Raw genomic sequence first — 144,179 nt, 5'->3', positions numbered from 1 at the left:
CTTGTACCTCCCAGGAGCTCCAGGGAGCCCTCTACACAGAGATCTCTGTGAACAGCTGCTGTGCACCACACACCTCAGGGGCCACCACTCACACTGAACACTTATAAAAAGTTGCCTTGTTCTGGAACTTCATTGGGAGTTCCTCAAAAGTAGAGATTACATCACTGTATTTATAGTTTTAGCATCTCATCCAGGGCCTGGTACCCAGTAGATGTTTAGTAAATGAATAACAAATTGAGCCTCTCCATTCATTTTTCTTGCTTCCTTCACTTCCTGCTCAGATCTCCTGGGCACCCACCCTCACAAAACTGGAACAGACTATGAGCTTGGCAAAGACGTCACCTACTTCTGTTTCTCCTTTCTCTTTAGGTCACTTTTACCCAGAACCTCCGAAAGTTATCACTCTCAGCATTGCCCCTCCCTTCTCTCCCACCCTGGCCTGCTCACCCCTAGAGAGACCCTGACCTCTCATGAGGCTCTGCCATGGCCTTGGTCACTGCCCTCTGTTCTGGGCTTGCACAGAGCCTGGGAGGCAGGGGTTTGGGTTCTCTTGCAACCCCCCTCCCACCATCTCACCAAGTCCAGAAGGGACTCTGGAACTTCGTGGAAATTGGAGCTGGAGGGAAGTGGCAGGCAAGAGGCTCAGCCACTCCAGGTGGATCTCTTCACAGGGGAGGCCCTTTAGGGCCCTGGGCAGGAACGAGGTGGGGAGTTCTCCAGAACCTCAGGGCCCCCCCTCCATCCCATGGTAATGGCCATGTGAGAGAGGATGTATGTGGATGGGAGAGAGTGAAGGTGGGTGTGAGGCCAGAATGATGAGTGTGAGGAATGGGGTAAGAGTAAGCGCGCGCGCGCGCGCGCGCGCGCGTGTGCGTGTGTGTGTGTGTGTGTGTGTGTGTGTGTGTCTGACCCCAGAGGAAAGGAGGGGAAGTCGTGAGGTTAGGGCTTCAGAGGGCAGGAAAAGCCTAGGTGCAGAGGATAGATAATAACTGAGCTCTCGCTCTCACTCTCCACTCACTGACTGGCTCTCTTACTAGAGCTGGGTGATGGGGGAGACAATGGCCCCTCCCACAACAAAACTATTTTTAAGCCATTTGGGCCAAAGCCAAATTATTGCAAACAGGGTGGATTCTGGGGGAAAAGCCTATTTCTTAGGGAGGGAGAGTGTTCACCCACCCATCTGGTGGTGGGCAGAGATGGACAGCAGCAGGAGGAAGGAAGGTCCTTTCAGGAACCCTTGCTGAGGTGCTACAGCCCTCAATCCATCACATCTCAGCTCCTGTGTTGGCTAAATGTGTCCTGTGTCCACCCACCCTCACCTTATGGGCCTGTGGGGAAAAATGCCATCTCCCCTATCAGACTGGAGGTCCAGTCTGTGTCCCACATTAAATTGAGGACCCCCAATGGAAGGCTATCTCCTTCAGACTGGGGCAATCTGAGGGCAGGAGCTGTGTCTCCCCCATCAGACTGGGGGTTTTTGAAGGACCATGCCACCCCACAGTGGTGAGGACAGGAGGGGTTCTGGGCAGGGTAGTGATACAGAGCATCCTCCTCTGACCAAGCAGCCAGTTTCTCGCCCAATTTCTTCCCCCATCCACAGTCACTGCTGTATCTCAGGTGACAGATACAGGTCGTTGCCTTCACACCCTGCCTTGGAGATCTCACCTGCCATACTCAGTTCCCAGGCCCCTATCTCTCCCCTGCTTGCTTTCCTCCCCCTGTCAGGAGCTAGCCCAGTTTCCATTGCCCAGCTCCTGGCACCCTCCTCACAACAAAATAGAGCAGTAGGAAATGGAAGGAAGGCACCCATGGCCCAGAATGTCCAGCCTTTCTCACAGCTCTGACCTGGGTGCCTGGGGCAGGCAAGGATTGTCCTGCTGGAACCCCAGGCAGCCCTCACAAGGACCTCTGAGACCTGTAAAGGTGGTGGGACCCAACCTCCTGATGCTCTATCACCCTTTGGGACCTCCCCCTTAATTAGATGTCTCTCCCGACCTCAGTGTGCACAGACCCAGGCTTCGAAATACGCTAAGGACTTAAATGACTCACAGAAAACACTGCCAATTCAGTGGAAAAAATCTCAACTTCACAACACAACCAAGAGTCACACACACACACCTGAATGAGTATTCCGTTTCCTGGCTTCCTGGCCCTGCTATTTTCTACTACTGAGACTGTTCGGGAAGGATGGGTCAGGGGAACGGCAACAGACGGCTGCATTTCGGTGCTTCTTTATTGCTTAAATGATGGGGGAAAGTTTTGAGTCTCTCAGAACCTGGGAGGGACCCAGGGAGAAAAGAATCACATCATCTGTATGAGCGCTCATCATGGGCCAGGCATTGTGCTAAGAACATCACTTAATCTTCACAACAACCCTACACTATTGCCACTATTATCTCCATTTTACAGATGAGAGAATGGAGGTTTCCAGAGGTTAAGTCCTTGACCAAAATCATAAAGCCTAGTAGTAATGAAATTGCTGGAATGAGAGCTCTGACATCCTGGACTCCAAAGTCCAGGCTACTGACCGCTCAGCTATACCCTGCCTTCCAAAAGGGTAGGGAAAGGAGAGATGGGAAGGCAGCAGAAGGGAAAGATGCGATGGAAGAGGCTGGGGACCTCCAAAGTGTCCTGGGGGCCCTGAGCATCACCACCCCTGCCCTGGGAAAAGAGAGGAAGGTGCCAGACATATGTGGAAATGGAAAATCAGAGCTAGTAAGAGGCTGGCCCAAGGTCACAGAGCAGTGGTGACACAGAGCAGGGATTCAAACATCCTCTTGGCACCTTAGCCTGCTGAGCTGGCACCTTCAGAGGAGCCAAAGTGCAAATGGCAGAGCTGGCAGGAAGAAGGGCACCTCTGCAGCAAATCTTTCCATCCTTCATTGACTTATCCTTTCATTCATTCTTTCCACGAGTAATTCAGGATCTCAAAAATTCATCTGGAAATAATAACCTCCACTGTTGTTGATAAAGCTACCGAGGTGGGAAAGGTTAGAGACCTAAGTGTCCTTCTCTAAGGCCTCTTTCTGCCCCAATCCAGCTGTGAGACACATAGGCTTCTGAACGCAGAGTCTTCCCCAGGGAAGTTAACTGGGTGCCCTGTGCTGCACTGGACCTGCAGTGAAGACGTGGCAGGGTTGGAAATCAGGCCAGTGTTGGGTCACAGATTCGAACTAGGGATAGATTTGAGGTCAGGGTTAAGGCTGGGGTCAGGGTCAAATGAGGGCTGGATTTGATAGTTCATTTTGGGATGGGATCTGGATGAAGGATAGGGTTAGTTAGGGATGGGATCCATATAAGGGTTAGGAATGGGGTCAGGGTAGAGCTGGTCATGGGGTCAGAATCAGCAACTGACTGAGAATCAGGAGGAAAACAGAAACCCAGCATTCCCAGCCTTTCCATCCTTGCCCATAGCAGCCCTCGGTTGCCCCCAGCCACTTCACCCCTGTGGGTAAATTTAGGAACCAAACTTTCCACCACCCTCAGGCACACTCAGCATCAGTCTTCCCACCCGACCCTCAGGGAGGGTCCACAGGCACCAGGCCATGGAGCGGACTTGAGGTTGCAGGTCGTGGGGGGAGGAGGAAGTCGCTTTGCAACAACCCAGTGCTCCACCACTTCCTTTCAGGCGCCTTGAGCCCCTTTACGGTCCTCAACCAGCTATGACTTGCCATCTGCAGAGCCCGGCTCCTCCTGGCAGCCCTGCCATGCTTCCAGCATGGCCAGATGTTCATTGCGTCTGGACGGCCTCTCCTACGCAGCCAAACTGAGCGGCTCACAGAGAGGCTGGAGAGCAGAGTCCCTGGTTAGGTGAGGGGGCCACACATCCCAGCTTGCGCAGGACTGTCCTGGTTCACACTAGTTGCCTCCGCATAATTACTAACAGTGCCCCCTTTTTACTTTCTACAGCAATCAACAAATCACCTGCTCACCCCCGATAAGGGCCTCCAGCCTGAAGAAGAATCGGAACCAGAAAAACACCCCATTTGCTCAGGACCTGCTTGACATTTGCACTTAACTTCTCCAGTTACTTAACTTCTTTGTACCTCAGTTGGCTCAGCTGTAAAAGGGGACAGGACCTTCAACATGTCTTTTGTGAGAATTAAATGTTGTAAATTGCCTCGCATAGTGTCCAGCGTGGATGAAGGATCAGGGAAGTGCCTAGGAGACGGGTGGGGGAGGGGAAACCATTTTGATCCTATTTTTGGAGATACCAGCTCAGTGACCTTGGTTGAAAAATGAGGGGAGGATGTGGAGTTTCCCATGGAGGGAAAGCGTGGTAAGAGCTACTCTCCACCTTCCTGGCAGGGAAATGACCAGAGACCGGTTCAAGGCCCACCAATCACTCAGACCACAGTGAGGTGGGAGTGGTGGGCCTCAATTTCAGGGGCCCTGTCCACGCACCCAAGGCTGCAGTGCTCAGGGGTTAACTCCTGCGCGCTGCTGGGTGCCCAGGCTGAAGGAGACTTGAAAGAAAGGAAGTAGGGAGGGTGAGAAGCGGGAGGGGGAGGCCCTGGGCCCGCCGCTTCTGGGGCATGAGGCTAAGCACAGGGTACGCGGGGGTCTCCGACTTCCGTCCTGACCCACCCCACACTGCCCTTGACCTCTGTGCAGAGTTTCCATCCTCTCTCTCCGAGTTCACACTTCTCCCCCACCACTAACCGCAGCCCACGCAGAGGCTTGTGGGCGGAGAGAGGGGTGTGGGGGGTGGGCGGAAAAGGGCCCAGGCTGCAACGCTGAGCCCCCCACGTTGGGGAAAAAGAAAGACCTATAGTTTACCCCCTCATCACTCATCCTGAGCCCCACGTCTTCTCACGGTGGACCCCTCACGGGTGAGCTCCCTCCTACACTGAGCCCGCATTCCCCTCGCTGGGTCCGGCCCACTCAGGGCCCTGAGACTCCTGAAGGAGCCCCCTCTCCACAATTTCCCCTCCACCCAAAGCACTGGCTACACCTCAGAAAGATTGCGCTGGGCCCAGAGGGAAGGTGGTTGTGGGTTCTGCACCTCACCTCCCACCTTGACTGGGACCCTCCTGGGGTCCTTACTGCCCAGTGCACCTTAAGGAGAGGGTAGTCTCCACTCCCACTTCCTCCCTCATTATTGCCGTTGGCCCCCTGAGTGACGCCCTGTGGCTCTTCCTCTGGGGCAATTTGTTTCCCTGGGCATCGGTCACCAGGTAAGGGGCTAACCAAAGGGCAGGGAAATCTCGCCCGGAAATCAGACCTGGAGGGTGGCAGTCTGGTCTGGTCTGGTCTGGGTGCCTGTTTTTAGAGGAACATTGATGACCAGAGCTTATGGGCCAGGGGATGGAATGGGAGGAACTGGGAAACCCTGGGGTTGGGGCTGTCTCCCAGGCCTCAGCACAGGTAGGACTCATGCTGGAGAATTAATAGAGGCAGGAGCAGATTGCGAGGGGTGAGGGTGTGTATTTTAACACCCAGGACTCCTGCAGTATAACTGGCTGCCCTGGAGGTATCCAAACTGAGAATAAGTGGTAACCTTTTGGGGACACACAAGATTCCCACATTGGAATAGGTTGAATGCAGAAATTTCTGTGGCCTTCTCTTCACACCTCCACCTGGATAATCCAGCCCCTGCATTCCTCCCCTGGGCAAACCTACATGTAAAATTCCCACTAGCCTGGAGGGTCAGGCAGAAGTAGAGAGAAGAGGAGGGGCTGGTGGGGAAAAATGAGCTGACAGCAGGTGATTGAGGCCTCCTCAGGTGGGAGGACAGGGGAGGGATCACTGGGGAAGCGGACTATTACCAAAAGGAGCTCGGTTTATAAGAAAATAAAACTACCGGGGGAGTAAGGACTTCCTCTGATAATTAACTCTTGCCAAGCTGGGGCTATCCAGAGATACCCGGCCTGAAAGGAGGTGTGAGGCTGGGCAGGCAGGACCTGACTGGTTCCGGGGGCAGAGGTCCAGGAGGCCCTAAAGCAAAGTCTGAACCACTAGGACTGAGGGGAGGAGCCAGGAGGAAAGGGAGATAAGACCAGCTCATCCCTATGGCCAAAGGGACTGGGTGAGGCAGGTACCTTGGGAGAGGAAGGGAAAGGGGCCACTCTGTTCTGATCAGCAGAATGGAGGATCTGACCTCCAAAGCACTTTATGGGAGGGGTTCTCTTTCATTCACTCACTCATAGCCTTGGCTCCTTGGGATCCACCACCCCTCCTCTGCCTCACCCCATCGCCTTCCTCTCACGTCTCTCAGCAATGACGGACCTCTAAGCCCATGAGGGAAACCTGAGGCCAGAGAGGTAAAGTCAATAAAGCAAAGCCGGTCAGCACCCCAGCCATTCCTAGATTCAAAGCCTGGCTGTTCAGACTCCAGCCCTACCACAACCTCTGTCTTCTCTTGGGGTTCAACCAATTGGGGGAGTCTTCACTGCTGGGCTTCTAACAGGGGTTGGACTCAGTGACCCATAAAGGGCCCTTCGGTGTGACTTTTGGGGCAAGCTTAGATGAGAGAGAGAGAGAGAGAGAGAGAGAGAGAGAGAGTGAGAGTGTGTGTTCCGGGTCTGGGCACATGGATGAAGACGGGCTCTGAGCCCCAGCCACAAGCTAGGGTGGACCCTCTGCACAGAGGCCTCTCAGTGCCCCACAGCCTAGCTAAGGGGTCCCACCCACCAGTCCCACAAACTGTGTTCTCACCCCCCCCCAGCTATCACAGCTCCACCCAGGCCCTCACCCCAGGGTGCAGAGGGAGGTGAGGAGTATCCCCAACTGGCCAGAAGCTGAGAGGAAGGTGAGGAGGAAGCCTGCTGGGGGGAGGTCCCTTGGGGTCTTATACCTAGGTATGCTGTGTGATGAAGGGTGAGTTCCTGCCCCTCTCTGGGCCTCAGTCTTACCCCTCCAATGAAAGTAGGGAGTCTGTGCCACACACCTCATCTTGGGGAAGAGGACGTAAGACGGAAGGAGGTTTGCATTCTATTTCTCAGAAAGTGGGAGAGGATGAGTTGGGTGCGGATGTGAAAGGCATCAGGCTTACTGCTACCAGGCTGCCGCTCACCCTCTCCCTTGCTGCCCCAGGAGCCCCCACCATTAGGCTCCTCACTGACATAGCTCCTCTCCTACTTCAGGCCTCCCCTCTTTCCTAACAAGATTCCAAAGGGTCACCCCAGCAGAGTATGTTCTAATTCCCATGAAGGCAGTCCCTCCAACCCTAAGCCTCAGCGTTCTCTCTCCTGAGATAGATGAGGCATCACAAATCCTGGAAGAGGCCATCTCCTTCCTCCTCATAGGGAGGGGAGGGTTAACCAAACTGGCGGGGCCTCGTTCCTGGGACAGAAACTGCGGCCCTGGGGGGGCCAAAAACTCACCAGGGGACACAGAACAGCAGCAATGCTGCTGAGGAAGCCTCTCTCAACCCCTTGAACAGACATGGGCTTGGGTGCCAGAGGAAAGCAAAGGGCACCTCCCAGAACCTGAGCACCCCTAGAGCCTCACCTCCTTCCTGTGAAGGATGCAGAGCCACACAAACAACCTAAACCCCACAGCTCTGATGGCTTGGAAGGGAGGTCCCCCAAACACCACCAAAGGGAGAGAACCAAAGGGAGGACCTGGGAAACACCACCCCTGAGGTACAGAGGTTAAGAGGGAGAGGATTACAGACATAACTTACTGGTCATCCCCAACTCTTTTCACCCATGCCATCTCCCGCTCCGACTGGTTGGAGGCCAGATCCTAAGGGAAAAGACGGAGAGGTCACCTGGCCTGGCCTCTACTTCTCTCCCATCCCCAGTGCCCGTCTGTACCCAGAGAGGAGCCCTCAACCTCTAAATGCTATTTCCAGCAGCCCCCAGACCTCCACAGAGCAAGGGCCTGGGGCCCGGACCCTGCTGTCATTTACCTGGGCCCGGGTCTCCTGCAGCTGCTTCAGTTCCCCCTGTAGCCGCTCGCACTCGGCCTGAAGCTGCTCCTCCCGAAGCTGAGCCCCCCGGGCTTCTCCTTGGGCAGCCTCCAGAGCCTCTTCCAGGCGCCTCCGCTCCAGCTCACTCACACTGGGTGTGGGGCCCGGCCAGCCTGCTGACAGGGGAGAGGACAACATCAGGCTGAGCCCAGCTACTGGGCATCTCCACTGACTCCCAGATCAACACGAAGTGAAAGAGGTGATGACTGCAGCATGAGGGATCCAAGAGAGACAGCTAGAGTACAGCTACCCCAGAATGAGAGGTCCCTCTGCTGAGGGCAGTGAGGAAGGAGGAGCTAAGCTGCTTTTTCTAATCTTCCTGGAGGCCAGGGAAAAATAAGATAGCCTTTTGAAGGGCTTCTCTGGCCAGACTCAAGTCTCTGAGCATCCTCAAGGGCCTCTCCAAATCACAACCTAGGACAGGCAGGGGACTCTGGGTTGGGGCGCCCTCTGCTGGCATCTATCAGAATTGCATAGGGGTAGCCAGGGTTGCAGGAGAGGGACATAGACATCAGTGGCAAAAATTGGGGTAGTAGTGGATGAGGTGACCGAACAGGTGGTAAGGTGGGATGGGGTGATTATGGGGGAAATTTAAAGCATTATAATGGGTGTTGACTACCTGAGAAGCTGGAGGTGTCCAAAGGTGTTGAAATGGGGGTTTGGCCTGGGGAGTTTGGGGTAGGGAAATCAGGGGTTGCTGAGATCTCACCGTGACTCAAGCCAGATCCCCCTCTCAGAGCCAAGTAGTGCAGGTCCAGATCAGCACAGGGCGGGGCAGGGGCAGGTGGAGGGCTCAGGCTTGAGAAGGCTGTGTCCCGGAGGCCTTGTTGCTGCTGCAGCTGCTGCTCCAAACCACAGATCTGTCGCAGGTGGGTCTCCACCAGGGCCCGCTGTGGGGGGAAACAAAGGCGTGAGGGTCTGCACAAGACTAGGGTACCTCTGTAGCCCCCCAAGTACAGGACTTTGCCATGCCTGAATAGCCATCACACACAAATTGAGCAGGGACCCAAGGTCATACATCCCAACTCCACCCTCCAAGTGACCATGAGTTCAAGGTCTCCTCTTCCAGCAAATGCAATGCAGATGTTTCTGGCTACTGCCCCTTGAAAGGTCAGAGTTAATGACTCTTCCATGTCACTAACACACAGGGACACTTTAAGAACCCTCAGTTCCCTGTCCAGACACCACTTCAGGAGCATAGTAACTTCCATTTGCATATGCGACAACCACTCTGGCTTCATCTACCTCATCCATAAGATAGGTATAACCACACCTATCTCTTGAATTTGTTATGAGGATGAAATGAGTAACTGTATCTAAAGAGATAAGAATGGTGCCTGGTACATAGCAACTGTTGTGTACTTTTGATTATTAAAGCAATGCATTTTTACACTAATGCCCACAACAGCTCAGTGAAGTTATTTGCCCCACTGCTCAGAGGAGCAATGGAGGCTAAGTGACTTGACCCAGGTGACAGGTAGGAGTCGGCAGAAACCATGTTTCCTGATTCTGACGCCTGCCCCCTGGCTCACACATATGATCATACCCTGACCCAGAACCACACACATGCAAGACCCATCCCAGCAGCCATAGGCACTTCTGGTCACCTTTGCCCTCACCTACAAAGCCTTCCAGGAGCAGTGCTGTAGGCATAGGGTAGACCCAGCAGGAGACTCAAACATACACACACAGACACGATGTGCTACAGGGCCACTTACAGAGTCACCTCCTGTCACTGCACGGTCAGGATGTATGCACATAGCCACTCACAACCAATATGGCACACACAGCCCCATTTAAAAGGCCAAATGGGTACACACAGACACACACGAACACAGCGGGGTGCACACTGCAAGCACGCACACACAGGGTGACACACAGCCTGGGTCACACTCTCCAGCACCCAGCTCCCTGGGCCTCACCATCTCCCCAAGCTCCGTCTCCAGGTCACTCTTCTCCACACACAGTTTCTCGTAAGCCTGGATCATCTCCCCGAGCTGTTCTTCCTGCTCCTTATTCTTCTGCAGCTGCATGGGGCCCGGCGAAGTGGGGTGCACACCAGTCAGCCCATCACCGACTTGGGAGCTGAGCAGCTCCCTTGCTTCCCACTTCCATTCCCAGCACCCAGGAAAGGGGCGGGAGGAGCTGCGGCCAGCTCTAGGGAGGATCATGGCCATCTCTGACCAAGGGGACAGACAGCCAGAGGCCAGTGGGTAGGGGAGGTGTCAGAAATTGGAGCAAGCTTAGGGAAAGCTGAGAGGCCTGCGAGGGGCTCACCTCATGCTGGAACTGGTTGAGCCGTTGCTGTAGGCTGACCTTCTCCACCTCCAACAGAGAGCCATCCTTGATTTCATACAGAGAGAAGCTGTGCTCCTCTCCAAAGTCATTGATCAGCGGGTACTGTGGATGATGGGGCAGGCCCTCAGGAGAGCTGGTGCCTGGCTCCCCGCCCAGGCTTCAGTTTCACTGTGCCCTCACCCTTACAACCTGCCTCAGAGTCCCCCCTCTAGTGGGATCTGTACATCCCAATTCCCATGGGTGTGTAAGCATTTCCCACGAACCAGATCTTTAGATACCAGGTCCGCCACTCCCAAGTGTATCCCTCCTGATCTCTTCCTGATTGTTGCTGGGCTCTCCGGAGTTCCCGTCCAGAGCAGCCACACCTCTCATGGAGGACCCTCAAGTTTCAAGAGTCTCTACCCTGACCCCTCTTTTGGATCCCTAGAATCTCTGCTGAATCCCCAATTCCTGTCATTAGCAGCCCCCACCACACACACACAGCCAGACCCCCATCATCTCCAAGTTCTGACCTTGATCTCATAGACTTTGAGGCGGCGACGGAGGGTGGCATTCTCCCTCTCCAGGCCCCCCAGACGCTCCTTGATGTCTCCATAGGCTGTGATGAGGGCAAAGTGAGAGGCAGAGCACATGTCTCCCCCCAGCGAGGGGTCTCCAGGAGCATCCAGCCACACTTCACTGGGGCCCAGGGCTTCCTGGGTCAGGATGCTGATGTCATCCTCAAACATGGACTCCATGACAAGGGCCTGGGCTGCGGTACCCCTTGGGCCTCCTGGGAAAGCAGGAGCAATGGTGGAGAGTTCGGCAGCCTGAAACTTGTCCTCTGATACCCCTAGTCTTGGCCCGAGGAGCCCTGTGACAGCTGAGATGCTGCCTGGTCCTGCCCCACCATCTCCCACCCGCCCCTCCCAGACTACCAAGCCCTATCTTCTCCTCTTTGCATCCGTTGTGGGAAGGGGCTGGGACCAGGTGAAGACCTGGGGGTGGGGGTGGAGGTGGGGTGGGACAAGTTGGGACAAGTGAGCCAGTTTAGCAGCAGGGACAGGCTCCTTTCAGAACCCAGTGGACAGAAGAGATCTGCCTTCCCAGCATGGGCCCAGATGGGGCCTGCCTTGACTCTCTCCTCAGCCCATCTCCACCCCAGGCCTCACTTCCCCAAATACCTCTCTGCCAAGCTCCTCATCCCAGGCCTCTGGCACCCCTGGCTCCTCCCTAAGGAAGGCTCAGTGCTTCTGGGAGGGTCAGCCTCACCACTGTCAGCACATCCTCTGCTGGGCCCCCGCCCAACTTCCTCCTGCAGGATCCCAAAGTTCAGGAAAAGGAAATGCCCCCCCCACTCACACCAGGGCTGTGGCAACCCTCCAGGCCCTCCTCACCCCTGACCTAGGACCCACAGGAAGTCCTGGCAGAGTGTCAGGATACACAAAGTTTGGGGGGGTCGGTTCTGGGAGAGGGCCAGGGCCCAGGTGAAGAAAGCCGCCAAAGAATTCCCAAGCCAGTCCTGTGGGCCTGCACACAGGGAAATGGGGAGCCCTGGGAGGGGGGCAGGAATGACTCAGGGCTCCCAAAAGAGTAGGCTAGGCGAGGGGGTGCGCGTGTACTTCTGGCCGTTTATGAATGTGTCTGTAGTTGCATGTGTGGGGGAATGTGTGTGCCTGTGAATGAGTGTAGGTGTGTCACAGTCAATGAGTGCCTTAGCGGGGCTGCGGGTGGGGGTCAGGATGGAGTTGGGAAGCGGCCGTGTTGTGTGTGCGCGTGTGTGCACGCGTGCGTGAGCGTGTGTGGAGGGTGGGCACGTTCGGGGCCGTGGGTCACGTGAGGCACTATGGGAATGTCCGAGGTGTGTGCACGCGCGCCGGAGCCCGTGTGTGCGTAGGAGAGGGGGCTCCTGAGGTGTGAGTTGAGACAGTGGGGTCCGCGACCACCCAAAGCCCTGCAGCAGAACCTGGGATGGACCGGGCGCAGGCCCAGGACCCCACACCGCACCCCTCCCCCATTAAGTGCCAGGGAAACGCGTGTGGCCGGGTCTGAGTACGGAATGTGTGCGCCAGTTTGTAGGGCTGGCCCCACCTTTAACCCCTTCCTCCCAGGCCCATCCGCTCCCCCCAACTCTGCCGGCCAGCGCTCACCACACCCACACCCCCAAACCCCTGCCCGCCACCTCGGGCCCAACCCCGCTAGTGAGGGCTCGGTCCCCTAGGCCTCCCCGACGAGTGTTTCCTTCCTCTGCATTCTCCTCTCCGCCCAGCCGCCCCGGGTGAGAGCCACGGAAGGCGGATGGGGAGGGGGTGCCTCCTCCGGCCCGGGCCCCTTCTGCGGCCCCTTTAAGAGCCGCCCTTTAAACCCCTTCAGCTCCGCCGACAGAAATTGTCGCCCCTCCCCTCTTGGGGGCTGAGACCGCGCAGCCCCCTCCCCCGCTGCCGGCCCGGCCCGGGGTCCGCGGTCCCCCGGCCAGGGAAGGGGCTCTGGAGGCAGTGCGGCCTGAGGAGCCGCGGAGCGGGGCGAAAGGGAAGGATGCGGGCGGCGGACGCCGGTCTGTTCCCCTCCCCGCCATCCTGGGCCAACCGCCGGCCAACCTCCCGCCACCTCATCCCGGCCACCCCCTAGCGACCCCCGGGGGCCGGCCCGGGCGCCGCTCCCCTCCCCCGCTCAGCCCCGCTGGGGACTCACGGCTGCCGCCGGTTCCTGCTTGTAATCGCAGCTTACCCCCTCCGCCTGCTCCCTCCCCAGACGGGCACCGGTGCCCCCACCCCCCTGGCACTGCGCTCTGCTCTCGCCCTGTCGCCGCCGCCGGGTCTCTCCCCACCCCCCACCCTCCCCCCCACCACCTCTCCCCCCAACCCCCCTCCCTCCCTCCCGCCCCGCTCCTCCTCCTCCTCCGCCGCCGCCGCCGCCGCCTCCTCCTCCTCTCCCGCTGCTCCGGGTTTCTCCAGCTGGAAGGCGCCCGGGACCCCGCCGCTGCCACCACCACGTGGCGAGGGGCGCTCGGCCCCCGCGGTGCGGCCCGGCCTGGCAGCGCGCCCGGCGCCCCCCGGCTCCCCGCCGCGCCGGACCGGTGCTCCGCGCCCCTCCCGGACGCCTCTGTAACGCTGTGTGGCTTGGCTTGGGGTGGTGTGTGTTAGGGGCGTCTGCGGACCGTGCCAGGGGTCAGGTGCTGCTTTGACATTTGCTTTGGGGCTGTACATTTTGGAGAAAAGTGAAGGTATTTATTTGGATGGAAGGGGGGTTGGAATCTTGGCTCTTTTGAGAAGGAAAATATTAGACCTGCTCTTGGGCATTGCTCTGATAAGATACACACCAGAGTCCAGTTGGAGAGATGAGAGTTAAACCAGTAACTTCTTCGGAAGGGAAAGTGAACTAAGGAGGTCAAAGGTTCATTTAGGAACGGGACACCCCCCGCCCCCCCCCCCACACACACACAGTCCCCTTCCCCAACACACAGAAGCATCCACAGACCAGCGAAACGAAGAAACAACAGATTTTACTCTTTCCACAAAGATTATTTGAGCACTTGACAAACTGCTCAGGAGATTCAAGTTTGTTTTTTTTGTTTGTTTGTTTTTTTGCCACTTTCCCACTGTGCAACCTTGGGCAAGTTACTTAACCTTTCTGAATAAAGTTGGAGATAATTCCCAACCCCTGCAACCATGGGGGAAGAATGGGGATCAGAGCTAAGACTGCTCTGTGACACTCAAGGTGTTAATGAGTCATTTGGTCAGCCTGGCTGCAGGTAGGGAATGATGGGGAAAACTCTGGAGGACTCTGGCTAAGCCCTGACAAGCCAACCCTAGAAACAACGTTTAGGCTGAGGAGGGGGGCTTTGGGTAGGCTCAGCATTTAGCTGTGAAGCCTCCTATCTGGAAGAAGGGTTCAGGTTGCTGGGGACCTGTGTCTACCTTTCTGGCTTCTGGTAGGTGGAAGAATGAATCTGGAAGGGGGAGAGGAGGAAAGAAAAGGTTTCTTGCCCTGGCTGGTTTGGCTCAGTGTTTAGAGCCTCGGCCTGGGGACTGAAGGGTCCTGGGTTGCAGGCTCCATCCCTGCCCCCGTCGCGTGCATGTGGGAGGCAACCAATCAGTGTGTCTCTCTTACATCACTATTTCTCTCTTTTTTTTTCTCTCCCTCTTCCACTCTCTCTGAAAAGCAATAGAAAAAATATCCTCTGGTGAAAATAAAATAAGGAAAAAAAGAGAAAAGGTTTCTTGCTTGCTGTGAGCAACTGCCTTCTTGCCCCACTACAGGGAGAAGATTGGACTGAGGGGTGAGCTTCTCCCAGGAGAGCCAGCAGTGGCCTTGGACTCTTTCTCTTCGAAGAGAGAGATTCTTACTTCCTGCCTTCCTCCCCTTCATCTGGGCTCCAAAACAGGAAGGCAGGTCATCCACTTGCTCTTTGAGGCACTAGTATTGTCTGAGCCATGTGGGACAACCCATCTGCCCTCCGGATATGAAGGCTACCCAGCTGGGACATCTGTCACCCCACTAATCCTGAAGGCTAGGCAGGTGTCACCTTCCTTCTCTTCTGAAGCAGAAGACCAGGCAAAAGATTAGAAACTAGGCTGGAAGGTGTGGGGCTATCTCTGGGGCCTTGATGACTGTGGACTTGGCCACCAACTGGACTTGTGAAACCGACTGGCAAGCCCTCCCTCACTGGAAAGGGATGAGTTGTCAGCCCTTTCTGCTGCTGGTCTGCTCAGGGAACAGCCAAATAGTTTATCCTGGGTTCAAGGCAGTTGGTAACAAAAGCCCTACAGAGATTAGGCCTATTTTAGGGGTACCTAAAACACCCCTCCCCCATCCCCAATCTGGTCCTGATCTTGTACATTCCGCATTTTCTGGTACTGTTGCTCACACAAGACAGTTCTGAAAGCAGGGACTGTATCCCATCCATTTTCATATCCCCAGGTGCCTTGTTGTTACCTGCTCACTGTATGTTAATTCAGCAAAGATTTCTTGAGCCACCTATTAAGTGCTGGATGCTGAGAATACAGTGATGAGCATGTCTCTTGAAGGACAGACATGTCCTTCTTGACCTCATACAGCTTATATTCTAGTAGAGGAGTCAGACCAAAAACAAAAGATTAAAAAAATGAAACAGCCCTAGCAGGTTTGGCTCAGTGGTTAGAGCATCAGCCCATGGACTGAAGGGTCCCAGGTTCAATTCCGGCCAAGAACACATACCTCAGTTTCAGGCTTAATCCAACCACCCCACCCCACCCCACCCCTGGATCGGGGTGTGTGTGTGAGGCAACCAATCGACATGTCACTCACATCGATGTTTCTCTCTCCCTTCCACTCTCTCTGAAAAGCAATGGAAAAAAATATCCTCAGGTGAGGATTAAAAAAAAGAAACAATTACAAATTGCGATAAGGGATTAAAAAACACACAAGGGACCAAAATAGAGTAGAATAAGGGGTGGGATCTGCTTTAAAGAAAGTAGAGTAGGTTTCTCTGATGAGGTGACATTTAAGCTAAATCTTAAAAGGGTAAGGAGTGTTCTTGGTTGAGTGAATAAATGAATGAAGCGGTGTGACTTTGGATTAGCTACTTCCCCCCTCTCGACCTGTTTCCTCATCTGAGAAAGCTGGAGACTGGTCTGAATTGCTTCTAAGAACTCATGGTATTATCAGGGCGCATCATGGTGGAGGCAGAAAATGGGAAAAACAAGGGCCATGGTGAAGAGGAAGTGAGGTAGGAGCTAAGGTGGGAGAAGGAGAGGAGGGAATGTGGCAGACAGCTGGTCAGGCAAGAGTTGTAAACATTTCTAGATGGTGTTCACAGGCACAGTAAGAGAGGACCCGCCTCCACTAGTTACTAGTAGGAGAGACAAGCCAAAAGCAGGGCCTGAGTCGCCTCTGCATGTTTCCTCCTTGGGAACCATCAGGGAGAGGCTGTCTCCCACTCCAGGACTCTTGCTCTGGAGAAAGGCTTTGTCTTTCTGATCCCTTTCTTGCCTGAAAAGAGTAGGAGGAGGTGGTGTTTGTTAGCAGCCTGCAAAGAGATTAAATGAAAATAAAACCCAGATGACTCAAATAGAACCAGACAGGCAGGAAAATTGATTAGACACATGTGACAATACAGGATCCGGGTGCTACCTTAGTCCTCCAGTTCTAGACCTTAGAAAATTAGGGTTCGCTGCAGAACCATTCTGGGATTCCAACTGCAGCTCTGTCATCAAACCGGAGGTTTGTGCAGTGGTAGAAAGACCTTTATTTCTTCACCAAATCCCCAAATTCTTTTGGAGGCAATGCACACCTGCTAGTCAAATTAGCCAGGTTTGGGTGGAAATTGCCTTAACTCTATGCTTCATGTTCTCCACAATCATGTTCATTTCTGCTACCTCCCAAACAGAATTTTGAGAAAATTGTATTACAATTATGATAGTGTTACAGTTTTAAATACTTATGAGGTATTGCCCATTAGAATGTGGACTCCATAAGATGGAGATTTTATGTGCTTCATTCTCCAGTGCCTTGAACAGTGCCTGGCACATACTCAATAGTTCTTGATCAATTAATTAATGTGTGTGCGAGGCCCTGTGCTAAGAACGTCATAAGCATTTTCTTTCATTGAGATTCCCATTTTACAGATGAGGAAACTTTGAATTTGCCCGAGGTCATACTCAGTATCTTGAAGGGAAGAGCTCAGAAAATAGCAGGCATTGCTTATGGCTATGGAGAGCTCATTCATACAGAGCCATTTCTCAAATCTTTCCTTCAGGATGGTGACAGGCTGCCCTTCTGTATCCACAGCTCAGGCAGGGTGCCAAAGCTAAGATGTACTTTCCTTTCAGAAAAGGTACATTTCACATTGAGACGTTGGGGAGAGCTCAGCCCAGGAATGTAGGGCCTAGGATCACCTTGGGAGAGGGAACAGCTCAGGCTTCGAAGGCCTCCTGCCCACACTGCGCTGCCCAGGGTCAGCTGACAGCACTGGGGTAATTCAGATGGGGAGCTACTCAGAAGCCCAGTCCAACAGCCACCCCACCCCCAGCCCTGGTTCCCAAAAGCTTCTAGCTCAGAGGGAAAACAACAGAAGTGCACGGAGATGGTTTAAACCCCAACTGCGAGGAAAGTTGCCTTCATTCCTGAATGAAGAGTTTGACAGTTGCCAAGACGTTAACAATGGACCTTTTAATAGAATCAAGACAAAATGGCTTTGCTATTTAATTACAAAACGCTTCATCCAGGGCTCTGCTTTACCACAAACTAAACTTTGGGAGCAGAGACCCATCTGCTCCTCCTACCACATGGTTATGCAACAGTCCAGTGGACAAGCATAGTCTGTGGAGTCAGCATTGCTTGCTAGCCCACATAACTTTGGGCAAGGTTCTTAGCCTCTCTGTGCTTGTTTCCTTGTCTGTAAAATGGGTCTAAAATGCCTTTGTTATAGTGTTCATTCGGATCACTTTTATTAATCTACCTAAGATGCTTATTATAAGCCTGGCATCTGCATAAAGTGGACACCATATAATGACTATGGACTAATACTGTTCCCAGCTCTCCAATTAACCTAAGGTTAAGATGCTAACCTGAAGACATCCAACAAATGAGTGGGAGAGCTAGGAGCCCATCTTCTGAGGCCCTGCTGTTCCCAGGTTTCTGGATGCTCTGTCCCTCAAAGCTAAGTGATGCCATTCCAGAAACTCCAACTGCACTGACACCTCATTATTTCAATAAATATTTATTGAAGGTCTACTATACGTCAGGTGCCACTACAATATGGGGATACGGTGGTAAATAAGACAGCCAAGGTCACCGCATTAGGGAGCTTATGTTATAGTTGGGAAAAACTGGAAAAAATCAGTAAAAAAATTTAAAATATACTTTGATAGTCCTGTGACAGAAATAGATGCATATATAAATACAACATGGACCCTTGTACTCATATTACTAAAATGCTGATAGCAACTGTCTAGGGCAAACATGAGAAAAACTTGGATTTTGGTTATCTGCCAGACCTTGTTTTGAATTCAAGCTCCATATGACCTTGGTTTGGTCAATCTTTCTGCCCCTCCTAACTTCAGCAGTAAACAAGAATAGTGACTGTTCAAGTTGTTGAGAATTAAGACATAACAGTTCTGACCGGTGTGGCTCAGTTGGTTCAACATCATCCCATGCACCAAAAGGTTGCCAGTTTGATTCCCGGTCAGGGCACATACCCAGGTTGTGAGTTTGGGTCACGTACACATGGGAGGCAACCAATATTTCTCTCTCACACTGATGTTTCCCTCTCCCTTCCTCTCTAAAATCAAACTTAAAGATATAATGGAACACATAAAATCTCAATGTTTACTATTTTTCACATCAGGCTGGAAACCTTGCTAAGGCCAGGTGGAACTGTAACCTTGTTTTGTGCTTTTTGTTGGGCAGGGGGTGTATAGGAAGTTACCTGGAGAACTGTTGAAAAGGGAAAAAAAAAAATATTTGGTTGAGGAGCAATCCCTCTCTGCCATTTGATAATCTTTCCCTCTACATACACCTTTACTGGAGAAATATCCTTGGTCAATTACCATCATTTAGGATTTAATGCAACCTGATAAGAATTACAAGTTACCCTCTATATATCCCAGTAATCTCCAAAACTGGGCATAGAAATAAATTATTAGAACTTCTGTTTATATATATTTTCGATTAACTGCTCTTTAATTCTATTTTTGTGTCTTATTATACAATACATGGGCACAATAGTACAGGTATATAACTTATGAACAGTTGGGAGTAGGCATGATCAAAACTTCTTAATGACAGGGGTGCGCATCCAGAAAACGTAAAAGGCCACATGGAGGCTAAAGTAGAATTAAGGTTAGCCCTCATTTTATTTGCCTAACATAGACTAATGAAGTGCGTATTTCCATAAAGTAGCCTGCAGATGCCACTATACTAATAACCAGCAGAGTGGAGGAAAGGACCCAGTTCCTAAATCCCAAGTTAGTGTTCTTTACAAGTTTCTGGGGGCAAAAGTGGAAGCAGAAATTAAATCCCTGCTGCAGACTAAGTAAAAAGCCAACCTTTGGATGAGCCTTTAAACATTCCAGATCATTAACCTGAAAAATATGCACAAGACAGAGAGGACAATCTTCAGCAGCTTCACACTCTCCAAACAAGAAAACTCCATGTAGTACTTTTGCACTACACCTCATTTGAAGGGAATATTTTTCATTGATTTCCCATTATATTATGTAGTCTATTTTTAAGACACGTGTCTGTCCTTCCTCTCCCCAACTCACACACACATCACTACACACTCCAGCTTCTTTCAAACCATTCACTTCACCTCCAAGGTGACACCATCTGGAACCAAAAATGAAGCAGCAAAATGTTGAAAATAAAAATAAAGCGGACTTTATTTAGAAGATAAAGGTGGTGGTATCAGTTTTGGTTAATAAAGTTGGGCTCAAGTGTTTTAACAGGTCTTCAATGCCATCACAGACTGGCATGCCAAGGGCATTCTAAATGCCAATTACAGATCGAAGTTGTTTCAAAAACCAAGATGCTATCAAAAGCTGATGGAGTTTGGATTTCTTAAAATCAGACTAACACACCTCTTAAATATGAGTGACTAGATTACTTGGTTCTGAAAAGTGAAAACACTACACTGAGCAATTCCCCTCCCTTTCTCCACAAGTCCCTAAGGCAGTATTACAGTTGCCTCTTGACAGCCAACATTTCAACAGAGGGGGGCTGAGGGGAACTGGAAAAATGAAAAGCAAAATTAATAAATGTAATTGTAATTGATATAGGCAGCTGCCACTGTGGCAAACCAAAGCCTAGTCCGATGCCCATTTTCTTCACATTTGCACTGACATCTTCCCAAGCAGACGGTAACTACATTCTTGAAGGAATGTGCCAAGACTAGGGTGGGGAAGGCCCAGACAGAGTGGACAGAATGCACTTTGCATCCAGTTGCCTTAGGTGGTACAATCGATTAAGGACAAATACCCAGACTATGGAAAACCCACTAGCCAAAGGTAACTAGAAAAGATTAAATGCATAACCAGTGCAGAATAACTGCGAGGCACCAAGACCACAATCCATCCAGCCCATTTTCCTCCTCTCCATCCCTGAATGGATCTGGGAGAAAGCATTAATAACAGCACTTGTCAACTGCTTCCCTGGAACAAAATGACAAAACACACGGGTTTTGTTTTCATTATGGTTCTTGGTGTACTTTATTCTCCTGCTGTCTAGCTAAGCAGCCCACACAGGACAGAAATGGGTAGCACTGAGGAATGATCATTTTTCTCCCCAATATTCCTGCCGCATCCCTAAGCCTTGACCAAACCCTGTCTATCAGGAATGGTTAGTATACCCTCTCCCCTCAAGGAACAACTAAAATTTAAACAAGGCATTAGAGGGCCAGGTCTCTTCTTAGGGCTTAAGAGCTGGTGCACTCTATTCACAATGGAGCGTCTTTTCTTCAAATACCTGGATTTTTTTTTTGTACACTGGTTCATAGATCGGCACTTGACTTTGAACCTGGCACCAAAAGGCACAATATCTGATACCCTGTACAAGAGCTATTAGAGATGCTGCCATATGGATGGGCAAAACTGAGCTAAACCCACTTATGAATGGAAGGCTTGAACAGGGAGGGGGAAATGGCAGAGAAATACATTAAGACCCTATTTTTTGCTAGAATGAAAATGAAAGTGGGAATTTAGTTTTCAATCCTCCAAATACTAGGAAGCATTTAAAAATCTTCCTTGGTGTTTTTGAAAGCAGCATATTCAAAATGCCAGCAAAAACTCTTCTAATAACTGCAAAACCAGAAGAGGACCAAAGCTCATCAACATCCCTTATTGCTGAAAGATTCTAAAACCCAAATTCAGGGTGCCCTGTTCCCTGTGTAAAAGGGAAAATAATTAAGTCTGATTTATGGTTATCACAGCACATCACACTTTTAAAAAAATATTAAAGCGTGTGGCCAGGGGAATGTTTGACACCATTTTATTAATCTCGAACTTCAGTGGAAAAATATAACCTTTTTCAAGTGCCACTTTCATCACAGGAGTTCTAGTCTATATACATATATATATATGTATATATATACTTAAATATATACATATATATATACACATAGTTGGTTAGTTGGTTTTGAAGTGCAGCAAGAGACCAATACCGCATTGCAGTCAATCAAATAAGAGAACAGAAGGCCAAGCAGTTTCCAAATGGTTATTTTATCACATTGTTTGAACATTAAATTTATCCTTGTTTGCAATCCAAAATAGTTACCTGAAGTTTGCTGTGTGTGTGTGTTTACTTTATTGTATATTTGTTTTCTAAATTCTTTGGCACAATTTTCTGAGGGTGTTCAGACTGCCTTGATACATGTCAGAAGAGAACTTTTCTTTTGTGCTGCCAATCTGAGCATTTAAATTTTGGTTTGTTTGGGTTGTGGCTTTTGTTTTTGAAGTCTGCATTCTTTATTTGTAACAATTGTATTTGTATTTTTTCTATATCCTCTAACTCCAGAGCTTTCTTTTTCTCCCCCCTCCCCCCAAATTCTACATTCACAGTTGAACCATATTATTAGAAAAGGCGCCTTGATGAAATAGATCAGGATGGGAGCTCTGAACATTCGTCAGTGTTTTCCCTAAAAGATAATTAAAAAACAAAACAAAAAACGAAACCTAAAGAGCGTCTTTCCCTTTTTTTTTTTTTTACATCTCTTGTGCTGCATCAGTAGACAGAACTTCGGTTAGTTTTATGAAATGCAATGTCTAACCCCTTTTTTTCTGGGAAAAAGAAACTGCAATGACTTGAAGTTGAGAATGTGGATACCGCCTCACTCACACACACTCATTCTCAGACTGTAAAGAATCCTTCACCCTCCTTTTAGCTGACACACATACAGTACCGTGTGGCAAAGGTACACCAAAGGTGGGCTCCAGACCCAGGCTCCATCTTTCTTATCAGTAGCAAAGGCCAGGCTGCCTTTTACAACAAAGCACCACAGCTGAACCCAGTCCCTCCTCCTCGCGCAAACTAGTCATCCCACTCAACACCGGCCTAAAGACAGAAAAGCTAGTGCTAGCCTCTCCTGGGAAGAGACAGCTTTTCTTTTTTTTAAGCAAGTAAATCCATCGTTTTTTCTCTCTTCCAAGATGGCCGACGTTATGGTTTTCTACGAAGTCAGTGCTTACTTAGCTCACTAACAGCACTGCTGTTGGCGGCTGCGGCTGCTGCTGTGGCAGGATTTTCAATGTGGTGTGTTTTCAAGCCTCACTCACTCATCCTCTCATTCCCAAACATTCAGCATCCGTGCACACTCCTCACTTCCGGGTTTTTCAAAAGATTGGAGATTTCCAGTGGGGGTCTCAGGTTATCATCCCAATGGTAACAGATCTAAAAACAGATGGAAAAAAGGTCAATCTTTGAGATCAAATACAGCTGGTAGAGTCAAACATCTCTCTGATTCCTACAATTAATTGCTCAGAGGCCAGAATGGAATTTGTCGACTTTTCAAGGACTGATTTGTCTTCTCTTCCTATGTGCAATTTACCTACTTTCATTAGCACCTACATCAGAGGGTGGGAGGGGAAGTAAAAAGACAAAACTCAAAATAGACAATTTTACTGAGATCTGTAAAGTGAGATAACTGAGTATGAGAGGAAAATAAATTAAAACTACATTGCCAGGCAGGACACACACAACTCTGACTTCGGGTATCTTCTGTAGAGCTAAGCAATGTCCAAAAGCAGTGCAGTCAAGAAAGAAAAGGGCATGGGGAAGGGAATAGTAGAAAAGGGAATTATGGGGAAAATGCCATTATTGATGACTTTATTAAGGCCCAAAATAATGTGGGAACTTCAGTGAATTCTAATTATATTAGTCCTGTTCATCATCACGAGGAATAAAATATTTGGCTCAAGGAAAGACTGAGGTTGTCTGACCCTTCCACTAGCCACTGGAACAAGGCTTAGGAACAAAGGCCCAGCTCAGAAGCACATACATGGGAAAAGAGTACAAAACAAAATACCAAATGAAAGGCAGTCTTGTCAGAACAATCTAAATAAAATGCTCCCTTCTCCCCAAGAAAGTGCAAGAAAGAGGGCAGTAAAGACAAGCTCTTACCAAGCTTGGTTCTTCAGTTTCCTCAGTTCTTTTGTTGCCCATGTAGCAAGGGTTTTTGCTTTGTTAGTCTTTGATCTCCGTCCTTCAGTTAACAGTTCATGGATCATTGGCCTAGCTTCTACTAATTTCAGTACATCTTTCCCAAATGCTGTACATAAGTCCCTGTACAAAATAAACACATCTGAAAATGAGCTCCTGGCCTGGTACGAATATTATGTACTGAGCCTCCCAAACCAGTGTTTAGCTAGCTATGAGTTTCTTCTATCACCCACTTTTATAAACCAAAAGAAATCTTATAAATACTTAAATCCAACACCTGCCCTAAACAGATGAAAAACTGAGGTCTTACAGAGGTAGAAAGACTTATTCAGGTCACTCCACAGTTACTTCACAGTAAAATGTGAACTAGAACGCAAGTCTTGGGGCTTTTCAAGACCAATATTCTTTCTTCAAATGCCTCAGGAACACTTAATAGAGGCTAAGCAGGCAATTCTGACCAACATCAGAATATGGGATGGACAGAGATCTGATGCTAGTTTTATACCTAAGAAGTCACTTTATAAGGAGTTTAGTGGGGATATTAGAAATCTGGAGGGTCTGAAATGAGGCTCAAGTTAATGTCTTGAATGAATGATCATTTGTGAAAACTCAAAACATGACACCATGGGTTCTATGAAAGAAATCTTCTCTGTACCGAAGAAGTGGATAATTACCATCTAGTCTACTCCCCACAATTGTTTTTACATGGCCTCTCACTTCCCATCAGAAGTTAAAGTTAGCTACTGGAAGCGGGTATAACCTACCCTATCAGTCCAGCAGCACAAGCTACGACTCCGTCTGTATGATCCTCATCCCCAGCAATGTGGTCAATGAAAGACAGAATAAATTCTACTCTGGGTTGTACGAGCATCACATCCGCTATAAAAGAAAGAGATGATCTGGTAAACTTGTCCCACATCTGGCAGGACTACACCCCATTTCAAAATTTCCAAATACTCTAATCCCACGAGGCAGGTGTCAAGCTGAAGAATTAGTTGCATATAATTATACCAAAGTATTATTTCTCAGATTAAGGTGCCATTTCTCAAGTCAAAAGTAGTAGATGTTCCAATTCTTTTAAGCTGACATAATAAAGAACAAAGCCCGTGATATCAAAGGGATAAAGGACAAACATCTCCTCAATCAATAATAGAAACATCAGGTGATAGAGGAAATCTGATCCCCTAATCACTGAATTCAGTTGCAAGAGGGGGTGGGGTATGGATCAACAACTGTCACTCACGGGTGGTGCAGATGCAACCAGCACCAACAGCCTTGCTGTATCTCATCCCTTGTAATGTTCAAGAAATGGGAGACAAAGTAGCAAAGGAAGAAGGAACAGAAATAATAAATCTGTACTCTCCCCCAAAGCTACTTGCTTCATTAGGGCCCAGTTCCTTTTTCTCCCCTTCCTTTAAGCAATAGATCCTAGTTTGTAAGTAAGCTACAGATTGAAAGACACAGCCCATTTGGCTAACTGCACCCTGGACTATGTAAATTTGGTTGTATACTCAACGGTGTACGTTCTCCTGGTCTCCCTTTAATCCCTGGACAATTCCGGTATAGGCTTCCAAGCAGCCTTCCCTTAGCTCATTCAGATAATCCACCATGTCATAGTCTGACTGTAAGACATAAAGAAAAGAATTTTCATCATATTGATCACTTTTATAGTATGCTTGTCAAGAGTTCTGTTCCTCCAATCAGGGTTGGACTGAAAGATAGCTTTGAGCTTACCTTGTCCACCTGGGCTTGGGAAGCCTGCTGAAGAGTATTCAATACAACCTCTAGGTATTTTTTAAACTCTCCACCAATAGCAAGGGCAATATCACCAAACACTGACAGGATCTGTGGCTTCACAGACCTGTGGACATTTTCATTCTGACAAGGAAAAATAACCAGGAAAAGCAAATTATTAAAGGTCACAATCTGTTCTGTCCAAAGACACAAACTTTAAAAAAAAAAAAACAAAAAAAAACTATTACTATGCTGGGCAAATACATACAAATTAACAATGGTTCTCTCTGGATAGAGGGAACATATATCTACTTTTCCTTGGCATTTTACTGGTTTTCGTCCCCAAGTTCCATGCATTGAGCATGCATTTTTTAATTTTATAATTTTACTTGTAGAATCATCTTGTGAAAACAAACAATTCCTTTCTTCATAAGCCCACAGCCAACATTCTGGGAAACTAAAGCTCCCTATCATGGATCTTGGTGTTTAACCATCTTTCCAGCTGATGAGTTCTTCAAACGCTGGTAAATTAGATTGTGTGTGTAGACACTCACCCCCAAGTTCTCCAGCAGAAGCTGCATCACCTCGTCACAGAAAGGTAAGATGTTGGATTGCAGGGCACGGCACAAGTCTCCCACTAAGCCCACAGCTGCCAAACAAACCTGCAAAGCAGCAAAAAAATGATCTCTCAAACAGAAAAGACTACCTGCAAGCAGCGGTAAGGCATTACTTTTACCTCACTGCTGGTCCTTTACCACTTGAACCTAGAGTCAAAGAAAAAAAAAATCCTTCCTCTCTGAGATTTAACAAATATGGCAGGAAGAGAACTAAGACTATGAGATATCATTAAGAAAAGACAATATTCACTAGGGATGGTAGTGGCTAAGGCAGGTGGTTAAAAAAAAAAAAAAAAAGCCCTGCCACTCAGGCACTACTGTTTGGGTACCTCCAATATCCTGTTTCTCACTGACTACTTTTAATTCAGACACTCAGAGAAACAAATAAAATTGCTCAATTCTTGGGTCGATACAGAGGGAAGAACCACCTGTGCTACAGGAAACTGAGTTTGTGCCACAATGACTATCAGGTATAAATGAGAACATAAATGTATTATAACTGATCCTTGAATGATGTGGGGGTTGGGGTTCCAACCCTGGCAAAGACGAAAATCCGGGCATCACTTTTTCACAACACTGAAGTACACTGCAATGGCAACAAAGGTAGCCATGAAATTATATTATTATTTTTAAAACATATCTTTATTGATTTCAGAGAGAGGAAAGGAGAGGGATAGAGAGAAAGAAACACCAATGATGGGCGTGTCATTGATCGGCTGTCTCCTGCACACCCCTGACTGGGGATCGAGCCTGCAACCCAAGCATGTGCCCTGACTGGGAATTGAACCATGATCTTCTGGATCCTAGGTCGATGCTCAACCGCTGAGCCAAGCCCGGCCAGGTGAAATTATTACAGTAATACAGTGTGTGCTTCAGTTAATTTCATAGTTATTTAATACTGCATCTTTATGTTTACATTTCTCGACTGAATGACACCATGTACAAATCTGTGTACATAAGTTTTGAAATTTTAACTTTTCATAATAGACTTAAGTTTTATGATAGTAAATGATAAAATAAAATAGTCTCTACGTTTTATGCATTCATGACATACCAAATTTTATTTTAATTTTTCAATATTTCTAAGCCATGGGGTCCGTGTCTGAGTTAAAAAGGCCAACTATGTTTTAAAGTGCACAGCCTACCTGGTATTCAGCATAATTTTTCAATCCAATGCCCAGGAAGGGTTTAAAGGCCTCCATGTACTTTAGGAATTCACCACCCAACACTGTAAACAAACAAACGATTACTACCACAGGATATCAAAGAAATGGGCAAAAATAACCATCTCAGCTCTCCCAAAATATGTTCACTCCACTCAACAGATTAGGTAGAATGTGAGTTAATTACTCACTTTATCATGAAGAGATTAAGGCTTCCTCAAACCAAATTTTAACTGCCGAAAGGGCCTAGTTCTTGGGCCCTGGAGATAATGCCACATTGCCACAGAATAGGATCTCACTCTGGCTCAACCAAGTGGTATGGCCCTGAAGGAATGTCAAAGTTAATTTGAATTGGCTGGGCTAGCAATATTGCCTCTTGTCTACCTCTTCTGATTGTAGCATGTCCTCTTTGGAAGCCAGCTTAAAATTGGGTCCCCAGGCAATTCCATTAAGGACTTACTTAAGCTAGTCAGGAAAAGCAGACTGGGCTTCATATCCAAATCAGCCACTCCAGGAGCCAAAACGAACTGCTATGTTCTGTTATGGTGGTCACATGATGCCAGATCAATTAGGGATATGCTCTTTAAGCTAGAAATAGGTCTGGTCCTCAGGGGAGTGATTCTCAGGTAATGGCCTTAGTAGTACACCTTACAGGCTACCTCTGAAGAAGCATTCCAGGTTTCTAAAGTGCTCTTTAATGACCCTTCAAAGAGTCTTTAAGTCTGACATGGCTTCCCCAAAGCAATTATGTGTAGTGAGATATGTAACAACCAGAAATTCTTAGAACTCACTCAGTATTTCATTCCATCCCATACCAGGCACTATGATGTGTCAACCCGAGTCCAAAGTGTTACAACCCAAACAGCAGGTACCAAGTGCCAGGAAAGAAAACAGTAACCTTTGCTTCCTCCATCCCTGATAGGCGTCAAACCTCAATAAATCAAGTAGACTTTCAGGGAAAAAAGAAACCTGATACACATGAGGTAGACATGATCCCCGCCCCCCCCCCAAAAGTTATCAAGAGTTGCAAACTGGCTCCCCATTTAATTCAAGGAGAGTGAGTGGCAAGAAATCATGCACAGATTTACAATTATGTTCATTTGAACTTTGAACTGACTCACACTGCAGTAAATGAGAAAACAGAACTATGCTTTCCACAATAAAAAATTCTTCATGGCCATTGTAGCTCTTGCTTTCTAAAAACATTCCCTGCCGGATTTTGGCTCACTGACCTTCCACTAGTGTGCTAACTGCCATTAGGGCATCCTCTTGAACTCCCCCAGACCCAGCCGTGCTTTGGAACATCCTTAACAGGGAGGCCATGACGACATCAGAGATCTGCAAAGCATCTTGATGTTGCACTTTCCGAAGAACATTCTGTGAAATGAACTAGAGTTCAGGATCTGTTGATTCCAAACCCTCTAATCAGAACTCGGTACCTTTTTAAAATCAAGTAAGTCCCCTGAAATTTTTTCTCATTTTTAAAAAGCCAAATATACCTTTTATGCTCAAATGTTTTGATAGTGCAAATCATTTCCAACATACGTTCTAATATCCCTTTTATTTCCCAATTCAGAACACAAAAAGATGATCTTCCATGGTGCATAAAACAATCTCTTTTCCCCTCCTCCCCCCTTCCACTCTCTGAAAATCAATGGAAAAAATATCCTTAGATGAAGGTGAAAGATCATGTCATAGTAACCTTACTCATAAAACAAAAAAACCCCACAACCCTTCATATATCCTAATTCATTTACAGGTAACGGTCAAGAAACATTCTTGATAAAATGAAGCCAACCTGACCTTTCCTAATTTAATATTCCTCCAACTTCCCTCCTTACCCTTAATTTGTCTCAGCTAATGTTACTGAATCATTCCTGTATTTGATGAATAAGGAAATACCTCAACAGTCATAAAAAAATTAAATTTGAAGAAAGAGGGGAGTTCACAGGTAAGATTACCTAGTAAGCATCACCCAATACTAAAATATAGTACCAACCTAAGCATTGACAAGTTCCAGGGTTTTCCTGTTCTTTGGTAAAAAAAAAAAAAAAAAATCCTCAGCCACTGCATGACTTGAGTCATGAATGAGGAGTGACATTTTATTTTAATTATCCTGTCCTTTCAGAAAAAGTCTACTGTGAACACTAGGTACTATAAATGATATAAATTAATAAAGTTCCGAGCAGCAACTGCTGTTTCAAAAAATGACAGAAACTCAAGGCTTTATTTTTAGCTGGGTGAACTATAGCTGGGAACCAAATCTGACTGGGCTATATATACTTGGAAAACCCAATGAAAATCAGATTAAAAGTAGCCCCAACACAAAACAGTTATAAAGAGGCATTCTTATCAGCCTGCCGAGATCTTGCTTCCAGGTGTATCCTGTTTGACTCAAGTAAATTCATAAAAATTCAAATAAACAAAAAACACCACACAGCAGGGAGGACCATCATAAACCAAGCAGTTTCCTTCCCTACACTGTGCAAAAGACAAATTTCGTCTTTATGGACAGAGAAAGGAAACTTAAAAATTATTCTCCCAATCAATCACAGACCAAGTCATTTAGAGAAGAGCTTCTGATCAGATCATCACCATCTATACCATTTCAGAGTTCTGGGGGTACATAAACTTGTTATCCCAGGATACGACTCTTTTCCTTGGAGAGAGTGATATGGCACCATCATACCTGAAGAGTTGCACAGAGTAAAGACTGAAGGTCATTGAACTGGATCCTATCCGATGTGCTCTGGATATGTGACTACAGGGGGGGGAAAAAAATCATCATGTTCTGAATAAACACCTTTAAATTTTTTTGTTAAAAAATACATTTTTATTGATTTCAGGGAGAGGGAGGGAGACAGAATCATCAATGATGAGAGAATCATCATTGATTCGCTGCCTGCTGCCTCCTGCATGCTCTCGACTGGGGATCTAGCCCCACAACCCAGGCATGTGCCCTGACTGGGAATCGAATGGCAATCTCCTGGATCCTAGGTCGATGCTCAACCCGAGCCATGCCCGGTGGGCTGAATAAACACCTCTTAAAGAGGCTCTAGCCCAGCCGGGCGTGGCTCAGCGGTTGAGCGTCGACCTAGGATCCAGGCGATCGGGGTTCGATTCCCGGTCGGGGCACATGCCCGGGTTGCGGGCTCAATCAATGACTCTCTCATCATTGATGTTTGTGTCTCTCTCTCCCTCGCCTTTCCTCTCTCTGAAATTAATAAAGATATATTAAAAAAAGGCTCTACTATGCTAATGTAGGAAAGTAAATAAAATGTAACACATGTGCCCTGGCCAGGTAGCTCTGTTGCTTAGAGCATCCTACCGATACACCAAGGTTGTGGGTTTGATCCCAGGTCAGGGCACTTACAAGAAGCAACCAAAGAATGCATAAACAAGTGAAACAACAAATCGATGTTTCTTTCTCCCCCACCCAAGTGAATAAACAATAAAAAATAGAACACATGTATTAGTAAATTTCACAAGCCATACAAATTTTAAGTGATAACACTTTTTTGCATAAACCTTATATCTTTCTGAAAAAATATATACTTAAATACTATAGAGAGAACCGCCTTGAAAACAAAGCTACATGTTAGAAGTACTGCACCCTTCCTGCCAATAAGCCAGGAATGTCCTAAGTCTAACCTCCATCTGAAGCACTTGCTGAAGTCGTTCCATAATGACTAGAGTAGTTTTCTGAACTGCAGGGTAACAATCCTTGGCACTGTTTTTCACAATTTCCATCAGAGATTCATATGCAGAACTCCTCAGGTTGTTCTGGTGTCCATCAGGTCTGTAAAGAAAATATCGCAAAAAGTTTAAAGTTCCAATTGAGAAAAAACAGAGAAATTGTTATAATGTAGATACTGTCTCATCAAAAATAAGAACTCAGGCCCTGGCTGCTGTGGCTCATTTGGCTGAGCGTCATCCTATGCACCAAAAGTTCAATTCCCAGTCAGGGCACATATGCAGGCTGCAGGTTCAATCCCTGGTCGGGGTGTGTGTGAGAGGTGGCCAATCAATGTTTCTCTCTCACATTGATGATTGTTCCCCCCCCCAAATCAGTAAAAATATATCTAAAAAAATAAAAAGTAGCCTGGCCGGTGTGGCTCAGTGGCTGAGCACTGACTCATGAACCTGGAGGTCTCAGTTCAATTCCTGGTTGGGGCATGTGCCCAGGTTGCGGGCCCCATCCCTGGGGGGGAGGTGTCCATGCAGGAGGCAGCTGAACGATGTCCTGCTCTTACATCGATGTTTCTCTCTCCCTCTCTCTGAAATCAATAAAATTAAAAATAAAAAATAGCCTGGCCAGGCGTGGCTCAGCGGTTGAGTGTCAACCTAGGATCCAGGCAATCAGGGTTCGATTCCCGGTCAGGGCACATGCCCGGGATGCGGGCTCGATCAATGATTCTCTCATCATTGATGTTTCTATATCTCTCTCTCCCTCTCCCTTCCTCTCTCTGAAATCAGTAAAGATATATTTAAAAGTGATAATAAAGTAAAAAAATAAAAATAATAAAAAATAGCCCTAGCCAGTTTGGCTCAGAGCTTTGGCCCATGGACTAAAGGGTCCTAGGTTCAATTCCAGCCAAGGGAATGTACCTCGGTTGCAGGTTCGATCCCTGGCCCTGGTTGGGGCATGTCCAGGAGGCAACCAATCAATGTGTCTCTCTTACATCGATCTTTCTCTCTCTGAGAAAAGCAATGGAAAAAATGTCCTTGGGAGAGGATTTTAACAAGTAAAATTTTGTTTCAACCATTAGAAGAAAAAAAAAGAACTCAGAAACCAGTATGGTGGTAGACCTACTTGAGTTTGGCAACAAAATAAGGCAGGAAATAAATTTTCAACCTTTGAGCCAATGGCTATGTCCATTATGGTCTCCAGACTTGGTTAAACTTTAGAATGACCCTTTTGGAAACGGGCTAAAATTATAGGGAAAAATTGCCCTAGCCGGTCTGGCTTTGGGTTAGAGCGCTGTCCTTAGAACTGAAGGATCCCAAGTTCAACCCCAGGTGTGTGTGGGAGGCAACCAATTGATGTGTCTCTCTCCCTTCCACTCTCTCTGAAAAGCAATGGAAAAAAATCCTCGGGTGAGATTAAAAAATATATATATAGGAAAAAATGAGATTAAAATAATAAAGAACCTATGTGGACAATTAAAGAGGCTGCCTAAATAGCTAAGGAAAAGGTATCTAAATTTTCTTCATTCATCTGTGAGAAATGCCTTTATATATAATCTTGAACAGAGAAGTAGTAATGAACTAGGTAAGCATGGAAGAATTTATACACAGCCCTCTTCCTTAATGGCTTCTTTTAAGAATGGCTTTAGTAAATATAGCTCACACAAAACCAAAATAAATCAAGGTTGTCCCCAATTTATAACCCCTTGAGACTACATTTCAAAGCTCATTTACAAAACAACTGCATTTAATGACAAGTTCTGCATCCAATATCATAAATGGCAATTAATGACCCCGTGTGGCAACTAGTAACAAGAGATACTAGTTCTCTTATACCATAATCAAACAGTCCTGATAACTGTAGGCACTGCAAAATGAAGGAATCTCTCCAGATTAATTACTCTTTAAGTACAGAAATGAGACCATTTTCTGACTTTGTATGCTAAACAATTCTAGTTACATTTCTTTCTCTCTCTTAAATTATAGGAATCTTTAATTCCTATTACAATGTTTCTATGATTAGGTTAGATAGCCTCCTCCCACCCTCCCCAGAAGGCAGGAGTCAAATGCAAAGACATCTAGTAACAAGTTACCTATCTGTGGTCTCCAGAAGCTTCTGAACTATGAGTTCAAAAGAAGACGACAAGCAATATGTAGCTGGTTCTTCCTGATCATCAGCTACGTCTGCAGCTTCATAAGCAGCTTCAGCCAGACTAGAGAAAGCCTTAAAAACCAGAGAGAGTTAATACTAGCCCTGAAGAGAACCCCACCCCAGGATTACCTCATTTTTCCTTAAGATACCTTGGGCAGTGCTCCTCTCCCACTGATCTAATAAATCAATGCTAGTGAATCTTCAACTTTTTCTGTCAATGTCATCTCAAAACATTTTATAGGGATCCTTAAAATTAAATGTTTATTGTTTGTCCTGCCCAAAACTCTCTAAGCAGCAGAGCACTTTCACCTACCACAAATGCCTGCCACTTCTACTTCTAATCACAGAAAAGCTTTTAGCCCCCACTCTTTTCCTCATTTGAACTTCCTCCCCCACACCCCCAGATGTCCCTAGTGACTGAACTACATTCAGCCTATACTGACTCAGCACTTAGACCGCCTACCTTCCTTTCCTCTTGCCCCCTTCTCAGCAATTGTACTTTTTGTAGCCAGCAACTCTCTAATCAAAATTTCTTGTCCCCAAGCAACTGAAGGAAAAAAAAAAATGAGTCCAGATAGTTTTCCCACTGGGTTAGCATGACTGTTCTAAATGGTTCAGGAACCAGTCACCATGAGTCAACAGCTCCTACTGGCTCATGCAATTAACATCTCCCCCACATTTTAATTGAAGAAATTAGAAAGGAGATGCTATTCAGAAAAAGCCTTCCACTGAGGCAGACCCATTTCTCTCCCATACCTCATACTTCCTTGCCAATGGTTCCTCCAAGATCCTTATCTCACCAAGAAAAGAAAAAAAATCCCTTACCCAGCACACATTTGAAGCCACTCTGGGTTCAGCACTGAGGCCCTCGATCAGACACTGCAGCAGGGGAGTCAGGTAGACATCATTGATGGCAGCTTCAGGGAGCAGTTCACAAATTCTGCCCACAGTCCATGCAGTTGTATCTCTAACAACTACACTGGGGTCTTTCATTAATTCTATTAGGGTAGGCATAGCCTGAAAATACAATAGTTATTAGCAAGGCAAAACAAAGATTAAAACTCATGTTGACTAATATCTCAGGAAATTCTGATGGTTAAGTTTTAACTCAAAATATCAAAACATTTTTGTCATTTTAAAGACATACTTGTCTAAGACCCAGTAACATAATAAAAGTAAAAAGAAAAGTGAAAAATTCCCTCTCTCTTCACCAAATCCCGGTATACAGTTTTATTAAGGGTTTGGTATGAAATTTTTAGCAAGCAGGCCTTACTAAATTACTTGGGTCGAGATTCCAGGAAGTAGCTGTGATGGCACCTGGCTACACACTGAAAGGTTCTGTTCTGTATGTACTAAACTAAGATTTCAGTCAATTTTAATAGTGTAATAAGTATGATATTTCCATAAAAGTTCTTATTACATAAATGGCATTTTGTCCTAAGGACAGAATAATCACATCATTAAAAATTATAAAGAATGTTTATAATATAGCATTAAGAGAAAAAACAAGTTATAAGACTATTTGCACAGTAAGATCTCCATTCTGTTGCACATATATGCATACTGGAAAAGGCTGCAAGGATAAATACCAAAGTTTGAATGTTATCCCTAGGCAATGGGATTATAGGTGACTTGTTTATTTTGGCTTTTGCATTATCCAAAAGTCATATCTTTTGTAATTAAAAAGAAAAAAAAGTTAAATATGTTTTACCCTTTATTGTCAGCAAATAGCTATCTAGAAATAATCTTTGTGGATGACTACTGACGGCTTTTAAAATAAGGGCACACTTTCAAGCAAAAAGTTTAAATAAACAAGCAATATCTCACTTCCCATCCCAAAACTTCCTCAGCTTCACCTGTATAACTAGTGGTTTGAGCTGATTGGGCTCTGGTCCTTCCAAAATACAGCCGAAAGCCATCACAGCTGCATCCCGGTACCGCCAATCAGGGTTCTTGATGTGTTCTTTAATGAAGGGTAGGACATGGGGGACAATGTCATCTTCACAGCAGGTGGCCAGAAGCATGAGGCACACCCCGGCCGCTTTGCAGGGGTTCCAATCATCATCATCATCATTTTCATCCTGAAGAAAGAGTGTAACACTACTTAGGTTTGTTTAAAAATCACTTTAACTCACAAGGTACTCCAACTATTCCCAAGTGTCATTAGAACTTAAGCTTTAGGGATGGAAATAAAACACAAAACCTTTGTATTTTATTCTCGTCCACAAAGATTCATCACAGCACAGACTCTGTTAAACAAGATCCAGATGGAGGGAAGAGCCACTCAAGTACCACACAACGAATGAGATGAACAAACTTCAACTACATGAACCAAGAAGGACGATCTCAGACTTAGAGAGCAAAAGGCAAAACAAAAGCGTGTATGCTGTATGATTCTAGTTACGTAAGTTCAAAAACCAATCAAAATTAATCTATGGAGTTAATGCCTAGAAAGAACACATGAGGAGGTCTTCTGGTGTGCTAGTAATTGTCATATTTCAATAAAAAGTTAAACAAAAAAAGATTCCATTCAGAGCTCCTGTGAAATCAGAATTTAAGTTTTATCTTTTCTTATTGTTGCCATTCACATACATAGTAGTTTAAGGCAGGATGCCTATGCAGTTTTAGGTAATTACCTAAAGAATGATTTTTTTTCATAACAAGAAAAGCACAACCAAAATACACAAAAGCAAAGACACTAAGGTCAAAAGATAAAAAATAGCAACTATAAAACTGAAAGATGAGCCCAGCCGGGCGTGGCTCAGCGGCTGAGTGTCGACCTAGGATCCAAGCGATCAGGGTTCGATTCCTGGTCAGGGCACATGCCCGGGTTGAGGGCTTCATCTCCAATGATTCTCTCATCATTGATGTTTCTATCTCTCCCCCCTCTCCCTTCCTCTTTCTGAAATCAATAAAGATATAGTAAAAAAAACAAAAACTGAAAGATGAGATGAAATTTTAAGGGAACACCCAGTCCATTTCAAACCACACACATCGCCACTTATCTTCTGAGATTGAAAGACATGTACCTCCTTTAAACAAATTACATTCTTGCGTACAATGACACTTTGCTGGAAGTTATAGCACTGCTGCCTCAGAGCACTGCCAACTCTTTGGTAACATTTTGCATGCACCAGAAGAAATGAGGCAATAGAAACAATTTTTCTAAACACCTCACCAAGGAAAACTGTAAGGCAAAAATTCAAAAGGGAATGACTGCAACCAAGATCCACTTCATATAAAATAATTTCTGTATTTACTCATTAGATCCAAGTCCTTTTAAAAAATGTTTTTATTGATCTGATAGAGAGGAAGGGAGAGGGAGAGATAGAAATATCAACAATGCTAGAGAATCACCAATCAGCTACCTCCTGCACATCCCCTACTAGGGGATCGAGCCCACAACCTGGACATGTGCCCTGACCAGGAATTGAACTGTGACAGCCTGGTTCATGGGCCAACGCTCAACCACTGAGGCACACAGGCCCGGCTAGATCGAATAACTCTTGCCTGCTGGTGTTGCTCAGTGGTTCAGTGTTGACCCACGAACCTGGTTCAATTCCCAGTCAGGATACATGCTTGAGTTTCAGGCTCCATCCCCAGCAGGAGATATGAGGAAGGCAGCCAATTGATGATTCTCTCTCATCACTGACGTTTCTATCTCTCTCTCCCTTCCTTGCTCTGAAATCAATAAAAACATATTAAAAAATAAAAAGTACTTTATAGCACTCAGAGCAGTACAGTATGTGGTTCATTCCTGATCAACTGAAAAGTTCTCCTTTACAAACAACTCAGAGCCTAGAGGATCTTACAGATCTAGCGCAGTGGTTCCTGAGTCATCTGTATCAGAATATCTAGCTGAGTTCCTTCATGGAAACTGTTTCAGAGCAAACCAACCCATAACAAGGTTTCATAGCTTACCTGGATAGAACTGGACGAGAACTCACCTGTTTAGTTAGTGTCTGTGTGAGGATTGGAACCAGGTACTGTAGTGCTCCCTTGGCATAAAACTTGCTGGTGTGCTCAGGGGGCCGTCCTTGTTCTGCTGCCTGAGGACAAACATAAAGCAAATTCTGGACTGCAACAAACAAGCTATGATACTAAGGCATACAGTGAGAGCTGCCCAGGGGTCTGTATAGAAATATGTGGAACAAACGGAAGCATTTGCTGTGATCTTTGAAGGCATTTATTTTTTGGTCTACTTCAGTGAGATTATTTAAGGCCTTAAAGGACCAGAGCAACCTTAAGAATTACATTCTTTCTTCACAAGCTCAATTCATATTAATGCAATGTCATCTACGTAACCTTAAAAATGTCAAAAATAAAACTTTGTTTTTTGAAGTACATAAAAAAAATCAAGATAGGAAACAGAGCTTGAATTCAAAGATTGCAAGTGCAGAACAAACACCTTTTTCTATACCGAATTCCTTCACTGATCGATTTCTACATCCCATACTTGCATTAGAACTTCCAAAAGGAAATACTATACAGATATCACTTTGTTGAACTGTAATTGCCTGCTGCCCCCTAGTGTTCACAGTACTAATTAAAGTACTTAAAATAAATCATCCCTGACTGGGAGAAACATGAGATGCCACATTATTGATCCATCTCCCTAATAAGGGGCTTTGGCTAGCAGAAAAATCAAAAGTTGTACAAATGGAAATACCCTCTAAGTCCAGTTAGAATAAAGCTTTCCCAGAGGCAAACAATCATATCCACAAGGGAGATATGTCCCAAAACCCAGTCAGAGTAACAGCTCTCCCCCCACAAACCGACTCTCTCCCAGGCTCACCTCTGAAGCCTCAATGGCCAAATCCATTTCCTCATCACAGACATTGGACCAGAACTCTATCCCTTGTAGGGCCACTTCATCAATGTCACTTTTCATTGCTTCAATTGTGATCTTAAGAGAAAAAACATGACAACCCAGGCCCCAAGTAAGTGCTGGTTCAAGTTAGACCCCTTCTCTAACCATAGACATTGAGGTTTCAAAAATGTAGATTTATAAAAGCTAGGTCTGAAATAAAAGGTAGAAAACACTCTTTTTATCATCAGAGATAACACAAGCTTTCTTGGCACACTACCAGTGAACTAAAACATAACATTGCGATTCAAGAAGTTTCCTTGATTTCATAATTGAAAGTAAAAAATTACAGAATTGACAAAAACAGCAACTAAGCACGATGGGCTTTGCAATTAACGACACGCTCAAACACATGAACTAGAAATACTTACTGCAAAAAGAGCGGGACCCATGTATGTCTCCATGTACTGATAATACAAGGACATTATTTTCACCAGATTCTGTAAGGCAGCCACTCGTACCTTTCACAAAGAGCATATTAAATGGTTTACCATTCAGTTTAGTAGCAAGACAATCTGACAAAAGTAACTACTTCAAATGGGTCAATAACCTAAAGGGTCAAGCTAGGTACATTTGGGTTATCATTCCCCCATGGAAGTGCCACTCAGACTAAATGTTACTTCCACCTGCTTCAAGGGTCAAGGTTTAGGTTACAGCAATAGCAAAGCTGCTTCAACGGCTACACTGGAAAACAATCCATTGAATAAACTATGGCAATTAAATAGTAAGGTGGATCAAAAACCATTTCTCCCTTAAACCCTTTTCAAGATGTCAACTTCTATTATGTTAACTTTCCAAGTCCTGTTCTTCCCGCTTCTCCAACATTGGAGAAAATTTCTTATTGATCAAACCTTATTTCTGAAGTCACCTGACTCCCAATATTTCAAGCTACAATGCTCAAGTTGGCATTTTCTAGGAAAGATGAAGAAAGACAGATTACTTACCCTAGTATCTGGACATTGTGTGGCTTCACAGACCACCTGCATAATAAAGTGCCTTTCGGACTGCAGAAATAAAAGACAATTAGAAGAGTATAAACCAGATATATGAAGATTGCTAGACTATCTCTTCAAGAAAAAAATCTTACTCCCTCAGGAACCCACACAATCCTGGACCAATCAAGCAGCTTTACCTTGCCCGGCCAGGCGTGGCTCAGCAGTTGAGCATTGACCTAGGATCCAGGAGATCATGGTTTGATTCCCGGTCAGGGCACATGCCCACAGGTTGTGGACTTGATCCCCAATAGGGGATGTGCAGGAGGCAGCCGATCGATGACTCTCATCATTGATGTTTCTCTCTCTCTCCCTCTCAAATCAATATAGATATATTTAAAAACAAAACAAAAAACAGCTTTACCTTGACACAATAATGGCACTATGAATGCTACAAAGTTTGCCCCCAATGTCTACTATGACCTGCCCTCAAAGGAGGTCCCTAATTTTTAATCCTCAAAATGACCTTCACTAACAAGACTTCAGGAAGAAGATAGAAAAATGTAGGTCACAGATTTTAAATAAGCATGGCTAGTTAAAAACAAAAAAAACCCACCTATAGAAGGAAAATCTGTTTCTTTGTATTTAAAAATTAAGAGAATTAAAAACATCTGCTTTGTTTCAGAGACAAAACCGGTTTTCTGGGAGGTGGCAAATCCACATCAAACGTGACAAGATATAGGAGAACAGAATAATGAACTTTATTTGCTATCGTCCTAAATCTTCTGAAATCTAAAAGGGAAACCCTTATTTTCTAAGCAATTAGAATTTCAGTTTGCCTTGGCCTTCTTTTGACCTCCCCACTTTGTCCACTGTAAGGCCAAGAAATGGTAAAAAGCCCAGCTAAAGTGTCAACATATATACAAAAATACTTTCAGACCATATGATCCAGCAATTCCACTTCTGGGTATATATCCAAAAGAACTGAAAACAGGGTCTCAAAGATACATACACCCATGTTCATAGCAGCATTATTCTCAACAGATAGAAGGTGAAAGAAAGCACCTCAAATGCCTATTGACAAATGGATAAACAAAATGTGGTATATACATATAATGGAATATTAATCAGTCTTAAAAAGGAAATAGACATGCTACAACATGCACAAAACCAAGACATTATACTAAGCCAGTCACAAAAAGGCAAATCAAATACTGTATACTCTACTTATATAAGCTAAAGTAATCACAGAAACAGAAAGTCAAGTAATCAGAAACAGAAAGTAGGAAGGTTGTTGCCAGGAATGGGGGAAGGGGAAAATGGGGAGTTTAATGGAAATAATTTCAGTTTTGCAAGATGAAAAAGTTCTGGAGATTGGGTGCAATACAATGTGAACATACTTAACACTACCAAACTGTACACTTAAAAGTGGTTAAGGTGATAAATTTTGTTATTGTCCATTTTAACACAATTAAAAATAAGTAAATGAGAAAATACTTTCAGGCAAAATAAACTGTTTATATATTTTCAAAAGCACGGCCCAATTTCTTTTTTTTTTTTTAATCCTCATCCAAGAATGTTTTTTAAAAATTGATTTTAGAGAGAAGAAGGGAGAAATGGGGGGGGGGGGGGAGAAACTTCAATGTGAGAGAAACGTTGATTGGTTTCCACCTGTACATGCCCCAACCAACTAGCCCAATTTCTGTAATTAAGGGGAAAAAGTCCCAAAGCACACTTTGGACTGCAAAAGAAAAAACCTAAGCTTAGAAACCCTTTAGGTCACATTATTCCCAAAACCCTGATAAATGGCAAACACCCATTCCATGGCCACATCTCACACAAGCGTTAACTAGAATAGAAATGAATGCTTCTAAACAAAACAGCCCTTTCTAAATCATAAACTTAAAAAGCCCCCAAAACTTTCATTTAACTCTCACCTCTCAGCCTCTGAACCTACACCTTTTTGTCAAAAGGAACTTACCTCTTTGTCAAAGTTTGCTTTGGTGAACTCCAATGAGTTCAGGAGTGCATTAGTAGCTGCTAGCTTCACATTATTACTAGGCTCTTCTTTCCTCATCCCCTGGATTATGGCAGTCAGGATCTCATTGGATTTATCTTGTAGCTGCTCTGGGTCCTGAAACGAAAAGTGCAGTGAATATAATAATGAACTCATGACTAATCAGCAGTTCTTTTAAGTGTAAAATCCACTTGAGGATTATAACTTTCTCTGATCTTTCACCACACATTTCCAATTAGGGACAAAATATCCCAGGGACTGGTAGTCCTAAATTGATCCAAAACAAATTAAACTCATCAACTTCATCTCTGACTTCTTAGCATGATTCTAGGCATGAGGTAATACCACTTTCCCATTTTGTGCAAATGGAAATGACAATGTGGGTTTTTTTTGCCCCCAGACCACCTATACCCACTGAAGTATAGCTTCAGAACATCTGAGGGAAAAGGATCAACACCTAGACACACATCTAGAGAATCTATATCCATCCATGTCAAGTGCTATGGACTTCCTTGCTTCAAGTCTGTGTATCAAAACAGATACCCCACCCCCACCCCCAAAACACCCAGACACCAAGAGTGGTAATCTCAGCAGCCACAACAGTCCTAGGAGGGCTGCATTTAACATACTGTGTTGTGGCTCCAGTGACTAAAACAATTACAAGAGCTGGGAAACTGTTTCTATAAAACAGTCAATGAAAATTTAACAAAGCATCCATGGTACACTGAGGATCTTGAGAAAGGGATCAGATCATGGATGCTCCAAAATAAAGAATATCCTTAAAAGACTAAAGTGTATGTCTCTCCAAACACATGGATTTCCACTTCGAGTTTTTGACCATCAAGCCTCTTAATTTTAGGGCATGACTAACAATGTGAGGATAAGTTAATTTAGGAGTCTAAATTAACAAATACAGCAATCTTACTTTCAAAACACTTTGCAGTAGCTTGGTTTTCTTTATGATACAGTAAAAATAATCCTCAATACCATGCACATAACAACTAAATGAAATTATAGTCACGTATGTTAGATAACACGAGGCAGCACTTACGATATCTTGGCAAATGTAACCAATAGCTTCCAATGTCGACTCTTTCATGTGCTCTGTGCTGTTAGGGTTTGTGACATTGGCCACCAGCTGAGGAATGAGTTCTGGCCACTGGTTCACTGGGATCTCTGCACAAGCAATACCAGCCACACACTGCGAGGCAGAACTCGGCCGGTAAGTTTCTGTGCCCAAAGTCTGCAAAACCTGCATGGACACACAGAAAGACAAGATGAAAGATATCAATTTCTAATACTATTTGAACACCTTTTATATTCATCTGAGTTTTCTATAACACAGAAAAGTAGAAAAAAAAAGCCAGCCTGAATAGCAACACCAGCAAAATCAACACTGCCTCCCCCATTTCCAAACGGGATTCTCCAAAGCCAGGAAACTCACTTTAATGTTCAGTGCAAGGTAGAAAAGCACCAGATAGAAAGGAGATAGATTCAAGGTGAAGGAGATAACAAAATTCATTTTCTATGTCCCTTGCTGGTGGTCTAATGGAAGGATGTTCACAGCCTTGTTTTGTGGACAGAAAGTGTGAGATTTTTAGGATGAAACTAACTCTGAGGCACTCAGGTGGATCTGATTCACAGTAGATACCGGTCTCACCTGACTCAAGGAAGAGATTTTCCTACTCATGAAATGTGTAACACACCTTCTGGTTATTGACAATTTAGCACCCTGGGTGACTTTCATAGAAAGACCTTAGTCAAGTAACATTACTAGATGCAGACATAAAGTTACTGATGCTCCCAACACTTAACTAATCCTTATTTAACTTCCAATCTGGAAGGATTTGTTCTGTTTCCCTCCAAATCAAAGAACTGTTTTCTCCACCATCAACAGATACCAAGTACTAGTCAGGCCAATTAAAAGGAAATCCACTTATCATTAAACATGTCTTGTTTGAAATGGTAATCATACAAGCATTTATGTACAGGGTAAAGGCACAGGTAAAGGATGAAGCCACAAGGAGCCCAGGGTTAATTATTACCATGATCAGCTTATTCAGTCAATGAACTCACTAAGAATCACCAGTCCACTCAAAAGGCAAACAGTTAACTGTTCCTGGCATGAACACAGAACAAAGAGTAGCTGCCAAATATTCAGGCCAACTCTGCTGACTGGGTCAGGTCACTTAGTATCCTCCTTTGTAGCTAATAATAATGAACTCCCCATCTTTCCCCCTTATACAGTATACTCCCAACAGCTCTACCCAATAACAAGCAGTTCTGATTCTAAATAAAGGTTTTGCTCTCTAGAGCATCTAAAGCTAAAATGCACTTTAACAAAACTGTATGTCAAAAGTCTAAGGGAAAGCCCAGCTGGGTAGCTGAGTTGATTAGAGTGTTGTCCCAATATGCCAAGGTTGTGGGTTCAATCCCTGGTCAGGGCACATTACAAGAATCAACCAATGAATGTATAAGTGGAACAACAAAAATGTTTCCCTCTCTCTAAAAAATAAAATAAAATAAAAATAAAAAATGGCAGGCGCTGAACAGGCACTAACCCAAGTCTAAGTAAGAACTCCAGTGCAGGGTGCTTTTGTATTAAACTACACCACCTCCTAGAACATATGAAGAGTACTGAACCCCATCTACCTTTGCACCTTTGCTCCTTTCAAACTGCTTCAAGAATTGCTATTACTTGAGGTAATTTAGAGGCTCTAAATGTCCAACTCCGGAGTACTGAGTTTTTTGTGTGTTTTTTTAAACTAGGGGTGACCCTAGTGATAATACTCAATGACCTGAAATAAGAAAAATAAGGAACTAGCTCTCAATTGTGTCCAAGACCCAGATTTCAAAAACAAAATAACCACCAGCACTGAGAAAATATTAATTACCAAATGTTCTATGAAAGGGAAAAGGTCAAGATAATCGCTAATTTTTTCTTCATGCATAAGAGCTCAACAAATTCTTATTCAAATTTTAGAAAAATTCTGGTGTTAAGAGTGATGCAACAACAAAAAAAAAGTAAGTCAGTTACAGTTCCAATTATGTCCTATCTCATTTTGGGCACTACAGTACAGGCATCAAGATTTGCAGTGATTGATGGAATAAAATTCATTTATAACAAACTGCTGAAGGGTGGATTAAAATGTTACTACATAAGCAGACTCAATGTGGATAGAAATAGTTCTATGTATTTCAAAGATGATTCAAAATAAGTTGTCTTTCATAACCTAGTTCCTTGTCATGGGTACATCCACATAAGAAAGAAGTATGTAACTAGAAAGAGAAGGTATTGCCTAAAGGGGTAGGAATTTACCTAATGCTGACACCTAGAACCAGGAAATGGCAAATATGATGTGAATAACCTAACAAGCACACATGAGGACCCCCCACTGGTTTCCCCTCAAATACCATGGACCAACGATGCTTGACATACTCTCTGTGCCTTATACATGTGGGACAGGCAGCTGAAGAGCTTCATTTAAAAAAAAAAAAAAAAAAAAAAAAGGCAAAGCACATCTGTCCATATATTCTGAATCTTTTGCTGAACCTAGAAATATGAATTTCTAATTCAACCAAAAAAAAAGTCACAGGAACTCTATGATGCAGAGTAACAAAGTACATTCAATTTTCCACAAAATTCATCAGCCTACTCTAAATGCCTTGATTAAAAGCCAGGTGTTTCTAAAGCAAGTTTTCCATAACATGTTAAATATTTGATCAAAGCATCATTAATGTCAATATTGTTTCATAAACTCTTTGGGCTTTCCTGAAAGGCCCAAGAGATGATTTAATTTCCCTTCTGACTCCACAGAGCATGCTTAAACCACTGAACGAGAACTATCTACAGCAGAATTTCAACAAGAGCTGGGTGCTATCCTACCAGAAGGATCACTTGGGAAGACAGTTTAAAAATATCCCTGAGTCTCACACTACAAATCAACATTTCTGAAGGGAGCTTGAAAACATATTATTACCAAAGTCCTTAAGGGAGTCTGATAGCCCAAGTTTGGGAACCATCAATTTGTATACTATTCCAATTCTCCAGAGTAGAAATTCTAACATCTAACTAAAGTTTCCTAAACTGCTGCAGTCTATCTCAGTTATCTGAAAAGAATTCCAATCCATTAATGGGAGTAGACAAGCTGAACTGAGACAAATCAAATACAACTTTAATCTTCAAATGAAGTTTAGGTACCAGAAAGCTATTATACCATCAGCTCTATCCCATGCAAATGATAAAAGAACTAAGGGAGATTTTTCTTGTTCTCTAGGCTACATGACCAAAAAGAGACGAAAGTTACTTACATAATTCTTGACTTCCCGTCGAGCATTAGCATCAATAGCAAGCCACCTCTGCTGATACTGTGCCTTGATATCTGGATCTTTAGATGTCAAAGAGTTCTTGATTTGTAGACCTGCTGCAACTCTGGCAACCTGACTGTTTCCTGGATTTGCTAGCACTCTGGACAGTTCCACAAGGAAAGTGGGCTGTTAAAGAGAAGATGCATTGGTGAATAAAAATATCTCTTGAGAATTTGTCAATTGAGGATAGCTTATGAAGCACCAACACACTGGGAAAAACCTAATTTTTTTTAGGACCTATCACAATATCGCAGAAGACTCCAAAATACTACTTTAAGACTCTTGTAAAAATGTTGTATTAAGGAAGTCATCCATCTACTCATGCAGCCTCAGCACTTAACAAGTTATGGATTTTCCTAGCAACATTCTTCTTAGTGCCCAAATCTTCACATTAGATCCCCCAGAATTAAAGCAAGCTTGACAATCTTAGTCAGGATTTTTTAGAATGTATCTACAACAGCACCTGGTACTCAATACTTATTTGTTGAACAAATGAATATATTAATGAATATGTTAGAATGTAAAATTTTTTTCTAAATTAAAAAAACCTTAGTCCAAAAGGAATGATACTCAGGGTGGCTTTTGATCTCATAGAAGCAGGTAATCTTGTATGAGTGGGAAATACTTAGAAACATAAAACAGACTTAGGAAACTAGTCCTCTACTTCAGTTGTGAGCATTCATCAAGTGGGGAACAATGAAAAAAGCAGTTATAGGGGCAAAAATGATAAGTACTTAGACACTGTCATGGCAAATGATTTTATATATAATAGCCAACAGTCAACACACTAACGGCTCTTACACAGTTTGGACTTGAGTTGTCCACTAAACATAGTGGATTCCAAAAAGCACTCAATGTTTTCTAACATAGAATCCCAAAACTACTCCCTTTGTTTAAAATTTTTAACACGCATTCCTCTACCCTGCAAAAAGCTTTGTCCAAAAGCTTTTCTTTTCCTGAAAAGTTAACAGGAAAAAACAAAAGCAGATAGTTTCTTACCACTAACAAGTCCTGCAATCACAGCAGAAGATAACTCTTTAAAAGTTTTATTAACTATGTACTACTAAATAACGTTAGGAATAACATAAAAGGCTTCTTGCAAATTAGCAAAAGCAGAAACAGGAATGTGCTCCAAATGGAAATATTATTAATCTATAACAGTGGAAAAAATCTTTTCTATGGAAAGTTAACGGCAAAAATAAAAATAAAAAAATCACTCAAGGGCAGTTTATATAAAATAGCCTTGTCACTATTTTTTGCTTACATTATTTGCCTAGTTAACCCAAAGAAACACATCTGGTTAGTGTTATTTAGACCTATTACATTTAAAAGATGTCAAGTATGATCCATCTTTCCCTTTGCTGCCCCATTCCCCCAAGATGAGAGGGACACAAAAGAGAAGCATTATGGGCACAGGAGATTTCAACCAATCCATCCTAAATTTTTATGCACAAGTCCATACTCTTCATTTTTCCTGTACCCCTTAAATTTGAAGTTATGAAAAAAACGAGTAACTTTCCTCTGTGATTTCATCTGGAAACAGGCCTGATCTCAAGGGTGAGCCTCAGCCTGTTGTCTGGGTACAGAGTCTCTACTCATCGAAGTAATAAAAAAAACTAAAAAAAAAAACAACTGAAAAGGAGTAATCTGGCAGGTAAGGGAGAAATATTGTCTGAACGGGTCAAGAGGCACTGGAGTGCCAGACCTGTCTATGAGCGCAGACCAAGGAAGATAGGAAAAGGTAGAGCTGAGAAGTAGGTGGAGAGAATCACAAGGGCCATGGGACAGGAAGCAGCAGCCGGCCCGGGTCGGAACAGGACGGGTAGCTGGGCTCAGAGCTTCCACATGGCCCCTAGGCCCGGCTCCCCCACCCCCACCCTTGCTGAACACGCAGCGCGGCGCAACCTAACTTCCCTTCCCTCCCTTTTTCTCCCTCCCGCTGCACCGCCGCCCTCAGGCCGCGCGGCGATTGGGCAGCAGTCACCCCGGCGCGCCGCGCCATTGGCCAGCTGCCGGGGCCCGGGGCGGGACACACCCACCGGCTTCCCGATGGCGGGGTTAGGTTGGACCGGGTGGGGGGAAGGGGGACGGGATGGGGCGGGGTGGGTTCCCGAGGCCTGGGCCTCCGGGAGGGCGGGAAGGCCTGCACGCAGGGGATGGGGAGACATAGGAATGGGGGCAGGCAGCATGGCACACACCAGGTTTTCCACGGCCGCATGCTCCAGGAACTTCTGCGCGGCTTCCAGTTCCAGCCGATCTGGGGGAAGAAAAGTGGGAAAGGGGACAGGGTCAGAGGGGCTAGGGCTTCCCTTCCCCCCACCCAGTCACCTCAGCCCGACCCCCGGCCCCCGCGTCCTACCCGGAGACACGGTCTTTTCGAGGATGGTGATCAGCTCCATGGCGGAGGTGGCAGCGGCTATTTCTCCTAAGAAGACGGTCCGGCCTCTGGGGCGGCGGCTCTAACTAGGGATGGGGGTTGGGGGTCGGGTGGGAAGGGAGGGTGGGGTGGGGGGCGGGGGTCACCACCAGCCCATTCACCGGCTCCCTCTTGTTAGTCGCTCTGGCTCCCCCTCCTTCCTCCTTTCGTTCTTTCCTCCCTCCTAATTCGCTGCTGGCGGCGGCAGCGGCGGCGGCAGCTGCTCCTCTGGCGGCGGAGGAGGGACCCCGGGGGCAGCTCAGAGCGCGGCTGGAGCTCGGGTGGCGGAGGGAGAAAGAAGGAAGGAGGCAGTAAGTGAACGGCGGCTCGCTGGGAAGGAGAGAGAGGGAGGGAGGAAGGCGGAGGGATATTCGGGCCGGACCTCTCCGCGGCGGCACCGCGCTCCACGTCGATTGGCTGCCGCCGTGGCCACGCGGAATCCCCAATTGGCCAGGCAGTCTGCGTTGAAGGGCCGCCCTGCGTCCATTCGCCCGCTGGTTTTAAGTCCCGGGTTGGTTGGGCGGGCAGCGGAATGGGGCGCATGGATTGGCCGAAGACCGGAGAGAGCTGGGAGCTGATTGGATTGGCTTGGTAAAGGCCTTGGGCTCAGACCGGCTGAGCGCTGGAAGGAGAGTGAGCGAGACACCGGGCCCGCATGATTGGCTAGGATACTAGACGTTGATAGGATAGGGCGCCCGGGAGAATTGGGGAGAGGAGTTCGGGTCGGGGCCGAGGAAAGGCGGGAGGTGCCCCGCGGCTTTAGGGGCCCGGCGCGGGGCACGATGGGACGCCCCCGGGAAGGGGAGGAGCCGTGTTTAGGTTGCGGTTGGGGAAGCGCCGTCCCTCGGAGGGGCGTGTTGAAGAGGGTTTCGCGGGCTTGAACGGGGGAGGGGGAGGCCGTTGAAGCCCTGCACCGCACCCACAGGAAGCTGCTTTAATGGCTAGGCCTAGCTGGTAGAAAGCTCGCTGCAGGACAGCACCTTGAAGACCGTGCGGTTCAACTTCCAGTTTGCAGATGTGGAAACTGAAGCCCAGAGAGGGTCTGCAACTTGTGCAAGGTTACACAGCCGGTTAGTGGCCTGCTCCGGACTGGACTCAAGCGCTCCTGACTGCCCTTGGCTTTACACGCAGCTTCCCCCTCCAAGGAGGTGAATGCTAATCACTTCCCTTAGACCTATTTATAGGAATTGAGGCCTGTGCTGTAATAAGCTCTAACTCACATGGGGTGGGCATTTGAATTTCTCTTAGATATCCACCCATAGTTACCAGGTACTAGAAGGAATAGAAATACTTCATCCTGTGAAGGTGCCTCTTTAAAGGCACTACAGTGAACTAGAAAGAATGCGTGTACAGGCATAAAGGATCGAGGTTCTTAACCTTTTTTAGTTCTAAGCCCTGGAAGAAACTAATGAATGCCTTCCTTAGTAAAATGCACATAAAGAAAATGTGCATAACGGTTTCTTGACTTCCCTGACATTGTTACATGGGCTCCACGTGAAGAATGTTTGAATTGTTACATTTTCACCATATTCCTCTGGGGTTAATTGTATGTAGGTAGTTTACAGAGCTCTTGACCATGAAGCTTGAACTTGTGGAATAATTGCCCTACTCTAGCCATACTGAGAAAACCTAGGAGGAACTCTGTCCTCACTGAGGTTCCACCCAAGAATTAGGAAAGGCAGGCCAGCTACCTTTAATCCCTAAGAGGCAGGAAAGGTCTTTCTTTGCAGGGAGATATGTTGCAGTTCTGAAGTGGAAGTGTGGATCACCATCCTCGCCCTATTCTGTGACTAGTTGATTTCCTATGGCTTAGCAGTTCTAACCCTAGCCTTTTGCTTCATCTATTAGCTGAGGAAGAACTACCCTCTGTGTGTAACTTGATTAGTAATCAGTGAAGGTTAAGTGAGATAACACCCATGAAAATCTTTGAATTGGCCTTATGTGGATTACCCATACTCCAGATGATCCACAATTTTGTCTCATTCCAAGCCAACTTTCTCCTGCACCCCTAGCAGTTTGCTGAGCCATCTCTGCTCAACATCAGTCATGATGATACCAGTGAAGGCAAATGGATTTTTAAAGTAGTTGGAATAAAAAGCTGGGAAGATCAATGTTTTGCAGCAAAGTTCCAGTCAAACATACACCCAAGTGAAGTGATTTTTAGTTCAACTGAAATTACTGATGGTACTGTCTAGTCCCTATCAAAATCACTCACACTCTCCTCATTCAGCAGATACTAGTGAGGCACCAAAGTGAGTGTTTGCACACAGACTCTAGAAACTAACTGCCTGGGTTCATCATATGCCAGTTCTGCTACTTCTTAGCTTGTGTGACTTATTTTGCTTATATGTAAAATGGAGCTAATTTACCTACCTCAAAAAGGGCTTTTGGGAGTTCTTAAGTGAGTTCATACATGTTAACTGCTAAGAACACTGCCTGGCACGTTGTATATATTATATACACATTGGCTATTATCTATTTAGCATGTTTTTTTGTTGTTTTTTAACCCTCGCCCGAGGATATTTTTTCCATTCCTTTTCAGATAGAGTGGAAGGGAAGGAGAGAGAGAGAAAGAAACATTGATGTGAGAAACAGCCATTGGTTGCCTCCCGCTTGTGCCCTGACTGGGGCCAGGGATCAAGCCGGCAACCGGGGTACATGCCCTTGGCTGGAGTCGAACCCGGGACCCTTCATTCCACAGGCCCACACTCTAACTACTGAGCCAAACCAACTAGGGCTTAGCATGTATTTTGTACTAAGCAAGTGGTTCTTGGTGCTTGGCTAATTAGGGAAGATACAGAAATTAATCTCACAAACAAATGTAAAATTTTCAAAGTGATAGATACCAAGGAATGATACAGTCAGGGGGACTCAAAGAAAACTTAACTGAGAAAGGGAAGAGAGTTATTCAAGTGGGGAAGAAAGGAACAGCATGTACAAAGGCAGAGGTAGGAGGAAGTTTGGAGAGTATAAGGAACTGCAAGAAGGCGGGGGCCTCCAAAACACACAGAGCAAGGGGCTGATATAAAGCTTGAGGGTTGGGTAGGGGAAAGCCCATATGAAACCTTACCTGCCATGCCAGTGATTTTATTTATATCCTAAGAGCAAAGAGCAGCTGTTGAAAGGTCTTAAGGATGGTGGTGCTCTGGCAGGTGTGGCTCAGTTGGTTGAGTGTTGTCTGGTGCACCAAAAGGTAGCCAGTTTGATTCCCGTCAGTCCACATGCCCAAGTTGTGAGTTTGGTATACTCTTGTTCATTCAACTATGTTAATTTATTGGTTACCCCACCCTCCAGGGTATTTCACATATAACATGGGAATGTTCAATAAACAGGTATTAATTACTTTCTTGATCAGAAAAAAAAATTATTTTATTTTTTTAATATATTTTTATTGCTTTCAGAGAGAAGGGAGAGGGAGAGAGAGAAACATCAATGATGAGAGAGTCATTGACCTGCTGCCTCCTGCACGCCCCTGCTGGGGATCGAGCCTGCAACCCGGGCATGTGCCCTGACCAGGAATCAAACGTCAATCTCCTAGATCCTAGGTAGACGCTCAACCGTTGAGCCATGCCATCCAGGCTAGTTTTTTTCAAATCCAGGAAAAGGGATAGGGAGAAAGTTTGAAGAAGGATTTGTAAACTCAAGGTCAAGGACCCTGCAGCACCTGGCACAACCAAACCTCTACAAACAATTTTGTGAACATAGGTGGTGATGATTTTTATTGTATCCCCCTTCCCCAAAGCAAAAAGGGAATCAGTACTGGGGACATAGAAAGAAGGGCGGAAAAACGCAATATAGAGATACAAGCTTCCTGAATCCTGAGTTAGGAGGGCCTCTAAAGACGTGAAGGAAGTGCAGCAAATTATTTAATGAGTCTTACTCATGCCCCTCCCACGTTTACCAAAGAGCCTGGAGACAGAACAGACACCCTGAGCCGCTTTCTCCTTTCGTTTATTCAACCCTTTATTCTCTTTGTTCTTTTTTCCAAAGCACAGAGAAAGCAGTTTTTTGGTCTTTAAAAAATGTATCTTTATTGATTTCAGAGAGAGGAAGGGAGAGAGAGAGAGGTAGAAACATCAATGGTGCGAGAGTCATTGATCAGCTGCCTCCTGCACGCCCCCCACTAGGGATCGAGCCCACAACCCAGGCATGCGCCCTGACCGGGAATCGAACCGTGGTCTCCTGGATCCTAGGCCAATGCTCAACTGCTGAGCCACGCATCGCCAGGCTTCCTTTGTTCTTTTTATGATTATCAAAGTAACACATGCTCCTTACTGGCAAAATTTTGAAAAGCATCAAGTTAAGCAGAAATTACCTGTAATCCCCAATTATATCCACTGTTATAATAATGGTTATATTTTTCCCAACAAAGTTCAAATTTAAATGAAACACCAAGGTATTACTATGTAACATTTTTGTACCCCTCCTCAAAATGTACTTTTAAGAATTTTAAATTGGTTCAACTCTTTATCAAGTCACATTAAGAAATAGAATGAACTAAACATTTGAACTGGCTCTGGAAGGCTTTTCACACAAGTAGAGCAATGCAGAAGTAAAGCCTTTTAACTCTGACTTGAGCTTTAATAAAAAAGAACCAATAGAATAAGCTTAAAATGGAAAACTATTGAAGTATGCCCACTGGGTCACCAAGCCCAAAGCTCACTAAGGCCTCTCTTCCTGGCCAGGTGGAACAGGGAATCCTGTATTCTGGGCCAGGCCTCTTCTCATATTTCTGCTTTGTTTTGTTTTTTCTTTATTTGATTGAGTACATGCTCAGTTTCCATTATCTGCTTTGTTGTTTTGGGGAAAACCCAACTCTTATGTGTCTCCTTTATTCTCACACTACGACTACACTCACAACACTTCCGACACCAGAATGTGGGGTTTTCCCCCCTCAATTCTCCGACACCAGCTGGGTGTCCTACAATTTAACTCAATTCTGACACTACCTGGAGATAGCTTCAGATCCTCCAGGTTAAGGGCTCAGCCCCATGAGACTGCCCCCACCTCAGATGCCAGTCACAAGTAGTGGGCCCCCAGGTTACCCACAACTTTTGTCTGACTTGGCTACAAATGAGAGGTTCCCTTGACCCCTTCCTTGTGTTCCGCTAGCGCGGCTCACAGAACTCAGGGAAGCAGTTGCCTGTGTGTACCAGGTTATTAATGGGTATGATAAAGGATTCAGATGAACAGCCAGGTGAAGAGTTACGTAGGATGAGGTCTGGAATGGTCCCTAGTGCAGGAGCTTCTGTCCCTGTGACATTAGAGTGCACCACCCTCCCAGCTCATGGCTATGTTCATCCACTGGAAGCTCCCTGAACCCCCTATTATTGGGATTTTTATGGAAGCTTCCTCTTACTGGTGTGATCAATCATTAATTCCATTTCCGGACCCTCTCCCCTCTCTAGAGAAGTTGGGGGCGGCAGGCTGAAAATTTCAACTTCTCATTGTAGCTTGGTCTTTCTGGTGACCAGCCCACATCCAGTACTGCTCAAAGTTGCCTCAGAACAGAAGATGCTCCTAATGCTCTTATTACAAGAGTTTTAAGACCCGTGTCAGCAATGGAGTCAAAGACCAAATACTAGGTCAAGAAAGGCTCCTAGTGCTCTTATCACTTAGGAAATTACAAGGGCTTTAGGAGCTCTGTGCTAGGAACTGCGGGCATAGACTAATACATATTTTTTCTGTTATTTCAAATTTGTATATTTTGTGTGCACACATCTTCTATCCCCATAGACTATAACTCAGGGTTTCTCATCCTTGGTGCTGTTGATATTTTGGACCAAATAATTCTTTGTTTGGGGGGCCTGTCTTGTGCATTGCAGGATTTTTTAATAGCATCCCTGGCCTCTACCCACTAGATGCCAGTAGCACACCTCTCTCCTGACAATCAAAAATGTCTCCAGCCCTGCCGGGCGTGCCTCAGCGTTTGAGCATTGACCTAGGATCCAGGAGGTTGAGGTTTGATTCCCGGTCAGAGCACATGCCTGGGTTGTGGGCTCGATCCCCAATTGGGGGCATGCAGGAGGCAGCCAATCAATGACTCTCTTTCATCATTGATGTTTCTCTCTCTCCCCCTCTCCCTTTCTCTCTCTGAAATCAATAAAGATATATATATATATTTTAAAAATTCTTTACATATAAAAAATATGTGTCAAACGTAAGGATACAGTTTGATACGTTTTGACAAATGTATGAACCCATGCTACCAACAACACAAGATGTAGACAGAACATTTCCATCACCTTTGTTTCTTTTTGTAGTGGTGTACTAAAGTGGGCTAGTGTCCTAGTGCCAGCTTGGGAGAATCAATTATGTATATTTCTCAAATCTGAATTTAGTGACATCACACTAGTAGCTCAAAATTCGCCATGGTAAGAGTATTTACACCACAGAAATTGATCAAGTGCCACAAACTAGGGCTTTTTTTTTTTTTTTTGAGGGCCAGTTTACCCAGCACAATTTATGCTCCTTTGCTGTCAGCCCTCCATCCTTCAAAGACTGCTTTCTGATATTTTATTTTTGTGTTTTTGAATAACTCTATATAAATAAAATCATGAAGTACATATGCTTTTGTGCCTAGCTTCTTTTACTCAGCATATGGATACTGTGTTAGTTTCCTAGGGCTGCTGTAACAAATTACCAAAATTTAGTGGCTTAAAACAAAAATGTATTCTCTCACAGTTCTGGAGGTCAGAGTCTGAAATCAAGGTGTCAGCAGACTATGTTCCCACCAGACACTCTAGGGAGCATCCCTTACCTTGCCTCTCCCAGCTTCTGGTGGCTCCAGGTGTCCCTTGGCTTATAGCTGCATCACTCCACTCTGCCTCGATTATCACATACTTTCTCCACTCCTCTATCTCTCCCGCCTGTGTTTCTTACAGACTCTTGTTATTGGATTTAGGGCCCACCCAGATAACCCAGGACAATCTTATCTCAAAATCCTTAACTTACATTTGCAAAGACCCTTTTTCCAAATAAGGTCACATTCACAGGTTATGGGTATTAGGATGTGAACCTTTTTTGGGTGGGGGAGAGCAACCTTCAACTCACTACAGATACTACGAGCTGAGAGTTCCCAGAGAGGGTCAGCTCACTATGGTAATGCCCACCAACTGAGGATCCCTGGTTCATGAACACAGAGCTTCCAGAAAATTTTAGTGCCTCAGTCTTAACCATGAATGGACTGCCAGGGATCACCAGGTAGTTGAAGAAAGTCTCTAACATGTGAGACAAAGACCAAACAAGTAAACAAGAAAAAAGGAAATTGGAGAATACCGAAACAGCACAGAGAACAGGACAAAACAGATTCTAAACTTAAAAAAACAAAAAAGATAAATATTCTCAAAGTGATATGGAACAAGATTAGAAGGTTATAAAAATAACATCTGGGAATAAAACATTTTAAAAAATAAAGTATGGTAACTAATAACTTCAAAGGATTGGAAGATAAAATTGAGGAAATTTCCTAAAAAAACTGAAAAATAGGCATGAAAGATTTTTAAAAGCTAGGCATAGTCTGGGAGGAATAATATTTAAGAACAGTTCCAGACAAATAGAAAATTGGAGGGAAAGCCATCATTGAAGGAATAACTCAGGAAATCATCTCAGAACTGAAATCATCTCCAGAATGAGAGGCCCACATAATGAATGAAAAAGAAATGAAATTCTGGATCATTGAGTAAATAGAGGCTTCCAGAGAGAGAACACAGGTCCCATCCAAAGGAACAGCGGTCAGAGTGGCTCCCTGCTTCTCAGCAGCCGCGCTGGAAGACAGCGGAGGGATGCTTCGAAATTACTTCTGACCAACAATTTTAGGAACTAGCCGAACTGTGAATCCAATAAAATAAGCACATTTTCAGATGTGTGAAATCTTAGAACTTTTACTTCCTACCCATGTGCCCTGTGTCAGGAAATGCTAGAGGATGTGGTGCACCAGAACCAGAGGACTGACTAAGAAACAGGAAGGCGTGCGGATGGCCCAGGAGCAGGATGGTCAGCGTAGGTGAGAAGTGGGGAGAGGCGGTGACGAAGGGAACCCCTCGGGTGGCAGACGGCCTGGCAGCAGGCTTCGCGAGGACCAGTCAAGGTTGGGACAGGAGGACAGAAGGCACGGGGGGTGGTTCCCAAGAAATAAAATGAGACGAATAGAGGAAAAATTGACACTTTTGGTGATAGTGGACAGTAAACTCATTATAGGGCCATGGAAAACTAAGCAAATCAAAACCAATTTTTTTCTATTAATAAGTCCAGGAAATTAATTTTTTAACTGAAAAAGAATTATAGTAGACCAAGTAACTTGGCTGTGAGTGATTTGATGGAGGCGTAAGTGTGTAAACCAGCTCCAGCACTCACGGGCTGCCTCCTTGCAGTCTGCCTTCCAGCCGCAGGGGCCTGCTCCAGCAATCCTGCGTTTCTTTCGGTTCAACGGGAATTGATTAATTACATTCAATTGGTAAATTAATGCATTACAAAATTAATTGTTGAGTTAAAATATCAATAAGAAAAATGGGTCTAAGCAAAAGGCCGTGGACAAAAGTACACACACACACTTTCCGTTTTTATACTGAACACCGGTAAAAGATTGTCTGAAGCTTTAAACTTACGTTCTGCTAATTTGAGAACTTTGATTTACCCAAACTACATATACCCAAACTTCATCCCCTATGGGTAAGTTAAGTTGTGCATATTTGAATCCAGCACGTTAGATTGACCCTTAACACATTATATTGTGTTTTTTCTTTTTTTTTTAAATTTTACCTTTATTGTTAAGAGTATTACAGACGTCCCCCATTTTCCCCTCATTACCCCCTTCCACCCGGCTCCTGCCCTACCCCAGGACTTCACTGGACTTTTTTTTTTTTTTCTAGTTCTGTTGTGTGTTTTTTTCACTAGGCTGTGATCAGTTCAGGGGCAAGTTCTTGTTTTTCTCCTCTGTAAGGTTCTGGCACCTAACACAGACCTTGACTTTTTTTAAAATTTAAGATTCATTGAGTCACCACAGAAACCAGTTTGAGATGATGACCACATCTGATATTTGCAGAACATTCAGTTACTCACCCAGCACTATCACATCTGTCTGCCCCACACTGAAATTGGCGTTTTAATCATCTTTTCCACTCTCCCATTTTGCAAAAAAGTACTTCAGTTCCTGAGAGTGCCTTGCCCAAGGCCACACAAGTCAGTGCTGGAGCCTCTAGCAGTATCCAGGTCTTCTTACACCCAATAATGCATATATATATTCTATATACATATATATAAAAAATATATATAGAATATACATATAGAATATGTGTTCTATATATATATTCTAATCCTTACCTGAGTATATGTTTTTATTGATTTTAGAGAGGAAGGGGGAGAAAGAGAAACATTCATGTGAGAGAGAAACATCAGTCAGTTGCCTCCAGTACCCACCCCAACCGGGGATCGAACCTGAAAGCCAGGCATGTGCCCTGACCAGGAATCAAACCCGCAACCTTTCGGTGTATGGAACAATGTTTCAGCCAACTGAGCCACCCGGCCAGGGTACATTTTTATATTTTAATTGAGGTTTAAAAAATTACCATTTTAACCATTCTTAAGTGTATAGTTCTACTGAACTATGTTAAGTATGTTCACATCATTGTGCACCGTATCTCCAGAACAGTAAAAATTTTACGTGAAATATCTTAATTTTTTAAATCGGGATTTAAATTTTCAAAAAGATTTTAAAAGCATCGCCATAGGTCAAAGGAAAAAATGCAAGTTTGCAACGTCAGGTGTGCAGCAGCGTGAAGCATTTATGGTAGCCCGTGACCCCTAGGGAGGAGTTGAGTCTGGTTTGTTTGACCAGAGCTGGGAAGAGGGTTGTGGTGATGGGGCTGCGACCAAATGCCTACACCTGCCAAAGCTCTGCCCTTCTGTGCTTGGGTAACGTTTAATGTGTTGCAGGCAGAGAGGAAGTGGCCCGAAATGAACCATTAAGTTCTCCATGCTCGCATATCAGTGCTGGTCAGACTGGAGAAGTAAACCCCAGGCTTATCCATTCTGTGAGATTTGGTTGTGCCTACTTCACAGAATCATTGTAAGATTAAACTGTCACATATTTGTAAAGCTGCTGAAGTTTTCCTAAAATGTAATGCAGGTGCTGACCGGGATAATTATTTTTCCATGAACAGTTCAGAGGAGTGTAATGTTTTTGGAATGATGGCAGCTTCTACAAAAGCTGACGGAGAGATGCTGCTCCTAAGCTCTGGCTGGAAGAAATCAAGAGGAAAGAATGTCTCCGTGGTTCTGCTCGGGGCGGGGGGTGGGGGGTGCGGAGAAGGAGGGAGAAGGCTGATCTTTTCTGGAAGTGGTGCTGGGAGTCCGTGTGGAGCTGAGAAATACTCATGGCCATAAATGGTGTGATGCTGCTCCAAACAGCTGGGTTCACCCCTCAGCTTCCTGAACTTCACACTGGAAGTTTCGACTGAAGTAAACTGCTGACCTTTCCATCAGCTCCCTTGAGTAAGTCAGGGTTTTATAGACTATTTCATATTCCCACTTAGGAGATGTGAACTATTCTATTATTGAAGAAGGCAGCAGAGCTTATAATTACTGCTAATATTATAATAGTAGTAGTGTCCTATGTTTTGTAGCTTACAAAGGCCTTTCCCTTGTATTCTCGTGCTGTTTCCTGGTAACTCTGAGAAAGCTATTATTATTCTCACTTTACAGATGAGGAAACTGATGGTTTCCCATTATCCATTAGCTAATGTTTAGACTCGTTAACGTGGCCTAAGTCCCTCCCCAGCCTGGCCCTTGCCTGCCTCTCCAGGTCCCTCTTTTACTGCTGTCTCAAGACCAGTGTATGTTCCAGCTATTCTGGATTTCTTTTGGTTCCTTAAATAGGTCAGGTTCTTTCCAGCCACAGGCCCATTGCACATGCTATTTCTTCTGCCTAGGCCACTTTTCCATCTCCTCTTCGGCTAGCAACTGCTCACCTTTCAGGTCTCCATTTAACATCATCTCTTCATGGAAGCCTTTCCTGCAGTCAGGCTACATTGGACTCCCTACTAATATCCTCTAATAACCACCCTGCGGGGCCCATTCCAGTCATCACACTGAAAACTACTTGCTCAGTATGTCTTGTTCCTATTAGATTGTAAGCTTCATGAGGCAGAGTCCAAATCTGTCTTATTTGATACCATAGCTTCAGTGCCTAGTACATACAATATCCTGTTGCCCTGAAAGCTTTTGTAACCACTGTGTGCTGTCTGGATTCCATAACCATGAAATAAGGCATCAGAATCTTGCCCTCAAGTCCCGTGCTGAGGGGCTTTTCAGACAAACTTCTCCGGATAATTCAATAACCAAGTCCTTTGATCAGTGACTAAAATGCACGCCTCCCACATCAAACAGCAGATTGTAGGGTTAGAGCGCAGTGTGGCTGTATTTTATTTGATAACGACTAGAAAAGGCTGGCATTTTAAAAAATATATTTTTATTGATTTCAGAGAGAGGAAGAGGGAGGGATAGAAACATCAATGATGAGAGAGTCATGATCGACTGCCTCCTGCACGCCCTCCGCTGGGGACCGAGCCCACAACCCAGGCGTGTGCCCTGACCTCTTCTGTAGTCTCTGGGAGGGTCACATAGCAATGAGAACCTTTGCTCAGCATCCTCTATGGGGTGCTCAAGAGTGGGTCACAGATGACAGGAACATTTAAAGCTATCAGACTATTCCTATCTCAGGTCTTTCCTTGGTTTGGTGCACACTTGGGTCATTTACAGACGGCTGGCACATTGATTAGTTTGGAAGCAGTGAGGTTCAAATTAATGGTGCAAGTATAGGAGTGAAGTAACACAGTTGCTCAGGCTGGCGCGGCGGGCGTTCAGCAGGTAAGTAGGGCCCAGGGGGAGGAATTGGTGGCCTCATTTCAACAAGCGCAGCGAACTGAAGTCTCTGCAGGTTGCAATCTGTGAAAAAGGGCACTTCCCCCACCCCCCAGCCAGTTACATCTCTTCTCACCAAAGTCTTTGTGAAATCCATCACCGTATAACTTCCTAAATCCCGTTAATGGGATAATCAAAATTTGTAGCCAAACACCCAGGCAGCACTGTATATGGTTCTAAATGTTCCAAATATAGCGCAGTTCACAGCTCCGTGAGGAAAGAACATTGAGTGAATTCATTACATGAACCACTTCAACTGAGCCCGGAGCTTAAAGCCACGTTCCTCAAAAGCGTGCACGCCACACACCGGGCATTCAGCATCAGGCAGCAGCGACCAGTCCGGCCGGGCCACTTTCATGGACCAGTGATTCTGAACAAGAAATGCTTCTCAAAGCAGACATTTGCCAACTGTTTCTTTGCTCTCCAGTCATCTTTGGTGACGAGCTTCATGACAGAGCCCGGCACACTGAGCTTCACAAGGCGAAGACTGAAATGTGCGGCTGGTTCCAAAGCGGAACGAGCGAAGGGGGCACAGCTTACCGTCATTAGTAAAATGATTGAATGCACAAACTAGGGCATAAAAATGTAACTGGAAGAATATGCCCCAGACTTATCTGTTCATCATGACTGTCTTTGGGAGGTGGCTTTATAAGAAGGGACAGTCACTATCTATGTTTTTTTCCCTTTCTTTTTGAAAAATGAATGTAAATGACATTTGTGAACAGAAAATTTAAAGTGCACCATGATTAGTGATAGTGTTCTTAGACGAATAGCAAATTACAATGAGATTGGTAGAGAAAACATGTAACAACTTTCTATTATACACAAAAAATACACTTGAACAGGGTGGTCCAATAGAACTTCAGTCACGGATATGACCTGTATCTGTGCTGCCCAACGTAGTAGCACTAGCCATATGTGGCTACTGAGTACTTGAAATGCAGCTAGTGCAACTAAGGAACTTAATTTTTAAAATTTAATTTAATTTAAACTTAAATAGCTGCAGATGGCTGTAACATACTGTATTTGGACACACAGATCTAAAACTTTTCATTTGCTGGGAATCAAAGTAAGAGTGTCAGCAGGGGCAGGGAGAGACGACCAGATTTGGATGCCAAGAGATTTACATTAAGTCATGTATTGTTTTGTTATCTATCCAATAGAGATAGTCTATCTATGTACTCTGTTTTAAGAACGAAGTGAGAGAAAACACTTCTCTACACTTGTAAAGGCCACAGCATTAACTTCATCTTCAACACGCCTTTACAGCTTCCTAACATTCAAGTGCCCCATTGATAGAAGAGGGAACTGAGCTATTAGAAAAGCAGTAATCACCTCGTGAGACTTCTCCCATCAAACCACCAGCCACTCGGTACATATTTTTCTTCTTAACTTTTTTAGAATATCCATAAAATTAGTATATGTAATACAAGTCCCCGAATACATTAGACTGGGTTGAAATTGCAGTGCAATGTAATATACCTGCACAATTTGCCAAATAGATAATAAAGGTCAAGGTGGGCTTGGGGGTGAGAAGCCAGATGTCTCAAGAGGACCATCCTGGTATGTTCAGCTAAACCACAGCAAGATTTATTATTTTTTTCTTTCTAGTTGTCATCTTAACTGGTATATAGCATGTCTGCTGCAAGCTGTTGGCAACTGTCCCAAGAAAGCACCGATTATGACAGTAAGCTATGTTTCTCCTCTGTTGCTCGTTTCACCCCAATGCTGGAACCAGAAGTTCAACAGTGAAAGCTCCAGCTGGCAGATACCAGCAATCAGAGATCTTTACAAATGGCAGTAACAACCCAATTGACTTTCCTTCCTCCAACACTGCGCCATCTATCACTTCTGCCATCAAACATTCTGGAAGAACAATCAATCCTCTGATTTGGTTTCCCAGGGAAAGCAGTTGTTTGGCCCAGTGTTTTATTAACATCAGGTTCTCCTGTTTCTTACTCTTGCTCTTGAATCCAAATACCTTGACCACTTTGCATGCACCATGGTTGGTACCGGAAGGCACAGTCCATCTTGGTTGGGTATTTTGCACTGTCACAAAATATAGTTTTATGAATAACAAAACAAAAACAACTCTGAGATCCTAAAACTAATATCTAAGTAAGAGGAGATTCAATTCTCATCAGGTGTTATTATTCAGTCAAAAATGATGTTGTCTGTAAGTATAGATTTAGCGCTATATTACCAAAAGCTTGTTTTTCTGATTTGCTGAGAAGAAAATAAATCATTAATCCTACAACTGTGGCTCCAACTCTTATAACATTCTAGGACCTTTTTGGATAATAGAATAGGAAGGATGTATTTAAAACTATAGGACTCCTCTTATAATCCCCAAATTGCACACTACAGATACATCCTTTACAAATAATTTCAAGGGGTTCCTTGCTCCCTGAAACCTACTTAGAAATTGCAAGTTAAGAATTCATCCACCAAACACTTTCAACAATAAAGATAAATTAAAAAGGAAAAAAAATCACCCTAGCCTGTTTTGGCTCATGGTTAGAGCATTGGCCCATGGACTGAAGAGTCCTGGTTTGATTCCGGCCAAAGGCACGTACCTCAGTGTGTCTCTCTCACATCGATGTTTCTCTCTCTCCCTTCCACTCTCTCTGAAAAGCAATGGAAAAATATCCTCGGGTGAGAATAAAAAAAATTAAAAAAAAAAAGATTTCACCCACCACCTCCTACTATTCCCAAAAGGCTTTACTGCTTCACATTAATAAAAAATATAAAATCCTCTATAAGGAGTATCAATACATTTGCCTTTCTAACAGTCTGATTTCCGCTAAAATTTTAAACCAAGACATGTTAGGGAAAATGAAAATCATTAAAATATCTTTAAAGCTATTGCCTGGGTAGAGTCTGACTATATGATCTCCTAACTGTGGAAGCATGACAATTAGCTGGAAGAATGTAGGTTTTGGACACTGGTTCTGAATGTTATGTGCTGTATAACTACTTTACCTAATTTTTCTGAGCCTGCTTTCTCGTCTGTAAAATGAGTATATTACCTATGATAGGGAGCTATTTGGAAGACAAACAATAAATTAAGACACCCGACACAAAAAACGTTGGGTTAAGACTTTTAAAAATCAGGACTATGGTGTCCAAATCAGTCAAGATATTAGTAGAAAACAGAGAACACACTCAAACTGGGTAACTTGAGGAAGGTTTAATAAAGGGACTACTTACAAAGACATGGGCAGAGTTCAGGGAAACCAACAAGGAATGACGGAGTAATCCAGAGCTAGTAAAGGAGTCGTCCTTCTTGTCTCTAGATTGAAGGGGCAAAGAGAAGGAGCTAGAAGCTAGACAGAGCTGCTTAATAGGGGTCCTGGTCTTTGGCAGAGGGACATAGACAACCCACGTGACCTGGCAATGAGGAAGCCAGGAGAACAGATTCCCTGACCATCCTTTTCTCATGCTTTTTCATCATCTGAGGGTGTTACTAATTGGATGAACACAACCTGAAGGGAGAGGGAAAAGGAGCTTTTAATGCCCGCCACATGGGTCAACAACTCCTGGGGCGCAGAACAGGATGCAGGAGTTCTGAAGGGAAAATGGAAGATATTCAACACAACCTCTTGCCAAACATAATTCAAACTACTGAACTGTTACACACAAAACTTGCATGTATGCTGAAAATATTTTCTTTCCAGAATTTTTTAAATTTTTATTTTTTTCCTAGGGAAGGGAGAAGGGAGAGAAAGGAGAGATGAAAGAGAGGGGAGAGAGGAGAGACTTCCCAGAATTTCTGATTGTAAAATTCTGTGAGTTCTTTAATTAAAGCAGAATTCTTCTCAGTCGTTTGGTGGCCCTGCTCTGCAGCTTCCTTGAGCACATGCCTGGTCAACCTGCAGGGCAGCCCTGAGCATGGCGCCTGTGTGAGGAAGCCTCAGTGTATGGGAACTGCTCTCAGTTCCTGAGTGCTGACTCTCAGGGGCTCTGAGAGAGTTTTGAGAGTCCAGAACTAATTTAGAAGGAATCGTAGGATTTTCCCATTTAGGTACTATTCATTAGGAACTCAGGAACTGGATTTTCGTAGACTCAAAAAATCCTATGGTAGTTAAACTTACAATCCTACTGAATGATAGGAAAGTTTTTAGTTTCTCATCAAAGAGATAAAAGAAATCAGGACATCAATTTCACATTGACATTTTTATTAACGCCAACTGTTTTTTAATTATTATTTTTTTAAAACAATAGCACAAAAATGTTTCAAGGAAGCAGTCTCACAATCTGATGACCTTCTGAAATACAGTTAAGCCACACCAAATATGAATTTCTGTTAATAACACAAAAAATATTTTTAAAAGAAAAATAAAAGAGGGGAAAAAGAAAAGAAAAATTGTAGGGACAGAGAAAGGAAGGAGATTTAGAGTTAAAACTCACTGGGTTAGATAGGTGAGGCTTGTTAGTAGGATACACCGTTGTAGAGAAGAGTGGACACCACAGGCGTATAGTCTTGTTGCTGTTTTTAGCCAGTTACCACTAATATACAGGCCAGCGGTTACCACTGGCTTCTTACATGCCCAAAATGACCCAGGAGAAGCCAGTGCTGATACTGTCATTAAGAGGTTTGATAGTTGGCCTATAAGACAACTAAGACCATTTTCAGCAGAGTAACTCCTTCAGAAAGGCCTGGCTGAAAACCTTTCATTTCTGTTCTCACCTCTATGCCTTTCAGGGTTCTTAAAAGTCATCTTAAAAGAGAAAGAAAAAATAACATATATCAGTTTCTCTTATTTAATGTGGCTATAAAAGATGTTCCTTATTATTTCTTTATTTCTAAGAAGGACACCGGGGGGTGGGTGCTGGGGAGGAACTAAGGGGAGGAAGAAACCCAGACCAGGATAGGTTGTTTTTGTTTTTTTAACCTTTTTTTTTTTTCTTTTTTCTTTTGCCAAGGGGTCACACAGAAGGGAAGGCAAGGAGGAAAACTACAATCCTTGCTGTGGATTGAGTTATGCAGGAAAATATGTCTTCCTGATCAGTCCCCATGCCAAAAAACAAAAACAAAACCCAAAAAACCCACTTGGAATTATGCACAGACTATGTTATACCAGCTATCAGTCTTTCATGTTTAACCATTCCCCGCAATGGACACTACCCTTGGCTTGTAGGCTGCTTGCAGAACCCAGAACCCACTTCACAAAAATCCTCTTCACCCAGAAGCCTCGAGTTTCCTTTTGGTAGGTTATAAAAACAGAACATCTGTCATTAACAGAAGAGTGTTAAATACTTTTAACCACTGACAAGGCTTCAGGAAGTTTCACAGTTTCATTATGCTCTATTTTATTACTATCATATTTACAGTTTTATTTTTTATCCTTTTTTTTTTTTTTGCTGAATTGCTGATTTTCCTTTTTCAATAGAATTTAATTCTGGAGTGTGAGCAGGAACCAGTTAACTACATTCATTGTCCAACCCCCACTGGTTTGAAAGAAGACTCCAAATTCTTGGTATATGAATCAGCTGTTCGGTAGCTCCACCTTGTCCCTGCAGCGAAGCAGCAGAACCGCAGTGGCAGCGTGCTCAGGGTTCACACTGTGGGCGGTGAGGCCTTTCGCTGAAGGAGGTACTGGTGGATGCTCTCAGCATCTCGCTTGAGCCAAGCAGCATTCAGCAGGATATTTTCGCAACACTGCTGGACGGTACGCTCGGCTGAAGGAGCTGGGTGACTCTCGAAGAAAGCCTGGTATAAAACAACCCAGAACGTAGGATCATTACCAGCAGTAGTAAGAAGTTTGTACCACAGGTCATGAAAAAAAACACCTGCTGGTCTGTGAAGGATTCACAAGCTTCACTCATGACACTGCCACACCCAGGTTAAAAGAAAACAAACAGCTTCTTGGACCCACCTATAGGAATTCTCCCCTGAGTATAATATGCTTAAAACCTAATCAAAAGTTAATTGTAAAGAGACAGAACCTACCACCTTTCTTTAGATTCACTAGGCTTTGGAATCAGGCTTGACACTTGAATCTAGGCTTGATTATGTACTAATTTACGACCTTGAGTAAATTAACTGCTCTAAGTCTGTCTTCTCATCTATAAGAAAATATTTACTCCAGAAGATTAAAGAGACAACCCATATAAACAGCATAATACTTGGCAGAGTGCTTAAGGACTCAACACATTTTGGCTGCTTCAAATAAAGATTTGTAAGGGATGATAAAACCAAGCAGTTTAAATTGCTGCTATACCCTAATAATTTAATACTCCATTGACTCACGGTTTTCATGTAATAAACCTATTTTTGATTTTATTATAATTTATTATAATGCTTAATGATTCAAGATTGAATTAATTTTCTAAGGAAGTCTACCTGGTTTCACAGGTAGACTTTTAAATACCAACCTGCAAAAGGTAGGGTCTTTCCTTTGAACTAGTGATCACTAAAAAAGAGAATGACTAATTCATCAGATTAAATCTAGACCTTTTAGAAGTCAATAACCTTATTTACACAGATGACGGGATCCTGCGCCAAGGCTCCAGATCAAGGTTGGATTCTTAGGGCCTGAGTAAGATGAAAGACTTCCTCCTGTTACAGCACCACCATTTGCACAAGAGAAACCTGGGAATTATCCTTGACTTTTTCTCCGGGTCCCCAGATATGCTCACAATACAGAGAAGCTACTCAGTAAATATTTGCTGAATTAAAGATGAACAAAATCAGGCCCTCGACTCTCTTTCATCACTTCACCTCCTCCAAGCTACTATATCATTCTTGCTTGGAGGGTTAGCTTCCTAACAGCTTCTCTTCCCCCACTCAAACTATTCTCTACACTGCAGCCAGGCCGAAATTTTTATAATACAAATCAGATCAAGTCACTCCTTTGTTTATAAGCCATTCAAGCACTTTCCGCTTTTAGGAAATTTTTTAAAAATATGTTTTTATTGATTTTAGAGAGAGAGGAAGGGAGAGGGAGAAACAGAAACATCTAGGAGAGAATATCAACATCGATTGGCTGCCACCTGCATGCCCCCTACTGGGGACTGAGTCCGAAACCTGGGCCCGGGCCTCGAATGGGAACTGAACCAGCAACCCCTTGGTTGGTGCAAGGGTCAATGCTCAACCACTGAGTAACACCAGCTGGGCAATTCTTAGGAAAATTTTAACATGGCCTATAAGGTCCTCCATAGTCTAGCCTCTACCTATCTTAGCAGCCTTAAATTGGCCGCTGCCCTTCCCGGCCAAACCCATTATATGTATTTCTCCTTCAGAGTACTTATCTTTACAATAAATGGTTTACATAAAACAATGCACAATACTAAATGAATGCAGAGATCAAGTCTTGCACTGTTTTCTCAATATCTGAACTCTTAAAATCTTATTTCTAACAATGGCTCACAGAGTGAAACAAACATTAGAACTCTCAGAACTTCCAAATCCACACGTGATAACCCCCTTGCCTTCAAAATGATGAAGGTGAAAGTGACACTTTAAAAATACTTCACAATTAAAAGCAATGGAAGGATTAAAGGTAACATTTTCCTAATCAGTATAGATTTCTCCCCTAAATGCTAAACTTTACAACTATACTGATGATCAACCTTTTAAAGGTTAAGAGGGGAGTTCCTACATAGTCACCTACACAGTTGATCAGAAAGAGAAAAGAGCTACTAACATCAAGGACCTACTCTGTTCCAGCTCCACTATGTTCCTTAATCTAAATAAAAACTTATCATTACCCCATTTCACAGATGAGACAGGCTCATAGGGGTTAAAAAACTTGCTTGAAGTCGAATAGCTAACACAGAGCTAAGTGGAGCTTTACACCCAGGTCAAGTGCTTCCAAGTTCCACATTTGTTTAACCATATTTCAACTCCCTCAAAGATGATTCCAACACTAAATTCTTCAGGCATTAAGGAATCAACCTAAGCTGTCTTTTTCTAAGCAATAAAAGGAGACACTAACATACATCACCCCTACATGCTATGATTATAGTTTGGTTAGTGTTTTTATTTACTAGATAGAAAAGTGAAAAGTTAACAGTATTTTCCTTACCTTAACCTCTCCAGCCATTTTATCAACTGCAAATCCCTCAACTGATAGCTGCAAAAAAAACAACACCCAATGGTTTAAACAGTAAGTGCAACTAAAAGAGGCTTGGAACAAACTTCATTCACCCTAAAAGCAAACCATTCTATTCTCTCCCAACTTCAATTTATTTTAGAGGGTGCAGGATGGGTGACAGAGAAGCCCTTTAACAAGGCTAATAACTAGGAAAACTCTTAAAGAGCAAAGACCATAATCTACGGGTCTAGTGAATCATGGATGTCTCTCAATAACACCCATGATAAGCACGCTACACAAAATAAAAATCTTCACATACCTTTATTAGTCTGGATATTAAGAATCCTCCCTGGTATCGATTATAAAGTTCTTCCCAGTTGTCCTTTATAAATTTCCAAGCAGCCTTCCTTCCATGCTTGCTGCCTCCAGCCACTCCACCAATTACTGATACAGTGTCCTGTGGACGTACCTCTTCCTAAAAATAGAAAGAGAATTAAAAGTCTACTGTACCCAAAACATCTTCTGGTACCAGAAAGGGCAAATGTTGTTGAGGTACTCAAGTAATTGCTTGAAGATACTTTTCCCTGTTTTAGGAATTAATTGGCACCAGAAGCTTCCAACAAAGAGGATATTTAACCTAAAGATCAGCCAAACTGATAATAAGGCATTGAGACAGGTATAAACAGATTGCTCAACAGATACTTGCTTGGGCTTCTACAGAGTAAAAAAGGGAAGAGACAGAAAATAGGCACAGGGATAAATCAACTTTCCAGTTTATTTCCTCTCCCAATTATTTTGATTCTCAGCACTAAAGGGAGATATAGAGGTCAGTAACAAAAGCTCATTCTAGTTTTCCTAGACTAAGAGGAAGCCTTACTCTATGGTTAAGGCCAATCAAGACACTGAACCAGTCAAAGACACTTGCCACAGATCACTGGGTAACAATTCCCTCTAAAAGCAGTTTTCATTGCAACTTACTGAAAGTGCAAACGTGAGGACTTTTTGAATCAATTCAGGTGAAAGAGTAGCCCCAAGGACTCTTTCAATTCGGTTTTTCTCTTCCTGCATATCTGCTTGCTTGTGAAGCTATAGTGAAAAAATAAAGATAGAGATAGTTAACTCTCCCCTGGAAGTTATGCATTGCTTACATGAACTTCTTCCCCAATATGGTGAAACTTTTGCTCTACATTCTCATTGGCTAAGATTGCAGGGTATGAAATTAACAAAATAATACTTTTCAAGATGTTTGGTACTAAATTTCTCATATGCCATTTTTGTAAGTCACTATATATAAGCGCTCACTATATGAATGGCTTCTCCTCAGTTCTGAGCAGTTTACTTCAAGATCCAAGGGATAAACACTTCATGGCCAAATTCTTTACACCACTGATGTCTGACTAATGTTCTATGTTACATGAACAAACTAATCACTACTAATACCACTGATGATCACCAATTTAATTTAGAACAGTAAAAAATGTATAAGATGTATTATCGAATATAACATTTTAAGAATGTTTGGTCACATAAACATGTTCTTGATATATTAAGTGAAAAAATGAGAGAGACAAAGCAAAATTATTTAAAATTTTTAAAGTTTAATGTGAAGGGGAAAAAACCCTGAAAACATATCAAAATGTTAACATTAATTAATAGTTTCTGTTTAGTGGGATTATGCATCATTACATTTTTAAACTGCAAGAAGCAGCACATGTTGAATACAGAACATTAGGAAAATAGAGAAGTATAAAAAAAAAAATCAAAATACTACTATACGCACATTACCAAATCAGGAATAAGATCATATTATAAGTGCTATTTTTGTGACCTGATATTTTAAAATTACAGGTAGGTTTTATTTTTTTCTTTCTACCTTTATAGTGTTTAAATCTTTCACAGTTAATATACAAAATATTTTTTCATAATCAGAAACAAAATATGTATTTTTAAAAATTAGAACTACAAATGTATCTGAGATACCTCTCCCAGACAACTTAATTTATAGACTCTCTTGACCATTTTTCCCCCTAAAAATTTAACACTGACCAGTGTCTGGAGACCCCATCACAGCTCCCAGTTTCCTCTTCCTTTCCTTTGGACTCTTTTGAGCAGCAGTGTGGTAAAATAGATAGGAAGTCAGGAGACCTGGGTTCTAGTCCCAGTTTGCCTCTAACTAGCTGTGTGATCTTGACTAAGTCCTTAACCTCTCCGGGTCTCAGTTTCCCCATCTGTAAAATGAGCGGGGTGGACAGATGATTTCTAAGGTCCTTTTCAGCTCTAGTACTCAAGGTCTGAACTCAGGCTTTCAAGGAGAGCCTGTTACATTAGTCCACTAGATGGCACCATAACACCCTATTTCAAATATACTTTGAATTAAAGTCATTTTTATCTTGCTTCATTATATTCTTAAATTACCAACAAAAACCAATCCTCCTCATCTCTCATCAACTGTTTTTTGTTTGTTTTTTAAAGAACTTTGACTCTGGGCCCTGGCAGGGTAGCTCAGTTGGTAAGAGCGTCCCAATAAGCCAAGGTTGAAGATTTGATTCCCAGTCAGGGCACTAAGAAGCAACCAATGAATGCATAAATAAGTGGAACAACAAATCAATGTGTGTGTTTTTCTCTCTCTCCCCCTTCCTCTCTGAAATCAATCAATAAATAAAAAACACCCAATCCTGCCTTCATGAGAGCTGAATTACTGAGTTCTCGTGTGTTAAACAGATGCAAATTCTTATTAAATATATATACTAGTATATAATCTTAAAAGTATGCCATGACATGAAAATGTAAAGGAATCTGTCATGAAATCTTCAGAACCCCTATTTTGTCGCATACCTTTTATGGAATAGACAAAAACCACAAAACATTTCATTTTGTATGCAAAGAAATATATTGATTTATAGTGCACAGGTTCACAGATTATTAAGAATGTGAAGGGACCTTAATGTCATTTAGTTGAAAGGTAAACCCAAAGTATAATTATATATTATTAGGAAGGAAACCCTTGAACAAGATGGGTAAAGGAGTGTATTTTGAGATGCAGTTTCTTAAACAAGGTTTATATTTTTCAGAACATTCTACTCATTTAAATAGAATTTGCTTAAAACTAAAATACTGGAAATTAGTTTTGCAATTTAATCTACTTGGGATCAGGAAGTATTCTTAATATATTATAAATGGAAGTATTAAATCACATCCCACTCCTATCCTGTTCATTCCCCCAAGTGTGGATCTTACAATGAATGAGCTTTATAGGTCTGATAGATGATTTGAGCACATTTTATTTCATGGTAATAAGTAGACTCCCTCCACCTCTAATGCAACCAAAATAGTCAAGTTATTTCTTAGGTTGACAACTGCATGGACAGGGACTAGAGGGTACCACTTGTTCCACAGTATTAGGACTTTCAAACAGGTCACAGCCATTATTAGGACATGGAAAGTTTTGCTTATATTTTTTCTAAGCCAGAGTTTAATTATATGCCAACCACCCTGGGGAAACCAGAGGCTATGCAGTCAGGTGAATTAATTTCCTGTCCATTCATAAGAGGCACTGGCATAGTTCAAACCCTTGAAATACCTGATTATCTATTCCTTTTCTAAGCACAGAAACAAACCTTTTGTTTAAAATGGGCAGAACCCCAAATAAGTTTACATTGAAGGGGAAAATTTTAAGAGCCTAACTTGTTAATCAAAATAAATGAACAATTTCAGTGTTAAGTTTCAAGATACATAAACTTGTGAGTAAAAAGAAGTAAAAAAATTAGATTACTTTTTCTATCATATTGGTAGTATACATAAACAGACAATATATTTCTCCCATAGTTTCTTAATATTTGGTGTCCGCAATTATGCATACCTGCTTATATTTCTTTTACCACGATGTTTTTCTTAAACCACATAGAGCCCTTTTCAAATTTACTCACCTTTATCATAACGTCTAAAGTAGTGCCATCACCATGCTTCAAAACAGTCAGATAGACCTATAAGAGAATATAGGAACAAGAAAGAAGGCACCTGGTGAAATGTACCTTGTTCTAAATATTCTAAAGTTAAGAAAAGACAGAAAGTAAAAAAAAAAATTGTAAATAGCCATGTGTGGATGCTATATACAAATTGTGGCAAGGAGCTAAGAGCCCACATAAACCAGAGAGATGGCATATAGTAAGTAAGAACAGAGCACAACAGCTTTCTCAGGGGAAGGTGTGCTGATAACCACCTTTTAGCACCACAGTGCAGACCAAGAAACTAAACAAATGAGAAGCTGGCTACAAACCACCTAAATAGAACATATTTAAAATAGGGTCAGACACGATTTGTGGGTCAGTACTTAGGTAATTTTTAATTACTCTTAAATATGTTTCACACTACACAGAATGTTGCAGTCACCAAGAAATTAAGGTAATTCATTATAAAAACCTACAGGACTCCTCAGATCAGCGGAGAGAATCTGTTTCCCTTCCACATGGTCCTTAAACCGACGACGGGCTTCTTCTAACGTTGCCTTATGTCCTGCTTTTCCTAGTTTGCCCAGGACCAAGCCCCTTAGGAGTGCATCTAGATGACCTGATTGAGAAGTAAAAGAGACACAGAACTATTTAAAAGCCTATTTTTACAAATATGTCACCTAAATATCTTATAATTGTGTTATATCATGCCTACAATCTTGAACAAACAGAATCAATTACCTTAGTTAGTACTTGAAAGAACATTTGATTTAAACCTATAAAATCATGAGAGTGAAATGAAGTGCTAAACAGACAAGGTAAGCAAATAAATTGCTGATTTTGTCTAGTATATTCACAAATGCCAACTATCTAAATTTACTAAATGTTCACTCCATCTAAGTAATCACACAGCTAAGGATTATGTGTGAAAGAACAGGCTTAGATCATGCAATTTTAACCCAAGATTCAGGGAAAGGCCACATACAGAACAAGTATACTATATACAAGAAAATGAAAATTTAGATTTTTAAAATCAAAATTTGACAGATCTATTTCTCCAAAGATATGCAAATGGCCAATAAGCACATAAAAAATGCTCAGCATCATTGGTCATTAGGGAAATGCAAATCAAAACCACAATGAGGTACCACTTAACAACCAATAGGACGGCTAGAATAAAAAAGACAGATAATAACAAATGTTGACAAGGATATGGAGAAATCAGAACCCTCATACATTGCTGGTGGGAATGTAAAATGGTGTGGCCACTATGAAAAACAGTCTGGCAATTCCTCAAAAGGTTAAACATAGAGTTACCATATGACCTAGCAATTCCACACTTAAGAATATACCCAAGAGAAATGAAAGCATATGTCCACCCAAAAACTTGTATACAAATGTTTATAGCAGCATTCGTAATAGTACAAAAGTGGAAACAATCCAAACTTCTATCAACTGATGAATAGAGAGACAAAATGTGGTGCTGTATATCCATACAATGAAGTTATTATTTCAGCTATAAAAAGGAATGAAGTGATACATGAAGCATGGATGAACCTTGAAAGTAGCTAAGTGAAAGAAGCTAGACACAAAAGGCCACAAAGGTTATGATTCCATTTATGTGAAATGTCCTAAACAGGCAAATCCATGAGATAGCACATTAGTGGTTGCCTGAGACTGGGGTTACCAGAGAATGGGGAATGACTGCCAATGGGGATGGAGTTTCTTATGAGAGTAAAGAAATTGCTCTGGAATTAGATGGTGGTAATGGTTGTGCAATCTTGTGAACATACTAAAAACCACTGAATTGTATACTTTAAAGGGTGCATTTTATGGCACATTGGTTATGTCTCCAATAAAAAATTAACACTAACATACAAATCTGATGAATTTGCAACAGCACAGTGGCCAAATAAGTTGTGGTATATTCATACAATGAAATACTACTCAGCAATAAAAAGGAATGAACCTGGATCATACTGAGTGACAAGAATATCATACTGAGTGACAGAAGCCAGATATAAGAACAGTATATAATGATTCCATTTATATAAAGTTCTAGAAGAGAAAACATTAATCTAGAATAAAAGAAGTCAGAATAGTGTTTGCCACCCAAAACAAGACTGGTCAGGAGGAAATACCGCCTTTAGTTATTAGCAGATGGTAGAAAATAGTTATATTTAAAGCCCTAAAGTCACCATTCTCAACGTTCTCTCACAGAGAACACACGTAGAAGGCTAAATAACTCCTAATTCAGAAAACTGGCACCTGCCTTTACAAGGTACCTGGTATTTATGGTAATAATAAAATAATCCAAAATTCCCTATAGCTTTTCTTGACTATACATGGGCCTTTGGAACTCGTAAAAGACACTTATTTCCACTATTTGCTTATGCACAAATCATATTTATCAATGAATACACATAATATAACTACCACTGTTTTTATGTTGGTGATCCATGTAACTTCACAAGAGACTTAAAAGACCTAAGTCTTAATTTCTGGCTAGCTGAATACATAGTAACATCTAGCAGATACCAAGATGATGTTACTGTCATTGTTAACCACAGATAAGTAAAAAAGGACCAATTTCTGATAAATTCTTTCCCCATTTGGTACATCCATTACCTTCTCCAGGTTTGGGGTCCCAGCCCAGTCTCTCCCCTATAGGTGAAAAGACATCTTTCACAAACTCCTGGATTTCCTCATAGAAGTCTGTGTGGGACAAGAGAGTTGAGAGAATCCCCAGGTTACAGCTCAGGTCGCTCCATACAGTATAATTGGGCTCATTCACAAAAGCCTCCATGACTTTTAGAACCTCTACAGTGCTAATGATTCCAGCTCGAGCCTGGGATAGGAAAAAACATAAATTAACCTAGTCTTCAAACAAAAACAAAACAAAAAACACAAGCATGCATTTTTGGCATTATCTGCTGCTAGTTAGTTATCTCTTCGGTTTAAAGAAAATGAGACTACATAAGTTCGGAACACTAGACTTTTATAAAATAAAAATCCTATATGACGACATTTCTTATTTACTTTTTTCCCTTCTATTTATAAAAGAACCATTTTAAAATATGCTAAAATTCCACCAATTTGGAAAGAATAAGAAAGAAAGAAAATAGTTAACTTCCTATTTCTATTCCATTTCAGGGGTCTTGGCTTTGTTTTTCTTTTGAAATTTTTCATACTTTTAGAAAACTTGCAAAAATAGTGGGGCTTTGGTTTTTGACAGAGGCTCTTTCAAAACTGAACCTGCAAACTGTGTCAACTTTAGCTTGTCCTTTACTCATTTCTAAATGAACACATACTGGAAGGCACTACAAATTCAGAGTCCTTTCAGAATTAGCTAAGAGAGTTAGGAAAAAGAACTTCTGTTACAGCAGCCAACTGCACAAACACACCACTCTCCTGGGACAGGTCTCTCTCAGCAATGAGATCAGCAGATGTGAGGTTTTGTGCATCAATGCTAATCTGTGTTTATACAAAGGAGGAATCCAAAACCAGTTACTGCAGAGGGGAGGGAAAACTTCAAGTCCAATTTAAAGGAATACTAGGAGGAATCTGACAATTTTATCACAAAGACATCTAGAAATCATCTAACCTATGCTGGAGTCATAAACATAACACTACGAATTGCTGCTTTAAATCTTTTCTGGAACAAAGCCAGATATAAATATAACTCTAAAGCTAATGGGCTACTATATTGAGTAGTAACAAAATGTGAAAAAATTCTAGACTTTCCAGCAAAGTACAACCACTACTTTAGAAAAATATAAATCACTCTGAATCAATTAAATATTTTTAAAAAGTCACGTCACCAAGTAAATTTTTTCAAGGCTCTTATCTATTTCTATTGAAAATAATTTCTGCTTTACAAAGGATAGTTTAAGTACAGTTGTAAAAGCTGGTTTAGGAGTAATGAAATGGGATTTGTTTCTGATAAATTACATAGGCTCAATTTTGTCATGTTAGTTAATAATTAGTCATTTGCTCTAATCCCAAAGACATTTGACCTTCAAGAACTATATTCTTCTAATTATGTGTCAGTTAAACACTCCAGGAAAAACAAAATCCTTTAATAACAAAATCCATCATACACTTGAGAGAGGCTCACCAAGGAGAAGAGGTCATTCTGTAATCCAAGTCGATCCACAGGGGGCAGAGAAAGGTCACGAATGCCTGGTAATAAACTTTCCAGCATGGCTGAGCTGTACTGGGTCCGATAAAACCCAACTGTTCCCAGGTTTAACTGAAAAGATATCCAGTAGGTATTATTAAACAGCTGCATCTATTTTTTTAAGTCAGTTTTTTGTAGGTGTGAAAAAGCTCTGGTTTTAGTATATCTGGATGAAAAACAAGATCATATATGCCAACAGACAGGGATTAAAATAAACATCACATAAAGATAGAAATCAGTTTTCAAAGATGAACAGAGGCAAAAGAAAACAGACACTTGACATGGTAGGGGCCAAAGTGAGGGACAGCAGGAAGAACACGGAGGGAAGAAATGATATGGATAAGTTTCTATTCCTAAACTCAGTCGATAGTTTTAAGTTTACAGGAAATATTTACTATATGTAAAAACAGTCGGACAGTGGAATCTCTAAGGAAGACTAAGCCTTTACAAACATTGATCTATTGAGCCCAGAGTGCCAAGAGAATAATAACTGTCAGGTCCTAGATTTTAAAGAATTGCATGGACTTAAAAAACAGTTCACATGATTTTTGAAGTCAGGTTATCACTGTCATTCTCTGCAGGCTATTTGCCAACAACCAAAAATACTATTTGGTAGTATTTACACACTATATATATATATATATATATATATATATATATATAAATATATCTTTATTGATTTCAGAGAGAGGGAGAGAGTTGAAACATCAATGATGAGAGAGTCATTACTGATTGGCTGCCTCCTGCATGTCCCCTACTGGGGATCGAGCCCAGAACCTGGACATGTGCCCTGACAGGGAATTGAACCGAGATCTCCTGGATGCTAGGTCGACACTCAACCACTGACCCACGCCAGCCGGGCACAAAATATTTTAATGGTAAAATAAGAGTATAAGATACAAATATTTTGGTATTTACATATAAATAGTAAAAAATCACCTCACAATTTTAATACAACTATTATTTTGATTACCTTTACCTTTTATTGTAGAAATAACACTGTTATTTACCTAATTTCAATCATAGTGTATATAACATTTTTTTCACTTATAAGCAAAGTTCATATTGCTATTTAATCTTCCAGATTATAATTTTGAATGGAATATAGTATTCCATGAGTATAAAAATTAAAACAGAGGGAGAAATGGCTCCTTTCAGAAAGCACAAAAGTCCAGTCAATGTGTAATTCCTATCAGGAAGCTACAATTGGGAGAAAAACTTATAGTACTTTCATTATGAAAAGTACAGAGTATAGAATAATGAAAAATAATATTTACCAACTGTTATTTTTGTGAAATGGTTTTAAAACACCAGCCAAAGGAATTTCACATTTCAGTGACACAAACTGATTATTATTATACTGATCTCACCTGATTATAGTTGTACCCATAGGATGACAACACATCATTGAGGTTAACATGTCATTACAATGACAGGACAGACTGAAGTTGTGAGACTACAAATGTTTTGGTTAATGTGACTTTATACACAGTCTACCTTTCCCCCCCTCTCTCTTTAATGCTATCCTTTTGAATCTGCTTATCTACCACTCTCTTATCTGACATAAAGGCAAATATCTAGACAGTCTTATTTGAAAACTGGCCCTAAATTTCACACAGGAAAGTTTAGAAATATTTTTTTCTTTGCAAGTCTTAGTCTAAACTGAAGCAGTAGAATTTAGAACCAGCCATAAAATGCATAAAAGTAAGAGAAATCAATCAATTCAATTTAGATAAGATAAAAACGGCCATGCCACTTCTGGACTCACCTTTACCCATTGGTCTGGTTTGACATTCTTCAAAACCACATTCATCTCTGGCTTGTCCATTAGAATTTTCAGTTTGGCATGGTTGGGATCTTCACTAGTAGAGATTGTGATAGGAACCATCCACTGGGGACAGTCTTCTCCTTAAGCAAGAGAAAAACAAATAGAAAACTTGAAAAATAATTTCTCATTGTAAAAAATAGAAGGTAAAGTGGAAAGAGAACACTGATATCCTATGCACAGCCTTGAGTCTAACTACTAAGCCAATAGCTCATTTTTAATGTTACAAAAACTCTTTCAGGTGACCTGAATAATATCGGTGTGAAGGAAAAGAGAATTTATTAACAAAATCTCAACAGGCTAAAAAAAAACCTTACTTTCAGGATCACAAATACAGTGATTTTAACTTAATTGTTGTTTCCCCTTTACAGAGCAATAAAGACAATCAATGAGTTTATTGTCTTAAAGAAATTTCAAGTGTGTAAAAGCCCTCACATAGCATTTAAAAACAAATACCAAGGTGCAGTCTTTAACAGGTGTATATATATATTACTGAAACACCAGAGGGTTGGTTTTTATTTTTCTGATAGACAGGCTATACCCCGGGAGCAACTGGATTCCATCATGAACACATCACATCTAAAAGCCAAAGCTGCCTGGCTAGGCGTGGCTCAGCGGTTGGGCATCAACCGAGGACCCAGGAGATCTCGGTTCGATTCCCGGTCAGGGTACATGCCCAGGTTCCCTAGTTGGAAGCGTGCAGGAGGCAGCTGATCAATTACGACTCTCTCATCATTACTATTTCGATCTCTCTCCTTCCCTCTCTCTGAAATCAATAAAGATATATTTTAAAAATAATAAAAAAAATAAAAGCCGAAGCTTTTGTAAGACAGATACATATACTCTTAGGTATCAGACAGCAAAACTGGCTTTGCATTAAGATGTCAACAAAAGAGTCACTGCCCACGAGTATATTAAAGGAAATATTTTAATAAGTTATATAGCTTTATGCTATTAGGCTAAACCACAAATTAAAATTTCCTCTTGACACTGGGATGTTTCAGATTTTAACACTGCCTGTATTGGTCACAGGGTATTAGAAAAACCTGCAAACCCTGTCAGTCCTACAATGAAAATTGCAGGTGTGAGGGAGAAAATGGCAACTGTGACACTTAGGGATTTATTTGGATAATATACTTGTCCTCTGACTTGCCAAACATATTTATTAAAAGAGTAATTTTAAATGCTAAAGAAAGTTAAGGGTAGAAGGATGTACCTTTTAATCTTAGTAGAGTGCATCATATTTTGGTGGGTGGAACATGAAAAGGCACTGATGATTCTGATATACATCTCCCCCCTGCTGAAACCTACTTTAAAGGAAGTCTAAAAGGTGTAGAAAAACACTTTATTTTTTGATTTTTCAATTAATCTTTAATTTCCTGGGTAAAAGAGTCTAATGACATGTAGGAATATTGAAAAAAGCATAGATGAGTGGTAAGTAAGGGTATAAATTTATGGAATCCAATTATTTTGTTTGAATTCCTACTCTTTGACATTGGGCAATTTAACTAACCTACCTATGCCTCAACTCATTTGTAAAATGGAAATAATTTTACCTACCTAATGGTGTTGCTGAGTATAAAATAAGAGTGAGTTATAGAGCTGGCACTATAAATACATCTAAATAATCATTGGGTCTTATTTATTGACTTACTTATTATGCCCAAGAATTTAAAAAATAATTAGCCACATACACAAATGTGTATCAAGTTTTCTTTTAGGGATTAAGGCTAGAGGCATCACTTCTTGGGTTCCTATCCTTCTTCATACACAGAGACATGGAATATAAAAAAATCTAAGAACATGACGACATTCCATATACTTCATAAATCTTTCTTTTCTTTTTCTAACTTTTTAAAAATTGATTTTAGAGAGAAAAAAGAGAGACTTCCATTAGTTGATCCACTTATTATTTTTAATCCTTACCCGAGGATATTTTTTCCATTGCTTTTCCGAAAGAGAGGAAAGGAGAGAAAGAGAAAGAAAGCGTGAGCGAGAGAGACACATCAATTGGTTGCCCCCCACACGCGCCTGGACAGGGGCCGGGGATAGAACCTGCAACCGAGGTACACGCCCTTGGCCAGAATCAACCCTGGGACCCTTCAGTCCACAGGCTGATGCTCTAACTACTGAGCCAAACCAGGTAAGGTTGTTCCACTTATTTACGGATTCACTGGTTGATTCCTGCACATGGCCTGATCGAGGATCAAACCCACAACCTTGGTGTATCCAAGGTTCCAACCAACTGAGCTACCCGGCCAGGGCATGAATCTCCTTTCTTGATTTTCTGGATTTCATTTTTATTCCATTACCATTTTCTTGGTTCTATTTAATTCTATTAAAAAATGGATAATTATTTCCTATTATTTGAAACACTACTGGTATGGTAACCAAACTCATTGATCAACTGCCACTTATAGCCATTTGCTTACCAACATATGGTCCACTGGCACAGAACTTCCTTTGGGACAACTTCAGTAATCTGTCATCTTCTACCTAAAGAAGCAAAACAAAGGCTATAGTAGTATAAAATTTTTTTCTTTTTTGGAAGGGGACAACATTTCTGTGACAAAGTAGAATGTAAAAGCAGTATAATCCCATGTCCTACAAGTACATAAAATGCAATGATGATGAAGATGATGATGTTACAGAATAGTGAAAAGTCCCTATTTCTTATTTAGCCTTCAAAATAACAATAGTCTAAATAAAAGAGCAGGTTCTATGTAATGTGGGCCCTCAGAAGAGGTATGTACCCAGATAAGAACTTTAAAGGACTAAAATTTTCAAAGGGATACATAACAATAAATAATACTACAGCAAGTTATTTTAGGTTAGCATGTGGACGCAATATTCAGAATTCAAATTTTTAGAATGACTGATAAACATAAAAAAAGCACACACCTTGTTTTCAAAGGATTAGCTTTGCAATAAACAAAAAAGTGGGAGGGGGGACTAAAAGGCCAGAAGCAACAAAGGCAAGTATATATTTTTATTTACATATTGATTGATTTGAGAGAGAGGGAGGAAGGGGGAGAGGGAGAGAGGCAGAGAAAGAGAGAGAGAAGAAGAGAGAGAAAAAAAAGAGAAAGAGAGAGAAAGAGAAAGAGAAAGAGAAAGAGAAAGAGAAAGAGAAAGAGAAAGAGAAAGAGAAGCAAGTACATATATATATATATTTACAGGCTGACCTGTAGCAGAGGGAAGGGGGTGAAGGTGGAAAGAGATTAACCAAAGAATTTATATGCATATATGCATAACCTATGAACACAGACAACAGTATGGGTAAAAGTCTGGGGAGGGGGCAAGAGGAGGGTGGAGGGGGTCAATGGGAGGGAGGGGGAGGGGACATCTGTAAAACTTTCAACAATAAAGATAAATTTTAAAAATAAATAAATAAAAAGAAAAATTATGTTGTTTTTTTTGGTTTTAGAGAGGGGGCAAGGGAGAAAGAGAAATAGTGATGTGAGAGAGAAACATTGATTGGTTGCCTCGTGTATGGCCCCCAGATCACCCTAGGACAGAACCCACAACCTGGGCATGTGCCCTAACTGGGACATTGAACCAGTGACCTTTCAAGGCACAGGACAATGCTCAACCAACTGAGCCACACCAGTCAGGGTGCAAGTACATATCTTTAAAAATACTTCAACAAAACATAGTCATTTGTTTCATTTATCATTTGTTACTACACCCAGAACATTTTAAGTAACACAAAATATAACAAATTTAAGACTGCCTAAATCAAATTAAAATTGGTCCAATGACCTTTACAGATAAGTTGACTACTAGAGACAAAATTGAAAACTAAAAAATTTGAGGAAGCAATGGCCACTTGGATGCCATAGAGAAATAACTAACAAACTTTACTGCATTGTTGACTAGTTATGTATTACATAGATTTCCTTGAAAAGTTGAAAGGTAACTTTTAAATTGATTCATAAATAAAGCAAAAATATTTAAATTTAGGGACTATAAAGAAATAGATCATAATCCAAGATGTTTTGTGTTACAGAGCTCTCTTATTTTTCACCAAAAATGACTGACTGTATTCCCTAAAATGCCTTTTCAAATGCTTCTAGCCAGTCTAACTGAGAGGTCCTCCAACGTGTGTACTTTAATATAAAATACAATCATGTTTAAGGTTAAGATGTGTCTTTGGAAGGTTAATTTACACTGTAATATACCATGTAAATGTGGGTACATTTTGAGAGTACCAGGGCTGGTTTAAATGTCACCTAGAATTCTTGCCCTGCCAGGCGTGGCTCAGCGGTTGAGCGTCGACTAGGATCCAGGAGACTGTGGTTGGATTCCCAGTCAGGGCACATGCCCGGGGTTGTGGGCTCGGTCCCCAATGTGGAGCGTGCAGGAGGCAGCCGATCAATGGCTCTCTCATCATTGATGTTTCTATGTCTCTCTCCCTCTCTTTTCCTTTCTCTGAAATTAATGAAGGTATATTAAATAAATAAATGTCACCTAGAATTCTTAAAGTACAGAAAAACAAATTTGATACCACTGATAAGATTTCATTTAATACCGTATCAGAGAAATTGAGGGATTTTTTAAAATTAAGTTTACCTGTTCTGCTTCCACATAAATGAGGGGGAATCCCATTTGTTTGGTCCAGGTATTCATCACTGCTGCTATAGGCTTACCACTGGCACTTTCTAAACATTCCCAGAGGTCCTCTAGGAGATAAACACAAACAATGAAAATATGAATGTTTACATTTTTATTTTTCTAAAAAAAATACAGAAATTTTATATAACTCTTGACAATGCATTACTGACCAACTCTTTGGTTCTTTCATGTTCAGGAAACAAATAGTGGGCCAAATTAATGTCCTCCTTGCCTTCCCATTAAGTTAACTCTATTACAAAAACTGGTCTTATATTCTAAGATGTTCCTAATTGTTCCAATTTATTAAAAATTACAAATTATAATAAGTAAAAGACAAACAGGTGAGTTTGAAAAAGATTAAGTAGAAATAAACAAATAGAAACATATTCAAGATCACTACTAAACAATCATTCACAAACATAAAACCATTACACCCAGTCAATTAACAGAGTTAAAAATACTCAATAAAGCTGATGAGGAGGTGGCAGAGTGAGCAAAACTGTGATGCCATCTGATACATACTCTAATGGGGGCATGAACAGAGAAAAAGCACTTAAAGGAAAATCCAAACAAAATAAAGGTTTCACAAGAGTTGACTTTTGGTCTGTATCCTGAAGAGCTGTTCTTCAGACAGAAATGAACCCACTAGTTCATTCCGGGTGGGCAGAATAAATGGTCTATGTACAAAGATGAAAGTATGAGAAAAGACAGAAAATATAAAAAATAGCAATATGTTCAATAAGCTGAAGATAGAGGGCACATGTGTGGGAGTAATGGGCAATGAGGCTATAAAAGTAGGTAGGGCCGAACTGCTTAAGACTCTCTCTGGCTTACAAAGAAGTACTGACTTTATCGTGAAGGGAATGTGGCATCTCAAATATTTTTATCAGTACGATGATGCAATCTGATATTCACTTCAGAAAGATAACCTGGGCTAGCCTCAGAGTGAGAGATGAAATTGAAGAGAGTGGGGCAAGGCAAGTAGTGAGTTAATAGGCAACTGCAGAATTTAATGGATACATCACGAAGGCATGAATTAAGGAAAGTGAAGAGAGGATAGAAAGAGGGCAGTGGAACTGCTGCAAAAGGATAAATAGCACGGATGATAACTGAGATGTATTTGAACCGCCAGTGTCTTTCATAAACCACAGAACAAACCAAAAAAAGGTACTTGTTATTCAAATGTGACCTAGGAACTAGCAGCATTGGCTTCACCTGGGGGCGTGTTAGAAATGCAGACTCTCAGGCCTTACTCCAGGCCTACACATTAGAAACATTCTAACAGACCCCAGGTGATTGTATGTCCATTATAGTTTAAGAAGCACAAGGTTCTTTCCTCATATATTATATACAGGCATACCTTGGAGATATTGCAGGTTCTGTTCCAGACCACCACAATAAAGCAAATATCTCAATAAAGTGAGTCACATAAATTTTTTGGTTTCCCAGTGCATATAAAAGTTTTGTTTATACTATACTATAATCTATTGAGAAATATCATTATGTCTAAAAATGTATATACTTCAGTTAAAAAAATAATTTATTGCTAAAAAATACTAACCATCGTCTGAGCCTGTTTGAAAAATGGCAATGATAGACTTATTCAATGCAGGGTTGCCATAAACCTTCAATTTGTAAAAAATGCAGTATCTGTGAAGTACAATAAAACAAGGTATGCCTGTATATGCATGCCAAAGACTCATAAAACTTACAAGAGTACATTTTTTTCTGTAGCCCTTCTTTAAGGAACAGAATGTCTCTATTTTATAAGCTCTAATTGAAATTTATGGGGGTAGGGGTGGGGTGTCAAGGTTACATCATGTCCTAAACAGAGGAGGTACCATATTTTTAAATCACAGGTCACAAACCTCAGGACCAGCCTATGGCCAGGACTCTGAACTTTTGTCATTCTATTAGACACTAATGACATTACATAAATCTTGGTTTTTGTTCACTAAAGAACTCAAAACTATGACTCTGGCTCTTTTTCATATCCAATCAACTCTTAAGCCTTTACTCATCCTTTTGACTCTAATATACACATAAACTATAGACCATTATACGCTAAAAATCTTAAGATTTTACTTCATTGAAACTCTGTAGTTCCATAAATTCACTTCTACAAATGGTTAATCTGTAGCTATTTTAATGGCCAATGATTAATTTAGGGCAATAAAAGCAACAAATCACCAAAAAGAACAAACTCTGGTAAGGTAAGCAGAACTCTTCAGGCTCCTTTAAGTGACAAAACATGGAGCTATGGAAAGCTGACTATTGAAGGGTGACCAAAAGGATAATGGGCCCTGACTTAAATGGTATCAAATAAGTGACCTTTATATCCCAGCCATCACAAGGAAAGTTAAGCAGTTAGGAAAAAAGTAAATGTTCCATTTTTGATGGAGTACCAGCACCTTCCATTTCTCTCTCAAGCTATTCAAGATTACCTGTGGCAGCATTCTTTTGCTGGAACTTGGTCAAATACATGTTCATTCCTTTCTTAAAGTCCTGAGAAAATACAATTTTTAAAATCCAGAAGTCAGACCTCAGAATTTATAGTATATTTACATATTAATACTCAAAAGCTACTTTACTCAAATTCTTGAGTGTCAGATTTACTGCAATATATATATGTCCACTGCCCTTTAAGAATGCATACTCTGACCCTGGCCGGTGTGGCTCAGTTGGTTGACTTATCTTCCCATATACCAAAAGGTCATGGGTTTGATTCCCCGTCAGGGCACATACCCAGGTTGTATGTTCAATCCCCAGTCAGGGTACATACAGGAGGCAACCGATTGGTGTTTCCACTCTCACATTGATGTTTCTCTACTTCCCCTCTCTCTTTAAAAATAAAAAAAAAAGCACTCTGCCTTCTCCTTTTTCTTTTAGGTTTTATACCAGCCTTCTATCCACTCCCAAACATCTCTGTACATCATTTATCTAAGAGATCACAAGAGTTAATATAAAAAAAAATAAAGATAAGCCAGCAGTGTAATATCCTTCTAGATGCAAAAACAAATTACTCAGGAACTTATAAATCTAAATATGATCTGACATTTTTTTCACCATAAAAAAATAGAAGACTTTTAAAATTGCTTTTTTACCTTATCCCCAATGTAGTCATGTAGCATTCGGATGACAGATGCACCTTTGCTATATGATATAGCATCAAATATCTCATCAACTTCAGAAGGATGGCCCACACTGACCTGGCAGACAATGTAATTCAAGGTTATGACAGGAAGCAGACAACCTATAACAATAAATTAAATAAAAAGCTTTCTAGGAAAACTCTTTTAACTAATAAGATACTTTTCTGCCTTTAGCTCACTCAGAATGTATAATGATGATCCTTTTTTTTTTTTTTATCCTCACTTGAGGATATCTTTTCCATTGATTTTTTAGAGAGAGTGGAGGGGAGGGCAGATGGAAAGGAGGAGAGAGAGAGAGGAAGATCGATGTGACAGAGACACATTGATCTGTTGCCTCCCACCTGCACCCTGACCAGGGCTGGGAATCAAGCTGATGATTCTTGAGTATAGTAACACTAATAAAGTAGAATATGTAACATGATCCCCATCATCTCTTAGGGTCCAGTCTTGGCTCTGCTTTGCTGGCAAGTCACTATGGATCTGTTTACTGGTGGTGGTGGTGAGTGGGGGTGGGGAAGGAGTTGTATTGACTTATAATTATTAGGACCTTGGTTAAATATGTCAAAGTAGACTGTAAGTCTAGTTCTTTGAAGGCAAAATTTATACATATAAATTAGCTGAAATAACAATATGCTAAGTCAAGAGAATTAAAAAAATATATAAAACAATGACAACAATAAAAGAATATGTTCAGAATTTTCTTTGAAACAATGGAATGATAATGTTCCCCTATGCATATTACCCCACAGGTATGGTACTCCCATACTATTCAATAAAAATGTATTTAGTGAATGTTTAAGGGTACATTGTACTTGACTGTACAATGATTTTTATACTGCCTATCTTAAGAAGAAACATAATTAGACCAGTCTTGCTAGATTTTCAAAACTTGAAATATAAACTATAAAAACAAGTGAAATCACCCATGCAATTTTCAGAGTCCTAAGTATCTTTATAACACATTACTTCATTAAAAATGAGAACAATGGTTGAAATTATGGCTCACTTCAATAGGATGGCTGTTATCTAAGGCATCAAGCTCCTGGGCACGGGTATAATCAGCAGAAACAAACTGAGTCCAGATATCATACTCTGGGAAGCAGTGGTCTACACACAGATATTCAATCCAGGATGCAAAGCCTTCATTTAACCAAAGATGTGTCCACCATTCCTAAAAACAAGAGAGAAACAGGTAAAGAAAACAAAATGCTTGTCAGTCCACTAATTTGAAAAACTCACATGTCCCTTCCATTATAATCTAAAACTTACCAACCTAATTAACTAAAATTTAAAACAAATAGTAAATAACTCATATATTTGTTGGTTTTTATTTTTTAATCCCCACCAGAAGATATGTTTCCACTGATTTTAGAGAGAGGGAGAGAGAGAGAAAATGTGTGTGGGGGGGAGAGAGAGAAAAAAAAAAACATCGACTGGTTGCTTCCTATACTCACTCTGACCAGGGATTGAACCACAACCTAGGTATGTGCCCTGACCGGGAATTGAACCTGCAACCTTTCAGTGTATGGGACGAAGCTCCAACCCACTGAGCCACACGTGCCAGGACGATAATTCATATCTCTGAACTAAAGAGATGCTTAAAAGAGATTCCAAGAAAGGGCAACTGATGATATTAGCATTATGCCTAAGAGACATTTCAAAACATTAATAAGTAACACTTTACTACCAAAGGTAGAAACGGAGGAAGGAGGCGGGCATGGTTGGGAAGCCCTTACATGGAAAGGGGAAGAGAGTGAATAAATGTAGGCTTTTCCCCCTATATTATTTCCTACATTGTGATATAAAATTTAGTTTAATAAAGATTTCTTTTAAAAAAAAAACACCACACACAAAAGCCCTGGCTGGTGTTAGAGCAGTGGTTAGAGCACCAGCCTGCCCTGAAGGGTCGCCGGTCCAATTCTAGGTCAAGGGCATGTATCTGGGTTGCAGGTTAGGTCCCTGGCCTGGGTCAGGGCATGTGCAGGAGGCAGCCAATTGATGTGTTTCTCTCACGCTGATGTTTCTCCTTCTCTCCCTCTCCCTTCCCTCCTCCTCTTCCACTCTTTCTAAAAATCAATGAAAAAATACCCTAAGATGAGTGTTAACGAACAACAACAAACCTGCAAAAAACCCCAGAAAGCTACCAGGACCAAAGAAGAAAAACTGGAAGCTATTTCCATAATGACTGAGAAAAATCATTGTTTATGGATAAGTTAAACTTTCTAGATAAATAGAAAAGCAATACTGCTTATATAAGAATTAGGTGAGATTAACAGAAATGTCATGGCAGTTAAGTAGTTCAGTAATGAATGGTATTTAAGCACTTATGGAATATAAAAATTCTCACCTGTTAAGAATTAATAGGAGAATGGACAAAGAATAATAGGAGAATGGACAAAGTTGGACAAAAAACCAACTTTTAAAAAAAACAACATTTTAGAAAGAGATTTCAATCTAATTTTCATTAAAGTTGATTAAGTCTCTTATGAAATGAAAGCAATATATGAATCCACAATAAATGCTAAAGAACTAATGCAATGGTAAAAAACAAAAAAGCATTTAAAAATTCTGAAAAGACCAAAACTTTCCAATATTAAGTGATAACTGGCTATTTGTCTAAGTGCTTTGTGCACTTACTTAACTAGCAGCCTCCATTAAGGTAGCTGGTACAATGGTAGTTATTCTCCAACCTATCTCCAGGATGTTGAATTTCAGTTAATGAAACAACTGGCATCTAATAACCAGAATAGTTACTCAAATCCAGTAAAAAGCTGATTACAAACAATATAATAATGCACACATTTCCCCTACTAAAAATTATTACTGGTAGTTTCAAAACAAAATCATAAAAAATACAGTCCATTGAAAGTCGAGCAAAAAAAATTGTTTAGTAGCAACAAACTTGCTGCATTAAGTAGAAAAGAACATTTCTGTACATATTTGAATACAGGTATTAGCATACTTAATTTGACAAAAAATTGTATTTCAAAAAAACGTTTTATACCCCCAAGTAAAATTTTAAACATCCAAAGTAAAAGGGAACAGATTCTAAAGAGCTGACTTCCTTTAGAAACTCTATCAGACATGTCATAGTTGCTACATGTCTTACTTTCTTGCTTATTTCTGTGACATATGGTCTCAAATATATCCAAGTGAGGTTTTGCTCTCTGGCAGCCTAAAATGCCATCAGGGATCTGGCTGCCTCCAGAATCTCCAGTTTTTTCTTTGCAGAGGTACACCAAGTTCACTTATTAAACCCTGTGCTCCCAAGCTCTAATATAATTGGCTGTCACAGACAGCATTTATTTAGATTAAGAGGGAAAAGTCAAGACTAAAGGACAGCCTGGCTGGGCGTGCCTCAGTAGCTGAGCGTCTGCCTAGATCCAGATCTCGGTTCAATTCCTGGTCAAGGCACATGCCCAGGCTGTGGACTCGATCCCCAGTGGGGGGGGTGCAGGAGGCAGCCAATCAATGACAACTCTCTCATCAATGATGTTTCAACTCTCTCTCTCCCTCTCCCTTCCTCTCTGTGTAATCAATAAAGATAAACTAAAAAAAAAAAAAAAAAAAAGACTAAAGGACAATGATCATTCGCTACAAACATTATAGTAAACAAGGATTTCAATGAGCCAGTAGAGATTTAAATATACTTTACACTAATTCTGAAGTTTCTTTGCTTGAATTTCTATCAAATTTCAACATAACATTTTAGGCAATGAAAAAAACTGACCCCTAAAAACATTTCAACCTAATAGAATATATATATACATATATATATATATATATATATATATATATGTGTGTGTGTGTGTGTGTATATATATATATATATATATTTTAAATATATCTTTATTGATTTCAGAGAGAGGAAGGGAAAGGGAGAGAGAGAGACAGAAACATCAATGATAAGAGAGTCATTGATCGAGCCCGCAACCCGGGCATGTGCCCTGACCGGGAATCGAACCCCGATCTCCTGGATCCTAGGTCGACGCTCAACCGCTGAGCCACGCCCGGCCGGGCCTAACAGAATATTACCGTGCAATTATCAGGTTTCTTTTCAGCTAGTGAACTATATAATAAATATGACTAAGGAAACTACAGTTAACCTAGAATCTCATTGCATGGAATCTTTCCACCTAAGAGGAATCTCATTCTCTTGCCTAAATTAGTATCATGACTTCCCCCATTAGCAGGCAAATTCTAGAACAGATTAGGAAGTATTTTCTGTTGAAAAAAGATTATCTACATGCTCTTGATCAACACAGAGCTTATGATAAACACTTTTCAATGTGGACCTTTTGAAATAAAAGTTTTTCATTCAATTTTTTTTGGCACAATGTTCCAGGCATTTCTGAAATACCATGTAGCCAAAATAATGTGCAGCAGGATGAAGATAAATATATTTGAGCACTTAAAAATATTAAATACCATAGTAACAAGATTTCCAAACCATTGATGGGCGAGCTCATGTCCCACAACCAGAGCAACCCACTGGCGTGATGAAGAACAGGAGTTTTTTGAATCAATAAGCAATGCAGTCTCCCTGTGTTAAAAAAGAAAAGAAAAAAAAAGAATTAAACAATAAAAGTACTGCAATAAAAGCACGCACAAGTAGGGGAGGGAGATTCAGATAGTAATTAAGATGGTCAAATTAGGCTTTAAGAGATGCCAAGAAAACATTTCCTTAGAGTATACAGGATAAAAAAAGTTCCAGAAAGATTAAAGACTGTATCAGTAGAATTCCTACAACAGAAGATAAAGCTGTGATACAAGTTTAATTATCAATTTATTGACAGGACAGCTGCCTGAAATTTTAGAAAAACTTTGTCTAAGGGATTTAGGGATTATTTGTGCTAAATAAAAGACAGTTTTTCCATTAAAAGAATGGGAGTGTCAAGTGGGGAGAAGATGCATTCCACAGTCCCAAAAAGAACACTAAGCAGGTTGTCTAAAACTTAGCTCATTGAAGAAGGCATTGCAAGTAGAGGGCAAAAACCTGTTTATAGAATCTGCTTCAAAAATTATACAACCCACATGTTTATACTGTGGTGACAGACACATAAAAACCTGGCTAGAAAATATTAAATCAGGGAAGATTCTTTGAGCTGGATAAATAACTATGAAACTACTAGGAGGAATAGAAGGCACCGAAGTGAGAAACTGAGTCAAAAACATATCTAAAAATGTTACTAATGCCAGATGCTCACTTTACAATCTTATACTCTCAGTAGCACCAGAGGGTATTCATCCACATTTCTGAAATGTGCCTGGAAGTGAGGGGATGTAGGAAAATTTATGGTAGATCATAAAGTACAAGATACTCAACTGTGATCAGGAGTGAAGCTCTTACGAAATCAGTGATTGAAAAGATAAGGCAGGGTAATGCATCATTAACATACCTATAAGTAACAAGGCCCCAGTTCTCCATGGCACCTTCATAAAATAAATATAAACATTTATTGATATATATACATACTTCTTCCTCAAAAATCACAAAATTCAAAAAAGTTATTACAATTCAGCAATAAAATGAAATTTACTTTACCAGCTGCAAAGTCTGCAATAGCAATGAGATCGATTTTAGGTAGAGGATAAGGAACATTGAAGTAGTCCTTATAAAAAGGCAGGGTTTTAGCAGCAACCTATAAAAGTATAAACAAAAAAACCATCTGATAAATATTTTATTGTAATTCATATAGAAATCCACAAAGGAATCCTGTTGCAAGCCAAATTATCTCAAGTTATACTAGGACTCAATCCCAGGGGCCCTACATTCAAAGACTGTGTTAGCCCCAAGCTTTGTATATGTTGGCTAAACTTTAGTTATAACTCGGCACGAAAAATGTAATTACATATTTTCCCACTCATTCTCTGGATAAATAAATTCTACTCCAATATTCTCTTAATCATTATCTCGTAAAATGTTAGTGCGACAGCAAGGTTGGTAGTCCAAAAATTCTATTACAAATAAAACCAAAGTAGCACAACAAATTTCAGATTAAATTATAAATAAATGTACTAATAATTGATCAGAAATGTAAATTCCCCAACCTGGAGTTATGGACTGTTGGAACAATCCTCTTCAAGTACATTTACCTCTAACGCAAATTTTCCTTGCTCTGCTTTGCCAACAGGGGTGTAAACACGGACACACACACCATCTTTTGACCTTGTTTCTACAAAGTCATATTCACCCACTACAAATGCCACCAGATACGTTGACATGACAGGTGTGCGGGCAAACTTCACTTCCACTACATTTTCATCATCAGGATATGGTTTCCGATCAATTACATTCTTTAAAAAAAAAAAAAAAGAAAAACTTTAAACAGATTTACATTAAATATAGAGCAAACACTAGCCCAAAACTGTAGGCTTTGTTGCCTCTCCTTCCCCCTTTCCAGAGCTCATCTATGCCAATTCATCCAGAGTTTTTATGCTGTCAAAATCTTTCCTATTAAGAAGGAATGCATGATTTGATCATGTACTCACACTATGAAGTTCGAGGCTAAAGTGTTAAAACTACCAAGGATTTGTGAGTAAAAAGAAACAACTTTTTTTGAATAGCTATTATATACCAGGCACTTGGATGTTTTAAGACAAACCTCAATATTTTTTAAGTGAAATAAGGACAGGAGACAATAATTATTAATAAAAAGAAAATGTAATTGTGAAATTTACATTTCAAAGGGTACAGATTTCTAGATTTAGAGCATTCTCTGTACCAAGACTACCTCTAAGCAAATTTGTGAAAAATCTCCGCTTTACCTTTGGAGTCCCTAATTTCCCTTTGCTGTTCTCCCTCTTTTTCCTATTCAGGCTCTCAGTGTCCTCAAGGTCTCTCTATTCTTTCTTCCAAGGAAGACTTATTCAAGAATAGACTTGATAAATTCATACTAAATTGTAAATGAATATTTTAGTTTAATATATTAGTCTCCTCTCTAAGAATATTTGAGGAGAATAGCACTTTATCTGTGGAAACCTTTCCCCCAATAAAGGAGGAAAAATCCAGTTATTTTCAGGCGCAGTAGTCTTTTCCAAGTTCCCCAGATTCATATTATAAGCTATAGGCTACTCTATGTCTTAAGGCAGCCCTAGACAATACATTTCAAGTGGTGAGTGCTTACTTTATTTATAAATGAGATCAATGCATATTCCAAAAATACAATCAGCCAAAAACCTGAATACAATTTATTATGTGGTTATATCTTTTGATATTTAATAAGAAAGTCAGATTTTTTACTGTAGTGAACACACAATACAATATACAGATGATGTATTATAGAGTTGTACACCTGAAACCTATATAATTTAATTAACTAATGTCACCCCAATAAATTCAATTTTTAAAAAGTCAGATTTTTTTTCTTTCAGGTCATATTTATAAATTCATCACTTATTTAGGTTTCTAAATTCAAAGGAGCAGATAATCTTGTTAACATAGTTTACAAGGAATTTCTCCCATGAGGTGGAAAACTTTCCAAATAAGGCAATTAGGAAAAAGAGGGCTTACTGGAAAGAAAAACATCTGTGTTCCTATTATGTATCAAGAACTGTGTTAGGTGGTTTCATGCTACCCCATCTAATTAGTAAACTAAAATATGCTAAAATTCAAAATTTAAATATACTTACTAATACATACATACCATGTTTGATAAAGCTACTCTGTCTTTAGGAACAACCAACGAGATATCAAAAGTGGCTTTGATGGCAGGTTCATCCCAGCAAGGAAATGCCCTCCGAGCATCAGTAGCCTCAAAAAAAGAATATATGAAATGTAAATATCACTGAATTAACCTAATAGTCTATTTTATGAAGTAACCGCCATCTCTCTCTCTCTCTTTCTATCATTCATTCACTTGTTCAAATGTTTACTTTCTACTCAGTGCCAGGCAACAAGCTAGGAACTGACTACAAATAAACACAAGGCTATCATTGCCACATAGTAAGAAACTAGATCTGCTACAGATCGAAACAATTTATAGCATTGGTTTTCAACCAGTGTGCCACAAGAATTTTTAAAACATGCAATACCTGACTATTCAGTCAAGGGCACTGACTTCTTTTTCCTCAGATTGTCAAATAAAGAAATGTTAACAGCCAACACAATAGCTGTCCTGTGTGAATGAATAAAAATTATACCTATTTTGTCAGATTGGCAAAAATGTATTTTTTGGTGTTGACACAGAATTTTAGTAGTTTATGTGTGCCATGAGATGAAAAAGGTTGAAAATCACTGGTTTATAGTATTAGAATAATTTATAATTATATATATTTTTATTGATTTTTAGAGAGAGAGGGAGGAAGAGAGAAACATTGATTGGTTGCCTCCTGTTTGCATTCTGATCAGGGACTGAATCTATAACCTGGGTATGTGCCCTGACCAGGAATCAAACCCAAAACCTTTTGGTGTATGGGACAACGCTCCAACCAACTGAGCCACAGCCAGGGCTATAATTATATTTTTTAATAAAAATATTTCAAAAATTAAAAGCAAATGGATTCATCAATAATGTTAACGCAACACAGAGCATAGAGAAGTCAACAGTACACTGTAAGGATTCAGAACTGGGAAAATATGATAGGTTGCCTCTCTGGCTTTTATTTCAAAAATAAAAATATTTTCAGAATCTTTGATGTACTTTGTTCTTTATCTGGAGTGGTAGCAATGGGAATAAGACAAGATGCTCCATCAATTCTAAGCAGGTAATTTGTTTAACAGTATTTCCATATACTACACATAAAACTGTCACCACTTGACCTACTTAGAGAGACCTGATTCTTTCTTTAAAAGTAAAAACAGAGCACACTTGTTAAACCAAAATAAAATTTAGTGGTTCAGTAGTATAGTAGTTACAAAAGAAAGGAATTAAATAAAACAAAACAAAATAGAAAAAACAGAACTAATGACAATATTCTGTCATGAAAAGAAGTAACAAAATATACAGAGGTAGAGGAAGCACATACTTCTGAAAAAGGGTTTCTCAGAGGAAAAATGTTAGATGGCTGATTGCACTCTCAAAAAGTTAAATTATAAATTCTATCGAAGAATAAATAAGACATTTGAAAAGTAAGTAGAGTGTAAGAAAAGAAATAGTAGTACAGGAAAACTTAAATTAGAAGTAGAAGCAGTACAGAAATAAATTTATAGTAGAGGAAATTAAATGAATGATATGTGTAACAAAATTTAAAGGTTTCTAAAATATGCAAAGGACTAAGTGATGAAAGCAATCAAAGGCACATTTGAGTGATAGACACTAGAGCTACACCCATTGTTAACTATGTTCCTAAAGAGCTCAGAATGTGTACACACGTACACAAATACATGCAGATAATACATTTTCAATACCTGAATTGCTTTTATACCTTTCTGAATTAAAATTATCCTCTTAGTATTTGACCTGTGGCTTTTCCTACTAAATGAATAATAATGCTGTTTCCCTCCCTCTCATAAAGAAAAGAATTGGCTGAATATAAAATAAAAATCTAAAATCATAAATATAATTATGGCCAAAGGCACCGAGTATCAAATAATCACACAAATAATAGAATGGACCTTTGTCGAACTATCTAATTTAAGATCATAATAGTTCAGAAAAGAATACCGTACCTCGAACTGTGTAACAGCAGCATAGCGTACCTCTCCAGAAGGGGTAGTATATTTACTTCTATAGAAACCTTTCATTTTGTCATTCAGCTCTCCAACAAAATCTATCTTTAAGGTTCCTGTACCTGGTTGAAGATAAATGAAAACCACTTTTAGGGAAGTGTTAAGTACAAGTTATCAAAAATATATCCTTAAGGCACTAATTTGGCTGGCTATTTACAATGTTTAAATCAATCCTTCCTTTCTCAAGTACTCCTCCTAGAAATGGAGAGAATACAGTATTTACTAAAGTACAAGGTAGACTAATTCTAAAGTAAACCTTAAAGTCACGTTTAGGGTGGGTAACTGCTTAGAAAGTTCTTCAACTTTATAAACTTAGTCTCAATTACCAATACATGAAGATAAAAACAGGAAAGGAACATTTATTATTAAATGTACAACACGCTATTCTGTTTTAAAAGTATTTATAAACTTTGAAGTAGGTATTGTCTCCCTTTTTCAGATGAGGAAACTGAGGCTGAAAAGTTAAATAACTTGTCCAAGGTCACACAATTAGTTAAGTAGCAAAAATGAGATAAAAACTTAGACCTGCCTAATCCAAAATTCATGCTCTCTGCCAATTTTACCATGTAAATTTTAGACGAATTCATGTCACTACCTCTATCATTAAGACAAGACACTATCTGCTCACTCTAAATGGAACACTGATTCCATACTTTTGTAAGGAACTACAGGAAATACCAATGATTTAATCATCAAAAGGGCATAAAAAAATCTTACAGCTGCCTCAATCATTTAAAAATCTGATACTCAATAATTATTAAATATGAATAAAAATGAGTATTTATTCAACCTGAATATATTCTATTGTTGTACACGAGCAAAACTAATTTAGACAAAGTGGGATTTTTTGTGAGTATATATACTTTTTTTCATAAAAGAAACTATTATCTAGTAGCCATCTACTAAACTCAGATGTATGAGAAAACAATAATCCCATCCTACATTTTACAAATCAAGTCACACAAAAACCCAGAAAAATGTTGACTTTGTAAATGATCCTTTTAAAGTACGTATATACAACAGGATCAAGAGTATGGAAGTGTAACGAATCAAAGGTATAGTAGAACTATAAAGTAATTAGTCAACCATACCCAAACTTTTATATCCTAAAGTTTTAAATTGTCATTTTGGAACAACACTGACAATGTTCAAAATGCTCTTGTCTCTCTCTCCCTTTCAAACATATCCTCTTGGATGTTCACAAAGTCAAATCTTCATCTTCCAAAATTGAATTTGCTTTTATAAAGATCCAAAAGTCATAGAGTCCCAAGTCTACGGAATAAGTGAATGATGAACAGACAAAACACTAAGTGCATTTATGAAGTACTTAAACTGCTGATTTTCTTATGTACCACAGACTGGTTCTGAAAGTAATTTCAAGTGAAAATTTCAGACCTTTACATCAAAGTCATCACTAAAGCGAGTGCCACATTCTTAAAGTTATCATGCTGGGAAAACAAAACAACTCAATTGAAGCTCAATTGAATAGACATTTGTGATTATTTTTTAAAAATCAGACATTATGTCTGAAGGGGACAATGAATACTTTTTTCTTTTAAAGAGAATGACAGATTATTGGGACAGTAAATGTGAAGTTAGTAAAAGAATCTGAAAGAGTTTTAAATGACTGTTAAAGAATTTAACTATAAACTATAAAATTTCTTTTTTCTCTAGGAATTCACTGATTTTTTTTTTTTTTAAAGCAGATATATGGACATTAATAAAGTTTACAAGGAATATCTAATAGATTATTAAAACCCACTCCCTTTTATGTTACAACTCCACAAGTAGAATTGCTAAGTTTGTTTTCACTAAGTTAACTGTTAAGGTGTCTTTTATATAACTCATATTCCATGGTAAATCTACTTTCAACTCTTCCTATTTGGAATAAAACTCATAACTAAATAAGAAAGGCTGCTTACACTTTTACTCGGTTTTAAATCTCCAAGGTCATCAAACCATAACAAGATATTGACAGTGACCACTTCCAAAAGTGGCATACTAAACAAAATACAAAGTATTAGGAAGGGTTATTACCTGAAATTCAAACAAAACACAAGTTAAAAATTAAAAAAAAAGTCATTAATAAATTTAATTAGTGTCACACTGTACAATATTAATTACAAAGTATTTACTATTAATGTAGTAGAATTTTAGGCCAAGAACAGGAGAAAAGAGAACTTTTTGATTAATTTCACTTATCAAATTTACACCATATTGAAGAACTGATTGCCAGGTTGTCTAATTTTTATACCTATTTGCACATATAATTTACAATGCTTCCTCAAATTATATACAATATTTTTATATCCAATATTTATCTGCTTGGGGTGATAACCCTTTTAAAATATACAATGAGCTCATTTATAAATTAAACAACTGAAAAATGGGGACTTCCACCAAAAAAATTTAATTGTTTAACATTTAGGAGAATATAACTGTAAAAACTGAAGTAGATCTTAAAGTACTTTAATACAAATTTAATGAGCCTACTAAATGCCATAAAATCAAAGACAGATTATAGAAAAAGGGAGTAAAGGTCTTTGCCTTTGTGTCATCATTTCTTATGATCCTTCAAAATGTTAATATCTTCTAGTGGTTCTCCAAATAAATGCCACTCTACAGTATCCTTAACCGCTGATTCTGAGGTTGTTAGGTCTTACAAAGATTACAGCAACTTAACCACTATTCTAGAATGGTGCCAATTTCAGAAAAGATATTTTACTCAGCTATTAAGAATATAACTATTAAGCTGGATGAGGCTAAACACAAAGGTTAAAATTTCCTTTTAATATATGTTCAATATTTACTCCATTACCAGAATATAGACTTCTTGTACAACCTATAAAATTTTGAGCCCTAGCTGGTTTGGCTCAGTGGTTAGAGCACTGGCCCTCGGACTGAAGAGTCCTGGGTTCAATTCTGGCCAAGGGCGGTGCATACCTCGGTTGCAGGCTCGATCCCTGGCCCCGATCTGGGCATGTGTGGGGGGTAACCAATTGATGTCTCTCTCACATCAATCTCTCCCCCCTACTCTCTCTGAAAAGCAACGGAAAAAATATCCACTGGTGAGGATTAAAAAAAATTTTTTTTTGGAAAAAATAAGGACTTCATTCTTAAAGCAAAGAATCAGATGGGTAACTTTGAGAGAATCTTGGGAAAATGTGAAGGCCAATGATTTTCAAACAAATATTTATAGATAGTATTTCAATATAGTCACATCTATGAATAAGATACTTTTAAAATTTTAATTTGTATAGGTTACCTATTTATATTAGCTTAAAATCTCCAAAACTCTGTCAAATTATAGTATGTAAAAGGTCATAACCTTTCCTGGCTTGTTCCTTCTCTTATTAGAAATGACTTCATAATTTACCATGTCTGTTAATAGTCCTTACCTAGGATGCAGAATATTATGTGTGACATGCTAACTTCTACGTTTTTTAAATAGTATTTACACAAATGTTTGTAAAAGCATGGTATAGTTTTGAAAGAATATATAGGAAACTGGTTGCTTCTGAGGAGTGGAGCTGAGAGATGACGACAGGGATATAATGGCAAACAAATTTTCACTATATATCATTTGAATTTCAAACCACATCCATATATTATATACTGCTTGAGTTCAAATTCAGGCTCTGCCACTTACTAGCTGCTGACCTTGAGCAAGTTTTAAGTTATTTAAACCATCTTTGTGCCTTAGTATCTTTATCTGTAAAGTGGAGGTAACAGAATACATCTCAAAAAAGGATTTAAATAAATTAGTATTTGTGAGGCACATATGACAGTATCTGGCAAAGATTAAGCATGCAACAGATACTTGCATATATTGTATGTATATATACATATGCACGTACACACACACATACACACACACATTATCTAGGAGTTTCTGTCTATTCTTACCTGGTAAACTCTAACACATACATCTGGCTTCTTTTGATAAATACAGTATATTTAACTTTTTCAATTTAATAAATGGTGGTGTCATATTTCCCAATGCTAAACAACAACTGAATCTATGGTATCTTTTTTCTATACATCTTAGGTTTTGCTGTCTTCTTGGACTATTTTAAAAACCAGTTTTTAAATATTTTTGCTTCTCTCATTTTTTATTTAATTTCTGCTCTTAAATCTTTATTTTACTATTCTACTTTTTTGAAGTTACCTGTTCTTTTTGTCTTTTTAAAAAATATATCTTTATTGATTTCAGAGAAAGGAAGGAAGAGGGGGAGAGAGAGAGAGAAACATCAATGATGAGAGAGTCATTGATCAGCTGCCTCCTGCAGGCCCCCGACTGGGGATTGGGCCCGCAACCCGGGCATGTGCCCTGGCCTAGAATTGAACCTTGATCTCCTGGATCCTAGGTCGATGCTCAACCGCTGAGCCATGCTTAGCAGAGCCTTTTTGTCTAACTTTTATCTTGATGCTTAGTAAATTAATTTTTAGTCTTTCTTCTTAGCTAAATATCTTCTCTGAGTAATGTTTTACCTCCACCCCATATGTTTTGATACGTAGTAATTTCATTATTCAGTTCTAAAAATTTTCTAATTTCCATAACAATTCTTTGATTCATTAATTTTCAGAGATTTAATTTTTCCCAAATATATGAGAAGCAATTTTCTCTTTTGCGACTGACTTTAATCTTTTCACAATCTGAACATAGAATGTAGCCCATAATGATAAAGATTTTAAATTTTTAAAAGATTTTATTTTATTTCTATCAAAGTAATAGTTCATAGCTTAAAACTCATATAGTACTATAGGCTTACATATATAACGTGCAGACTCCTGCCCAGTGGTACCCTACTCCTCACACTGCCCCCAGCAGCAACTCTGATTTCTAAGTACCTTGCTTATATAGCTATCTCATCATTGTTCAATTTTACACATTATTTTCTTCTAACTACTGAAAGTGAAGTTTTGGCTAAACTACATCTCCCACTCCTATATCTTTTCAAAGAATTAGATTTTCTCTCCCCTTACAAATCTGAAAATATCTTTATTTTACCCTTCCTCTCCTTTTTTATTAGAGCCTTCTTTTTAAATATTTTTTTTAAATTGACTTTTAGAGAGAGAGGAAAGGAGAGGGAGAGAGAAACATCGATGTGAAAGCAGAACACTGATGGGCTGCCTCCTGCACACCCCCTACCAAGGATCAAGTCCACAACCCAGTCTTGTGCCCTGACTGGAAATCGAACCGACAACCTCTCAACCAACTGATGATGCTCAACCAACTGAGTCCCACTGGCCAGGGCTATTTTACCCTCTTTAAATTCAGTTTGGCTAAGCAAGGAATTCTAGGTTGAAAATTAGATTTTCATAACTCTGAAGGAATGGCTTCATTATTTTATTTATTTTTATAATAATTTCATACAAATAATCCTAGTTAGATAAAGGCAAAATGAAAGGTCATGAAGAGCCCTGAATAAAAGACAACTTGTCCAATTAAAATTTTTTCTAAAAATACTTTTATATTAAGGCAATATATTCTGTTTTAAAATACGGGAACCAGAGAAAGGTATAAACTAGAATAAAAATCATCAATTATGTCAACAACCAGACATATAATTTTGTACCATTTCAGAGATATGATTCATCACCCTGTATATGTAATTTTGTATTCTGCTTTTTAATTTTACATTGTAATAAGCACTTTACAGTGTTAAGAATTCACAAACCTCACTTTTAATTGCTATATATATTCTACCATACAGATATGTCATAAGATGTCATAGCTTATTATTTCCTTAGTATTGGACAAACACATTAATTCCAATTGTTTACTACCTTAAGTAATGTCTCAGTAGACATTTCTAGGCATAAAGACTTTCCCATATTTATGATTTTTCTTTAGGATAATCCTATTATCAGAATTGCTGAGTCAAAAGGCATGAACATGTTTAGTCTCTTAATACATACTACCAGACTACTTCCAAATTACATGGATTTACACTCCAACCACTAATATCAAAGCCATCACATCATCAAGAATCTTTTTTTAAAATTCAGCTTATAGGACAGGCAAAAACTGATATATCAGTAGCTGTTGTTTTGCTATTTCTCATTATTAGGAAGCTAAATATCTTTTCACATGTTTATTGGTCATTTGCATTTTCTTTCATATGAATTATCTGTTGCTTTTCATTTGATTATTAATCAAAGTCTAGTGCTTTACCAACAGATCTGTATATAATTTTTTCCACTATTTTAAGCTTAGAAAGTCATCTATTTTCTTTGTGGTTTTATACCTAATAATAGTAACATATCAACAAATCTTTCCTTCCATGCCCTAACTAACATAATATCTATCTAGTTTCCAGTTGCACATCAAAATCATCTGTGGGATATTCATCTCAGAGATTTGGATTCAATTAGTAAAATGGAAGTCAGTAAGTGAAGGCCTAGGGAGGGGGCGGGAGTGGGGAGAAGGGGGATGTATGGGAAAAAATAGGGGACATCTGTAATAATTTCAATAATAAAGATTAATAAAAAAAGCTGAAACTGAAAAGGTGAAAAACAATGCATTATGCTCTAGGGTAGAAGGAGCATTAGTTTTGGGTCTTTTTTTCTCTCTCTCTTTTTTTCCCCCCGGTGGTCCAAAAGTTCCAATGAACCTGACTTTAATCTGCTTAAAACATGAGGGGGAAAATGGCATACAATAAATTTCTTTGGAAGAAGTTTACGATGACACTATTCATCACGGGTCTTTACAAAAGCCACATCTCTTACCTGGTTGGAGAGTACTAGGAAAAGACAAGGTGACTTTTTCATCTTCATTCTGATAGTTAAATCCTGTAGCATGTATTTCTAGAATGGAGAAAACAACAACATTACAGTAAATCTGACTAAACTAATATAATATAATAAGGTCAAATGTAGACTGCAACAATTAACATTTTTAAGAGCAAAAGCTCTACTGAAACTAAATATTCTTAACTTAATAAATTAAGTTCCTACTAACAAGAGTGTCATTTCAAACTAACCACTTTAAGGATACATGACCTATGTTCAATATACTCCTTTAAAAAACAATCCTTACACATCTACATTAACTTTATGATATAAGGGAAATGGGGTTACTATAAATGTGAAAAGGTTTTCTACTAGATTCTCAGCTCTGCTTCATTCTTGCCTTTGTGTAGCAATATTATTTTCTATGTTTTAGTCTTATTCATGATCATTTGAAGACTGAAACAATCGCTGAGCCTTCAGTGTTAGAGATCTATCAACGAAAGCTGTTTCCCATCCCCCCATCCCAAAACAGGTAACAATTCTAATTAAGACATAAATCGTACTAACTTCCAGTAAAATTCTTTGTTGTTACATTTTACAGAAATAAAGAAGGTGAAAACAGGTGTGTGGGTTAAATTAAGGCTTTGGTTTACTCTCTACCAGGAGTGAGAAGAGACTGCTTATTTGACTGAGACTTCAGAAAACTTAATTGACACTTTAGGGAAAGAGCTAAGTAGATCAACTTCCTATCATATTACATCCCCATCCAAATGAAAAGTCAGCCCGGCTGGCGTGGCTCAGCGGTTGAGCATTGACCTAGGATCCAGGAGATTGTGGTTCCATTCCCGGTCAGGGCACATGTGGTCCCCAGGAGGGGGTGTGCAGGAGGAAGCCAATCAATGACACTCTCACCACTGATGTTTCTATCTCTCTCCCTTCCTCTCTCTGAAATCAATAAAGATGTATTTAAAAAAAAAAAAAAGACAAGAAAAGTCAGCCAGTCAAAGAGGTAGCCTTAGTAAGCACATGAAAAGATACTCAAGATCATTAACCATCAGGGTAATGCAAGTCAAAACCACAGTGAGATACCACTTCACAACCACTATTATTATTGTCATAATAATAAGAATAAGATAATAAGTGTAAGAGAAGATATAGAGAAATTGGAACCCTCATACATTGCTTGATGATAGGAATGTAAAATGATGCAGCTGCTTTGGAAAAGAGTTTGGCAGTTCCTCAGAAGATTAAACATAGTTACCAATCTGACCCAGCAATTCTACTCCTAGGTATACTTATGTTCACACAAAAACTTATACACGAATGTTCATAGTAGCATTAGTCATAATAGCTAAAGTGGAAACAACCCATATGTCCAACAATTAATGAAAAGATCAAATATGGTACACGGCAAAATATTATTTGACAACAAAAGAAATGAAGTGCTAATATATGCTATAATACGAATTCCCCTTGAAAACATCATGCTAAGTGGAAAAAAATAGAAACAAAACACCTCATATTTATTAAAAATGTCCAGACTAGGCAAATCTATGGAGACAAAAAGTAGATTAGTGGTTACCTAGGGCTGGTAGATTAGTGGTTGAGGGGAAATGGGAAATGACTGCTCATGGGTACTTTCCTTTAGGGATGATGAAATGCTCTAAAATTGATTCTGGTGATAGCTGCACAACTCTGTGACTATACTAAAAACCACTGAATTGTACATTTTAAATGAATGTGTTGTGTGGGATGTGAATTATATCTCAATAAAACTATTATTACCCTGGCTATAATTTCAGACTTTAAAAGAACTTTCTTTAATCAATTACTCCTTATTTTGCAGATGAAGAAAATGAAATAAAATTCTTTCTACTATCATAAGCTAGCTCCTAAATTTGAACAGAAACTCAAGACTTGGCATATACACAATACTGATGAACTCTCTACTGAAACAATGACTTTTGCTGGCAAAAACTAGACTTTGCTTTGATCCCCTAGAATTATACTTAGCCTATAGGAAAGCCAAGAAACACCTTAACGCTTAAGAATGTGCCTTTCTCCAGTGTAGTAATGCAACTGATTCCAGAGAAAACGCCAGGGAGAGTTCTCTTTTCTTTGGGAAGGGCAGGGAGCCCTGGAATGTGTCCAGAAAGCACAGAGACCCAAACAAGATGAACCCATAAAGGCCTATACCAAGACATATCATAATTAAAATGCCCATGGTTAAAGACAAAGAGAGAATCTTAAAAGCAGCAAGAGAAAGACAGTTACCTAAAAGGGCGCTCCCATAAGACTATCAGCTGATTTCTCAACAGAAACTTTGCAGGCCAGAAGGGATTAGCACGAAATTTTCAAAGCAATGAAAAGCAAGGACCTACAACCAAGATTACTCTACTCAGCAAAGCTATCAATTAGAATCAAAGAATAAATAAAGAGCTTCCCAGACAAGAAACGGCTAAAAGAGTACATCAATATCAAACCAGTATAACAGAAATGTTAAAGGGTATTCTTTAAGAAGAAGAAAAAAAGATTAAAAATATGAATAAAACAGCAATGAGTACATATCATTCAACAATTACTTTAAATGACTAAAAGAGGACAGCATAAAAGAATCTAAAGGATATTATAGTAAGTGAACTAAATCAGACAGAGAAAGACAAATAGCATATAATTTCACTTATATGTGGAATCTAAAAGAACTATATAAATGAACAAACAACACAGAAAGAGACTCATAGATACAGAGAACAGACTGAGGGTTGAAAGAGGGGAGGGAGGCTGGGGGCTGATTGAAAAAGGTGAAGGGATTAAGAAGTACAAATTGGTAGTTGTAAAATAGTCACAAGTTGTAACATACAGCATAAGGAATACAGTCAATAATGTTATAATTATGTATGGTGCCAGGTGGGTACTGGAAATATTGGGGGAACACTTTGTAAATATGTGATTGCCTAACCACTCTGCTATACACCTGAAACTAACACAAAAAAAATACTGAATATAAACTGTAATTGAAAAATAAAATTTTAAAAAGGGGACTTCTTTTCTACAGGAAAAAAATATATAAAAAGGGACTTCTTTAAGAAGAAAAAGGGGAGAAGATAAAAATATGAATAATAAATGGCAATAACTACATTTCTATCAATAATTACTTTAAATGTAAATGGACTAAATGCTCCAATAAAAAGTAGGGTAGCTAAGTGGATAAGAAAACAAGACCCTGCCCGGCCGGGCATGGCTCAGCAGTTGAGTGTCGACCTAGGATCTAGGAGATTGCAGTTCGATTCCTGGTCAGGGCACATGCCTAGGTTGCGGGTTCAATCTCCAGTTGGGGGCGTGCAAGAGGTAGCCAATCAATGACGACTCTCATCATTGATGCACTGATGTTTCTTTCTCTCCCTCTCCTTTCCTCTCTCTGAAATCAATAGATATATTAAAAAAAAAGAAAAGAAAAAGAAAACAAGACCCTTACATATGCTGTCTATAAGAGACTCACTTCAGCTCAAAAAATACACGCAGACTGAAAGTAAAGGGATGTAAAAGGATATTTCATGAAAATCATAACAAAAAGCAAAAACTGGTGAAGCAATACTTATACCAGACAAAACAGACTTTAACCCAAAGCCTATAGCAATAAACAAAGAAGGACCCAGCAATTTTACTTCTGGGTATTTATCCAAAGAAACCCAAAACAATAATTTGAAAAGACATATACATCCATATGTTCATTGCAGCATTATTTACAATAGCCAAGATATGGAAGCAACCTAAGGATCTATCAAAAGATGGATAAAGAAGTGGTGCAGCCCCGCCAGGCGTGGCTCAGCGGTTAAGCATCGACCTAGGATCCAGGCGATCGGGGTTTGATTCCCGGTCAGGGCACATGCCCGGATTGCAGGCTGCAGCTGATCAATGACTCTCTCATCATTGATGTTTCTATCTCTCTCTCCCTCTCCTTTGCTATCTCTGAAATCAATAAAGATATATTAATAAAATGTTAAAAAAAAAAAAAGTGGTGCATATATACATTTTTAAAAAATGAAATCTTGCCATCTCCAACAACATGGATGAACCCAGAGGGTATTGTGCTGAGTGAAATAAGTAAAAAGAAAAAAAAAAAGTCATATGATTTCACTTACATGTGGAATATAAAAACCAAAATAAACAAACAAAACAGAAAAAAACTCATAGATACAGAGAATGTGCTGATGGTTGCCAGAATGGAGTGGGTTAGAGGGATGGGTGAAAAGGGGGAAGGGATTAAGAAGTACAAATTGGTAGTTACAAAACAGTCATGGAGATGTAAAATATGGCATAGGGAATATAGACAATAATATTGTAGCTAACTATGTATGGTATCAGATGGGTACTAGATTTATTGGGATGATCACTTCATGTTGCATGAATTACTAATCACTATGTTGTACACCTAAAACTAATATAATATTGTATGTCAACTGTAACTGAAAAATTAAAAAATATCTAAAAATAAAAATAAAATAAAAAGTTGGTTCTTTGAAAAGACTAATAAAATTGACAAAGATCTGGGGATTTAGGGGGAAAAAGAGAAGGCACAAATAAATAAAATATATAAACATAATCAATTTATAAAATGATTTATATAAAATATATAAACATGTAAATAAAATTATATTTTATTATAAGGGATCTAATAGCTAAGATTCCTTGTAATTCTAATCACTTGAAACTATTTACAGGAAGCTTTCCCAGTGTTCTGTGGCAGTTTCAAATATTAATTACAGGTCTGCCAAGATATTGATCTCCTTGGCCCCTGGGTCAGCCAGATAGGACCTGAGAAATGAGAAACCTCTGGCACCCTCCTTGTGTGAGCCTCTTCTCTTCAGTACACCAAGAAAACATTATCATTTTCTATTATTTCTTGGGGGGGGGGGGGAGTTAAGAAGCACTAACTTGAAAACTAACTCTTCCAGCTTAGCATTTAAGGACAGCAATATGTATTATCAAAATGACAAAAGATAATAAGGGGTGGCAAGGACATGGAGAAAAGGAAACCTTTGTATATGTGGTTGGTGGGAATGTAAACTGATACAACCATTATGGAAAACAGTATGAAAAATCTTCAAAAATTGAAAATATGACCTTATTATCAAGCAATCCCACTTCTCGGTATATATAAGAAGGAAACGAAATCAGTATCTCCCATGCTCATTGCAGCATTATTCACAATAGCTAAGATATGGAAACAACCTAAAATGTCTATGGATGGATAAAGAAAATGTGATGTGTATGTGTGTATATAAACAAATGGAATACTATACAGTCTTAGAAAAGAAGATCCTGCCATTTGTGAACCTGGAGGATATTATGCTAAGTGAAATAGACCAGACACAGAAAGACAAATACGTACTGCATGATATCACCTATCTCTGGAATCTAAAATAATCAAACCCATAGAAGTAGAGAGTGGAATGGTGGGGGGAGGGGAAAGTGGAGAGATATTGGTCAAAGGGTACAAAGTTTCAGTTATGCCAGAAGAATAAATCCTAGAGATCTAATGAACAGCAATGTGACCATAGTTAACAATACTGTATTGTATACTTGAAATTTGCTAAGAGGGTAGATACTAAGTGTTCTCATCACAAGAAAGGAAGAAAGAGAGAGAGAGAGAGGGAGGGAGGGAAAGAAGGAAGGGGAAGGGGAAGGGGAAGGGGAAGGGGAAGGGGAAGGGAAAGGGAAAGGGAAAGGGAAAGGGGAAAGGGAAAGGGAAAGGGAAAGGGAAAGGGAAAGGGAAAGGGAAAGGGAAAGGGAAAGGGAAAGGGAAAGGGAAAGAGGGACGCCCTAGTCAGTTTAGCTCAGTGGTTAGAGCGTCGGCCCACGGACTGAAGAGTCCTGGGTTCAATTTCAGCCAAGGGCGCATACCTCGGCTGCAGGCTCAATCCACGGCCCAGTTGGGGCACATGCGGGAGGCAACCAATCAATGTGTGTTTCTCACATTGATGTTTCTCCCCCCCCCCCGAAAAGCAATGGAAAAAATATATCCTCGGGTGAGGATTAGGGAGGGAGGGAGGATGAAAATGGTAAATATGTAAGGTGATGGATGTTAATTAGCTTATTTATGATTATTTCACAATGTATATGTATATTAAAATATCAAGTTGTATATCTTAAATATATGTAATTTTTATTTGTTAATTATACCTCAATAAAACTGGAAAAAACAACAACATATGATATAATATTATGTAATATTATGGAATTAGTTTTTCCTCTCCATTTAATCTAAAAATTATATAATTTGCAACTTTTATGCTCTCCATTTCTTTAATATTTAAAATGCTGTAAGGAATCTTTACAATTAGTAAATCAAAGGGAAATAAATATAAATTAAAGCTAATGACAAAAGAATCCCACATATAATGTAATTTTGTTTGTTACCCATAAAATAAAATACATGTATGAAGAAATTCAGTCCTAACAAATAGGACAGACTTACTCCATTTCTTTAGATTTTGCTTCAGTTCACTAAATAAATACTTACTGAACACTTACTATATGTCTGATACCATGGAAGACCATAGGAAAAAGAACAAAGAATAAATAATTGCTGTTGGTCCTTAGGTTTTGATAAGCAGTAGTATAGACACAAACAGATAATTACAATATGGTGTGGTTAAATTAATAACAGGCAGTAGACTGTGGTGATTAAGGACCCTAGAAGCCAAGTTTCTTGGGTTTGAGTCAGTTACCAGTTTTATGGCCTACAGTAAGTTACAGAACCTCTCTGTACCTAGGGTTGTTGTCTATATGAATATGAAATGCACTTAGTGCCTGGCATACAGTAAGCAATGAATTCCTCATTATTTTTATTAGTATTACTATTAAACATTATCATTATTATGAAAAATTATGCACTTGGTTGGGCACCCAACGTGGTCTGAAGGTTAGGAAGACAAATGTACTTTCTATAATCAGATGATGTCCTCTAAAATCTTAAAACAACAGTCACTAAAACAATCCATATCGTGTTAAAGGTGTTCAAATAATGTTTAAAAATTTACCAAGTACAAATAAGATAAATTTATAAACTATTATATACTCATATAGTTTATATTTGTACATAACCATATGGAAACTTGACTATTTCTTATCTGAGAGTCTTCTGCTATCATTCAAAACCAATGAAAGTGAAAGTGAAAGTATGTACAATTTCAAACTTCATGTTCTTTATCTCCAACTTGTACTAAAAAGGAACAAAAGGGTTGGCTAACAGTATTACTTGTTCCTTCTAATGCAAGGATTTATTCAATCTGACTTCAGTTTGAGCTAATGGTACTTTATAGACCATTTATTTTTAATCCTCACCTGAGGATATGTTTCCATTGATTCTAGAGAGAGAGGGGGAGAGGGAAAGGGAGAGAGAGGAATGGGGGGGGAGAGAGGGAGAGGGAGAGGGAGAGGGAGAGGGAGGGGGAGGGGGAGGGGGAGAGGGAGGGGGAGGGGGAGAGGGAGAGGGAGGGGGAGAGGGAGAGGGAGGGGGAGAGGGACAGACAGACGGAGAGATGAAATATCAATGGGTTGCCTCCTGCTGGGGATCAAAACTACAACCTAGGTATGTGCCCTGACCAGAAATCAAAACCAAAACCTTTTGGTGTACAGCACGAGGCTCCAACCAACTTAGCCACCCATCCAGGGTGGATTGCTTATTTTTAAATGGATCTATCCTGCATAGAAAGGAGAACACAGTTCACACATAAACTTAGAAATCTCAACAAGAACAGGAATCAGAAACTTACGGTTTTATCTTAATGTTAACACTATACTAATTCCTCCTTTTTTTTTTTTTTTTTTTTTAATCCTGATCCAAAGATATTTTTCCCACTGCTTTTCAGAGACAGTGGAAGGGAGAGAGAGAGAAACATCGATGTGAGAGAGACACATTGATTGGTTGCCTCCAGATCGAGCCTGCAACCGAGGTATGTGTCCTAGGCTGCAATTGAACCCAGAACCCTTCAAGTCCGCAGGCCATTGCTCTATCCAATAAGCCAAACCGGCTAGGGCACAAATTCTTCCTTTTCGAAAAATATGTCTTTTGTTTGTCTTTATTATCTTTGCAATTGGTTTTAAGTTTCTTATAGAAACTTCAGATGTGCTTTCACACTTACCAAACTATCACTTAAATGTAAGTATTTAATAAAACTCCTTGAATGATCATACAAACGACAAAAACAACCACCTTGAGATGGGCGAGGTTTAAATAAATAATAAACGTCCATTTGTACATATAAGGAAAACTAATTTATTTAGAAAGTGAACTGAGTGGCAGAATCTGAGAAATGGAAGGTGACTTCTTGCACAATATTACTTGAAGTTTTGAACTTCCATAATAATCAAAGGTACTTGCTTCTAATACAGTTATGATGTTTACATAAATAATTATTTATGTATACATCAACAAGACTTAAATAAACCAAATGTTAAAGGGTTATAAAGGAGCCATATTGGTTTGGGAACCAGTACTTAAATGGAAGAATGTATTCACCTTTAAAGTTCCATTAAAGTGGGAAACAGAAAGGTGTGAGGAGAGAGAAACCTATCTCCAAAACTGCCACTGAATTGTTTATAGTTATCAAAGCATCTCAACACAGGGTCTGTAAAAAATGGTACAATTCTAATAAGAAACTGATAATGACTTCTTTAATAAAGTGAAATAGCCTCTTCATGTGTAGTTGCCACAATTCACAAATCTAAACTACTGGCAAAGTTGCTCCGAACTAAAGAGCTGAAAAAGTTTTCATTTCTGTTTGAAATAATGTCACTTTCATCTTTCAAGGAAGAGAGGGTAGAAGAGTAGATGACTCACACTTAATATCAAGTTAGTGTAAATTCTATTAAGGATTATTTTAAAGCAAGTTCTAATATTTCTGGAATGAGTCCCAAGATTATTCAGTGATCACAAAATGTTAATTGGAAATTCTAATTTGCATACCTATAACATCACATAAATCAAGTGCAGAAATATTAAATAAAATTTAAAAATCTAGAAAGACACCACAGAAGAGAATTCAAAATCAAAATCAAAATCAAAATATCCTTTCAGTAAGCTGAAGATTACCATGGAGGTAGAAAGCTAATTTTTAAAATTTACTCAACTGACAGATTTGACTGGTATGTAACAAGGTTAAAACACAAAAGAAAAAACTGATAAAAATATTTGCAATATATAAAACAAAGGGTATATCTAAATATATAAAATGTATGTTTAAAGCAAAACAAAATGGGCAAAAAGTTTAGATGTACAGTTATTATAAAAAAACCAAAAAGCCATTAATTATAGGAAAGGTATATTCAACCTACTAATAAAAGGTTCAAATAAAAACAATATATTTTTCATTTCTCTAGATTAGAAAAGAATATAAATATTGATAATAATACCTAGGGTAATGGTCGTATAGATTAATAACACCACCCAGTGTAATGGTAGTATAAGGAAAAGAACATTCTCATACTCTTGACGGGAACGTAAAATAATGAAACTTTTTAGTGGAATATTTGATATTATGTATCTATAACATAATTTGATATTTATTCAAAATTTAACACAATACTCTTATTATGTTTTTTTAATCCTAACCTGAGGACATTTTTTCCATTGCTTTTCAGAGAGAGTGAAAGGGGGGAAGAGAGAAACATCGATGTGAGAGAGACACATTGATTGGTTGCCTCCTACACATGCCCGGGCTGGGGATCGAGTCTGCAACTGAGGTATGTGTGCCTTTGGTTGGAATCAAACCCAGGACCCTTCAGTCCACAAGCTGACGCTCTAACTACTAAGCCAAACCAGCAAGGGCAGTACTCCTACTTTTGACGCAACTTATAGGTATACCACTCTTACTGGTGCACAAAAGATGTTCTCTGTACTGTTTATAAGTGCCAAAAAAGGGAGGGATAACCAAGATGTATAATATTAAGAAATGGCTTTGTAAAACAATACATCAATACAAATAGCCTAGAATACTAAGCCTTTGTAAGACATAGCTACATATACTTCCTTAAAAGATGTATACCAGATTAGGTTAAAAAATCAAACTGCAAAACATTATGTATATTATAATCTCATTTCTGTAATTAAAGGAAAAAATTGAATGTATAAAAGAATTCATATCAGATTATTAACATGGTTACTTCTAGGAGTGGAGGGATAGGTGATACAATGAAGAAAAAAAAGAAGAGGACTTTCATTTTATATTCTATATTGTTTGATTTTATTACAGCAAACATGTATTTCTTTTATAATTTTAAAATATAAGCAAAACAATATATTAAATACCATGTGATGACGATAACCTATAATTGTTTTATAACTGTTCACACTTTAAAAATCATTCCTGTGCAATGTTTATAAAAGTATTTTAAACTTTAATAACAACCTTCAGATCATTAAACTATCATCTTAATATTTGCTAATGATAATTTGTATCTGGATTAAGGCCAGTAACCTTTGAACCTACAACTAGTTGAATGAAATATCACCTGCTACAGTCTCATAATGAAATATGTTTCACATTTTTAAATGACGCATCTAGACTTTTGCTCTTGGCTGTGACAGCTTAGCTGGTGTCAGAAAACTATAAAAAATGGATGAAAATGTTTTAAGTGTTTGGGAATCACACAAAAATTTACTCTATATTCACAGGCTCTTTATTCATTTGTTGCATGCATTGACATGCAACATAGAGAACATAGAGGCCAATAAAAAAAAGAGTCATAAAGTTTGCAGCAGTCTCACTGGGCTGAGGAGAGAAAAATTGGAATTAAGGACTATTAAAGCAGCCAGGATTCAAAGGCCAAGATCCCAGAAAAATGGAATAAGAGATAAAGTTTAACATTCTTCATTCAATTTCCCCTCAAGACATGTGCTGACTACCAGATTTAAGCAGTTTTATAATGGTACAGAACTAAAAATTGGATTTTAGGGCCCAAAAAGGAAGAGAAAACCTTAGTAAAGATTCCTGACTGACCCGGCCGGGTGTGGCTCAGCAGTTAAGCATCAACCTAGGATCCAGGCCATCGGGGTTCGATTCCCGGTCAGGGCACATGCCAGGGTTGCGGGCTGCAGCTGATCAACAACTCTCTCATCACTGATGTTTCTGTCTCTCTCTCTCCCTCTCCTTTCCTCTCTCTGAAATCAATAAAGATATATTTAAAAAAAAAAAAAAAAAGATTCCTGACTGGGCTACAAACCAGCAATAAGAACAAATTGAAGGCAAAAAACAAAACAAAACAAACTTAACTGGATCAAGATGATTTCACTTAGTGAAACACTGAAAGCTTTTCCTCTAAGATCCAGAACAAGACAAGAATGCCTGTTTTTGCCACTGCTATTCAATACAGTACTAGAGGCTCTAGCCAGACTAATTAAGCAAGAAAAGGAAATAAAAGGCAAACAAACTGGAAAGGAAGAAATAATTCTCTCTGTTCACAGACAAAATAATAGGTTTTTTTAAATCCCCAACTGAGGATATTTTTTCCATTGCTTTTCAGAGGGTGGGAGGAGAGAGAGAAACATCAATGTGAGAGAGACACATCAACTGGTTGCCTCTCGCATGCACCCCAATTGGAGCCAGAGATCGACCCTGCTACCAAGGTATGTGCCCTTGACCGGAATCGAATCCAAGACTCTTCAGTCCATGGACAAATGCTCTAAACCACTGAGCCAAATCAGCTAGGACAGACATAGGTTTTTAACAAATCAATAGTACAGGAAGGAGTGAGACTGGCTTGACAGCATTTGATATGAAAAAGGTTTGGGTTTCACTAAATCCAATGCTGTCACAGTTTCATGAAAAGACACAATGTCAGATCAAGAGAGATAATAGTCTCACCACAGTTTGAACTGACCGGTTCTGGCTGCCACGTGTTAAAGAAGATATTGATGAACTAGTGTATGCCCTGTGAGAGGTCAGGTTGCAAAAAAATCCAGTAAGTTTGCCAGGTGAGGAAGAATGGGTCAAGCTTAGAGATGTTAAATATGGGGAAGAGAAGACCGAGGTGGGTAAAGAATAGCTGTCCTCAGCTGATTTGACAAGTGTAAGGCTAACACTATGAAGTCGCCAATGCGCAACCAGTTCGATGTCGCTTGGCTCAACCTAGTAGAACAGGACATAGACACTTTTTGTAATGCTGCAGAAGACAAACGAGAATCATTGCGTGAAAGAGGGAAGCAAAGATACATGAGTATAGGAAGGAGTTTGTCACAGTCAGATGCTCTAGAGCAGACTGAGCTGCCTTACAACGCAGGAGGCAACCAATCGATGTGTCTCTCTCACATCGATATTTCTCTCTCTCCCAAAACTCAATACACCCTGGAACAGTAAATAAACCAGAGACAAAATAAAAACGTTATCTCAGCCCAGCCGGGCATGGCTCAGCGGCTGAGCATTGACCTAGGATCCAGGCGATCGGGGTTCAATTCCTAGTCAGGGCACATGCCCGGGTTGCAGGCTAGGCAGCCGATCAATGGCTCTCTCATTATTGATGTTTCTATCTCTCTCTCTCCTTCTCCTTTCCTCTCTTTAAAATCAATAAAGATATATATATTTTTAAAAGTCTCTGATTTAAAAACAAACAAACAAAAAAATATTATCTCAGACACAGGCCACTTTAATGCTTAAAAAAAACTCTAAAAGCTACCTAAAAGAGATATTATGCTAGATTCTAAATCTTTTAAAAATATATACCACTGGAACATACACAAATTAAAACAATTTGCTTCATATATATAATATTTAATATTAATAGGCATATTATACATTATATCAGTTTCAATTAAGAATCTAGAATTTCATAGGGTTTTTCCTCTTTTTTTAAAATGATTTTTATTGAATTTTTTTTTAGAGAGCGAGGGAAGGCAGGGGGGACTGAGGGGGGGAGAAAAACATCAATGTGAGAAAAACATCAATTGGTTGCCTCTGGTACACACCCAGACCAGGGAGTAAACTCGCACAACCTGGGCATGTGCCCTGAATGGGAATCGAACCGGCAACCTTTCAGTGCATGGAAGAATGCCCAACCAACTAGGCCACACTGGCCAGGGCTCTCTTTTTATTATTATTATTATTATTATTATTATTATTATTATTATTATTATTATTGATTTTAGAGAGAGATGAAGACAGAGGGAGAGAAAGAAACATCAATGTGAGAAACATCAATCAGCTGCCTCCTGTACACACCCTAACCGAACCCGAAACCTGGGTACGTGCCCTGATTGGGAATCAAACTGGCGACTTTTCAGTGCATAGGACAATGCTCAACCAACTGAGCCACATTGGCCAGGGCAAGTGTTTTTCCTCTTTTTAATGAGATGGCTATGCTCAAGTCTTATCCTCATGTCCAAGTGATAAAGAACACGCATAACACACTACAATTCCCTGGAATCTCTCTTCAGAGGTTGCAAATTCAACAGAACTGAATATGGCCCATAAATATGTTCTGTTTGGGCAGAAAAGTTCTTTAAAAGTTGAATATATTTATATGAGACGTGTACTCTCCAGTACAACTTCTGTCCCAACATTTTTACTTTCCTACATCCAGCCCCACTTATTCATGTTTGTTATCTGCTTAACCCCAAGAATAACTTTGGTTTGAGGCCCCCACCATATAGCATTATTTTTATTATTAAAGTTATACTTGGGTTCCTTTTACATAAAATTTCCTTCTGAAATTCTATATCATATTTCAATACATTTATATTGGAAATAGATATTTTCCCTTCTCTTTCAATCTTCCTGATTTGAGGGCTAGCACTTAACTAGTTCTGTATGGATTTTCAGAATGATGACATAGCAACTCTATTGCAAGAGATGGTGGTTTATTAATGCTATTATTAATTCACACATAATTGTATGACAGAATATACATTACTAATAGCTGGATAAAGGCTTATGATCAAGTGTCAGGAATCTTTCCTTTTTTTCAAGTTAATAGTTTTGCTCGAAATTATTAATGTTTGGCACTATTTCTTCTGATTAAACTGTTTGATCCTTTTATTAATCACACACATGTACATACACACACACTAAAAAATACAATCCTACTTCAAGAATAAACATGTTAAAGTTTACATGCCTTATATGGATAAACCAAAGTGATGCTGGTGGATCTGAAACTATGTATTAGAATTTTGTGTGAAATATTATGTCACTGATAAAAAAACTTTTTCTTACACAGCTAATTCTACAAACATATATGTGGCAAGAGTATACTAAGGGAAAAGTTGGTACAACTCTTTCAAGTGATCATTTTCTATGTGGCTATGCCCAAGCCATCTATTAATGATAAATTAAAAGACTCTTTACCTGTCAGGACCTGAGTCCAGGCACTCAAAAGTTTCATACTTCTCTTGAAGAAGCTGATGACAATACTAATCCCTGCACTGTGTAGGGAGGTGCATTCCTTGCAATGGCTTAAGTGCTAGTGATTTCACCAACCCTTGAAGTGCAGAACAGTAAAAAAACAGTTTTCAGCCGTTTTTCTTACTGATTTCTCATTTAAAATATTACAAAGTAAGATCTCAAGTAAGTTTTAAAATAAATTATTTCTGTTTAAAAGGCAGTGCATTAGTTTAAAGAGACACATGCCAATAGATCTTTCTGAGTTACTGCACATATCACAAGTCGGCCTTTTTTATCAATTAAAAACTTATACAAAGAAGCAACAAATTTATGCTTTCAAATAATTTTCTGATTTACCTTAAAGCACCAAGATTTGGTGGCTACAGATACGTAAATCGGTCTTGCAGAAGGCACTCAACAGTATAAATAGGTAATACATGAGATTAGCTGGGTTAATAAATTGTATCTCTCCTACTGACTCATTTGTTCCTGTGATCAGCATACAGCCCTGGGAGGAGCTGGCAGTCAAATTCATAACTACTAGTTTATAAAGAAACAACACGTTACACTCTCTCATAAGATAAAAATGAAAAATGCTGCCCTGGCTGGCATGGTTCAGTGGTTAGAGCGTTGGCCTGCACACCCAAGGGTCAATGATTCGATTCCAGATCCAGGGCACATACCTGGGTTGCAGGTTCAACCCCCGGCCCTGGTCAGGGTGCATGCAGGAGGCAACCAATTGATGTGTCTCTCTCACACTGATGTTTTTCTCCCTCTCTCCTCCTACCCCCCTCCCTTCCACCTTCTCTGAAAATCAATGGAAAAATATCCGCAGGTGAGGATTAACAACAAAAAATAATACTACTATGTCCAAAGGCAAAATTAAGTTATACATATCGATCGATCGATAGATATCTGAAAGGCCAAATCTATCTTTGTTTCTGACTGAAATCATAAAATGCCAAATTCATATAACTTCCCATTCTCTTATAGTCCAAAATAAAAAGGGCTTACACAGGATTCCAGGATTTTCCTTTTGCTGTAGGAGAAATGGGTTAAGAAATGTACCTTAGCTAGTTCTAAAGAAAATATTTTATGTATCTAAAAATATTTAATGTTTTATTTGAATTCTCTCCAAATCCTCTTCACTTCCTCAAAGTTTTCATTTCTCTTCTGACCCTCTTAGTGAGAACACTAACACTACTTTCTTGAGATTCAGATCATTATGAGCTTGGCACCATCCAACACATTTAAGTTCTCAGAATTCTTACTTGACATTTTAGTAGAGGAAGATAAAAAACAAAACTGAGCTGAAATCATGCCAGTTGGATGGTGCACATTTCTTTTACTGTCTCTACCTATCTATACTGGACACCATTAAAAAACCCTATTTTGAATTTAGATGTTCCCTACCTACAACAAAGAAAGCTTGCCTTGATATGCTTGGCTAACGTGCTTCCATTTTTCTTCAGTTAAAGAAATTAAATAATCTCTCTTACATTTACCAGTTTTTTAAAAGTTGGCATGCATTCAAAGTCCATTTGAAGGATCTGTTTCTCTAACTTAAAATCACAGCAATTTGATCTCATTTACAATCAACTGAACATAAGTACTTCTTGGCAATAATATGCTCAACTGCTACTTACTTTTGTCTTTCTATAGTTAAGATAATTTAAGAAAAATTCATGAAATAAATATTGCCAAGCCTTAAAATGTTACTTGTATACTTCCTTTCAGTATAATGTAAAGGAGAGGGGAACCAGCAATACAAAATGTAAATTAATGCCCAGCCGGGCGTGGCTCAGCAGTTGAGCATTAACCTAGGATCTAGGAGATCACGGTTCAATTCCCGGTCAGGGCACATGCCCGGGTTATGGACTCGAACGCAGGAGGCAACCGATCAACGACTTTCTCATCACTGATGTTTCTATTTCTCCCTCTCCCTTCCTCTCTGAAATCAATAAAGATACATTTTAAATTAAAAAAATAAATAAGTAAATTAAAAGGTCAAATTTCTAACTTATTTTATATCAAATGAGAAGACTTTCTAAGAGGAAGTCTCAGAGTAGGAGAGACTAACCAATAAATCATTTTGACAAGGAATGTCAAGGGGAAGCAAAAAATTAAAAGAAACTCAGCTCCAGTATTAACATATCTGTGAGTTTATGACAAACTTGATAACTTAAAAGAATGTAGCTTATGTAGAAATGTTTATGCCAAAACTAATTACTAAATGTAATCCTTACTGTAATTACAAGATCTAAAATAGTTCTCACTTTAGCCCGGCCGGGCGTGGCTCAGAGGCTGATCATCAACCTAGGATCCAAGAGATTGGGGTTTGATTCCCGGTCAGGGCACATGCCCGGGTTGCAGGCTAGGCAGCCGATCAATGACTCTCATCATTGACTCTCTCTCTCTCTCCCCCTCCTCTCCTCTCTCTGAAATCAATAAAGATATATCTAAAAATAAATAAATAAATAAATAAATAAATAAATAAAATAGTTCTCACTTTAAAGGTGTTCACTGAGTTCCTACACACTCTATACCATGTTTCCTTTTAATCTATTCTTCTCTGTGACTAGCTCCATCACGTAGCTTCTAACCTTCATATTTTATTTCATGAAGCAAATATTTTTCTCTCAGTTGTAAGGCTTATCTCAATTTTAATCTATAGTTCAAGAGGAAAAAAATTTTTAAGAAAACTACATATGAATTCCCCTTGATGAGCTTTTCATGTTCAAATTGCTTAATTTTTAAAATAACTCTTCAGTTTTATATGCATGGTATTATATTTATTTTACACTTAAAAAGGTGATATGTCTAGAGTCACAAAATAAGTTAATGTTTAAAGTAGAATTAAAATTGTGACATTCCTTTTATCTCACAGTACAGATTACACTATTCAAATATTTCCATGAATATCTAAAAAATTTCCTATTTCTAAAATAACAAACATTGATAGCTTAACCTAAAAATGCATATTTATTCACACACACAAAATCACACACAAATACAGGGTGGGGCGAAAGTAGGTTTACAGTTGTTCATATGAAAAATAATACAATAATTAATAAATACAAGAATAAACTCTGTTTCACATATTCAACTGTAAACACCTACTTTTGCCTCACCCTGTACATATCATACACACACAAATAGGGACAGCAAATTAAAATGAAAAACAGCTCTTACCTTCATCTCCCTCTGGTACATATGAAGCTGTAATAATGTCAATATCAGCACAATTCATCACAATCTGATTGGTTGCCTGCCTCACCTAGGGGGAAAGAAAAACCAACAGTGTCATAAATAGCTTGATTAATAATATTTACATCTTCATCTTGGCCTAATGTATGTTGTGGGCATACTTTTTTAAACCCAGACATCACTAAAACCTAAACTTTTTATCCATTAATGGTAGAAATAAGTAAGTAGTTTTAAGTAATCCAAAGCAATCCACATTATATTAAAGCAATAACAGATGGATAAGTATTTCACAGAATTTAAATATCTGACCAGTTAGCTAAAAGAAAAGCACTTTTTTGGTACTTAAACCTTGATTTATAACTACTTCTTTTTTAAATTTTATTTCTTATACGTTGCAATTAATTATATATTATGCAACCCTTGAAACTCATCATGAGATCTTTTATAAGAATGGAGGAAGAAAGTCAGTATCATAAACTATGTCAGAACTTCATAAAACACTCTTTAAATTTTTTATTTTCCCAAAGAAACATTTTGGATATAACAGACACTAGTGACTCACCACCAAGACTAAATAAAGTTTTATTTAGGGCTTTGTCTTGCTTTAAATCCAAAAAATAAGTAAAATATAGAAATAATAAAAGTCCTTTCCTCTCTTCCTCATTCCCTGGAGATAACCACTATTCTACGGCTAATGTATTTAGTAGTTTTGATACATGTATAAAAATCAGCAATGTTTTCAATTTTATATAAATGGTATCAAATTGTGTATATAACCTTTTACAACCTTTTTTCATTTAACATTGTTTCTGAGATGGGTAAATGCTGATAAATGTATATCTAATTCATTCATTTTAACTCTAGCATAGTAGTATTCCATTCTATAAATAAACCAGTTATTTATCCATTTCCTTCCTGAAGGAAGTTAAGTTAGTTCTACTTTTTTGTTATTTAAAATAGTACTATAATGCCCAGCCGGGCGTGGCTCAGTGGTTAAGCGTCGACCTAGGATCCAGGCGATCAGGGTTCGATTCCCGATCAGGGCACATGCCCGGGTTTGCGGGCTGCAGCCGATCAATGGTTCTCTCATCATTGATGTTTCTCTCTCTCTCTCTCCCTCTCCCTTCCTCTCTCTGAAATCAATAAAGATATATTTAAAAATAAAGTAAAATTAAAAAAAAATAATAAAATAAAATAGTACTATAATATCTTGATCCATGTTTTCTTTTTCTTTTTTTAAAGATGTTTTTATTGATTTCAGAGAGGAAGGGAAAGGGAGAGATAGAAACATCCATGATGAGAGAGAGTCATTGATCAGCTGCCTTCTACAAGCCCACTACTGGGGATTGAGCCCAAAACCCGGCATGTGCCCTGACCAGGAATCAAACCATGATCTCCTGGTTGGTAGGTCAATGCTCAATCACCGAGCTACACCGGCTGGGAGATCCATGTTTTCTTGTGCACATGTTTTCTTTACCAAGAATTGTCAAATTACCCTCCAAAACAATCTCAACTGGCACTCCCATGAGCAAAGAATAAAGAAATCCCATTTTCAGCATCCTCCAAAAACACTTTAAAATTGTTGACAATCTGATAGGTATTAAATGGAATTCCACTGTTGTTTTAAGTAGAATTTCCCTGAGAACTAATAACATTGATTACTAAGCATTTAAAAAAATGTTTGCCATTATGTTTTTCCTCTGCAAATTGCTTGTTCATAGCCCTTGTCCATTTTTCAATTTGGTTGTAATCTTGTTTTCATATATTTGTTGCGTTACATAAAATCTCAAATTCATTTTCAGATATCTGAATGGTCTAAATCTAAAATAACAAAAATATAGATACCCTAAATGACAAAGAAATGCCTGCAGAGGCTAGTCAAGCAGATGAGTGAAATAGGCTGGGTGAAAGGTATGCATAAAGGAAGGCTATGCACAAGGGAGGGGGAAGTAGCTTCCCCCTCTTTTTAGAACCAACTTTTTAGAACCAACTAATAATTGCTGAACTGTAAAGCAGACTTAGTGTTGACAGATCTTCCCATTTTAAAAAAGCCACAAATTCAGATTTCATGTGCAATCTCCTAACTTTAATTGATGACAAGTAATTCAAAAATTTCAAAAACACTGCGTAGACCAAACAAAACCCATATGTAGATCCATAGTGCCTTGAGATCACTGAACAGACCACAAAACTAGGTAAGGATACAGGAGTAATGTAATATCTGTATGAAAAACCTATACCTCATAATAATCATTTTATTAACAACCCCATACATAGACATGATTAATTTTAAACTAAAATTGTCTGACCTATATTGCAGGTAGTATCTTATCAAGCCTATAACAGACTGTCAAAATCTCTAGCACATAGTGTTGGTTCATTATATATTTTGGCTCATTAAAAAAAAAAAAAATCCTTCACCCTGGCTGGGTGGCTCAGTTGGCTGGAGCATCCTCCTGTACACCAAAAAGGTGGTGGGTTCTATTATGGTCAGGGCACATATCTAGATTGCAGGTTTGATCCCTGGTCAGGGTGCATACGGGAGGCAGCCGATCCATGTTCCTCTCACATTGATGTTTCTCTCTCTCAAAATCAATAAAACCATATTCTCTGATGAGGATTAAAAAAAAAAAAAATCCTTTTCATAAATCAAATCTTGTTCCTAACAAAAAATGTCACTTAATAAACATATTTTTTTAAATTTAGTAAGTGATAATATTCCTTCACAGTGTTTATTTCACCAGAACACATCTAAACAGCACTAAAACTTTTATGCCCCAACTGGCCATTTATAGCACTACATTTGAACAACAACAACAAAATTTTTGCCTATTCATAAAAATGACTTTTTAAAAAATCAGAAACAGAGAAATGAAGCACTTACTGGGTGTTCTCCAAAGAGTAAAATGAATCAAAACCTTCCAGAGTTTGAAGTTTATGCCAACAGAATAATAACAGGAGTTTAGTTATGCATCTTAATCTTTATGTAGACAACCATATTTTCATTCAGCAACATCTACAGTAAATTTAATGGTAGCCAAGTGGTTAACCTACCAATGTCAGGATGCCTGTACAACACTACATATGCCAAATTATACTATTTATCTCACTACTATTATAACATTCTGAGAGAAAGTGTGTACTTTGGAAAGGCACGGTGCACAACATCCAGTTACAAGTACATTCCAATTCCTCCTGTGATTAGGGAAAGCCCAACTGTTTATACTAATGAATTAAGCTACTGTTGAACAGCTACTAATTTTTTTCCAAGAATATTGCCATTTCTGGAAGGGAAGCAGGAAAGGAACAAAGGGACAAAAATACTTAATAGAATTACACTCACATTTTAAAAAATCAGACAATATATTGTCTCATATTAGAGATGCACTTAAAACAACAGGATAATCCATAGAAAGTGCCTGTTGTAGCATTTAGTGCCTAATACCCAGTAATCACTGAATAGATATTATTAAGGAACACACACAAAGACCAAGATTAAATGTGCTCTAATCATAAAGAAGTTACTCTGAATATCATCTAACAGCATTCACCTAAGTTTATAAAGTGCCTGATCAGAATGATATAAAATTTAAGAACTATGTACTGTAATATATAGCACTTTGGATATCAGCATATATGCACTGCTCAAGAGAGGTAATTTAAAATATCCAGCCTGACCGGGTGTGGCTCAGCGGCTGAGCATCAACCTAGGATCCAGGCGATTGGGGTTTGATTCCCAGTCAGGGCACATGCCCGGGTTGCAGGCTCAATCCTCAGTTGGGGGGGGGGGTGCAGGAAGCAGCCGATCAATGACTCTCTCATCATTGACGTTTCTATCTCTCCCTCTCCCTCTCCTTTCCTCTCTCTGAAATCAATAAAGATATATTTAAAAAAAATTTTTAAATCTCCATAGACTTATGCGTGTGCTTAAGTGTTTGACTACTACAATAGAACACTGCTTTTTTTAATGCTTTCCCAACAATAGCACTGACCTGATGATTCTGTGTGTGATTTCTCACATATTAACATCATCATGTTAGTGCATTTTTACCTGTGTGTTCCACTATTAAAAATATAGGTAATAATGCAAAGGAATTTCAACATTAAGGTCTTCCGTTTTCAAGCTTAAAAGAGAGCAAAATGTTAAAGTTGGCATATAAAATTGTGTTAATAATAAGCTCATTTTCAACTTTTCCATTTGATGCTATTAAAGAATGGAATGTTAGTGCATTCTTTGTTTCAAACCCAGGGTTTTAAGTCTTCTTGGAGTCTCATACAGACTGCACTTCAACAGAATCAAAACTAAATAATGGCTGTACTGAAGAGACAGCTTGACCATTTGTAAGAATTTTACAACAGAAGTTTCCTATGAACTAGGAAGGCAGCAGACATCTTTTTTCCTGAATGAGTCTTTACTACAATCATTCAGAAATACACGTTACGTGTACTATAATAAGACTCGGGATTTTTTCTGATTGCCAAAGTCCTGAGATTTTAGTATAAGGAAATCTCCAGTGTGACGATTCCAAATACCAGTCAGTCTGATGTCTGAGTCACTTTGCCTAACAAGCAATTTCATCATTAAAATTTTGTAATAATTGTTGTCTTTGTGGAACAAGGCTATAGTTTCTAAAGACAATAAGGAGCAAATAATTAGTAAACACAAGTTGAGCCAAGTTTTCTAACAAAAGAGACATTGAAAGAGCACATTGCAGAAATTCATAATAATAATAAGTACCATTAATGTAAAAATGTTTAACATACAGAACATTGCTATTTATTGTCTGTGGCTGCTTACATATATGATAAAACTTTAAAACTATACATAGGAATAATACTCATCTACCTAAAAAGAAAAGTTACCTCTGGCTATGGATGGGTGAAAGAGATGGAAATGGGCCTCAGGGTATCTGTGACATTTCATTAACCCCTCCTCCAAAATCATGCACAGTCTGAAGCAAACAGGGCAAAATATTAATATCTGCTAAATCTAGGTGGTGGGTTACTTTTCCATACTTCTAAAATATGTCCTAATTTAAAATAAAAATTTAAAGTGATTACAAGTAGCCAAATAAATTGAGAACTACGTGCATGTATGGTGTTCAACATGAAATCTCCAAGATTTGGAGAACTAATCTCAGTTGACAACAAAACAGCTATTAGAAGACTCAGTCCTTTGCCACTGACTCACATACATTGAGAATAAGACTTAACTTTACAGTAAGAACAGGTTCATTTATGTAGCAAAGTTCAGAGAAGCTTCATAGTTTCAATTTACTACTTAAGACCACATTTATCCAGATTGTACTGGGCAGTATCAATTATCCAGAACCAGGAAGTAAAAAAAAAAAAAAAGAGAGGAAAAAAAAGCCTGTATGGAAAGCCAGAATAGATGATACAAAGTCCATACAATACAGCTCATACCTTTCACTCAGAGGAGAATCCATCAAATCCTCACTCAGAAATGTCTTTATAAATTCAAACAAACTTGCTTATCTGGTTACTAAGACCTCTTCAGATCAAGTTTGGTAAAATAAAAGAGGCAAGAAATTTCACAACAGGCAGCAACAAGGCACAATAAGCAGCAAAAATTAATTGCCTCACAGTAAGAAAACAAACAAAAAACTTTAAAGAACAGATATGAAATTAATGAACCACAGTACATAGTTTTGGGTAATCTATGGCAATAAGTATCAATGACAGATGTTCAGAATGATGTCTAGTATTTTAAAAATGAAGAAAGAAACCTAGATTATGAGGAAGTACAGAATTTTAAAGAAATAATACACTTTAGGAATATTTTCATCCTAATCAGTAAATATTTTTTAAAGTCTAAATGCCTCAAAGGGTAAGCTTCATTTATCTGGAAAATTCACTGTAGACAGAATTCATTGCCAACTGATATTAGATAAAGCTTAACATATAAGTTTCTTAGGTGTTTCCTCATAGATACATTTCAAGAAACAGAACAGATAATCTGAACAAATTCAATTTTTTATCATCAGTCTTTCAAATTTAATTTCTTAAGATCAGTGATCTAGCACAATGCTGCACAAATTATTAATTTTATCATTTTTTTAAAAACTACCAAAATTACTGCATAGAAAATATGCAAAATTGGGGCAGAAAATTCCGTAACACAGAGTTGACAATAACATCCATTTATGTGCCAACTATTAGTCTGCCAAACAAACTACTATATCTGTAACTTTCCTGTAAGTGCCAATTTAGTCATCATGAACATGAATATTTTGTTGGCAGAGGACAGGGATTGTCTAGTGTATTCTGACTTTGGCCTTGAAGGATGATGTTAATTTCCCTGGCACAGGTGAAACATTTCCATAAGAAAAAAAAACAAATATTGTTGTATAAACCACTATACAAGGATAATAAAGAATTGCAGCCATTCACATAAACTTGTAACCTATTTTTTAATTATCCACAAAGCAAGAAAATCAGAATTTGAAATAGCTACAAAAACCCACTGCTCTCAAATATCCTAAAGGGAGGAGAAAAGGAATGTTCCATTTCTCTAGGTCAGCGATTTTCAAACCTTTTCATCTCATGGCACACATAAACTAATTACTAAAATTCTGCGGCACAAAAAATATATTTTTTGCTGATCTGACCAAAAATAGGAATAACTGTGATTCATTCGCACCAGACAACTATTGTTGTGGTGACTGTTGTCATTTTTTATTTGGGTAATCTATGGCTCCTAATTTTTTGTTATGGGAAAAGAGGTCAGTGCCCGCACTAGTCAGGTATTGCATGTTTTAAAAATTCTTGTGGCACACAGGTTGAAAAATCACTGCTCTAGGTCCATAACACCATTTTAAAACCTGCTGAATTAGACCACACTCACTTATGTAAAAGACAACTACTTTTTAAATTAGCGCACACTGACTAATTTCTTCACCTTCCCCAAGAGTCCACACCCCAGGCCAGGTTAAAAATCCACTAAGTTTCTAATATGTAACCTGTACAAATACTCTGGGCTTATCATAAAATTCTGCAACTAAAGCAACCAAACAACTTGCATACTTTGTGTAATATGATTCCAACTATTAGGAAACTGACCCAATACCAGTTATAAATGTGGTTTCTAGAAATGTAATTTTGTCTACATTTTTAGATTTCCACTATAAGATACTACTTAATGCCACACTTTATTGCTCCAATCCATGGATTTCAAAAACATTAACATATGCTTTTTACTACTAATGTAACTTTTTACTAATGTTAATTCCTCTTCACACTTTCAAAGGTGGCAATTCATACAATTAAAGAGTCCGATTATCCTTTAATAACACCTGTTAGAATTCACTATCTAATGCCATCTTTCATCTGTGTTACCACCTAGCCTGAAAGGGATTTCTGAAAAGAAACATTTTGAAAAGTTCATGTTACTAAAAAAATTCATATATATTTCCTTGTATCAAGTCGACAAGTCTCTCCTAATATCTAGCAAATTATCATGTGTTTCCTCAATGGCCTAAACCAGTCTTTAAATATTTCTCATCTCTTTGGAAAAGCAAGTGGAAAAGGGAAAATAAATACAACACTGCTTGCTGTTCTATCCTAACTCTCAAATAAAACTGTCACTTCCTAATAAAATAATCATTTAAAAATCTTCCTTGACAATTTTTTTCCTGAAAATTTCCCCTAAATATATGTTCCTCTCAGAATTATGAACCTATTATGCCAACTAATGGGGTAAAGAAACGATTTTTTAATGTTAGTCTTTCCAAATCATGCAAACTCATTCATCACTAGGTCCTTCCTTTGCCAAGTCACAAGACACACTACTGTTTACAATCCCTCCCATCTGCCCCCTGCCAATATATATCAAACACTCTAGTCACTTGGCTTAAACAAACAACATCTCCCAAATAACCCTTTCAAATCCCAATTTCAACCCAAGATGCATTCATTCTGATTCATTTTCTTAATGGAAAATTTCTAAATCATCTGACTTTCACAGGGTTAAGTTTTGCCTTTTGGTGCAGCCAGACCCTGGAGCCCTCATGCTTTCACACAAGTGGCCCAAATATGACAGTACACTTTTAAATTCTATACTTTTAGACATATTTTTAATCTGAGTACTTGGCTTTCAAAGACAATTGCCAACTTTCAATTCATTCAAACACTAGTCTACATTTCTTTCATTTTGCTGCTACATACACACCCTGTTCTTTAAGATTGAGGCCTACTGATTTTTCCTCTTGACTGCAGTGGGAAGAAAAATGAAACAAAATATTTTTACCATCATTCTTTTTAAAGATAACTGCTAAACAGTTCCCATTTTTCATTACAGACTTCACATAATACATCATATAATATGGTATTACAAATGTCTGCTGTTCAGGACCTTTGTAGGGCATCAATATTAATGATCTCCAAAATCAAACAATACTTCAGATAATGCTGCAGGGGGTGAGGGGAGGTGGGGAGAGCATGATTCACCAAAAACTGCAATGAAGAGTAATGGAATATTTTCACCAGTGGTATGCTAAACTAATAGCTTCTTTGAGAGGAAGGTACTGCTAAACAACCAATGCTCTAGCAATAAATCCACCTGCTTCAAAGGCTGTAAAGCTAGGAAGATGGCAGGAAAAGCGGAGATGGGGTCCTCCTTCAGCTTCTCTAGGGGTTAGGAGAGAATAAAGTCACTGCTGCACTGTCACTCGAGGAGAAGGGGAGGGGGGAGGGGCGGATCATCTTGGAAACCCAGCCCCTGGGCCGGAGCAGGCGGGGAGAACTCAGCAAGGCTGCCTGGGATTAACATTCTCCTTCTCACCCTCTCCCCCCTTCTAGAATCTCCCCTCCAGGCTAACGCGCGGCGGCCGGAGTAGTCCCAGATGACCGCCCCTTCCGATGTGTCCTCGGTGGGGCGTACGTAGAACCACCGAAAAGAACTGAGTCAGGAGGCTGAGATGGAGCGTGGACTCCGATAACCCCTCTGGCCTCTTCCAACACCCTCCAGCCTCTTCCAGAACACTACCAAGCCCGGAAGGGCCGGAGATCAGTGGGGATGCCCCACACAGGTGTGCTTGCCCCGGAGGGGCGCACGGGCCCGGCCCGCCGGCTCCCGCAGCGCTCCCCGCAGCGCGGCCTGGACCCCAGCCCAGCAGGGCAGAGCATACTAGACCCCGCGCCCCGCGGCCGCCTCGGAGGGGCGCGCCCGCCGGGGAGCCAGCCTCCCCAGTCCCAGGCCCGCAAAGCCCAGGCCCGCCCGCCAGCCCGCCCTCCCGGCCGGGCCCCCAGCCCAACCCGCGGGCGCGGCCTAACTAATTGCTTGCCCCGCAGCTCGCCCCCGGCGCCCGAGGGTCGCCGTACCTGGGCGGCGGCCTCCAGCTTGCCCTCGAAGGTGAAGTCCAGCAAGTCGGGCTTGAGGCAAAGGCTGTAGTTGATGGGGGAGACATCGGCAGGCAGCCTCTCGAAGGGCCTCTTCTCCGGCATCGCGGCGAGGCCCAGGCTGTGGAGGCGGCGGCGGCGGCGGCGAGAGGAGCGGCTGAAGAGGAGAAGGAGGAGGGGAGGAGGCGGAGGGCCGAGGAAGAGCAGGCGGCGAGCGAGGGAGGGGGCGGCGGCTGCCAGCCACATCCACCGAGCGCGGGCGACCGCCTAAGGAGAGCTACCCCGGGGATCCTGGGGGACTGGGGCGAGACCCAGCCCGAACGCCAGGGGCCGGGAGGGAGTCTATGCGGGCGGGCTGACTGCCTACGGGGAAGGGGGCGGAGGGGAGGGCAGGGGAGGAGAGCCTGGAGGGAGGGAGCGAGGGAGGGAGGCGGTGGCAGCGGCGGCAGCTGCGTGCGCGGCCCCGGCTGCCGGGCGCGCCCCCGCGCGTGCGCGCGCGCCCGGGCAGGGGGCGGAGCGGCCAGGCCGCAGCCGGGGGCGGGGGCAGGGCGCGGGGTCGCGGGCGCGAGCTGCGAGCCCGAGGCGGCCGGCGGCGCTGCACCTGTCCGCGTCGCCGCGGAGAGGGATGGCCTTCTAGAAGGGCCGGGAAGGACTTGAGAAGCCGAGGGAAAGGAGTGAGCACCACCCCCGCCCCAAGGTGTCTTTGGAAACTGAAGCCTAGTTAGTTGGTCAGGGCAATCAGGGTTAAATGTTAAAATATCAATTCAGAGCAAAACCCTAAACCTGATTTTTACCTCCAGATCAGTGGAAAGCCGTGACCCGAGGCTCTTTAGCCGTAATTATTCCTGTTATTTTTAAGTAGCAACTTCAAGAGATGATATGAAAAAATTTGTCAGGAAACTTTTAATAATCCACGTTCCTTAAACCAATGCGATTTGGACTTTTGAGGGCGTGATTTCAAAAGTTAGGAAGATTTTTGTTTCCATGATTTAATGTTCAAAATAAGATGTTTTACCTTTTTTCCATTTTCATCTTTGTTTCTGCTTTTAAAAAGAATAAAAAACCCTTTTCCAATTATGGCCTCTCGAAAGGTAAATTAGCTGTGACTCCCTCAGCTCTGTAGTAGCTATCTAGCAAATTGAGGTACATATATATTTAACGTAAATATATATTAATTATATGTAAATATGTATATCTTTTAAAATATTTTAAAGTGTTAGGGACAAGGAGATTTATCCATAATCCCCATATGCCTTTATAGAATCTTCTCATGTAGAACTCCTTAATTTCTAAAACTCTAATGAATGTTGTACTAGACCAGCACTGTACAATTGAAATATAATGTGAGCCAACTAGCTTTAAACTTTCTAGTAGACACATCAAAATTTTTTAAAAAGGAAAAAGGAAACAGGTGAAATTGATACATCTTATTAACCCTAACATATCCAAAATATTATAATTTCAAAATGTAATCAGTATAAAAATACTAATGATTTTTTTCTGTGTTAAGGCTTTGAAATCTAGTGTGTATTTTACATTTACAACACATCTCAATTCTGACTAGCCACAGTTTGCATGCTCAGTAGCCCCATGTGACTAGTGGCTACTGTATTAGACAGCACTGTCTTGGGCACTGTACTTGCCCTCTCATCCTCTGAATCCTAGATACCTTTTAAGACAGGCTAAAAACCCAAAATGCTTTCAAACTAACATGTGAAGTGGGGCCTAAAAGGATGCATTTCTATGAGCACTTTTTGGTCATACAGATAATAATAGAGCAATAATCTAATTAACTAATAATTGAATAATAATGTATTGTGTGCTTACTGAACACTTTTCATGTATTAATTCATTTAATCATTTCAACAACTGTGTTAGGTGGATGCCATTATCCCCATTTTACAGAGGTTCAGTGACTTGCCCAAGGTCATAGCTAATAAGTAGTAGAGCTGGCATTAGGGCCCAGCACCTCCCCTCCCCCGGAAAATTTTGCAGCAGTTTTCCTATTTTTCTAACTCTCTAGTTTTGTTTTCTTCTAGTATATCTGTATCTCAACTTCTTAAAAAGTTATTTTCATTATGCAAGAACCCATAAGGATCTTTTGTCCATTAAAGAAAATTTGGTTTGTAACCATTTAAGGCTCTCTGCGAACTGTCCTTGCCATTTTCTCAGACTTGTTTCTTCTTCTGTTTTTAATATGTATTCATTGATTTCAGAGAGATGAAGGGAGAGGAAGAGAGAGAGATAGAAACATCAATGATGAAAGTAATTGATTGGCTGCCTCCTGCCCACCCCCTATTGGGGATTGAGCCTGCAACCCAGGCATGTGCCCTGACTGGGAATCGAACCTCGATCTCCTGGATCCTAGGTTGATGCTCAACTGCTGAGCCACGCCAACTGGGCAGACTTGTTTCTTCTTGTCCTTTAATATAGATTCTCCAATCTTAGCAAGCTACCCTATTTACCATTTGACCCTTACAGCTTGCTGATGCTCTCTTCTGTACCATTGCTCATGCATTATTGCTGGAAAGACCTCTTCCTTTTCAGCAAACCCATGTCCCTCTCTTCCTTTAAAATTCACCTTTTCCAGAAAGTCCTCATTGACTAACTCCACCCAGTTCTCACCCCTTTCCCATCAGCTCCCCAGTACTTGCTTTTGCTGATTTATGTGCACTTGTTCTGTTGTACTGTAGTTGTATTTTAAATTTGTTTTTATATGTATTTTCAAGATGTACTACTATCAAGAGGTAGGCTTATAATTCTTTTATAACTGTCAGTACTGAGCCCTGCACAAAGTACAACTCAGTCGTTATTTACCCAACTAACCAATTGACCAAGAGAGACTATTTTACCCAGCCTGTAGCCTTTCCTTTATGTGTAAGATGTGTGCCCCATGGAGAAACCCACAGTCCCTCACTGTGTGAACCTAAGACTAGAGGCAACCCTCTTTTATAAAATCACAGAAAATGATTTTTAAACCAAAAAAATACTAGGGCCATAGATTTCATAGCAGCAGTACTTGTAACCCTGCTGAAGAAAAAGGGGGGGGGGGGACTTCATTGGCCCCATCCCTTGTCCTGTGACCCAGGAGGTTCCAATGCAGCAAGTCAAGAATAAACCCAGACGTACTACCTAAAACTTGATATAGGGGAATAGAAGGTTGAGTATATTTCCCATAAAAAAAAAAGAGTAGCTAACAGTCTCACATATGCTCAAGGCAGGCTTCTCTGGAATAACTGAAATGAAGAACACAAGTACTCTTGGAAATTCATTTCCCTCAGAGGGGAGGGAGGTTAAAGGAGTGGGTGAAAGAGGTGAAAGGATTAAGAAGTACAAATTGGCCCTGGCCAGAGTGACTCAGTTGTTAGAGCATCGCCCTGCACACCGAAGGGTCTCAGGTTCGATTCCTGGTCAAAGGCTCTACCTGGGTTGCAGGTTCACTCCCTGCACCCATCAGGGCACGTGTGGGAGGCAACCAATTGTGTCTCTCTCACATTGATATTTCTCTCTCTCTCCGTCCTTCCCTCTCTCCCTTCTTTCCACTCTCTCTGCAAAGCAATGGGAAAAAATATCCTCAGGTGAGGATTAACAAAACACAAAAAAAGAAACCTGACCAGCATGACTCAGTGGTTGAGCGTTGACCCCTGAACCAGGAGATCACGGTTCAATTCCTGGTCAGGGCACATGCTGGGGTTGTGGGCTCCATTCCCAGGAGGGGGTGTGCAGGAGGCAGCCAATCAATGTCTATCATCATTAATGTTTCTATCTCTCTCTGCCTCCCCATTTCTCTCTCTCTAAAATCAATAAAAACATATTTTTTTAAAAGTACAAATCGGTAGTTAACAAAATAGACATGGGAATGTAAAGTACAGCATAGGGAATATAGTTAATAATATTGTAATAACTATGTATGGTGCCAGGTGGATACTGGAAATATTGGGGAGAACACTTTGTAAAGTACATAATTGTCTAACCACTATGCTGTACACCTGAAACTGATACAAAGTAATATTGAATGTAAACTGTAATTGAACCCCCCCCCAAAAAAAGAATGAAGGTAGAATAGGTTGTATACTTAGATTGTGGTGGTTGTTGCACAGCTCTGTGAATATGCCCTAAACCATTACATAGGTGAATTTTATGGTTTATGAATTATATTTCAATAAAGATGTTTCAAAAGTGAAATAAAATTATTGTGGATACCCAATATAATATGATAATTTTCAGGTCCAATCAACAGTCTTTGCTTTAATTAAAATTTAAAAAAAAAAAAAAAAAAAAAGCAGCCCTAGCTAGTTTGTCTCAGTGGTTAGAACGGTGGCCCATGGACTGAAGTTTCCCAGATTCAATTCTGGCCACATACCTTGGTTGCTGGCTTGGCCCATCAGGGCACAAGTGGGAGGCAACCACTCGGTGTGTCTCTCTCACATCAATGTTTCTCTCTCCCCCCCCTTCCACTCTCTCTGAAAAAGCAATGGAAAAAATATCCTCAGGTGAAAATTTTTAAAAAAAGGAAATTCATTTCCCCCCATGGTACTTCAAAAGGAGTGAGGAAGTCAGTAATGTGTCAAAGTTATTAGCCCTACCTCTAACAGATTTCTAGACTTTTCTATTTAGAAACCCTTGAAAATCTGCAAATGAAAAAACCTATGCAAGTTGTATACTTCAATAAAAAGTTAAGAAATTTAGAAAATGAATTAGTCATTTTAATCTTAGGTACATTTTCTCTAGTTTTCAAGCACTAGTCTCCGAGTCTGATCCCATAGTCCCAATCTTATCACTGATTTGTCTATGACCTAGAGCAAGTCTTACTAATTTCTCTGCTTTAAGTTTCCCCAGTTGTAAAGCAGGTAAGGTGCATAATGCATGTTTTTTACCAAAAAAAGTATTATTTTACCTGTGGTTTGGGGATTTCTCAAAAACAAGCTACCATGTTCTTAATGTTAGAATGGTCTTCATAGGAAGAGCTGTAGATAAAGGGTTGGTGGAAAGGATATAGAAAGTAAATGTAAATCATTAAGAGAGATGTTTCAAAACAAAGAGAATCTAAAGGAGTTGGGTTAGGGAGCCAGAATATTCAGGCAAGCCCTGGCCAGGTCGCCCAGTTGGTTAGAGTGTCATCCCAACATGCCAAGGTTGCAGTTTCAATTCCTGGTAAGGGCGCACACTAGAATCAACCAATGAATACATAAATTAGTGGAACAAAAAATCTCTCTCTCTCTCTCAAATCAATATATGTATATATATATATATATATATTTTTTTTTTTTTTTTTTCCAGGCAAGAAGTAAAGACACACTGACTGTAAAACATTGAAAGGGAAAAGAAAGATGTGGAAGAGGTTGAAAAACTGCTATAAAACCTACCACATTAGATCAAAACAAAGCATTACTGTTACTACTTAGCCTCCCTGACTTAGAAATTGTGACCTTCAATGTCAATGTCAAGCATGGAAATTAAAACTCTAATTCCACTAATATGAATCTTACATGCAGAAGATGGTAAAGAAGTTCCAAAAACCAGGAACACAAAAAGTTGGCGAGCAAGCCATAGGAAGCTGATGCCACAGATCCCAGCCTCAACTCTTTTCATAACTTAAAATGGCTGTTGGGATGACCGTTGGAAATGTGGGGAGTAGATGGAATGTTGCCTACCCATCATGTGTTCTTCTTGAAAGGGAAGTAGATTAATTCCATATGCTTTAAAATGTATCCTAGTCCTGGCCAGTGTGGCTCAGTTGGTTGGGCATGTCCTGTGCACCGAAAGGTTGCCAGTTCAATTCCTGGTCAAGGCACATGGCCAGTTTGTGGGCAAGATCCCTGGTAGGGGTTGTACAGGAGGCAGTGGATGACATCATTGTTTCTCTCTCTCTCTCTCCCTCTCCCTTCCTTTCTCTAAAAATTAATTTAAAATATTTAATAGCCCAGCTGGACGTGGCTCAGCGGTTGAGCATCAACCTAGGATCCAAGAGATCAAGGTTCGATTCCCGGTCAGGGCACATGCCTGAGTTGGGGGCTCCATCTCCAGTATGGAGCATGCAGGGGGCAGCCGATCAATGACTCTCTCTCATCATTGATGTTTCAACTCTCTCTCTCCCCCTCTCCCTTCCTCTCTGAAATCAATAAAGATATATTTTTAAAAATAAATAAAATAAAATATTTAATAAATAAAATGTATCCTATACAGATGGATGATAACTATATTTGATATAGCAGGTGATATATGTGTGTGTTTATATCTGTATGCATGTATGTATATAAATATATATATATATATAGGAAGTTGGCAATATGACATCTACATCCAAATATGGCCAAAGAAAAGTCCCCAGAATTGGAAGAGTTTTATTTCTCTTGGTATCTTTCCATCAGGAAGTTGAAAAAGTCATACGTTTCCACCTGTCTTACTTCCTTTCTAGCCCCTCCCTTTTTATTTCAGTACTTCTGCTTCCTTTTTCACAACCACTACCCCAAGATTATTTACCAATCCCAAGTGACTGGCAACTACGTGACTAAACCCAGGCCCTTTGCTGGCGATCTTCAAGTTGAGATGAACCTGTTTGGCTATGCCCTCTTGTGAAGGGTTAGCCACTAGAGTCTTGCAGAAAGTGAGTTAGGGAGTAAAGCCAACACCCTCTGCTGCAGGCAAGAATGCATATGTCTGTGTCTGATGCGTGGGTCTCTGGAATGCTGCTACATTTCTTGTGGAATCCCAAGTCTTTAAAAGTTACAATAATCTGGAGCTAGCATGCTGGAATTGACTTAGCAATGATGTTGCCTTGACTTCAAATCCAAAAAAAATAAGTGAGGGCTCAGGTTGAAGCAGACCAGTGGAGTAGCCAAGAGGATTCGAAATCTCAGAAGCTTGACAGCAGTCAGATGGCCTCATTTTCTCCACCGTTGGTTCTATTTCTGTTTGCTTTTTAAATCCCTGACAAGAATAATTTACATCAGAATTAGTTCTCATGCAATCAATACCGGATCTCAAGCCTAGCCAAGAGAATAATTTTCAACCTCTGTTCAACCCTAAGTTAAGGGTGGGGTGAAGAGAAGAGACCTAAGACATTAAGGCTTGCCAACTTGGTCAAATCACATCTTACCGGGTGTGATTTTATGAGCGCAATTTGCGTTGGAGTTTTAGCCACATATCTTAAATAACAGAGGATGGAAATCTTCTGATGCCAGCTTCCCTAATTTGCATAGGAGTCAAAATTAATAACACTTAAAAAGTGTAGGAGAAGCTAGAAATTGGCTTGTGGTCTGCTCATGCACAGGATTGAACTAATAAAAGTTATCTTTTAACTAATCAATAAACTAATAATGCTGGAGCTGAGAGAAACTTAAGGTAAGCATCTAGGACCCTTTCATTTTCAGATATTCTGCATTTTCTAGGAAATAGTCTCGGTATGGAGGCTAGCATTCAGGATCTGGTGACTTTTTAAAAAAATGAATAAAACCTACATGGTAACATTTCTATATTGTGAATTGACTCAAGAAGAAGCCAAAGAGCCCTGGCCAGTTGGCTCAGTGGTTACAGCGTTGGCCTGCGGAATGAAGGGTCCTGGGTTTGATTCTGGCCAAGGGCACATACCTTGGTTGCAGGCTCAATCCCCGGTCCTGGTTGGGGTGCGTACAGGAGGCAACCAAGTAATGCATCTCTCTCACACTGATGTTTCTTTCTCTCTTCCTTCCACTCTCTCTGAAAAGCAATGGAAAAAACATCCTTGGGTGAGGACTTTAAAAGAAGGAAGAATCCAAAGAGACAAAAAGCAATTCAAACTGCTTGTATTCTTTAGCCCTGGGAAGGCTGTACACTCAGATTTCTAGATATGGTCTATTTTAGTTCAAAGTGTGATCACACTGTATAAAATATACATTCACTGCGAATGAGGCATAGCACAGATACCCTGGGGACCTGACATCAGGAATTAGGGCAAGCAAAAAAAAAAAAAAGGCAAAACTCTTTAGGCAAACAGGCACGATTCAAACATTCAAGAGAGATTTATATTTTTCTTGCCCCAAACCTGCATTAACTATGAAGTGGAGCCATCGTTTTAGGAATTCTGCCTCAGGGAACCCTGAACTCTTACTGGACCCTATCCTGATGTGCCTCGGTGCCAAGAGATGCCAAAATATGACATCTTTCTTTAGCCCTATGTGCTTTTGCCAAAGTGACTCGTTACTGTCTCATCTCAATGTAAGAGGATATCACTATGTGGAAGGGAGAGTGAAAAAATCAAAGGAATTGAAGAGGTGCAGGGGAGAAAAAAGAGCCACTATTTTACAGAAAGTGTTATTCTTACTGTCTGATGAGGTAAATCACTTTCTTTAGTTCATAAGCCCCTTTTATTTTTTTCAAGAACTAGAACACCTGCCCTAGCTGGTTTGGCTCAGTGGTTAGAGCATCAACTCACAGACCGAAGGGTCTTGGGTTCGATTCCAGCCAAGGGCACGTACCTCAGTTGCAAGCTCCGCCCCCGGCCCCGGTTGGGGCATGTGCAGGAGATAACCAATTGATGTGAGACACGTTGATGTTTTTGTCTCTCTCTTTCTTCCACTCTCTCTGAAAAGCAATGGATAAAATATCCTCCGGTGAGGATTTAAAAACAACAAAAAAAAGAGCTAGCACATCATAGTTCTACCCAGGTTAGGTTCAGACTTGAACTTTACTAATTGCCATCTTCAAAGCAGACACATTTCACCCTCCTCACCAAGGAATTAAAATAGTCACTTCTTCCACGGTCTTTGTTTCCCATAACTCTCCCCCCTCCTGGTGAAGGGATGGAGAAGTCTAATATGCCATGTTACAAACACTGGGATTCATAGGGCCGGCATGGTGAGTTGAAATGAGTTCCTTATGCTTGTTTTTTTATTATTATTCCGATGGGGGCTTCAAATCAAAGAGGATCAGAAACTGACACAGGGCAGAGATAGAGGCAGTAATTTGCCCAAGGTTAGCTGCAAGGCAGTGACTGAAGCCATGATGAGAATTTCTGACTCCCAGTCCTGTCTCTTTTCCAAATATCTTGGCAGTTGTGGATAACTGTCAGAGGACAGGTGTTGAAATATTAGGGGGACTACTCACCCTAGACTTTACCGGACAGTCCTAGTGTCACGTGATTCCCCACTGTTGTCATAGCCATGTACTTGTCCTAGAAATTCCAATATTCCATCATTTGAGTTCAAAGAAAATGAAAGAAGAATTGTGTGCCTGGGAGCCAAAGCAAAGAGGGCACATGATAGCTTGTGTCAAGGCCTGGTGACAGGAAGGGGACAGGAAGATCTGATTGCTAGACTAACCAGGCAGCTCAAATGAGGGTAATAGAATCCCATGCTGCAGAGCATCAGCTGATGCTGAAAAGAATGCTCTCTCCATGAGTGCTTAACACAGACTCAGAGCAATATTGCTGTTCTGAATCCACCTCTGGAGCACTAGTATTCCAGCCACCTCAGAGATCTGACAGTATGACAAGTCCTATAAAACAGAACCAGATAATCCTCTAGTGAAAGGGGTAGGGGAAGAACTTCATTAGAAAAAAATTACATTTTCATGCAGCAATTTTGAAGTCCCCAAACTGCTTTACAAAATCAGGTCTGGTCATTCTCACTAAAAGTAACAAACCTAGCAAGAGAAACAAGTTCTCTAGGTTCATCAACCCATATGGTTAATCCTGGCTCTTAGCTCTACACAAACAAACCCTAGAGATCCTATTGAAGTACCCTCTTTATTTAGTACAACTAATCCATTACGACTCTAAATAAATGGAAATACATTGAAATGCATTTCAAGGTATTTTTCAGTGTGAAAGAGAGTAGAAATCCATGGTTCAGTTCTTGGTTCAGAATCCATGGTTCAGAAATAAGGTTCAGTTCTTTTCCTTTCGCCATGACCATTGCTAACCTTTTAATTCCTCGTAGTAACCCTAAAGACACATTGTCATCGGGTAGGCGGGGCCTCTTGTTCTACTGAGTAGACCAAGTAATTATCCCCTAGGTTTGCCAGATAAAGTACAGGACACCTAGTTAAATTTGACTTGCAGCCCTGGCCAGAGTGGCTCAGTGGGTTGGAGAATCATCCAATACACTGAAAGGTGGCAGATTCAATTCTGGTCAGGGCACATACCCAGGTTGCTGGTTCAATCCCCTATTTCATGGGGCATGCTCATACTAAACATATGCAATATTTGGGGAGTATACTTATACTAAAAACTTTTCATTGTTTATCTGAAATTCAAATTTTTTCGAACATCCTGTATTTTTATTAGCTTAATCTGGCAACCTCATCAGTAGTCTGCTTCCAGATTTTGAAGATGGAAGCCAGTGGCGTTGGATTATATAAAAGGGAATTTTAAAATAGCTTTGTGTGTTTGCAAAAATCTTTTTCTTGAGAGTCGATTGGCATTCTTTCATGTTTAGTTTTTTAGGCTATGAAACCCCTTAAAGGACTCTCTCTCTTCTAATTTTCGTATACCTCAGAGTATTAACCTTAGCAGAATACAGCAGTTTAACATCAAACGGCTCCATAAAAATCAACTTGTCTCTTCAGATATTTCAAATGCTTTAAATACTTTTTCTGAGATTAAATACCCATGTTCAAAATAGGGTGGTGATTGTACCATATTTTATAAGAGGAATTGCCTTGAGAGTGATATTGGCAAGATTATGTGGAGTAGCAGCCAAATGCTGATCTACCACACTGGGAGACCAATGGTAGTTTTTTTATTTATTTCTCTCACCACTGTTACTATATTAATGTACTTTTAGCATTTCCACTCACCTGCAAATGATGCAGTCAGACACTATAGACCTGATTCTGCCACTCCTGTGGATATCAAAGCTTAACCATTTTAATGGGGGAGGAAAAACCACTGCGAAGAATAAGAATTCACAGGATTTTTCATCAAGGAGTTTCTCAAGAGAATCTTACAATTTAACATAACTCAGGAGAAGGAAATCTTTTCTATAATTATTATAATTTGGTCCTTTAAAAAACTAATATCTTCTTACCTGCTTCTTAAACATTTATTGAGGTTCTTCTGTGTGCTACTCATTGTGTGTGTGTATGTGTGTGTCTTCTTTTATACGATGTTTTTGATTTATACATGTGTATCAGTAGTTCTTTCTTTTATATTGCTGAGTAGTATTTTAGGACTTAACTACAATTTTTTAAGAACAACAAACACCTTTATTATCTGAGATAAGATAAGAGGGAGGACGATTTATTTGCCTTTCTAGGCCTTGATTTTCCTCAGGTACAACTCCAGCTCCTTGCCCTCCAGCACATGGCCATCTGCTTGGCCACAGTGGTCTGGTCTTAGAGCGATGCATGCAAGCAGCTTGCCCCGCTGGAAGTCCTCCTCTAGAAGGCTGCTGATTTTGGCATTCTTTTTCCTTTCATCATATTTCTTCTGAATTGTCTTTGATCGATTTTTGTTTAAACTCTCTTTCTCCCCAGGAGTCAGCTTGGTCCCCTTCTTGCAGTGGAGGGGCAGTGCCCAGTGGGACTCATACCACTGTCAGTTGGTACAGTGCGCTGGCAATGAGCATGATGCAGTTTTTTACGAGGGTCTCGGTGAGGACCAGTTTGTTGGACTCATATAGACATGAATAATTCTTGTTTTGCATGTACAATACTCAAAGCCCCAGGAGAAGTTGCCCACGTTCAGCCTCAAGGCACAGTACTTCTTGCTGCTTGCCCGCACACAGACTATGTGTATGTGACCGGAAACCAAGCTTGGTGTTGGCAGCAGGGCCAACGCTAAGCTCATATTTTCACTTCTTGTGGTAGGGTTTTCTCTTGCCTCCAGTTTTGAAGTACTTGTGCCAGTTGTCCCAAGAGATGCCCATGATTCAGTCCCGGCTGGAAAGAGGACTATATTGCAATTTATTTATCCATTTTCTTATTTATGAACATTTGTGTTATTTCCAGTTTGGGACTATTATAACTAAGGCTACCTATGAGCATTCTTATACAATTTTATGAATATTTGTCTTCATTTCTCTTTGGACATACTTAAGAATGAAATTGCTGGGTCATTGGCTAAATGTATATTTAACCTTATTAAAAACTGCCAAACAGTCCTGGGCAGGTGGCTCAGTTGGTTGGAGTGTCATCCTGTGCACCAAAAAGGTTTTAGGTTCGTTTCCTGTTGGGGCACATACCTAGGTTGTGGGTTTGATTCCAGTTGGGCACGTATGGGAGGCAACTGATTGATGTTTCTCTCTTTCTCTCTCTCTTTCTCTCTCTCTCTCACTCTCTCTGTCCCCTCCTCTCTCTCTAAAAGCAATAAAAACATACCCTCGGGTGAGGATTTAAAAAAACAACAACTGCCAAACAATTCTGTAACATGGTTCTATCATTTAACACTCCCACAAGCAATGTGTGAGAGTTCCAGTTTTTTCCACATCTTCACCAACACTTGGTATTGTTAGTCTTTTTTAGCCCTTCTAGTAGATGTGAAATGGCATCTCCTTATGGTTTGGGTTTTTAAAAAATATATCTTTATTGATTTCATAGAGAGGAAGGGAGAGGGAGAGAAAGAGAGAAACATCAACGATGGGAGAGTCGTCATTGATTGGCTGTCTCCTGCAATCCCCTGACAGGGGATCAAGGCCGCATCCCGGGCATGTGCCCTGACCGGGAATCAAACTGCAATCTCCTGGATCGTAGGTCCAAGTTCAACCGCTGAGCCACACCCGGCTGGGCATCTCCTTATGGTTTTAATTTGCATTTCCCTGATGATTATAGATGTTGACATTGTCACAGGTTGTGTTCCTTTGAAAGCCAACTCTGAGAGGGAGATTAGTGGGCAGGAGGTTTTTTAGGGAATAAGCTTTGGCTCAACGCCTGTGAAAGAAAAGAGACAGAAGCACAACTGGGCAGAGGCAGAAATTAAATTGTGATGTAGTTTCAAAGGCCTCAGCTGACCCTACAGAGAGCACTGAAACTGGGGTGACCCTTCAAAGAAAAAGTAAATCTTGACTCTCTCAAGATGAAACCAAAGGGAGATTACATTAATAAGACATAGCAAAGCTTCTCAAAAATCCTCTCTTCTCCCTCTTTCTCAATGCCTCACACATAGGACAATTATTTGAAGCCTCTCTCCCAACTAGCACGCTTTCTCCTGTTTCCTCCCTTCCCTTCCTTTTCCTATCATCTCTTCCTTCCCCAACCCCAAATATTCTGATAAAATTCGTCTCACTTTCCTGTAAACATCTGTCTTTTTCCATGTAAATTAAATTAAAGCTGTATTTCATTTTCTCCAGGACCCAATCCCCTCATTTTACTGATCTAGTAGCAAAACATTCTTCTTGCCTTATAGGAGAAGGAAGGTTGTGAAAACTCATATTTACTATATTTCTTCTTATCATATCAAGAACAGACTTAGAGATAGAGACATAGGTCTTTTCCCCCCTACATTTGATTGTTTCCTTAGGCTAAATATCGAGAAGTAAAACTCTGGATCAAAGAGTATGAACATTTTTTAAGGCTCTTGATACACATTGTCAAACTCACCTTCAGAAGTGTACCAATTTACAGTTTATACTCCTTTGAGCAATATATAAGGATATCTGCTTCCACACCCTCCAGCATTGCTAGCTTCGTTTTCTTTTCATCTTCATCTGGTAAATGAAAGTGGTACCTCATTGCTGTTTATTTCCCATCTCCTTGATTTCTGGTTAGGAAGAATTTTCTCCCTCTCTCATTTTGGCCATATTTATTGCTTTGGTGAATTGCTGTACACTTTATACTAAGCATTGTTTCACTTATTCCCCCAAGTACTACACGGAATAGATGTTATTATTTTCATTTTGGAAAACTGAGAAATGCATGGATTAAATGACCTGCCTGGGATGTCAGTGGCTAGTAAATGGCAGAGCCAGTGCCAGAACTCAGGACGGGCACTCTTTCCTCCTCACTGCTCTGTCTTCCCATGATCTCTTTTTGTCAACTCCAGGGCCAATGTAACCTAACCCAAAGAGTGGAACAAGACAAGGAGGAACAGAGCTTGAGTTCCTATTTCGCTCAGCCCTAGCAGATGGTGGGTAGCACGGCCCACTCAAGAGCAGATGAGTTTCCATCACCTGTTTCACTTAAATATCAAGAACTATTAAAAGACATTATTTTCTCTCGATGATCTTCAGAATCTCCTGACTTTCCAATAGTGCCACCCAAATCCTTTCTCTGTCTCTGGAACCTGTCAGTGCTTTAGTTTCTTCATCTATAAAATTAGGTGTTGGAGTAAATTATATAAATGTCAAATCACTATGTTGTGCACCTGAAATGAATAGCATATTATATGGCAACTATAATTGAAAAATACATTTTTTAAAAAGGAAGAAAAAATTAGATGTATTAGATACTCTTTGAAGTTCTCTCTAGCTCTTGAATTGTTTTTTTCTACTAATTTCCATAGAAAAAGTTATTATACTTGCATCCATCAGCTTTGGCCAATGAGGGCTGCAGTCCACAGTTTGTGAAGTTTAGAAAATTCCCCTTAAAAATGCTTTTCCCTTTCTTACATACCTTTCCATCCTTCTCACTGCCCTTCCCCCTTGACATTATTTTCCAGAGGATCTCTTCTCCCAACCCCACTCCCTTCTCTTTCTCTCCCTCCCCACCCTGGATTTGAGTATTCCACTCCACCCAAGTTTGTTCCTATGTCACAACCTTTGTGTTTCTACTCTCCTTCTCTACCTTTCTCTGGATTCTTTAGTGTTTTCGTTGCATCTGTTCTCTACGTCTGTCTCTATAAAAGCTACAAGACAGCCATAAAGCCTGGAGACGTACATAATAGCTTATTTTTTACAGATTGAACTCCCTTGATTATTTCTTCTGGGCTATGTAGGTTTATTCCGTGAAAATGAAAATTAAAGATAAGTTGTATGAGACAAAGCATCCCAGACTCGTTTGCAGGAATTGGTAGAGACTCTGTAGCACTGTGCGCCCTGTGGGCTGGAGCATCGCATTCACCTAAGCATTCCTAATTCCTAATGCGGGGCGTTATATTGGCATACCATGTAGCGTTATTGAAATAGAATGTATCCTAATAGCCATAAGCCTTTTGTTATGAATATTCACCTATGTTTTCAGATTTTCTGGCCACTCGCAGTCCATCAGTGGGTTTTTGCCCTTGCCTTTTCTTTCACTTTGTGTTATATGTATTTTTTTAAGCATGCTCTTCATTAGAACTAGCCATACATTAATGATTTAGCTGCAAAGATAAAGCCAAATGCTTGAGTGGAGTCTATCAAGAACCAGAAGTTACAGAACAGTTAAATTCTATTTTGGACCCATGTTTGTTTGTCAATGGCCAGAATTTCTGTCCCAATTAAGAGGAGGAAGTTACTCAAGAGAGGTGTCTTAGCAACACTCAGCGTCCATTTAAAAAAAAATAGCATATCAGCCATGGCCTTTTTACCTTTCTGGAACAGTCTGAGAAATTATTAAAGGTGATAAAATACGTCTCTACAAAGCATGATTTCCTGAGCCATTAAATGTTTCTTATTCCTTTCTTTCCTTTTTCACAATATTGAGAGACAGGAAGTTACGATTCCCGCAGCACAAATGAGATCGTGGATGTACAGACAGGCTGTGAATTTCCAAAGCTCACAGTAAGTTGAACCAGATCTGAAAACAGAAACTGGGTCTGTCTGCTGGCTGAGCCTCCTGTCCGCGGCTTTTTATCCTGCAAGAAGCTATCTGGTTAATGTGGAGGATGTGGCTCATTTATTCATTGCTCTTGGAAAATGAACCTCTCTCTTCCTCTCTTCCTTCCTCCCTACCGCCTACCTCCAACACACACACACACACACACACACACACACACACACACACACACACACACACTCACAAATAACCTCACTTTATTACATGAGAA

The 144,179-nt window shown here is 40.3% G+C and overlaps 3 protein-coding genes and 1 pseudogene across 6 annotated transcripts in view; all 4 read right to left on the bottom strand.

The window, feature by feature from the left end:
* Window positions 1-12,945, bottom strand: part of TBKBP1 (TBK1 binding protein 1) — a 17,348-nt gene extending 4,403 nt beyond the window's left edge. Inside the window, exons 1-7 of one of the 2 annotated variants that reach the window (XM_087826162.1) lie at window positions 12,884-12,945; window positions 10,726-10,985; window positions 10,193-10,315; window positions 9,838-9,942; window positions 8,625-8,805; window positions 7,856-8,031; window positions 7,628-7,689 (exon numbers count right to left, since the gene is read on the bottom strand). In XM_087826162.1, the coding sequence (XP_087682288.1) occupies window positions 7,628-7,689; window positions 7,856-8,031; window positions 8,625-8,805; window positions 9,838-9,942; window positions 10,193-10,315; window positions 10,726-10,950 (872 nt within the window). In that variant the 5' untranslated portion in view covers window positions 10,951-10,985; window positions 12,884-12,945. Of the gene's footprint in view, window positions 1-7,627; window positions 7,690-7,855; window positions 8,032-8,624; window positions 8,806-9,837; window positions 9,943-10,192; window positions 10,316-10,725; window positions 11,046-12,883 lie in introns of those variants that run through there. The other variant, XM_087826163.1, reaches the window with a different exon arrangement.
* An 8,423-nt stretch (window positions 12,946-21,368) lies between these two features.
* KPNB1 (karyopherin subunit beta 1) lies at window positions 21,369-47,327 on the bottom strand. The gene is made up of 22 exons (XM_087826161.1): window positions 47,220-47,327; window positions 47,059-47,117; window positions 44,804-44,986; window positions 41,544-41,744; window positions 40,457-40,609; window positions 38,488-38,547; window positions 37,915-38,004; window positions 37,472-37,582; window positions 36,624-36,725; window positions 34,533-34,757; window positions 33,502-33,693; window positions 32,618-32,748; window positions 30,489-30,636; window positions 29,527-29,598; window positions 28,070-28,214; window positions 26,820-26,902; window positions 25,612-25,719; window positions 25,058-25,201; window positions 24,840-24,945; window positions 24,088-24,202; window positions 23,285-23,446; window positions 21,369-22,555 (listed from the first exon to the last, which is right to left on the bottom strand). Coding segments are annotated over exons 1-22 (2,631 nt in total). The 5' UTR covers window positions 47,260-47,327; the 3' UTR covers window positions 21,369-22,554.
* Window positions 47,328-63,356: 16,029 nt separating this feature from the next.
* On the bottom strand, window positions 63,357-128,662 carry NPEPPS (aminopeptidase puromycin sensitive). Of its 3 annotated transcripts, XM_087826158.1 has the most exons (23): window positions 128,282-128,661; window positions 118,928-119,012; window positions 101,355-101,432; window positions 94,563-94,684; window positions 92,599-92,706; window positions 91,049-91,249; window positions 90,498-90,594; window positions 90,352-90,385; window positions 89,381-89,495; window positions 85,959-86,123; window positions 84,905-85,009; window positions 84,245-84,305; window positions 81,759-81,868; window positions 79,619-79,682; window positions 77,130-77,269; window positions 75,299-75,433; window positions 73,810-74,029; window positions 71,658-71,800; window positions 71,161-71,217; window positions 68,213-68,320; window positions 67,554-67,709; window positions 67,226-67,273; window positions 63,357-64,908 (listed from the first exon to the last, which is right to left on the bottom strand). In XM_087826158.1, the coding sequence occupies exons 1-23, from the start codon at window positions 128,543-128,545 to the stop codon at window positions 64,756-64,758; spliced, it is 2,769 nt and encodes a 922-aa protein (XP_087682284.1). In that variant the 5' UTR covers window positions 128,546-128,661; the 3' UTR covers window positions 63,357-64,755. The 3 variants fall into 3 exon arrangements, with proteins under 3 accessions (XP_087682284.1, XP_087682286.1, XP_087682285.1); XM_087826160.1 differs by lacking the exons at window positions 118,928-119,012; window positions 128,282-128,661 and adding an exon at window positions 96,545-96,659 and having other exon boundaries at window positions 101,355-101,421; XM_087826159.1 differs by lacking the exons at window positions 63,357-64,908; window positions 67,226-67,273 and adding an exon at window positions 69,281-69,462 and having other exon boundaries at window positions 67,620-67,709; window positions 128,282-128,662.
* A 10,867-nt stretch (window positions 128,663-139,529) lies between these two features.
* On the bottom strand, window positions 139,530-140,145 carry LOC107528976 (small ribosomal subunit protein eS8 pseudogene; annotated as a pseudogene).
* Between the last annotated feature and the right edge of the window lie 4,034 nt (window positions 140,146-144,179).

Source organism: Miniopterus natalensis, chromosome 17, assembly GCF_054644295.1.
Source record: "Miniopterus natalensis isolate mMinNat1 chromosome 17, mMinNat1.hap1, whole genome shotgun sequence".
In the NCBI taxonomy this organism is placed as follows: domain Eukaryota; kingdom Metazoa; phylum Chordata; class Mammalia; order Chiroptera; family Miniopteridae; genus Miniopterus; species Miniopterus natalensis.
Note: the sequence above shows the minus strand (reverse complement) of the source record. Positions and strands in the feature narration are given on the sequence as shown.

What these genes read in the sequence shown, in the direction of transcription:
- KPNB1 (XM_087826161.1), bottom strand. Translation starts at nt 47,259, where the DNA reads ATGGAGCTGATCACCATCCTCGAAAAGACCGTGTCTCCGG. An exon ending in TGGGTCCCGCTCTTTTTGCA is followed by an intron (nt 37,583 to 37,914) that starts GTAAGTATTTCT and finishes TTTTCTCTTAAG; the next exon opens with ATCACAATTGAAGCAATGAA. An exon ending in CACAGACACTAACTAAACAG is followed by an intron (nt 34,758 to 36,623) that starts GTGAGTTCTCGT and finishes CTCTTTCTTCAG; the next exon opens with GATGAAAATGATGATGATGA.
- NPEPPS (XM_087826158.1), bottom strand. Translation starts at nt 128,545, where the DNA reads ATGTGGCTGGCAGCCGCCGCCCCCTCCCTCGCTCGCCGCCTGCTCTTC. An exon ending in TGGGGCCTTGTTACTTATAG is followed by an intron (nt 89,496 to 90,351) that starts GTATGTTAATGA and finishes TTTTTAACACAG; the next exon opens with GGAGACTGCATTGCTTATTG. An exon ending in CCGCTGATCTGAGGAGTCCT is followed by an intron (nt 71,218 to 71,657) that starts GTAGGTTTTTAT and finishes ATTCTCTTATAG; the next exon opens with GTCTATCTGACTGTTTTGAA.